The 144,179-nt window shown below is 39.2% G+C and overlaps 5 protein-coding genes across 13 annotated transcripts in view; 3 read left to right on the top strand and 2 right to left on the bottom strand.

Moving 5' to 3' along the window:
* Positions 1 to 7,589, bottom strand: part of ZKSCAN4 (zinc finger with KRAB and SCAN domains 4) — a 32,149-nt gene extending 24,560 nt beyond the window's left edge. The window contains exon 1 of one of the 2 annotated variants that reach the window (XM_037844886.1): positions 7,335 to 7,589. The gene's annotated coding sequence lies outside the window, so the exon portion shown is untranslated. The remainder of the gene's footprint in view (positions 1 to 7,334) is intronic. The other variant, XM_037844888.1, reaches the window with a different exon arrangement.
* On the top strand, positions 7,316 to 10,971 carry NKAPL (NFKB activating protein like). Its single transcript, XM_037844897.1, has one exon. It carries the CDS (start codon positions 7,343 to 7,345, stop codon positions 8,564 to 8,566), a length of 1,224 nt encoding a protein of 407 aa, XP_037700825.1. The 5' UTR covers positions 7,316 to 7,342; the 3' UTR covers positions 8,567 to 10,971.
* Positions 10,972 to 14,316: 3,345 nt separating this feature from the next.
* On the top strand, positions 14,317 to 26,101 carry ZSCAN26 (zinc finger and SCAN domain containing 26). 6 transcript variants are annotated; one of them, XM_037844893.1, is made up of 5 exons: positions 14,328 to 14,487; positions 19,646 to 19,726; positions 19,814 to 20,131; positions 20,418 to 20,535; positions 23,349 to 26,101. In XM_037844893.1, exons 2-5 carry the CDS (start codon positions 19,712 to 19,714, stop codon positions 24,248 to 24,250), a joined length of 1,353 nt encoding a protein of 450 aa, XP_037700821.1. In that variant the 5' UTR covers positions 14,328 to 14,487; positions 19,646 to 19,711; the 3' UTR covers positions 24,251 to 26,101. The 6 variants fall into 6 exon arrangements, with proteins under 6 accessions (XP_037700819.1, XP_037700821.1, XP_037700822.1 ...); XM_037844891.1 differs by having other exon boundaries at positions 14,317 to 14,431; positions 19,646 to 20,131; XM_037844894.1 differs by having other exon boundaries at positions 19,646 to 20,041.
* Positions 26,102 to 50,765: 24,664 nt separating this feature from the next.
* On the top strand, positions 50,766 to 122,467 carry LOC119540783. The gene is made up of 18 exons (XM_037844728.1): positions 50,766 to 51,483; positions 53,952 to 54,421; positions 55,578 to 55,725; positions 60,801 to 60,889; positions 63,636 to 63,762; positions 64,341 to 64,437; positions 68,973 to 70,529; positions 72,987 to 73,150; positions 73,497 to 73,619; positions 74,021 to 74,288; positions 92,882 to 93,043; positions 93,225 to 93,360; positions 106,517 to 106,577; positions 114,754 to 115,238; positions 116,369 to 116,516; positions 117,593 to 117,675; positions 118,509 to 118,632; positions 119,573 to 122,467. Exons 2-18 carry the CDS (start codon positions 54,026 to 54,028, stop codon positions 120,436 to 120,438), a joined length of 5,034 nt encoding a protein of 1,677 aa, XP_037700656.1. The 5' UTR covers positions 50,766 to 51,483; positions 53,952 to 54,025; the 3' UTR covers positions 120,439 to 122,467.
* ZSCAN31 (zinc finger and SCAN domain containing 31) lies at positions 62,415 to 93,145 on the bottom strand. Of its 3 annotated transcripts, XR_005218140.1 has the most exons (5): positions 89,273 to 89,563; positions 81,669 to 82,138; positions 80,760 to 80,910; positions 79,138 to 80,245; positions 62,415 to 62,822 (listed from the first exon to the last, which is right to left on the bottom strand). XR_005218140.1 is itself a non-coding variant. In XM_037844895.1 (4 exons), exons 2-4 carry the CDS (start codon positions 82,047 to 82,049, stop codon positions 79,464 to 79,466), a joined length of 1,314 nt encoding a protein of 437 aa, XP_037700823.1. In that variant the 5' UTR covers positions 82,050 to 82,138; positions 89,273 to 89,563; the 3' UTR covers positions 78,467 to 79,463. The 3 variants fall into 3 exon arrangements, 2 of the variants coding, with proteins under 2 accessions (XP_037700823.1, XP_037700824.1); XM_037844895.1 differs by lacking the exon at positions 62,415 to 62,822 and having other exon boundaries at positions 78,467 to 80,245; XM_037844896.1 differs by lacking the exons at positions 62,415 to 62,822; positions 81,669 to 82,138; positions 89,273 to 89,563 and adding an exon at positions 93,070 to 93,145 and having other exon boundaries at positions 78,467 to 80,245.
* Positions 122,468 to 144,179: the final 21,712 nt, after the last annotated feature.

Genomic DNA, 144,179 nt, shown 5'->3' with positions numbered 1-144,179 from the left:
AAGGAGATTCAAAGCCAAGAGGCTATTCATTGGTATGTATCACCCTTTATAATTGTTTCACTTGTTACAGAATGGGATCCTCAAGTTACTGCTTTTCATAGAGATTTTAATTTTTGAAACTTGGCATCTTTCCCAGAAATGATTTGTACACCTGTAATTATAAAATACAATGTCCTAGTGATATATTGACCTATAAGTGGTATAGTCTGGAAATTCATGTATGTCTTACTAATATCTCATTAAACTAATCTAAGTATTTCATCTACTAGAATGGTACGTCTCAATCTTTCTGTGGTAAAGGAATGCTTTCTTGTTTTTAATTTCTAATCTGCCATGGTTAGATATGTGGTCCTGCTGCATATGAGACTACTAGTACATAGCACACACCACATATATCTCACCACAAATTTAACAATGTTTGAACTGCTCTATATCCCATTTGAAGAGAAGTCAACTGATCAAGGCAATGTCAAATTGTCTTAAAAGTTTTTAAATATGAACAAGTCAAGGGACTTTCATCAAGAGGCCTTCTGTAATGTTTATAATGAGCATTCCAAGCCACTAACCCAATGTCAAAATATTTAGAGATAAAATGAATAAAGGAGGCATTTTACTCAATAGGTAGGAAGGTTACATTTTGGAAGTGTCAGAGGACATTGTTTATTCATCTACCCAGAGTACTATGCTGGCTGTGGGCTTTTCATATATGCTCTTTATCATATTGAGATAGTTTCCTTCAATTCCTATCTTTTGAAGTGTTTTTCTCAAAAAGGGATGTTGGATTTTGTCGAAAGCTTTTTCAGCATCTATTGGGATGATCATTTGAATTTTCTCTTTTGATTTCTTAATGTGTTGTAATACATTGATTTTCTTATGTTGAACCATTCTTGCATGCCTGGAATGAACCCCACTTGGTCATGGTGTATGACTTTTTTAGTATGTCTTTGGATTCGATTTGCAAGTATTTTGTTGAGAATTTCTGCATCTATATTCATTAGGGAGATTGGCCTGTAGTTTTCCTTTTTTGTGGCATCTTTGCTTGGTTTTAGTATTAGATTGATGTTAGCATCATAAAATGTGTTAGGTAGTGTTCCATTTTCTTCAATGTTTTGAAAGAGTTTAAGTAAGATTGGTGTCAGTTCTTTTTGGAAAGTTTGGTAGAATTCCCCTACGAAGCCATCTGGCCCTGGGCATTTATTTGTGAGAAGTTTTCTGATGACTGATTGGATCTCTTTGCTTGTGATTGGTTGGTTGAGGTCTCCTATTTCTTCTCTGGTCAGTCTATGTTGTTTGTATGTTTCCAGGAAACTGTCCATTTCTTCTACATTATCCAGTTGGCATACAGTTGTTCATAGTATCCTCTTATAATTTTTTTAATTTCTTCAAGATCTGCAGTAATGTCACCTTTCTCATTTATTATTTTATTTGGGTCTTCTCTCTTTTTTATTTTGTCAGTCTAGCTAGGGGCTTGTCAATCCTACTGATCTTCTCAAAGAACCAACTTTTGGTATTATTTATTCTCTCTATTGTTTTTTGTTCTCTATGTCATTTATTTCTGGTTTAATTCTTGTTATTTCTTTTCTTCTACTTGGTTTAGGATTGGTTTGCTGTTCATTTTCTAGCTTCTTCAGTTGATCCATTAGTTTCTTTGATTTTGGCCTTTCTTCCTTTTTGATGTATGCATTTAGTGCTATAAATTTCCCCCTCAGTACCGCTTTTGCTGCATCCCATAGGTTTTGATATGTTGTGTTCTCATTTTCATTTATCTCTATATATTTAGAAATTTCTCTTGCTATTTCTTCTTTAACCCACTGATTGTTTAGGAGTGTGCTGTTTAACCTTCAGGTATTTGTGAATTTTCTAAGTCTCTGATGGTTATTGACTTCTAATTGTGTTCCACTGTGGTCGGAGAAGGCGCTTTGAATAATTTCATTTTTTTTTTAAATTTATTGAGGCTTGTTTTATGTCCCAACATATGATCTATTCTGGAGAAAGTTCCATGAGCACTAGAGAAGAATGTGTATCCTGGTGATTTGGGATGTAATGTTCTATATATGTCTGTTAAATCAAACGCATTTATCAGATTGTTTAGGTTTTCAATTTCCTTATTGGTCTCCTGTCTGGTTGATCTATCTATAGGAGGGAATGATGTGTTGAAGTCTCCCACAATTATTGTGGAAACATCAATTGCTTCTTTTAGTTTTACCAGTGTTTCTCTCATGTATTTTGTAGCACCTTGATTGGGTGCATAAACATTTATGATTGTTATTTCTTCTTGTTGAACTGCTCCTTTTATTAGTATGTAGTGGCCTTCTTTGTCTCTCAAAACATCCTTGCATTTAAAGTCTATTTTATCTGAGATTAATATTGCTACACCTGCTTTCTTTTGGCTGTAGCTTGCATGAAATATTTTTTTCCATCCTTTCACTTTCAATTTCTTTGTGTCCCTGTGTCTAAGAGGAGTCTTTTGTATGCAACATATTGATGGTTCATATTTTTTGATCCATTCTGCCAATCTTTATCTTTTAATCAGGGAGTTTAATCCATTTACATTCAACATTATTACTGTGAAGGCATTTCTTGAATCAGCCATCCTATCCTTTGGTATATGTTTGTCAGATATATTTTTTCCCTCTCTCTCTTAAAGTCCTTTAACGTACCCCTACTGAATCTGTTTAGTACTTAACCTTTCTCCATCTCTCTCTTTTCTTTGTTTCTCTGTTGGTAGGGCTCCCTTTAGTATCTCAAGGAGGGCAGGTCTCTTGTTAGCAAATTCTCTCAGCATTTGTTTATCTGTAAAAAATTTAAGCTCTCCCTCAAATTTGAAGGAGAGCTTTGCTGGATAAAGAATTCTTGGTTGGCAATTTTTCTCTCACAGAATTTTAAATATGTCATGTCACTCCCTTCTCACCTCCATGGTGGCCGCTGAATAGTCACTACTTAGTCTTATGCTATTTCCTTTGTAAGTGGTGAATCACTTTTCTCTTACTGCTTTCAGAACTTGCTCCTTCTCTTCAGTATTTGACAATCTGATCAGAATATGTCTCAGAGTGGGTTTATTTGGATTTATTCTATTTGGAGTTCGTTGAGCATTTATGATTTGTGTATTTACATTGTTTAGAAGGTTCAGGAAGTTTTCCCCAACAATTTCTTTGAATACTCTTTCTAGACCTTTACCTTTTTCTTCCCCTCCTGGAACACCAATGAGTCTTATATTTGGATGTTTTATATTATATATCATATCCCTGAAGTCCATTTCAATTTTTTCCCCATTCTTTCTTTTGTTCCTTCATTTTCCATTCTGTCATCCTTGAGATCACTGATTTGCTGTTCAGCTTCCTCTAGTCTTCTACTATGAGTATCCAGAATCTTTTTCATTCGGTTGATAGTTTCTTTTATTTCCATAAGATCATCCATTTTTTAATTTACTCTTGCAATTTCTTCTTTATGCTCTTCTAGGGTCTTCTTCATGTCCTTTATATACTGTGCCATGCTCTCATTGTTTGTCTTTAGTTCTTTGATTAATTGCTACAAGTACTGTGTCTCCTCTGATCTTTTGATTTGGGTGCTTGGGTTTGGGTTATCCATATCATCTGGTTTTTTCATATGCTTTAAAATTTTCTGTTGTTTTTGTCCTCTTGGCATTTGCTTAACTTGATAGGGTTCTTTTAGGCTATGTAGACTGATTCAAACACTTATCTCTAATTTGTCAGATCTACAGCTTGGTGGAGTACACTTTCTCTAACTCACAAGCAGGTGGCATCCACAAGCCACCTATTCACCTCAAGTCAGTTCTCCCCAACTTTTTCTTTGTGGTAAGTGGGGGTCTGAATCTTGTGGGGATCCAATTGGTGCACCAAGTTGGCGTGTGTAGTTGGTGCTGCCTGCCCTGAATGTGGGATATGTGTCTGAGTGGTTTGGGAAGGAGGGAGGCTTTAATAATCAAACCTCCCAAGTGTTCCCAGAGATTTAAAGCTGTTGCAAAAATCTAATCCTTAATTTCAGTCTCGCCACAGTTTGCCTCTGCTGCTGACCCACAAGTCCTTGGTATTGGCATATGGTACCTGAGACTTGAGAGTGAGTCCCTCTTCCAAGCCATGCCCTCCCAGGGCCTCTGCAGAGGGAAGACTGTGCTATGTCACAGGTGAGCGCCATCCCTCAAGGGAAGTTCTGGGCCGCAGGGCAGTGTAGGGGCATTCTCAGCCTGCTGAAAGGATGGCTGAATGGGACATGTTAATTTCCCCCTTTTCACACAGCTCCACCTTCCCAGCACCAGGACAATTAGTTGCAGATGCGCGAAAGGCTATTGTCCATGCCAGATATTGTGGCATGTGTGCGTTTTGTTGGAAACACTTCCCATCACACTGGATTGTTTGGGGCAGCTCTGGGCTATGGCACTGGCACCGGGCAGGAGCACTCCCAGCTTGCCAAGAAAATGGCTGTAAGGAGACATCCCCTTTTTCTTGGGTAGTTATGGTGTTTAACGAGTTTTCTCAGCCACTAGACTTACTGCTTTGTCCCTCAGAGCTATCTTAGCTCTGCTCTTGCCTGGGCCCAAACTGCAAGTCTTTGAGGCTTCCTGTAATGGGTTTTTAGGATAAGTGTTTTAGAAAAAGAGAAAAAGATTAAAAAAAAAAAAAAGAAAAAGAAAAAGAAAAAGAAGGGCCCTCCTTGCAGATCTAATGAGCTATTGAAATGCTAAGAGACAAGGATTTTAGGGCCATTAAGGACCAATCAAGAAAGAGAAACTAGCTCTTCAGACAAGGGTCCTTGCCCTCTGGATTTGCATATGTACCCAATTCTGTTTGAGCCCTCCCGTTCTCCGTTTTATGTTCACCGGAACTCCAAAAAGTCTCTGTTTTTACTTTGGGGTTTTTTTTTTTTGCTGTTCTTCCTAGCCCTATCTCCTCTCTGCTGGGCTAACTGCTCCCAGATTCTCTGGTATCTGGTCTCAGTCTATCTATGTTTGGAATTTTTGATCAGCTGTCTGAGTTTTCAATCAGAGCTACAACTGTAGTTCTCCCTCCTGATTCCCAGCACCTATGGCCCCACCTCCCACAGGACTGAGCCTGGCAGGGAAGGGTGTGGGTCCCCTGGCCGAGAGAATTTACAGATTTCGCTGATCTCAGCTGTTCCACGCGTTTGTGAGTGTTGTATGAAGTATGCCCAAGGTGAAATTGTTCTGCAGTGTCCAGTCCATGCAGTTCCTGGCTTTCTACCTACTGCCCTGGAGGAGTAACTAAAACCTACACCTCACCGCTTTGCCATCTTGCCCCTCCCACCTTCTCAATTATTATATTTAAAATAATTATGCAGTTATGTTTCACTAAAGAAAAAAATGTGTAAATTCATTTACTCTCTTGTTATATAAATATGTACATAACATCCCCCATTTTGCCTCTTGACCTGCAAAAATTAAAATATTTGGTATTGGCTCTTTACAGAAAAAGTTTGCTGACTCCTGAATTAGATCATAGCTTATCTAAGGAACAAAAATATATTCTAAAACATCTTTTGCCATGTGTTTTCTGAATGTTTTCTGAAAGAAGTATTCTATTAATCGCATTGTTAATATTTGAAATCCCCATCAGATACTACCTACCTTAATTTTATACCTCTGGTTATATCAAGTAACATTTACAGATCCATTTCATTGACCTCCAGAATTGTTTGTAACTCCAAAAGAAAATACTTTATGTAAAGTATGAAATTTTTATTTACACAGAATCTGTAGTACTTACCCTATCCATTGTGATACTTTCACAATACATGTGGCCTCTCATTTACATTACTTCCTGTTTGCTAGTTCCTAAACTAACACGGTTGTGGCATAATACCATGGCAGTCCTTATCCCCTGTGATTGCATTATTAAAATTCTAGTTAGATCAAATGATCTCATTTGGTCCTAGTCAATGTAATTTACCTATTTTATTGTTTAAAGTCTTAGGATTAGGAGAGCTCTATCCCTCAATTTTGACCTAGCTTTTCAGTGATTTTTCATATCTGTCAATGAACTGAGCAGGTTAACTTAACTAGAGAGAAGCAAGATGACTGCAATGCCTATGTAGACTTTAAGAGCAGGGAAAAATGATATTGCATGAAATGTTTACCATTCCAAAGAGTGAGAGCTAAAGGGTGTGCAGAAAGTGGTTCCAAACTCACAAAATTTCTGAAGAAATGCAACTATATAAGGAGAAATCTAGAAGACTAAGTTGGATACTTCCCTGTGTTTCTGAGGTGAAAAAGTTGGAGAATTTGAGAGTTAAAATCATGATTCTGATCCTCATCTAGCTTACAGGCTGAGCTCAAAACTGGCTTCCAAAAGAAGTTTGGTTTCCACTTCCAGTGTGGGCAAGCAGAGTTAGAAAGTATTTCCACTATGGAGATGGCAGAGAAGTGCTCCTCTCAGGAACATAGGAAGTAGTGAACCTCTGCCAAGGGGTGAAGATAAAAGAGCACTGTCGGAGTCAACATAAAGAGAAAGTGAGAATGGAATAAGGAAAAGGTGAGAAGCAAAATGGTGAAAGACAGATATCCAAGTATTCAACAGAGAGGGTGAATACCTCCTTTTATGTTCCCTCAGGGCTTATGTTGGGGAACAAAAGGCCTAAAAACATGAGGACCTGTAACCAAGAAGTTAGGATTTAACAAATGACTATGATTACTGAATCATTATATAGATATTTCTTCCTACTCTCTACTACATTAGAATAGCCACAAGAAAATACCTGAAATTTGTGAACTGCAATCTAGCAACCTTGATCTCTGATAATGACTATATAAATAAATAGCCTTTATCCTGTGAATGACCCTCAGTTGTACCCCCTTATCCTGGTTTTCAACAGGATAGAGTCTTATGATCACTAAAGACAGCCCCTAATATTTATCTATTTATTGTGCATGCTCAATAATTAGATCATCTCTAACATCGTCAGCTAGAACCATTGTGCTCATCATCCTAAAACGTGCCCATATTTTGATACTATAAAACTGTTACTGCAGTTCCAGGAGACAGATTTCTAGGCCAGTAGGCTAGATCTCCTGCTTCATCTTAGCAATAAACTCTTTCTCTCTTTGAAAGCCCCTGTCCCAGGAATTGGTCATTTGAGCGCATGGGAGAGAAAACCCACCGCTTTCAATCGCTGTCAGACCCGTCCCTTGTTTATGGGAGAGCAGCCTCCACAAAGCCTCCACCTTGGCGGGTGCCTCCCGGGGGAATTGCGCCCTAGCCTGGCAACAGGCCAGAATCTCAAGCTACCAGAGGAACCGTTTCTAGTGCGCCTGCGTCGGTCTCCGTGGTAACCGCCCGGCGTTGACTGGTAGCCTTTCAAACCTGGGCTCATGGCGCCGGTGTTCCGATCCCGCTATCCCGAGGACACCCCGAGCTCTCGGAGACGGCGACGCAGCTCCTCGAGAAGCCCGCCCTCCGCCCGGGCCAAACACTCCCCTCTGGGCGGCCGCTCCCGCTGTCACTCCCGCGGCCGTGAAGTCCTCAGGCCCTTGTGGAGTGGGTCCGGCGTCGGCGCCCCTTACCCGGTTAGTCCCTCGGGGTCTAGAGAGCCAACTCCCGGGCCCCGCAGTTATGTCTTCTCGTCCTCTTCGGACTGTTATGGCGGATACCGCTACCATCACCACCATTATGCTGGTGACCGGCAGTGGGCGCAAGACTACGAGAAGGAAAAGGAGGAGAGACTTCGGCAGAGGCGGTTGAAAGAGAGAGAGAGGATTGGGGAGTTGGGAGCACCTAAGGTGTGGGGTCTGTCTCCAAAATTTCCTGAGCCTGATTCGGATGCACACACCCCGGCTGAGGATGAAGAAGCCAAGACTGAGAAAGGCAGCAGTTCAGAGTCCAGCTCCGAAGAAGAAAAAAGGAAAAAGACGACCAGTCGCTCAAAAAATAAGAAAAAAAGAAAGAAAAAGTCATCCAAAAGAAAACATAAAAAGTATTCTGATAATAGTGACAGTAGTTCAGACTCTGACACTAATTCTAGCTCTGGTAATGATAAAAAGAGAGCCAAAAAAGCCAAGAAGAAAGAGAAGAAAAAGAAACACAAAGCAAAAAAGCCCAAGAAAAAGAATAAGAAGACAAAAAAAGAATCCAGTGACTCAAGCTGTAAGGATTCAGAAGGGGAGTTGCCAGAAGATATCTGGACTGAGCAGTCAAAGATTACAGATACCATGGATTTAATAGGTCCTGAAGCACCTATAACACACACCTCTCAAGATGATAAACCTTTAAACTATGGCCATGCTCTGCTGCCAGGTGAGGGTGCAGCTATGGCTGAGTATGTAAAAGCTGGAAAGCGTATCCCTCGAAGAGGCGAAATTGGGCTGACAAGTGAAGAGATCGCTTCGTTTGAATGCTCAGGTTATGTCATGAGTGGTAGCAGACATCGCAGAATGGAAGCTGTGCGACTGCGTAAAGAGAATCAGATCTACAGTGCCGATGAGAAGAGAGCCCTTGCATCCTTTAACCAAGAAGAGAGACGAAAGAGAGAGAATAAGATACTAGCCAGTTTCCGAGAGATGGTATACAGAAAGACAAAAGGGAAAGATGACAAGTAAGGACTTTCTGTTGTACAGCAGGACTTTTAACACGACAAAAGGTTTATGTGACCAAAACAGCATTAAAAGACTCTATTGTGCTCCTGTACCCGTATGTCAGTAAGTCCCTCAAAAAAGCTGCTTTTTGCGATATCTTTAAAATTTTATTTTTTGTTTTTAACTTTAAAAAATAATATTGCACAGGCTTAAGAAAAAATTCAAACACTACATACAGGAGAAGATAAAGTAAAAAATTAGCCAACCCAGTCCCTGATCTCTTTCCCCAGAGAAATCTCTAATGTCTTCTATATCTCTCCATAAGTTTTGTGTTTATACAAGAATATATGTTGCAGGATAAATGGTTGGAATTATTAAATTGAAGATTTTTTTCCCATTGCCCTGACTTTTTTCTCTCTCTCTGAGACCTTCGTTGCCCCATGGAGCCATTCATTTGCCTCAGGTAAAACCAAAAAAACCCCAAAGAAAACAAGAGTCAATTGAGTGTATACTTCTGGTTGTAGTTAACAGACTGCATTAAGTAATGGAAATGATTTACTGGCTCATGTAACTGTAAAGTCCAGCAGGAAGACAGATGTCCTGCATGGTTTTAACAGGACTTTGGCTTATTTCTCTACCTTTCTCTAATATGAGTTGGTTTTCCTTCGCAGGTGTTTCCCTTTTATAGCAAAATGCCTTCCAAAGCTGATGAGCTTGGTTATGTATTTCCTGGTCAGTCTTGGAAGAAAGAAAGAGTATTTCTGTCTTGTCATTCCAAGCAAGAATCCTGAGATTCAGTCCAACCAGAATTAGCTTAGGTTTCATTCCCACCCTCGAAAAAGGTGCTGTTGCCAGATAAATAGAATGGCCTACTCCAGAAACTGTAGGTATTGTCAGCTTACGGGCTATCTTGGGAAGGATTGAATGAAAATCAGGGTAATGTTAGGAAGGGTATGTAGGTGACCAAAAAATGTCCACTACAGTTTTGAATGATTTTTTTGGATTGATTTTTTTAAGCATAGAAACTATATGTTCTAAAAGCCAAAAATTTCTTAAAGAAAAGCTTGTCTTTCACTATTAGAAGCCAAATCCTAATTGAAGACAGCATAGGGTTTATCCATATGTGATATGGATATGGATATAATATAGACAGCACAGTGAAAAGATGAAAATTCAGGCTGCTTGAAGAGCAAATTAGGGCCACCTGGGCTAGGAGGAGAAAGAGAAAATGAGAAGGTGTAAAGGAGGAGGCAGCTGGTATATCCCTTGGAGAGGAGATAGATCAGGAGTGGACTGAACAGACAGGAGAGTTAGCATTGAGAGGCCCAAGAGTTTATTAGCTAGCACCAGCTCTAGAAGGTACCTTAGAGTGGGCCTCACGCATGGTTGATGACCCTGAGACTTCAACGCTAACCAAACTATCTCAATTGGATAACGCCCTTTTCAAAGTTTCAGGATCCTGATAAGCCCCATAAAGCTGAAGGTGAACGGGTGGCAGGGCAGGGCAGTGTGATGCGGAAGGACACCCTTACCCCAGTATGTGTACTTGGTTGGCTTTGAACCAAACTAGCTTGAGATTTTCCTCAAGGGGACGTTGGAGGCACTGGTGAAAGCCACTCTTACATATGCATATTTCCCTTAACACACTGTACACTTGGATTTACCGTCTCTTTTTTCACTTAATGGCATAGCTTGGAGATGTTTTATGTGAATAAAATATATATATCTACTACATTCCTTTTAATGTCTTTCTAGTGTTCCATTGTATGAAAAAATCATTTTATTGGATGTCTGAGGTGTTATCTATATTTTGCTATTATGCAGTACCACATTGAAGATTTTTTGGGGTCTATGAGAGTATATCTTTAGATAGTCATCTAGAAGTAGAATTATTGGGTCAGAAAAATCCTTTTGGTCATCTAGAAATGGCCACCTAGAAGTGAAATTATTGGATCAGAATGCTTTGTAAATATTTATTTGGTGCTTTCTATGTGCTAGGCACTATGACAGGTACCAGAGATAGACTAGGGAGCAAGGTAGTCTTGATCCTTATCACATAGAACCTTACTGTGGGACATAATAAAAAGAGGTTAAAAGACAAATTACAAATTGCAGTATCCTATGAAGAAAATAAGGAGTTTAAGGAGGGAGCATTTTTTGATAGGGAGGTTAGGGAAAGGCTAGGTATGTCACATTTAAGCTCTGTGTGTTTTTTAACTTTAGTAGATACTGCAATATTGCCTTCCAAAGAGGTATCAGTTTGCATTCTTGCCTACATCCTTGCCAATATGGTTGGTACTTTCAAATCTTTTGATCTTTGCCAATCTGATAGATGAAAAGTGCCATTTTTGCTTTTATTTGCATTTCTTTAATTATGAGTAAGGTTGAGTTTCTTTCATATATTTGAGTCTTTTGTAATCCTTTTTTTTTGTGTGTGAACTGCCCACATTAAAACCTTTGTCTTTTCTCTTTTTGGATTGTTAGTCTTTTTTTTTATTGATGACAAGAGCTCTTCAAATAACAAATAAATTAGCTCCTTATCACATATTTTGCATATAATTTTCTCTATTTGTCTTTTGGTTTACTATTCTGGGAGACACTTGTTAGTCCTAAAAAGACTAACACTAGCCATTAATTAAATAACATGGTCTGCTCACTTGGGAAAAAGTTGCAGCTGAGAAACTGGGGCTTCTACCAAGCCAAAGTAAGATTGGTGGGCTTCTATTCCAAAAAGATAAAATACACACAGCACAACTAAAATGCAAAGCCTACAGCAGATTTCACATGACAGCTCTTTGTGCTGTAGTTACACTTAATTTGCTGTTTAATGTTGTGAGAGAGGGACCTGCCCTGTAAATCTGCCTTAAAAGACATGTTAAGAGTTGGAATTTGATTATAGATCACTTTTGTCCAGGGGAATTAATTAAAGGAGTTAGAACAGCTCTTCTGTTTGAAGTAGTTGTGTCCAGAGTACCTGAGAATGGGTTGTGGAAAAGAAGAAAAACAGCCCAACAAAAATTTTATGTTTAGGTTTCTAGAAACCATCACAATGAGCCGATCAAATAGCTTGTCTTAATTACCAGAGTTACACTGAGTTTCATTCAGCACTGACAAACAGTAAGCCCAAGAAAGCAAACTAGTGAGGCTACTGCTGATTAATTTACAATTGATAAACTATGAAGCGTCATTAATTTTTACAAGAACTATTTTTATGACTTTATGGAATTATCTAGAATAGTGTTTCACAAAATATGAAATGACCCCACTGGCCTAAGGTGTCCTAGTGGGTATCTCATGGTAGATTATTTTTTTAAGTTGGGTAGCACAAGGGAAGGTGGATCTTCCTCGTGGCTACCTGCAGCTTAAGGAATAAGAAAACAATGAGATTTGGCCAAAATTACAGTCTTTTTTATTCTTAACCTAACAAATTCAGTGGTTTTTAAATAGGAATACTTCTAATATTTCACCATCAAATATGATGGAGGCTTTCTGTTTGAGATGTATTTATTTTTGCTGTATAAAGGAAGTATCCATCTATTCCTATATTATCTGGAGTTTTCCTTTTAATCAGAAATGCATGTTGAATTTTATTAAATGACTTTTTAGCATCTGTAGAGATAATCATGGTTATTTATTGACTTATTGATATGATGTCATAAAGTAATAGATTTCTGAATATTAAATTATGGGTTACGTTTATTAGATTCATTTGTACGGTTTTTGAATGTTTAGAATAATCACTGTCCACATAATTTTCTATTTCAAAATTCAGAGTAATGAATGAAATCTTGCTATATGGGTCAAAGAGGAGAGAAGAGCAAAAAGCAGTATTAGGAAAAGAGGACTTTAAATCTTATGCTATAGTATGGAGGCATGACTTGCAATGGCCTACCTCTACTGATCAATATGGAAAAGGAAATTTTATTTCATATATGCTATGAGTGGACCTAATGTTAACATATAGGAAATCACTGTAGTTTACAAAAGTTAAGATAATCCTAGAAAATGAAAATCTCAAATTTGAAAATTAATTTGGATTATTAGCAATATGTAGTCTGTCCTGGTAAAAATATCATTTTGTTTTATTCTCACCCTTTACCCCCTGTCCCTCCCAAAGATGCAGACTACTTAGAATAAAAATGTATACTTCGGATTAAAAAAAAAGAAACAAACCTCTTCTTTTTAAGCTATTTTAAGGATTTTTATTTTCAGGGGATATCTAGTGCAATGCCAATATTCTCAGCCCTGAAAACAGGAGTGACATTTAAGAAGCCAGCCATGGTAGGAAGTCTGAAAGGTGGAGTAAATGAATTAGAATATATTTACTTCCTTCTAAAATTAAATTTTCTTTGTTTATCCTTTATATAATTTTTGAAGAAAAATATATAAACCCTTCTTTAGAGATAAAAATATAAAATCAGATATATGACTTTTCCCTTCAAGAAAGAAATAAACTTCTAATTATAAAATATTTTGTACTGACTGGAATTGTTAGCCTAAGAAAAGTTTTAAAGTAAACATATTTAACTTTTACTTTGAATATATATTTTCAAGCTTCTGACACCCAAGAAAAAAAAGATAACTCTCTTTGTGATAATGAAACTGGTTGATTTTTCTTTTCTATTATAATTTCAATGAAACACTGGGGGAATTACATATGCCATAAAATAATGGTTAGTATAATAAATGATGTTTTAAAACTTGTATCAACAGATTAAACAGAAAAGTTGTCCAAATTTTTTTTGTTACTTAAACCTTTCTTTTTTTAAATTCAATTTTATTGAGGTATATTCACATCCATGCAGTTATAAAAAGCGTACATTCAATTGTTCACAGCACCATTATATAGTAGTGCATTCATTAGCAAAATTAATTTTTGAATATTTTCATTACCACACACACACACAAATAATAAGAATAAAAATTGAAGTGAAAAAGAACAATTAAAGTAAAAAAGAATACTGGGTGCCTTTTTTTTTTTTTTTTTTTGCCCCTATTTTTCTACTCATCCATCCATACACCGGACAAAGGGGATTGTAGTCCATATGGCCTTCCCAATCACATTGTCACCCTCTCTTAAGCTACATTTTTATACAATTGTCCTCAAGATTCAAGGGTTCTCCATTGTAGTTTGATAGTTTCAGGTATTTACTGCTAGCTATTCCATTCATTAGAAACTAAAAAGGTTGTCTATATTGTGCCTTAGAGTGCCCACCAGAGTGGTCTCTCGGCTCCTTTTGGAATCTCTCTGCCACTGAAACTTATTTCATTTCTTTTCACATCCCCCTTTTGGTGAAGATGTTCTCCATCCCACGATGCCGGGTCTAGATTCCTCCCCGGGAGTCATATTCCAAGCTGCCAGGGAGATTTACTCCCCTGGGTGTCAGATCCCACGTGTGGTGGGGGGCGTTACTTAAACCTTTGGATCCAAACATATGTCTGTTGTTCAATTTACTTTTCAAAATACTTTGACACATTTTTGCCACTATTGCGTTGTTTAATGACTTTTAATTGGGGATTAATGGTAAAGTGTGTGTGTTTTATTTATGAATGTGATGAAAGTGGAAATGCTGGCTCTCTGTGATGACACTGAACCGAGCTGGCCTGTTTTTACATGAACAAAGTGAACTTCGGCATTAAAATTTAAAAACGTAAGCTCACACCCGCACACCCCACCCAAGCCGCAGCTTTCTGCAGTCTGAAGCAGCAACCATAGAGCCCAGTCCTCCTTTGTTCCTAGAGAGGAAATAAATGTGCGCCCGAGAACGAGACCTAGCAGTCGGCTCCTAGCTGAGACCGTGTTTAAAATCGTTTGGCCCCTCCTGTGGGCCCTTGGTCGGGTGCGTGGATTGGGCTCGCGGCTGAAGAAGACTTGCCGCCAAGTGGCAGGTCACTGCCAGCGGGTGCAGAGAACCTTTCCCCGAGACAGTGGCCGTCCGGATTGGGTAGGGGGGCGGGGGCGGGGCCAGGGCAGGAATTGTCGGTCCTGGGGCCTATGAAAGCAGTGAAATTGTTAGTCTATTAACCGGGTTAACGCAGACTACCCTCTGCTGCGTATTTTTCATCCATTGAACGAAATTTTAAATAGGTATTTAAGGTAAGTCTCAATGAGAAGTTAATACCTGAGCAGAAATCTAAAAGAGGTGAAAAGATCTATGTGGCTTTTCGGGGCACAAGCTTTGTAGGCAGAGGGAACAACAAGTGCAAAGAACTTAAGGTGGGAACTTGCTTGGCATATTCGAGGATCAGAGATTCCAGAGTAGTTGGAGTGGAGTGAGTAAGGGTGAAATTTGTAAGGGATATCGGAGAGCTTGGGATGGGATGGGGAGGCAGGTACAATAAGTGGGAGTTGTATTGTACAAGCAATTTGGCCTTGGAGTGGAAAGAGTCATGGGGTGGGGATGGGGGTGTTGAGCATAGGTAAAGCATGTAACTTATGTTGTAAAGCCTACCTAGTGGGAACTTACAATGAGAGTCAACTGTAGGGGAGCAAGAACGGAATCAGGGAAATTAGGAAACTGTTGCAAGTAATTCAAATGGGAGATAAGGATGTCGTGGGCCAGTATTATGATAGGAGTGGTTAGAATTAGTCAGATTATTGATCTGCTTTGAGACTACAACGGATGGGGTTTGCTGTTGGATCGGATGTGGCATGTGAGAGTAAGAGAGAAGGCAAAGATGAATCCAAGGTTTTTGGCCTGTGGAGGGAAGAGATATTGGAGGAAGGCTCTGAGATTCAGCTTTGGGACCTTGTGTATCCATGTCTCTCAGTTTCCTTCTCTGCACTATAGTATCTTCTTCATAGGATTGTGTGAGGATTAAACTAATGTATATAACATTATTATGCTGAGATATGAAGTATTATTATTTTCATTATTATGCTGAGATATGAAGTATGAGTGGGCATTAACACAAGAAGAAGAAGGAGGGTTGAAGAGTTGAAGAGAATTCCAGGCAAAAGGAGTAAGACATGGAAGGACCCAGGAGCAAGAAAGAGTATTAAAAATTTGAGAAAATGAGAGTAGTTCATTTGAACATAAGAAATTTTTAAACCACATTAAGTGGTTTGAACTTATCCTGAAAATAATGGCAAGTCATTAAATGTAATCCACAGAGACATGATCATATTTCCTCTTTAAAAATATCACTGTCTGCAACGTGGAAAATAGATTGGTGAGTCAGAAAGACCAATTGCAGTAGGAGAATATGGTTGCAAAGGGGATGATGAAAAGTGGTTGGATTTGAGACATATTTAGGCAGCAGCATCAACAGAACTTGACTGATGAGGTGCACAAGATAAGAAAGGAGAGGGAAAGGGTCAATTTTCTGACTCAGAAAACTGGGTCAGTGGCGGTCTCCCCAAAAACAATTTACCATATTACTTATTTTATATTGTGTTTGGTACATTTAATCACATAGAAATGAGCCACCCCTAATTCAACATCATACGCTTTATGAACATTTATTTTCTGGCTAATAACTATCACTTTCTTGGACTTTTTTTTACTTCTATTAAGAATAGTAGGGTTTGTCTTTTTCATAAGTCCATGTTTGACAAAGAAAAAAATTATCAGCTGATGAGTATTACTATGAACAGGTTCAGGAATACAAACAGCAAGATGTATTGGACTCCATTCAGGCATAGTCACTAATTGAGTGAATCTATCTCCACCACCACCATCCCCCCCCCCCCCAAAACACATGCAAATGCACACTGATTCGAAGGCATGTATCAGCAGTTGGCAGAATGTTATTTCCTTGGCCCTTACAGTCATTTGAGTAATTATAATAAAAAATGCTAAATCCTCACATACCCAGGGCCTGCTCCAAGGGATGATGGTGGTACCATTTTCTGAGTTCATTTTTGTTATGTTGGGTTTGAGAGGCTTCTATAGGATGTCCAGGTACCAGATACCTAGAAGAAAATACATGTCTGGGTATTTTTGAGAGATCTGGGCTGAAGGAAACCATCAGAATAAAGAGAGTAATTGAAGTCACAAACATACTTACCCCCTACTTTACCTTTTCCTCGCTTCCAGCCCATCTCTCTCCTTCCATTCGTTACTTCTCAAAAAGAGTAATTTTTGCTCACTCTCCTTTTTTCATTTCCCTATGTGAAATTGACTTCTCCCCATTCCTCTACTGAAATTGCTCAATGACCTCTCATTGGTGACCTCTATGATTTTAAATCAAGTGGATATGTCATGTTTTACTTTTAATTCACCTTCCTGTAGCATTTGCCATTCTTGAGCACCGCCTTCTTATAAATCAATGAATTCCTATTCTTCACAATTATTATTTCATTTACCTTAAAAACATCTCTGTGAATGAGTGAAAACTAATGTAAACTATGACTGTAGTTAATAATATAATGATAATAATGTGTCAGTTGTAACAGATACCACACTAATGCAAAATGTTAATAATAGGGATAACTGTGGGGGTTGGGGCAGATAAGGGAACTCTGTATTTTCTGCATGATTTTTCTGTACAACTGCTCTAATAAATAAAAAAAAAAAACTATTTGTGGATGGCAAAGAAAAATAATCTAAAATCTCTGTGAATTAGGTGTTATCATCATTTTACAAATGAGTAAACTAAGGCTCCAAAAGGATAAGTAACTTGTCCCAGGCCACACAGCTTGTGAGAGACCTGGTTTGGAACCCAGGCCTGTATGAAGCAGGGGCTCTTTCTACCACTCCACACTTACAGAAATAGACCTCCTTGGCCTTCTAGATACTACTGTCTTTGTTCTTCTCGTTCATCTTCAGTCTCTCCTTCCTACTTCTCTTCCTTATCTGTAGGTGTTTCCCAGGGTTCTAGCCCCACATAGCCTTTCCCAGCCATAACTACTCACCTTAATCTGCCAGAGTTTGTAACAGCTCTATGCTCAGACCATTCTCTGTGTCTGCAAAACCCTTTCACCATTTTTTTTTTTTTTTTTTTTTTTTTGTCTAACTTTCACTTGTCGTTTAAGACTCAGAAGGACTCACCTCCAGGAAGACTTTTCAGAACTGCTGTTGGGAATTAGGTTCCTCACCTCTGTGCCTGCTAGCATCCTGTGCATACCTTCATTTGTACAGCTCAGTACACGGAATTGCAATTCCTTATTACCTGAGGTGTTTTGTGAAGCAAAGAACTATTAGAGGCCAGGGAATTGTCTTTCATCTCTGTATCCCCAGCATCTAAGAGATTCTGGTAGACTGTAGACAGTCTATAAATGAGATGAGTTATGCAGATCCTTGCATTCTTTTGGTTAATTCTAATGATTAGCTTTAATTAATATATAAGTAGTTATACAGTCAGTCATTATTATTTGCAGATTCCATATTTGTGAATTCACCTACTTGCTAAAATTTATTTGTACCCCCCAAATCAATATTCACTGTGCTTTTGCAATCATTTGTGGACATGTATAGAGAGTGAAAAATTTGAGTCACCCTGTGCACACATTCCCAGCTGAGGTCAAACAAGGTGAGGCTTTCCTTGTTTCAGTTCTCATCCTATAAACATTTTTGTAGTGTATTTAGTACCACATTTTTTTTTGTATTTTTGTGCTTTTTGTTGGTGATTTCGCTGTTTAGAATGGCCCTGAGTGTAGTGCTAAAGTGCTGTCTCGTGTCCCTAACCACAAGGAGGCTGTGATGTGCCTTACATAAAAAATACATGTGTTGTATGAGCTTTGTTAGTGCATGAATTATAGTGCTATTGGCCATGGGTTCAGTGTGAGTGAATGAACAATATATATCAAATAAGATGTCTTTAAATAGAAATATGCATAAAACATGATTATGTATTGATTGGTTGATGAAAATATTGTAACCAGAGGCTCACAGGAACTCAACTCTGGATTTCCCCATAGGAGAAATGGTTCAGTTTTAACTAATTCAGTGTTCACAGCAACTTTATAGAATATAGATACTGCAAATAATGAGAATTGACCATATTTATTTTGTGTCTTTGGGTCTTTTTACAATTTTTTGAGAATTTTCAAATCTACAGATAAGTTGAAATACTAAAATTAATACGTACATACCCCTCATTTAGCAGCAATTGTTAATTTCCTGCTGTGTTTGGGCACTCTCCACATATACCCACCCACACTTTTTTTTTTCTGAAACATATGAAGATAAGTTTTAGCATGCATCTTCCAAGAATAAGAATATTCTCATATTTACTATAAAACTATTATCCCGGAGAAAATTCTATACCAGGGGTCCACAAACTTTTTATCTTAAAGACCAGATAGTAAATTTTGGGGGATTTGCATGACCCGGGATTTCTGTGCACCTACTTAACTTTGCCATTGCAGTGTAAAAACAGACATAGACAGTATATAACAAATGGATGTATCTGTGCTTTAGTAAAACTTCATGCATAAAAACAGGCTTTGGGCTATATTTAGTCTGCTGGGCCATAGTTTGCCTATCCCAAATCATTCATATTCAGATTTCCCTATTTCATCAAAAAAATTATTTCCCACACTGCATTTAGTTGTCTCTCTAATTCTAGAACAGTGCCCTCTCCACACCTTCTCTTTATTTTTGTGAAATTATTGGTTTTGAAGAGTCCATGCCTCTTGTAGAATGAGCTGCATTCTGGATTTATTCAAAAGCTTCCTCATTATTAGATTCATGTTGAGCATTTTTCGTAAAAATGCTACATAGGTGACGAGGCACATGATGTCCGGTTGTCTAAGTTTGATCATTTGACTAAGTTTATGACTGCCAGATAATTCCATTTTTTCCTTTTGTAGCTAGTAAGAAATCAGTGTGGTAATTGATAATGCAAAACTGTCCTGTACCCCCATTTCTTTTGCCCAGTGTTTTTTGCAATCATTTGTGGTACTTGACTGGATCATTTATTTCATCGATGGCTACAAAATGGTGATTTTGTAAATCTATTATTTCTTCTGCATTAGCTGGCAACAGTCTTCTGTAAAAAAGAAGTTTATCATTTTGAATGTACCTTTTTTAGGAATGGTTGTTTAGAAGAGAAAAAAAGGAATAGTAGGTATTGGGAATGAATAAACCCAGGAAAGGAGTGTTGCTATTGTTATTACTATTATTACTGTTTCGGTAACTCTTGTTATTATATGTTTAGGAATATCCCTGAGGAGACAGTCCAAAGAAAGTTCTGTAAAACAGAGAGAGCTGTCTAAAGCTGGAGATGGCGACAGTATTGGTGAGTGCTCATTCCCTGGCTCCCCTGAATCTGAAGAAGGAGGGGCTTCAGGTAGTGAGGGAGGATCACTACTCTCCTTGGGAACAGGAATTCAAGCTGCAAAGAAAAAGCAGAGACCTTGGACAGGAGATGCTATGCAAACAATTCAGGCAGTTACGCTATGATGAGACCACAGGACCTGAAGAGGCACTGAACCAGCTCTGGGAGCTCTGCCATCAGTGGCTGCCGCCCGAGATCCACACCAAGGAGCAAATTCTGGAGTTGCTGGTGCTGGAGCAGTTCCTGATCATCCTACCTGAGGAACTCCAGGCCCAGGTGCGAGAGCATCACCCAGAGAGCAGGGAGGATGTAGTCATTGTACTGAAAGATTTGGAACCAGAGCTTGGAGAAGCAGGACAACAGGTGGTAAGGGTCAGGTTTGCTATTTCACATAAAAGCAGGGAGACCTCTGGCCAGTGGGAACAGAATTGCTGAACTTCGGTGCAGTTTCTTTCCAGTCTGGCTGTTCATTTCTGTGGGTCTCACCTCAACCTTATCTGTTCTCTGCTGAGAGGAAACTGAATGAGTTCCAGATTCATCATCCCCTTTTGTTTGCCCCTCTAGGGTTTCTCTTTGTTCTCTTTTCTAACATTGAAGTGTTTTCCTGAAAAGCAGTTCCCTCCTAAGCCCTCCTGTACCTAATTGTCCCTAGGACCCAGACCAGGCAAAGAAACAGAAAGTGCTTGTGGAGGAAATGGCCTCTGTGAAAGCAGTTCAGGAGCAGCAGGTCCAGCCCAAATGCGAAGTCCCAAAGCCTGAGAAAGAGAAGGGTAAGAAATAGCTGCTTCTGCTGTGTGAGATGTGGTGGCTGGTGCATTTCCCTCTTGAGGCCCTACTGAGCACCCTTGATGTTTTATTTTTTGTTTGTTTGTTTTTGTTTGGAATCAGGTATATTGAGATATAATTTATATACAGTAAAGTTAAACCTTTCTAAGTGTACATGTCCATGAGTTTTCACAAATGTGAAATGATTAGAGTCATGTAATCATTACCACAATCAAGATATAACTCTCACCCCAAGCATTTCTTTTGTACCGTTCCCTTGGAGTTTTTATTCAACTAAAAGCAAAGCCTTCTCCTATCTGGACCATCACCTTGTTCTTCTCCCCTTTAATGTAGAGATGAATTATTTTTAAAGTAGTGCCAATTTCTCACAGAAGGCAAACAATCCCAGCAACAGGTTAGATTACATGTTTTTTTTTCTTATCTCCTTAAAATTATTGTGTCTGTTGTCTTTTATTTCTAAATGTCAGCTGGATTTTTTTCTTCTATATTATATTTTCTTTGGCCTGAAATTCCTCTATCCAATTTCTGTTACTTAAATTTTTCTTTTTCTCCTTCTACTCTAATACGGACTTGCTTCTTTTTGTTTGTTTGTTTGTTTTGGTGTCATCTTAGTACTCCCATTTACGTTAAACTTAACCTCCTGTTCATTCTCCGTAATTTAAACAAAAATTCAGTAATGTCACTCCTGTGTTTAAAATCCTTCAGTGAGCTGGGTAATGTTATTTTCTTTACTTTCTTTGGGTGCTTGAAAAGTTCTATAATAGAAAGTAAAAAACACCACCTTCAGAGATTTCCCATTGCCATTAACAAAGACCTCACATGGCATGTGCCAGTATCAGCTGACTAGTCAGTCTCAGGTTCATTAGGGCGAACAATTTGTCAAGACTTATATCCTGGGAAACCCCTCAGTTCCAGGACATCAGTTAGTCACCCTGTTTCCCACCTGTTCAAACTGTGTTCCCATAATGCTAAGCTACATTCCATTTCCCATTTGTTCCCTGTTTCTCTCTTCTGAGTCTCTACCACCTTGTTTCTTCTGTCTGGAATACTTTTTCCTCACTCTCCCTAATTCCCACTCATCCTTCAGGACCTATCTTTGGTAGCACTTCCTCTATCTTTCCCTAAGATCCTCAAGTCTGGGTTAGTTTCCCCACCTAATGTTCCAAGACCCCCAAGCTTTGTTCTAACATAGAACTGATCACATTATATTATAGTTGCTGGTTTGCTTTTTCTCCCACTAGACTTTACTTCCCCTTTTCTCCCAGCAGGGAATGTTTTGTTTCCTGAGTCAGGACATCCCTGACCTAGAGTAGACACTCAGTAAATGTCCATTTGATGAATGGTTGATATTCTGTCTAAAGTTGTTCATTATCTACTAGCTACTTTCCTGTTCAATTTCCATGTCTGCTTCAAAGGTTACTTTCTTCTGGGAGTCTTCTGAGTAAAGTAGTTGAAAGAGAAGGGCCTACCTTTTCTGAATAATTTTGCAGAAATGAATTTATACCATGTAACCAATGATGGATATATATTTTAAATATGAAAAGTGAATGTGATGACAGTATATTCTTGAAAATATTCCTCTTTTGGATCTGTTGAAAACGGTATTTTATGTTCAAAGTTCAGTTTGTTTTTTAGTTTCAGGGCTCCACTCCCCTTTTTGTTTTACATGTCATTGCTGGAAAAGAATCTCTCTTATTCCCTCTCCCTTAACTCTCATACCTCCCTCATGAAGCTACTTCATTCTCTTGCAAAGGACCTTTGTACACAGTGCATTGTTTACATTGTTTAATTGCCCCCACTCTGGGCCCCATCTACTATAAACCTCTCTTCTTTTTAGTTATCTGCTGACTTACCTTCATTCATTTGCTATTAGTTCTACTTAGGTCTCCCTCTTTAATTTTCTCTATCCATATCCCCTTTCATTCTCTCATCCTAATGCATCCCCGTTCATGCCCCCTGACCTTAAGTCTTTTCCCATCTGCCCATCCCTCTTTCCCTTCTGCATGTATGTCTGAGCTTACATTTTTCTTCATCTTCATATAATGTCAAGCTTAGGACGTAGGCCATTTATTTAGCAGACATTTGCTTAGTATCTGTTATGTACCAGACACTGTGCTAGACAAAACAAAATCTGCTCTGCATGTACTTACAGTCTCTTATGGCATTGGGAAATGTGGGCATGACAGACATATGAACAAATATGAGCAAATTATTACAGCATTGTAATAAAATAGCTCTGTTGGACCCTGCAGAAAGCAGTTATTCTGTCCAAGGAAGTCAAGAGAAGCCAAGGCATTTTTATGAACTTCAGGTTACCCTCAAGGTCTTTTGGTCCAATAGTTTTCATTTATTGATGAGGACACTGATCCCAGAGGGGTTAAGTTACTTTTCTAAAATTGCACAACTGGTCAGTAACAAACTTAGCACCATGTCTACATTTCTTCATTTTCAGTTCAAGTGTTATCTCTCTGCCATCCCTTTCTTATGGGTCCCAGGCCTTACATGACCTAGCTTTTCTACTCTCCCTGTGAAAAACCATTTTCAAGAATGTACAGCCATGCCCTTTAAGATAGTTTGCTTGCTTGCTAGCTTCTGTGTATGTGTGCATGCATGTATCACATGATAAAAGCAGCCTCTTAATAATTTCTTATGTATCATTTTCCATATGTATTTTTTACATACGCAAGCATACTTACTTTTCACCCAAGCTTGATTTAAATTTTTCCCTCCTAGTTGCAGATTCCTTTCCCCAAGCATAAAAAAACAAGTGATTGGTGGTATATATTTAATATTTCAGGTGAGGAGACAAGGACTGCGAATAGGAAGCTGGTTGTTGAGACATACTCTTGTGGATCAGTGGAATCATCTGGGAAATTATCTGAACCCATTGAAGCTCATTATGAGGATTCTAACTTGGAAAGACAACAGGCCAAGCCCAATGAGAAAACTGACTATAAATGTTTAGAATGTGGGGAGAGATTTATTCAGCACTCAGACCTGATTAAACATGAGGGTGTGCACATGGGAGAAAAGCTCTGTGAATCTGAAGTTTGTCAGAGTTCAAGTCATACTGGACATCAGAAAATTAGTTCTAGAGTGAAAGGTCATCAGTGTCACGAGTGTGGGAAAGCCTTTCAGAGGAGTTCACACCTTGTTAGACATCAGAAAATCCATCTTGGTGAGAAACCTTATCAGTGCAAGGAGTGTGGAAAAGTCTTTAGTCAGAATACTGGCCTTTTAGAACATCTCAGAATTCATTCTGGAGAGAAACCTTATCTATGTATCCATTGTGGAAAGAACTTTAGGCGCAGCTCTCACCTTAATCGACACCAAAGAATTCACAGTCAGGAGGAGCCCTGTGAGTGCAAGGAGTGTGGAAAAACTTTCAGTCAGGCCCTACTCCTCACTCACCATCAGAGAATCCACAGTCATGCGAAAAATCATCAGTGTAACGAGTGTGGGAAAGCCTTCAGTTTGACTTCAGACCTTATTCGACATCACAGGATTCACACTGGAGAAAAACCTTTCAAGTGTAATATATGCCAGAAAGCCTTCCGACTAAACTCACACCTCACTCAGCATGTGAGAATCCACAATGAAGAAAAACCCTATGAGTGTAATGAGTGTGGAGAAGCCTTTAGGCAGAGGTCAGGTCTTTTTCAACATCAAAGATATCACCACAAAGATAAATTGGCTTGATGAAACATCCTGTTTCTGTGGAACGCCAGAGAGGTTACCTTGGCAAGCAAACAGTACTTTGGGAAAAGTCACTCTGGTCAAATCTGGTATCAGAGACATCTTGGGATCCAAGTTGGAGGCTGTCTGCTTCCATTCCTTCTCTTTTTTGTTTTCCTTAGAGTCAGCTTTGGACAACAATAATTTGGTCCTAGGTGGTACTATGGGACCAAAGGTAAACAGCATTCTTTACTGCAGGACTTCTCAGAGACTTTAATGTGATAAATAAGTACTATAAATCTCCAAATAGTAGAGAGCTAGCCTCATGATCGAGTAAGGGCTTTGAAATCAGCAGTGAATCAAGTGTCCACAGATTTACAGGTTTAAGCAGAACAAGGGCAGATTGATATTTTTGTGTATGCTATAGCAATAGACTTCTGTAAAATAAAACTAGGAATGTTTGGAAACATATCACTCAAAGGTGTGTTAAAGTACAGCTCAGTGGTGACCATACTTCCCCACTGGCATTGTCCCCACCCATCCCCACCCCAATCAGTGAAAATATTTTGGAAAGTAAACATAATCTGTTGCTGGTTCACTATAGAACTTGCCCTCAGTGTTAGTTTCATGCAATTTTACTGTTTTCCACCCCCATCCCTGCAACATTACTTCACTGATTCAGGTTATAAATCAGGTTTTTACTGAGACTATGGAAGAGAGTTTATGAGTCATTTGAGTAAGTTGTGTTGAATTAACCCAAGTAGCAGCTGTCTAACTCGATAAACCCAGTGCCAGAATAGTGGCTAGTGCATCAACGCTATTTAATAAATATCCGGTGAAAGAAATTGTTCTTGTTTTCCTTTAATATTTATGATGTAATTTTAAATGTTACTTGTTCTGGAACTCTTTAAAAATTAAGACAAACTGGAGATCATCACCTTTGTATTATGAATTCTAAACTGTCATGATAATGATGAAAATTAAGCTTGGGGGACTCCACAAAAGAACATAGTACCAGGATGGTAAACATTACTTACTGAGTGGTAGTGGCTGTGTAGGGTACTTCTGTCTGGAGAAGACATCTTAGTCTGCCGTGGGTGTGGGTAGATTGGTGAGCCCTCATGTGTTGAACAGGACTAGGTGCGTAGGGTGAGATCTGGGAGGGTCTCAAATATAAGCTTCCTTGTGCTTTCCATGTGGAGTCAGGATGTGTCGCCCAGCACAGAGATACAACTCTGTAGTGGAAGCTCAGTAGAGCTTTCAGTGTCCCAAGTTTATATGAGATCTAATTTCACAGGCATGATTGGTGGAATCAGTGCCCACGTGGTTGAGATCAATCTGCAGCCTTGCCCCCTCCTCCCAGAGGACAGGAGGCGGGGCTGACAGGACTTTGTTCAAGCCCTCAACCTCCTAATCACATGGTTGGTCTTTCTGGTGGGGCCAGCCCCCATCCTAAGACAACAGGTGTGATTGGCCCCGCCCTGTCATTCTTATTAGCTTATGAACTATCAGGTATGGCCCTTGGGCCCACTATGAATAACAAAAGACATGGGAAATTCCAAAGATTTTCATTACCCTACAACCATTTTCTGGACAGTTACCAAATCTTTAGGAGAAGCAACTATAACCTTTTGAGACACTAAGGTGTTTCATGTGAAGTCAGTCATATCCCATTGCTAAGGAAGCCACACAGCTCTGTATCTTTCATTTTGCCTTTATGAGTAGAAGTAAGTTGATGTCAAGGATTTTTATTTTGAGGTCTGTGCTAAAGAGAGTACCTAAACATCGAGCTCCATGTCACAGTTTAAATCTATTTGATTCTGTTCAGTTTAAGAAAGAAAGTATATAGAATATTATTATTATTACTAAAAAGCAATAAAAATTAAAAGGTTCAAAGTGTCAAGAGTTATATACCCATGATGATTTTATAGTACAAATAATACAAACATTCTAAATTCATTAATACCTTAACCTAATTCTTCCTTACAGTTCCAAAGGAAATGGTATACTCACCATTACCTCAGGGCGGGGTGGGAGGGGTGGGGGGGTGATAGACCCATATCTACCTGGTCAGGAATGTTGAATAGAGACATATTTATATATTTAAATAACATGTTTTCCTTCTTTATTCCTGAAAATTACAGAAACATTGAACAAACAGCAAATACAACAGATCTCTCTTAAGGTTTTGCTTGCAGTATAAGAGATTACTCTAGACACCCTAAATAGTAAATTAAAAATACATCCAGAGGATAGGAATTTAGGAAGCATGAATAATATTGCAACAATATCTTTTACTGATCAGATATTTCTGGGTAGTATTCTGTAACACTCAAATATAGAGTGGAATGGGAAGTTTCTCTGTCTCTATTTCTTACTTTCCTGTTTAAAAACTGATAAATTTATCTATAGCTTGCCACTATAAAAGTAGGTATGGACAAATACAAAAGGGAAGGAAAGTCATCCTTATTTCCACCTCTGAAAAATATTCACTATTAACACTGTGTGTGTGTGTGTGTGTATATACACATACATATTAATTATGATCAGTGGTATTGATAGTTTTGTTTTCTCAATTTTTAACATAATTGTATTGTCTGTGTTATGTCTGCATAAATTATTAATAAATTAACCTATATTTATTTATGATAGAAGTCCATATTGATTATAGAAAGCTTGAAAAATATAAAGAAAACAAATCACCCTGTTTTGTGGTGCAGATGTAACCTCTTAATATTATCTATTTCTACATACTGATCTTTTTTTTCCTATGCATAGAAACACACTTTACATTTCTCACTGAATTTTAATTATATCATGAACAGTTTTAATTTGTAGCTGACAAGACAATCAATTTGCCTATTTGCCCACCCCATTCTAGTCTACTCTCCTGCCGTAATCCTGAGTGGGCAGCCTGGCGTGTGACCCTTCCCCAACTATTGATGATAATAGCTAGACTTGGCCATTTAGATACCCCCAGGAATTTAAAATTGGTTCAGAGATTCTAGTTGGTCTTTCTTAGGCATTTGAACCAGAAAGTGATATAGAGCTGGAAACACCTTTTTTTTTTTTTTTTTTTTTTTTTTTACCATGTAAAAACTGAAAGAGAAACCAGCCCAGAAACAAAAGAATGAAAGCAGTTTCTGAAGCAGAGCCCCCATGAGGACCCAGAGAGGCTCAGAGATAACTACTTCAGCTTTCTGCTCCTGAGGCCCACCTACATGCTGGTCCTGGGAGTCTGTAGAATCTCCCAGTGTTGTTCTAATAAAGGTAACTCTCGCTTAATTAGTTTGACTGGATTTCTAAACCTGGCATGCAAAAACCTCACTTAAGACACCCAAATCATTAAAAATCTTCATGGAAAATAATTTTCAATATAAGCTGCATAATATGCCATGATAAGTAGTGTCCCTATTGTTAGTCATTTAGGTTATTTGAAGATCTATCACCAAAAACATTATTCCAGTGAACATCCTTGCACACATAATTTTACCCACTTGTACAGTTATTTTCCTTGATTAAGTCCCTATAACTAGAATCAGTGGGATAAAGAGTAGGCATATTTTCTAAGTTTTTTTGGTGCATTTGCTAGATTTCCCTTTAGAAAGGCTATACTGCCCACCTGTCAGCTATCTGTGAAGATTCCCATTTTTCCCACATAAACCCTGGGAATTATTTTTGTATATTTAACAATCTGATGTGTAGAAAATGGGTCTGCTTTTTAAAGGGGGTTTTAAAATATTTTTATTAGCAAAGTTAAGCATCTTGTTACCAAACTGGATTCACTACCTGGTACACTTATAAGCCAATCTATGTCACCAGGGTTTTAAAGAGAAAAAGTTTTATTACAGAGCATGCTGTGTAGGAAAACAGGGGGCAATAAGGCCAAATCTGTCTCTCTGAGTCAAGGATTTGGAGTTTTTATGGGGTTACACCAAGGAAGGTGGAGATAGTGACACTGACATATTGATTGATTGGTTATGGTTAATTGGAAGTGTGCAAGCAGGGGCCTGAAGACCGACAAGAGCTGGGGGTCAGCATTAGTTAATAGTTTACAAAATTAATAAGTCTAGGAAGTTCTTTGAAGAGCCAGGGTAAGCATTAGGTTACAGTTTACAGCAGTATTGTAATTAGCTAAATAACATGTCTAAGGTTCTTTGAAGAGCCTGGGTAAGCATTAGTTACAGTATACAGTAGTATTGTAAATAGTTTAATTAACATAAGATAAGTAAAGAGACTAAGCTGACAAGGGACTGACCAAAAAAGACCAGCTGGGGCAAATTAAGGGAGATAACATTAGTGTTGTGAAACAAGATAAGGGAGAGGAAGTAAACTAAAATTATATTTACAATTAAAGTCTTGTAAAGGGAAATGAGCTAATTGGCAACAGCAGTGGCTACAAGGTTACATCTTTACACATGTTAATTGGTCATTTATACTTCCGATTTTGTAGATAACCATGTTCACCTCCTGTTGATTTTTCTATTAGACTCTTCTTTTATTATTTTGAGGGTTTTCAGCTCAGACCTTTCTGACTGCTTCACGCTTAAAAGGGGTATAGACATGATGGGTAGAGGAATGGAACTGTTTTGCTTGCAATTAAAGATACTCACCAGTTCCTTGTTGTTCTTGGAGACGCTGGTATCTCTGAGTTTCAGGGCTTAATTGACAAAGGAACAATCTGGAGGCTTCAAGTCTCTGAGAAACAGTTAAAAAGTAAATTGAAGGTTATAAGTTTAAATAAAGGGAGTGGAATATACTTACAAGTGAATATAATTAGGCCACACTGGGGAAATAACTTTTTATAGATTCCCAGATAGACCCTTGGGTATTAATTTTATGTAGCATGTGGCTTGTTTATGGTGTCAGGATGTCCCTAGGATTTTCAGTAACATTGTAGCTTGGAGTTTTGCATACTGTTGCAGTCTACAATATCTGGCTGAGACCCGCATAAGAGTAGTCTCTAGAATGACTTTCTGATTCTATTTGAAATCTCTTAGCCATAGAAACTTTGTTTTATTTATTTTTCACCTTTTGATCAAGATTTTTCTCTGAAAGCATTGCTGATCGACATGTGGCATTAGTCCCTCAGTGCCAGGGGCCCATCCCTAGGACTCATATCTCACATAGGAGGGAAAGTAGTGAGTTTATTTGCTGAGTTTGGCTTAGAGAGAGGCCACATCTGAGCAACAAAGAAGTTTTTACTGGTTGACTCTTAGGCATTAATTACAATTAGGCTTGGCTTATTAGCATATTTCCTTTTATTAGGCAGGGTTTATATATTTCAGAGTTTATTTTCATAGGTCTCCCAGTTATAAGTTTATATTTAAGTTTTCTAAAAAGATTGGATCTAAGATTTAGACTTTGCAAAGTTCTTTGATTACAGTTTCAATAAACTGGGAATCCTTATTGCTTGAGAAACAGTAGGAATTTCCCCAAGTGAGGAAGTTTACTGTTCTATGCTTTCCTTCCTCAGTCCCTTGAGGGACTTTATAAATATTTTTCATTTCATGCTCAAAACAATCTGAAAAGTATCACGATATTTCATTAACTTGTACAGAATACTAAGATCTTATTTTTTATCCTAGGTTTTATGTCAAATGAAGTTGTTATGTTGTTTAAATAAACTGACTACACACATTAAATTAGTGTGCCAGAGAAAGTTTAAGTTTGGGGACAAAATAAGTTTCTCCTTTTTGGTCTTAATCAGAAATTAAAGTTCTAAAAAACAAACAATAATATTACCCTTTACCCTGTATTCTGATTCACTTTAGTTTTTACCAGATCAGCCCCATTTACATCTTTAATTGAAGTCTGATCCCTTTTTCAGCTTCATTAACGATTCTTGTATGGAGTTATCTTTTTAGAATTCATGCTATTTCTTCAGCACCTTCAGAGCTGGAGAACTCTGAGCCTCAGGTGTTACACAGACACTTAAAGTTCCAGGGAGCTACAAGGCTATACATGAAAGGAAAGCATCTCAGAATTTATAAATAACTAAATCCTAGGAATTAATGTGACTGCTGCAAGAGTTTACAATCTAGGCTCTAATTCCGTTATGAGCATTTTCTAAATGAAGCTATTTCCAGAAATAAAAGATATTTGACAATTAGCTTAATTGTGGTTATCAACTATAGACCATAGCAGAAGGTTTCTAGCCTTTACATTTTTACCAGGGTTATGTTAGTTAAGAAGTACAATATACTTACATACTTGCCATGCTTCTCTTTTAAAGTCTCTTGTTGAAGATGAAACTCTGACCTGTAGCTGACTGTATGCACTTTTAGAGTAGTAGAGTAAAATAATATAACTGACAAGAAAATTTGGTTGTTTCTATAATATGTAACATATTTAAAATGAGTAAAATCATGACAAACAACACTATACTATTGTCAAATATCATGCAGAACAGTATCAGGACATAAAATGGACAATGAGAATATTAAGTCTTTAAGAATTTTATATAATCTTTCTATATTTATAAGGACATTTTTTCATCAATATAAATTCAACTATCAGAAGGTTAGAAAATGTGTTATGATTTGATAACATTTCCCATGCAATTCATAACATACTAAATGAACCTAACCATTCCTAGCACCTCTTTTTACTTTGAAAGAACAAATCTTTTGCAACAGTTTGAAATAAAAATGGTATCTGTTCCAGTTTGCTAATGCTGCTGGAATGCAAAACACCAGAAATGGACTGGCTTTTATACAGGGGGTTTATTTGGTTACAGTTATAGTCTTAAGGCCATAAAGCATCCAGCAATAAAGGGTACCTTCACTGGAGAAAGGCCATTGGCATCTGGAAAAGCTCTGTTAGCTGGGAAGGCATGTGGCTGGTGTCTGTTTGCTCCCAGGTTGCATTTCAAAATGGCGTTCTCCAAAATGTCTGCATCAGCTTCCAATGGCCATCTTCAAAATGTCTGTCTCAGCTATAGCTAGCTATGAGCTCCTTCTGTCTGAGCTTTTATAGAACTCCAGTAAACTAATCAAGGTCCACACTGAATGGGCATGGCCACACCCCTATGGAAATACTGAACCAATAGGTTCCAACTTAATCCACACTAAAAAATATGTCTGCCCCCACAAGATTGCATTAAAGAATATGGCTTTTTCTGGGGGACACAATACATACAAACCGGCACAGTATCCTTTAAAGTTTGATTTAAAATATCAAAAGTTGTCAGGTTTGTGGCCCTCTCTCTCTCTCTAAGCCCATGTGGCAGGTGAACTCACTGCCCTCCCCCGTACATGGGACATGACTTCCACAGGGCTGGAAATCTCCCTGGCAACATAGGACATGACCCCTGGGGATGAGCCTGGACCTGGCATCATGGGATTGAGAAAATCATGACCAAAAGGGGGAAGTGAAATGAAACAAAATAAAGTTTCAGTGGCTGAGAGATTTCAAACAGAGTCAAGAGGTCACTCTGGAGTGCATTCTTATGCACTATATTGATATCCCTCTTTACTTTGTAGTGTATTGGAATAGCTAAAAGGAAATACCTGAAACTGTCAAACTGCAACCCAGTAGCCTTGACTCTTGAAGGCAACTGCATAACTACATAGCTTACATGGTGTGACTGTGTGATTGTGAAACCTGGTGGCTCACACTCCCTTTATCCAGTGTATGGACAGATGAATTAAAAAATGGGGACAAAAACTAAATGAAAAATAGGGTGGAAGAGGGGAATGGAATGCTTTAAGTGTTCTTTTTTATTTCGATTTTTATTTCTTTTGGAATGAGGGAAATATTCAAAAATTGATTCTCGTGATGAAAGCACAACTATATGATGGTACTGTGAATAACTGATTGTACACTGTGGATGATTGTAGAGTATGTGAATATATCTCAATAAAACTATTAAAAAATCCATGGAAGTACACTACACAATGAACTCTAAGTTAAACCATGGACTTTAATTCATAATAAAATTATAAAAATGTGCTATTATTGATTGTAACAAATGGCCCACACCAATGCAAGTTGTTGTGTAGAAATCCTGTATTCTATGCATGATTTTTCTGTAAACCCACAATGTCTCGAATAAAGGAAAGAATAAAAAGTTGTCAGGTTTGCCAAAGGAAGAGATGTTCATTTGGTACAAAATCTACATTTTTCTGTAGCACACTGAATAATTTAACTTTTAGGGTCAGTTTATTCAAACACCATAATTACATGGAACTTTGAATAGGGGGTGAGATCTGGTTGGTTTGTACAGATTAGTGTGAAGCCTCAATACATCCTAGAGTAATTTGGATAGAAAATAAAAATGTGTTTGCAAAGCCCCCTTGAGGGACTGGGGGAAAATATGGAAATATTAAATTTCCCCACCTGGAGAATTATTGATATTCTCACAAGCATTGGGGCTACCAATTTAGAAGGCCAAGCCCTTGATCTTGGGACTTTCCCTTACAAAGCTTGTTACTGCAAAGGAGAGGCTAAGCCTACTTATAATTGTGCCTAAGAGTCACCCCCAGAGAACCTCTTTTGTTGCTTAGACATGGCTTCTCTCTCTAAGCCAACTCTGCAGGTAAAATCACTGTCCTATCCCCTACATGGGACATGACTCCCAGGAGTTTAAATCTCCCTGGCAACATGGGACATGACTTCCGGGGATGAGCCTGGTCCTGGCATCATGGGATTGAGAAAGCCTTCTTACAAAAAGGGGGAAGAGAAATGAAACAAAATAAAGGTTTGGTGGCTGAGAGATTCCAAATGAACTAGAGAGATCACTCTGGAAGTTATTCTTATGTGTTAAATAGATATCCCTTCACAGTTTTTAGTGTATTGGAATAGCTAGAAGGAAATACCTAAAATTATTGTACTGCAACCCAGTAGCCTTGATTCTTGAAGATGACTGCATAGCTATATAGCTTACATGGTGTGACTGTGTGTGCCGGTTTCGATATATTATGTCCCCCAAAAGCCATGTTTTAATCCAATCTTGAGGGATATTTGCATTAGATCCCCTTTATAAAAAAAGAGCCAATCCATTTCTGGTATCTTGCATAACAGCAGCTTTAGCAAACTGGAACAGATTATGGTACCAGAGAAGTGGGGTGCTCCTGAGTTTGCAAATACCGAACATGTTCGAATGGCTTTTTAAATGGATAGGGGAAGAACTATGAGGAGCTTGATGGAACAGGCCTAGACTGCTTTGAAGAGACTGTTGGTAGAAATATGAACTCTAAAGATACTTCTGATGAGGGCTTAAACAGAATGTGTTGTTGCAAACTGGAAAAGGCAATCCTTGTTTTAACATGGCAGAGAATTTGGCAAAATTGAGTCCTGATGTCAGATGGAAAAGGCAATCCTTGTTTTAACATGGCAGAGAATTTGGCAAAATTGAGTCCTGATGTCAGATGGAAGACAGAATTTGAAATTGATGAGCTGGGATACTTAGCTGAAGAGATCTCCAAAGTAAGTGTGGAAAATGCAGCCTGGCTTCTCCTTGCAGCTTATAGTAAAATGCAACAGGAAAGAGATAAGCTGAGAACTGAACTCTTAGGTACAAAGGAACCAGAAATTGATGGTATGGAAAACTCTGGGATTCCAGAAAGTGAAACCAGAGGCTACAGCCCCACATGAGGATTTAACAAAACCTGGAACCAGCCATCCATTTCACTACAAGCCAGGATTGGAGATGGAGTTATCCAGAAAGGATTTGTGGAAAGTCCTATTGTCTGATGGTTTTGACCCCTGTAAGCTGCATGCCAAGCCAACACTTTTTTTTTTTTTTTTGCAAGATCTGTATGGATGGAACCATTGCCTGTCTTGACTAGAGAGGACAGAGAAGGGACAAGTTGAGAGAAGGATGATTTCAAAGGCAGAAACATAGAAGCTAAGGTCTGGAGCCAAGAAATCTTGGGCGAGGAGAGCAGAGCAACCCATGCACATGGAAAGGGTGAGATTGCCCCAGAGGCAGAGGGTGGGCCTTTCACCTCGAGGCTCAGGAAGAGTGCTGTCACCCCAGGCCTCAGAGAGGGTGGAGCACATTCCCTGGGGATTGGGAAGAGCCTGGCCACCTGCACACTGTTGAGAGAGGGGAGAGCCATTGTCCCAGAGATGCAGAGTCTGGGTGGCACCCTGATTCTTGAGGAGTGTGCAGCCAAGAAGGTGGTCTCCCCAGTGTGTGGATATGTTGGAGCACTTACTTCCCCAGCATTTAGGGAGAGCAAGGCTTTTGCATAAGCCTTTGGAAAGTGTGGGACTGTCCCTCTCTCAAGCCTCAAGGATAAAATGTCATTCTATAAATGCCTTTCAAGCCTTGAAATCTAATGGAGTTTGCCCTGCAGGTTTTAGAAACTGTTTTGGTCCCATGAACTCTGTTTTCCTTTCAGTTTCTCCCTATGGCAATTGGAACATTTGTCCTATGACTGTCCCCTCCTTTGAATACTGGCAGCAGATAACTTGTTCTAAGTTTTACAGGGTCACAAAATTCTAGCTAGAGGGGAATTTTGCCCTAAGACAGATGATGCCTGTGACTGATTTTGATAAGATCTTGTACATACCTATTGTTACTGAAATGATTTAAGCTTTTGTGATATTGTGACGGAATGAATGTATTTTGTATATTGAAAGAACATGTCTTTTTGAGGTCCAGGGGTTGGAATGTGCCAGTTTGGATATATTATGTCCCCCCAAAAGCCATGTTTTAATTCAATCTTGTGAGATATTTGGATTAGGTTGTTTCTATAGAGATGTGACTCACCCTACTATAGGTGATACTTTTTATTAGATTATTTCCATGCTGGTATGGCCCTGTCCATTCATGGTAGGTCTTGATTAGTTTACTGGAGTCCTTTAAAAAGAGCTGACACAGACCCAGATGCTTGCTGACACTAAGAGATGCTTGGAGATGTGGATGGAAGGATGTTTGGAGATGCTAAGTTAAGACAAAAGCCCAGTGTGCTAGTTTGAATGTATTACGTCCCCCAAAATGCTGTGTTCTTGGAAGCAATCTTGTGAGGGTGGATGTATTAGTGTTGATTAGGTTGGAATCCTTTGATTGTTTCCATGGGATGTGACTCAATCAACTGTGGGTGAGAACTTTGATTGGATAATTTCCATGGAGATGTTACCTCACATATTCAGGGTGGGTCTTAATTGAATCACTGGAGTCCTATAAAAAAGTTCACAGACAGAAGGAGGTTGTGCACCCAAGAAAGACACTTTGAAGAACTTACAGAGGCTGAGAGAGAAGCTGAACACAACCTGGGATCAGCAGTTGCCAGCTAACAGACGTTTTCTGGATGCCATTGACCTTCCTTCGGTGAAGGTATACTTGTGTTGATGCCTTCATTTGGACATTTTAATGGCCTTCAGACTGTAAATTTGTAACCAAATAAACCCCTTTTATACAAGCCAATCCATTTCTGTATTTTGCATAACAGCAGCATTAGCAAACCAGAACACCCAGAGACATTTTAGAGAATGCTACTGGAATCAGAAGCTGAAAGCAGCACAACCCAGGAGAATAGGACCAGCAGATGCCAGCCACGTGCCTTCCCAGCTAACAGAGGTGTTCTGGATGCCATTAGCCATTCTTCAGTGAAGCTATCCTCTCGTTGACGCCTTAGTTTGGACACTTTCATGACTATAGATCTGTAAATTTGTACCCCAAAAAATCACCTTTATAAAAGCCAATCCATTTCTGGTATTTTGCATAATAGCAGCATTAGGAAACCAGAACACTGTATGACTGTGAAAACCTTGTGGCTCATACTCCCTTTATCCAGTGTATGGACAGATGAGTAGAAAAATAGGGACAAAAATTAAATGAATAAGAAGGGGGATGGGATATTTGGGGTGTTCTTTTTACTTTTATTTTTATTCTTATTTTAATTATTTATTTTCTTGGAGCAATGAAAATGTCCAAAAATTGATTGTAATGATGAATGCACAACTATATGATCGTACTGTAAACAACTAACTGATTGTACACTTTGGAAGATTGTATGGTATGTGAATAGATCTCAATAAAATTTGAATTTTAAAAAAAGTTGTCAGGTTTGAACGTTATGTTTAAATAGGAAAATGGGTCACTGTGAACAATATTTGGTTCCCTATTAACCAAAGTGAAAATAGAAGAGTAAAATAGGAGTTAACATAATGGTAAGGAAAAGACAATTCCTTTAAAAGTGAGAAGACTTGTCTTCTAAAATAATATAGGATGATAACATCAATGAGGATGTTATTTTGGTATAACATAGAGTCTTTGTTTTTTTCTTAAACCACAAAGGATATGTAAGGTCAACATAACATACAAGCAGTTATTCTGATAAAATACACTCTGCCTTTTATATTGATTGTTCAGGGAAAAAACCTTACAACATTTTACTAAGAACAGAACAACAATTTAAGAAAACTTCATCACTTTAACAGAGAGAAAACAAATCTATTTTTGCATCACCATACTAGTTGATCGATAAGCTTATCAAATCTTAGCATTGACAGTAATAGATAAAATTCATTTCCACAAACTATCTGTAATATTTTATATTCATTTAGGCTTTGTCTTATATATTCTTGCTTTACATTCTGCAAAAACCAATCACACCTTAGGACAGTACCAGTCTTTGTCATCTATCTTTCCGCTGGTGTCCTACATCTTACAGTCTCTATGTGATACCTATCAAAAGTGGTGGGTTCTTTGCCCAATGCACTCAAATGACCAATTCCTGATACACCAGGGATTCAAAGAGAGAAAGAGTTTATTGTTAGGCACAAAGCAGATCAGATGACATATTGGCCTAAAAATCTATCTCCCCAAACTTCAGTAATTCTGATAGTTTTATAGTATCAAAAGAAGGGCAGGTTTTAGGATAATGAGCACAGTGTTTCTGGGTGATATAATTTGAGGTGACCTAATTATTGAGCATGTGCAGATTGATTAAATGCTTAGTCACAGAGAGTATGTAAGAAAATGGCAGCCTTAATATGATGATGTCATTTATAGGCTAAAATTTGCTACTACACATATCAGGCAAACCTATTTTGGTTAGAACCAGCTTTAGTTATCAAGATAACTTTGAAATTGGGGTGGTTTAGTTCTGGGCTGACCCAAGATCCTTCATTAATAAACATTAGGGGCTGTCTTTAGTGATCATAAGACTCAAAAGTTGAAAAGTCAGATAAAATGGGTACTAATGAGGTTCAGTCACAAGGTTTTCACAATCATAATGGCACAAAATAAAGGGTAGACAATCATTATCAGAGATCAAGGCACTGGATCACAGTTCAGAGATCTGATGTACTTCAAATATATATAACATATAATACTCTAATATACCAGAAAGTAAAGAAGGAATATCTATACAATGATTTGGCAATCATAATCATCCCTTAAATCCTAACTTCTCAGTTACAGCTTCTCCCTCTCATTTAATAATTCTCTCAATGTTGAGGAAAATCTGGGCAATGACCATTCTAACTACTTCATGCTGAAAAAGGGTGTTGACATTATGAGGCAGAGGGATGAAACTGGTTGTTGTTCTTGGAGAGACCAGTACTTCTGGGTTTCAGGTCTTATCTGGCATAGGAACAATCTGAAAAATAAACTGAGTAAGTAAAACCTTTATAGAGCCCAGGGTATTCTTTAGGGTTTTCCAGTACTCTGTTGGTTGGGGCTTGCCTTACTGTGGCAGTTTGCAATATCCAGCTGAAACCTGCATAAGAGTAACATCCAGAATGACCTCTCGACTCTATGTGAAATCTCTTAGCCACTGAAACTTTATTTTCTTCTCACCCTTTTTGTCAACCAGTCCCACAATGCCAGGGCAAGGCTCATCCTTGGGGAGTCATATCCCATGTAGGGGGGAAGGTAGTGAGTTTATTCACAGAGTTTGGGTTAGAGAGAGACTACATCTGAACAACAAAAGAGATTCTCTGAAAGTGACTCTTAGGTATTAATTAGAAGTAGCTTAGCTTTGTCATTACAGAAATAAGTTTCATAAGGGTAAGCCTCAAAATCAAGAGTTTGGCTTATCAAATTTGGAGCCCCAATTGCTTAAGAGAATAGCAGGAATTCTCCAGGTGGGGAAGTTTAATAGTTTCACATATTTTATCCAGTCCCTCAAGGGACTTTGTAAATACTTTTTCATTTTCTGCCCAGAATACTCTGAAATGCTTCAGGGTATTGCATTAACCTGTACAAAGAATATCAAGATTTTATTCCATATTCTAGACTCCATGTTGAATAAAATAGAATTAGGTTATTTAAATAAACTGACCAGACAGGTTAAATTAGATAGCATGCTACAGAAAATTTAAATTTTGGACAAAAGAAACATCTCTTCCTTTGGTCTTACTCAGAAGTTAAAGTTTTAAAATACAGACAATATCATCCTTTACTTTGTATTCTGATTTACTTTAGTCTTAACCAGATCAGCTTCATTCACATCTCTAATTGAAGTCCAGTCTCTTTTTCAGCTTCTTTAACAGTTGCTCTATGGAGTAATGCTGACTTTCAGAGCTGGAGAACTCTAACTCTGAGTCCCAGGCATCACACAGATACATAAAATTCCAGGGAACTACCAGGTTATACACAAAGAGCAAAGCACTCAGAACTTAGAAATAACAGTTAAAGCTCAAGAATAAATGTGCCTGCCCTAAGAGCTTATAATCTAGGCCTTAATTTTTTATAAGCATTTTTAAATGAAGCTACTTTCAGAAACAAAAACATTTGACAGTTGTCTTATATTGTGGTCATCACCCACAAACCATAGCAGAAGTTTTGTCCTGTTTCCTCTTTACACATTTACAAGGTTATGTTATTTAACAAGTAAAGCATAATTTATATATTTGCCTTGCTTCTCTTTTTTATATATGTATATGTATGTTTGTATATATATATATTTTTTTCTTTATTTTATTCATCATCTGCCCATACACTGGATAAAGGGAGTGTCAGTCACAAGGTTTTCACAATTGCATGGTCACACAATAAAAGCTATATAGTTATACAATCATCATCAAGAGTCAACTCTACTGGATTACAGTTCAGCAGATTCTGGTATTTCCTTCTAGCTATTCTAATACACTAGAAACTAAAAAGGAATAACCATATAATGAATAAGAACAACCTCCAGAATGACCTCCCAACTCTATTTGAAATCTCTTAGCCACTGAAACTTTATTTTGTTTCATTTCTTTTCCACTTTTTGGTCAAGAAGGCATTCTCAATCCCATGATGCCAGGGCCAGGCTCATCCTTGGGAGTCATGTCCCACATTGCCAGGGAGACTTATACCCCTGGGAATCATGTCCCATGTAGGGGGGAGGGTAGTGAGTTTATTTGCAGAGTTGTCTGAGAGAGGCCAAATCTATTGCTTCTCTTTTAAAGTCCCTCTTTGTTGAAGACGAAGTTCTGACCCATAGCTGACCACATATACTTTTAGAGAAGCATTACAGTAAAGTAGTATAGCTGACAAGTAAATCTGGTTGTTTCCATGATCTGTAACCTTTTGCTAAGAATAGGTAAAACCATGACTATCAATATCATACTATTGTCTAACATCGTGCAAATCAGTATCAAGATATAACATGGACAATGAGAACATTGTGAAGTCTTTAGGAATTTTATACAATCTCTAAATATACAAATAACATTTCACCCACACAAATTTAGTCAACAGAACAATAGAAAATCCCTTTTACTTAAAGTAATACTTCCCAAACACTTCTTATGCAATATGTTAAACTATTTTAGCACCTAATTTTTACAAGGTGAAAGAATAAATCCTTTACAACAGTTTTCTTTTAAAAATGAGAAGTCTTGCCTTATTATTCTGATAAGATATAGACTCTTTGTCTTCTAGACAGAGTACTTAGATGGTTAAGAAAAACTTTTTATAACCTTTCGTTAAGAGCAGACCAACAATCCACATTCCAGAGGGAAAACTAAATTCCAGTTTTGCGTGAATACAAAACTGACACAAGAGCTCTTTTAAAAAAATATAAACAGGCCTATCAAATTTTGGTCATTATTGATTATCACAGAATTCACTTTCGCAAATCTTCTACAACTTTTCATATCCATTCAGGTCTTGTTTTACATTCGTTTTACTTTAGGACAAAACCATACTCTCTTAGACAAGCTTATCAAACTTTTTTTTCAGCATTGACTACAATAAATAAAGTTAACTTTCACAAATCTTCTACAGCTTTCCATATCCACTCAGGTCTTGTAGTCACCAATGACTACAACAAAGAAAATTCACTTTCACAAACTTTTTACAACAAACAGTTCACCTTAATCAGAAAATATGATCATCTTAGCATGGAGAATAGTAAAAACACTATCCATCACACCTATAGTCTTTTTTAAATTTAGATTGCGTATGTGCCAGTTTGAATGTATTATGTCCCCCAGAAAAAGCCATTTTCTTTGAGGCGGTCTTATGGGGCAGATGTTTTGGTGCTGATTAGATTTGCATGTAAATGCACCCCACCCAACTGTAGATGATAACACTGATGAGATATTTCCATGGAGGCATGGCCCCACCCATTCAGGGTGGGCCTTGATCAGTGGAGACATATAAATGGGCAGACAAACAGAAGGAACTCAGTGCAGCTGTGAGTGACATTTTGAAGAGGAGCAACAGCCAAGAGGGACACTTTGAAGATGCACAGAAGCTGAGAGAGGAGCTGCAGATGAGAGACAGTTTGGAGATGGCCGTCGAAAGCTGACTCTTGCTCCAGAGAAGGTAAGAGAGGAAAAATGCCCCAAGAGCAACTGAGAGTGACATTTTTGAGGAACTGCAGCCTAGAAAGGAATGTCCTGGGAGAAAGCCATTTGAAACCAGATCCTGGAGCAGATGCCAGCCACATGCCTTCCCAGCTAACAGAGGTTTTCTGGACACCATTGGCCATTCTCCAGTAAAGGTACCCGATTGCTGATGTGTTACATTGGACACTTTATGGCTTTAATACTGTAACTGTGTAACCAAATAAACCCCCTTTTATAAAAGCCAATCCATCTCTGGTATTTTGCACTCTGGCAGCATTAGCAAACTAGAACAGCATACAAGTAGAAATAAATTTGATAACAAATTTACAAAGCCCTTTGAACATGCATACTACCCTCCAAAAACAGTATTCATGAAAGGGAAAAGTGAAAGAGATATTACAAAATAATGGAAGAAGAAAAAATTTATGATTGGTTTTGGAATACAGCCAGGTATTTATATACTTTAAACTCACAACATACAAATGATTACTTCACAATATGCCTAAAATCTCTCAGTCCAATCCAACACTGCCTTCAAAGGTCAGAAGAGCCTAAATTTGAAATTAAGAGACTTGTATCCAGAAAAAAACGCAACTTTTCCTCAACATTATTCCCAACTACTAAATAATAACAAGAATATGCTAGTTCACAAAATTAAATTATGGCTTCTAAAAAAACTACTTCAGAGCTCTACCTATTCAAATGCAACCCTCTTATTCTAAGATCTTACAAGTGTCATCTCTTCTATAAGGTCTTTCCCTAGTTCATTCTTTATCTGCTTTTTAAAAATTCTTCCAGTATTTTTACTCCTTTATTAAGATAATTGGAGGGTATTTTAAATACCACTGTCTTATACTATGCCCTGGCACAAGTATATTCCAACTAGAATATAAACTCCTTGAAGCTAAGAATTAAGTCTTTCCCATTCATGATAACACTTATGTTCTAGTTTTCTAATGCTGCCAGAATGCAAGACACCAGAGATAGATTGGCTTTTATAAAAGGGGGTTTATTTGGTTACACACTTACGGTCTTAAGGCCATAAAGTGTCCAAGGTAACATAGCAGCAATTGGATACCTTCACTGGAGGATGGCCAATGGTATCTGGAAAACCTCTGATAGATGGGAAGGCACTTGGCTGGCATCTGCTCCAAAGTTCTGTTTTCAAAATGGCTTTCTCCCAGGATGTTCCTCTCTAGGCTGCAGTTCCTCAAAAATGTCACTCTTCGTTGCACTTGGGGTATTTGTCCTCTCTTAGCTTCTCCGGAGCAAGAGTCTGCTTTCAACGGCCATCTTCAAAATGACTCATCTGCAGCTCCTGTGCTTTCTTCAAAGTGTCCCTCTTGGCTGTAGCAAGCCTGCTCCTTCTGTCTGAGCTTATATACTGCTCCAGCAATCAAGGCCCATGCTGAATGGGCAGGGCCACACCTCCATGGAAATTATCTCATCAGAGTTATCACCTACAGTTGGGCGGGGCACATCGCCATGGAAACACTCAAAGGATTCCAATCTAATCAGCACCAAAATGTCTATCCCACAAGAGTGCATCAAAGAATGTGGCTTTTTTTTGGAGGACATAATACATTCAAACTGGCACATTCCACCTTCTGGACCCCAGAAAAACATACTCTTTCCAAATACAAAATACATTCATCCCACAACAATAGCACAGAAACTTAAATCATTTCAGTAACAATAGTTAAGTATAAGATCCCATCAAAATCAATTATAGGTGTGGTAGGTCCTAAGGCATAATTCTCCTTTAGCTGTGGATCTGTGAACTTAGAACAACTTATGTGCTTCCAATATACAAAGGAGGGACATTCATAGGATAAACATTTCCATTGCCATAAGGAGAAACAGTAAGGACAACAGGGTTAACAGGACCAAAACAGTTCCCAAAACCTGCAGGACAAACTCCATTAGATATCAAAGTCTGAGAGTCATTAACAGAACGATGTTGCATCCTTGGGGCTTGAGAGAGCGGGAGTCTAACCCTTCCTAAGGGCCTTTGTGGCAGCCCTTTCCTCTCCAAACACTTGGGTGAGTGCTCCAACATATCCACACATTCGGGAGACCACCTTCTCGGTCCCACCCTCCTCAAACATCGGGGCAGCACCCGGATTCCCTTCCACCTCCGGGGCACATGCTCAACCCCTTCAGAACAGTGTGGTGGCAGCCAGGCTCTCCCCAATTCCCTGGGAATGTGCTCCACCCTCTTTGGGTCCTGGGGTGGAAAAACTCTTCTGGAGCATCAAGGCAGAAGGCCTACCCTCGACCTCCGGGGCAAACTCACTCTTTCCATGCAAGTGGGCCACTCCGCTCTCCCAACCCAAGACCTCTTGACTCCAGACCTCAACCTCCATGGCTCTGTCCTTGAAGAAATTTTTCCTTGAATTTGTTCCTTGTCTGTCTCCTCCAGTCCTAACCAGCAGCGTCTCTGTCTATAAAGATCTCACAAAAATTCGGTTGGCTTCACATGAAGTACGCAGGGGTCAAAGCCGGCAGACAATAGGATTTTCCACAAATCCTTTCTGCTTAACTCCTTCTCCAATCTTGGCTTGTATTGAAATGGTGGCTGAGTTCCATGTTTGCCTTGTGTGGGGCTGTAGCTTCTGGGGTTTCACTCCCTGGAAGCCCAGAGTTTTTCAGGCCATCAATTTCTGGTTTCTTTGAAACCAAGAGTTCATTTCTCAGCTTATCTCTGTCCTCTCGCGTTTTACTGTAAACTGCAAGTAAAAGCCAGGCTACTTCTCTGTTTTGCTTGGAGACCTCATCAGCTAAATATTCCAGGTTGTCGCTTTCAAATTCTGCCTTCCATCCAATTCCAGGACTCAATTTTGCCAAATTCACTGCCACTTTAAAACAAGGATCACCTTTCTTCCAGTTTGCAACATCACATTCATCATGTCTGCTCAAGACCTCATCAGAAGTATCTTTACAGTCCATATTTCCACAGTCTCTTCAAAGCAGTTTAGGCCTTTTCTATAAAGCTCCTCACAATTCTTCCAGAATCTTCCCCTTATCCATTTAAAAAGCCACTCCAACATGTTTGGTATTTGCAAACTCAGCAGCAAAAGCACCCCACTTCTCTGGTACCAAAATCTGTTCTAGTTTGCTAATGCTGCTAGAATGCAAAACACCAGAGATGGATTGGCTTTTATAATAGGGGGTTTATTTGGTTACACACTTATGGTCTTAAGGCCATAAAGTGTCCAAGGTAACACATCAGCAATCGGATACCTTCACAGGAGGATGGCCAATGGTGTCCAGAAAACCTCTGTTAGCTGGGAAGGCATGTGGCTGGTGTCTGCTCCAAAGTTCTGGTTTCAAAATGGCATTCTCCCAGAACATTCCTCTCTAGGCTGCAGTTCCTCAAAAATGTCACTCTTAGTTGCACTTGGGATATTTGTCCTCTCTCAGCTTCTCTGGAACAAGAGTATTCTTTCAACGGCCATCTTCAAACTGTCTCTCATCTGCAGCTCCTGTGCGTTCTTCAAAGTGTCCCTCTTGGCTGTAGCAAGCTTGATCCTTCTGTCTGAGCTTATATACTGCTCCAGGAATCAAGGCCCATGCTGAATGGGCAGTGCCACACCTCCATAGAAATTATCTCATCAGAGTTATCACCTACAGTTGGGTGGGGCACATCGCCATGGAAAAACTCAAAGGATTCCAATCTAATCAGCACCAAAACATCTGTCCCACAAGAGTACATCAAAGAATATGGCTTTTTCTGGGGGAGATAATACATTCAAACTGGCACAACATACTAACCTGATTATGTAATATACTCATCAAAAGTATTCAGCCTGACATTAATAAAGCCACTACAAATGTAAATTCTTCCACATACTGGGGTAACAAATGACAAAGTAATTAAGAAGCCAGATTCTTTGAAATGCAGGTAATTAAGGTTACAAAACTCTCATTTATATTTCTTATTTAACTGGACTGACTCCTTAAATAGGATATATTTGAAGCATCAGCATATCCTCATTTTATTATACTTTATATAAATGTCATCATTACCTGGTTCATTGCTCGGTTTATGCAATCTGTCAAGTTAGGCTACTTTAAAAAAATTGAAAATGTATTTATTATACTAGCTTATTTTATCAGTAAGCTTATATAAATTTAGGGAAAACATACGTAAGTAGAATAAAATTGTGTTTGATGCCGAAAGTCATCATAAAAATAGAAATTGGACTAGACCTTATCACTGCAACTTTTGCAGCTGTATTTGCTTTTTATTCCTTCTATTAGATGTTAAAAAAAAACTCTCTTTGTTTTCATAGTATCCTGAAATTATGAACAACCTTAAAAGTACATTGACTATCAAGCTCTGGAAAATACACTGCAATTGTTTTTCTAAATCCAGGAAAACATTTCCATAGCTCTCAAGGACATTTCATTTTACTTACTGAAATTTGACAATTACAACTTATTTCAGTTAGTCCTATTTATATTTTAATAAAGATTTGTTTACCGTGGTTATTGTTGCAAAGGTTTATTGGAAAAAATTTTAAGTGGGGAATTCTTTCAGAACAAACATGGTCTACTCCACAGTATCTCTTCTGTACCTACCATTTCTAATCTCCAGGCCCAGCAGAAATAATTCTAAAGCAAGTCCACACCTCCCCCATCTTTCTGCACTGAGCCATTCCCCTATACAGTAGTTGCTTTAGCTGTTTCATTCATATTTGGCTGAGGTTTAAGAGGACTTGAGGGCAGGGATAGGTGAGACAGAAAGAATGAGGCCTAGTCTGTTGAACTTGGATTTAAAAGTTTTAAATGAGGGTGGTGGCCTGAAGATCAAGAAAGTGATTAAATGAGAAGAAAGGGTAGCAACAGACAAGATAGGATTTAACAAAGAATTACTGAATCTTTATGTAAATTCTTTTTTTAGATGCTAGATTATTAGAATAGCTAGAAGGAAATAACTGAAATAGTAGAACTGAAACCCATAACTTTTTTTGAAATTTGCTCTATAGCCACTTGTTAAATTGTACTTTGAAAGTTATCACCTTTCTGTATATATCTTGTATTTCACAATAAGGAAAGAACTGAAACTGTGGAAGTGGAACCCATAACATTCTTTGAAATTACCTATGCAACTACTTGTTAAATTGTAATTTGAAAGATATCATCTTTCATTATATGTTTTATTTCACAATAAGGAAATAACTGAAATTGTGGAACTGTAACCCATAACATTCTTTGAAATTTGTTTTCTAACTACTTGTTAAATTGTACTTTTAAGACTAAATATAGTTAAGATGTCAATTCTACCTTAACTGATTTATAGATTCAATGCAATACCAATTAAAATGCCAACAAATTACTTTGCAGAAATAGAAAAACCAATAACCAAATGTATTTGGAAGGGCAGGCACCCCGAAGAGCCAAAAATATCTTGAGAAAAAGGAATGAAGTGGGAGGTCTCACACTACCTGACTTTGAAGCATACTACAAATCTACAGTGGTCAAAACAGCACGGTACTGGCATAAAGATAGATACACCGACCAATGGAATTGAATTGAGTTTTCAGAAATAGATCCTCTCATCTATGGACAAATGATCTCTGATAAGTCAAGTCAAGTCAAGCAACTGGGACAGAGCAGCCTGTTCAATAATTGGTGTTTGGAGAACTGGATAGCCATATCCAAAAGAATGAAAGAGGACTCCTATCTTACCTCTTACACAAAGATTAACTTGAAATGGATCAAAGACCTAAATGTTAGCACTAAGATCATAAGACTTTTAGGAGAAAATGTAGGGAAATATCTTAAAGATCTTGTCATAGGAGTTGCTTTCCTAGACCTTACACCCAAAGTGCAAGCAATGAAAGAAAAAATAGATAAATGGGATCTCCTCAAAATTAAACACTTTTGTACATCAAAGGACTTTGTCAGAAAAGTAAAAAGGCAGCCTATGCAATGGGAGGCAATATTTGGAAACCACATATCAGATAAGGGTTTAACATCCAGAATATATAAATAGGTGATCCTACAATTCAACAACAGAAAGAAAAACAGCCCAATTTAAAAAGTGGGCAAAAGACATGGACAGACACTTCTCTGAAGAGGAAATACAAATGGCTCAAAAATGTATGAAAAGATGCTCAGCTTCACTGGCTATTAGGGAAATGCAAATCAAAACCACAATGAGATATCCTTTTACACCTACAAGAATGGCCATTATTGAAAAAAAAAAAAAAACAAAACAGGAAATTACAAGTGCTGGAGAGGATGTGGAGAAAGAGGCACACTTATTCACTGTTGGTGGGAATGTAGAATGGTGTAGCCACTCTGGAAGGTAGTGTGGCAGTTCCTCAGGAAGCTAAGTACAGAACTGCCATATGATCCAGCAATTGCACAACTAGGTATATACTCAGAGGAACTGAAAGCTAAGACACAAACGGACATTTGTAAACCAATGTTTATAGAGGCATTATTCATGTTTGCCAAGAGATGGAAACAGCCCAAACATCCATCAACGGACAAGTGGATTAAAAAACTGTGATATGTAGGTAAGATGGAATATTACGCAGCTGTAAGACAGAACAAAGTCACCGAACATATAACAATGTGGATGAACCTTGAAGACATTATGTTGAGCAAAGTTAGCCAGAAATAAAAGGATAAACACTGTATGGTCTCACTAATATGAACTAACATTACTGAGCAAACTTTGAGAGTTAAAGCTGAGAACACAGGTTATCAGGAGATAGATAAAGGGTAGAGAACAGGCATTTGATGATGAGGAGTATAGAATGTTCAACGGGATTGACTGTATAGATCCAGAAATTGATAACACAATAATGTGTGATGGTAGGTCCATATTAGAAGTATACTGAACAAAGATGTCTGTGAGTTAAGTTGAAAGAGGAAGGCTAGGGGCATGTATGACACCAGAAGGAAAGATAGATGATAAAGATTGAGACGGTATAACTTAGTGAAACCTAGAGTTGTCAATAATGGTGACTAAATGTACAAATATAAAAATGTTTTTACATGTGGGAGAACAAAATGAATATCAACCTTGAAAAGTGTTGAAAAAGTGATGGTATTAGGGAAAAAATATAATCAATGCAAACTAGAGTCTATAGTTAACAGTGACATTATACTATGCTTCCATTAAATGTAACAAAGGTAATACACCAAAGCTAAATGTCTATAAAAGGGGTATATAAGTGAGGGGTATGGGATTCTTGGTGGTGGTGCTGTTATCTTACCTTATCAATTTGTTTTATTTTTATTTATTTTTTTCTTTTATCTTTTTATTATTCTTTAAAAAAATTTTTTAGTAATGAGTATGTTCAAGTGCTGATTGTAGTGAAGAATGCACAAGTATTTGATGATACTGTGAACAATTTATTGTACACCATGGATGATTGTATGGTATGGGAATATATCTCTATATGATTGCGGGGGGTGGGGATAAAAAGAGGGATACAACTCCTGGAGAAAATGTGGAGAGAGGGATGCAGTGTAGTGGTTCCTCAAGAAGCTAAGTATGTGGGTGCCATAAGGTCCTGCAACCTCAATTATTGAGTGTATACTTGGAAGAACTGAGAGCAGGGACATGAATGGACATTTGCACACTGGTGTTACTGGCAGCAGTATTCACGATTTGCAACGGATGGAGGTGGTCTAAGGGTACATTGACTGATGAACAGAAGGGTAAACTGTGGTATATGCATACAATAGAATATTGAGCTGCTGCAAGAAGGAATGAAGTTGTGAGACATGCAATTAGGTGAATGAATCTTGAGGACAACACTGAGTGAAATGTGCCAGAAATGAAAAGACAAGTGCCTCACTTAATGTGTAAACTCTGAGAATTGAATCTTAGAGCACAGATTATCTGGGAAATGCTTATTGTAAAGGATCCTAGATTGTAAGCTCTTACACCAGTCACATCTATTCCTGAATTGTAATGTTATCTCTAAATTCTGAGATGCTGAGCTCTTTGTGTATAACCTGGTTGTTCTCTGGAACTTTGGGTATCTGTGTGACACCTGAGACTTGGCGATAGAGTTCGGCAGCTATGAATGTCAGTATTACCTCATACAGCAACTGTTAAAAAAAGCTGAAAAAGAATTCAGACTTCAATTAGGGATATGAATGAGGCAGATCTGGTAGGACTAAAGCAAATCAGGCCAAAGGGTAAAGGACATTATTGACTGTATTTTAAAACTTCAGGTTCTGTGTGAGACCAAGGGAAGAGATGTTTATTTGGTGCAAAATCTATATTTTCTGTAGCACACTAAATAACTTAACTTATGTGGTCAGTCTGTTCAAACACCATAATTACATGGAACTTAGAATAGGAAGTGAGATCTGGTAGGTTTGTACAGGTTAGTTTAAAGCCCCATACATCCCAAAGTAATTTGGGCAGAGAATGAAAAAGTATTTGCAGGGTCCCCCTGAGGAACTGGGGAAAAACGCAGAAATATTAAACTTCCCCACCTGGGGAACCACTGATATCACAAGCATTGAGGACTACTAATTTAGTAGGCCAAGCCCTCGATCTTGGAACTTGCCCTTATGAAGCTTGTTACTGCAAAGGAGAGGCTAAGCCTACTAATAATTGTGCCTACGAGTTTCCCCTAGAGAACCTCTTCTTTTGCTCAGATGTGGCCTCTCTCTCTCTTAAGTCCACCTGGCAGGTGAACGCACTGACCTCCCTCCTATGTGGGACATGACTCCCGGTAGTGTAAATCTCCTGGCAACGTGGAACATGACTCCCAGGGATGAACCTGGTCCTGGCATCATGGGATTGAAAAAGCCTTCTTGACCAAAAGGGGGAAGTGAAATGAAACAAAATAAAGTTTCAGTGACTGAGACATTTCTAATGGAGTGGAGAGGTCATTCTGGAGGGTATTCTTATGCATTATATAGATGCCCCTTTGTAGTTATTAGTATATTGGAATAGCTAGAAGGAAATACCTGAAACTGTCAAACTGCAACCCAGTAGCCTTGATTCTTGAAGATGATTGTATAGCTATGTATCTTACATGGTATGACTGTGTGATTGTGAAAATCTTGTGGCTCATACTCCCTTTATCCAGTGTATGGGCGGATGAGTAGAAAAATGGGGACAAAAATTAATGGAAAAATAAGGTGGGATGCTTCTGGTGTTCTTTTTCACTTTTATTTTTATTCCTATTTTTATTTTTTTTGGAGTAATGAAAATGTTCAAAAATTGATTGTGGTGATGAAGCACAACTATATGATGGTACTGTGAACAACTGTACACTATGGATGATTGTATGCTATGTGAATATATCTCAATAAAACTGAATAAAAACTGTACATAACAAAAAATTGTACTTTTAAAATTATCACTGTTATGTACATATGTTAAATTTCACAATAAGAAAATGTATTTTAAAAAAATGAGGGTGGTGTCCTTTGCTCATCAGCCAGTTACTGCCCTAATTCTAACACTGCTGTAATGATTCAGTAATCATAATCATCCCTAAAATCCTAATTTCTCAGTTACATATGCCACTGAAGTTTTTACTGTTCATATCTATCTGTATATTTAAATTGTAAAAATTAATTTGTGCCACTTGCTGTATTGCAATTGTTTATTTACAGATGTCTCCCTCACCTGTCTTCAGAGCCCCCCCAAAAGGGACTTAGTTTTGTCTTTACCGTCTTGTGGATTTTTTATTGAAATTATTTACATAAATGAAGACAGCTGCTTGGGTAGACTGGGTGGACCTAGGCTGCGGAGGCGTAGAGAGGGTGGGGCAGGAGGTGGGCTGCGGAAATCCCGGGCTCTCTGCGTGGACCTGCACCCGGTTCACCCGGTCCCCGCCGCGGGCCACGCGCTCCTCTGCACCTGGACTGCGAGTCATTCACACTCTAGTGTGAAGGAGTTCCCGGCACCTTTCGGAGGGACAGCGGGCTCTGGAAGGATTGGGCGGGAGGAAGCGCGGCTGCCCTGGGCTCAGAGGACCGACCCTGGCGCCTCCCCTGGCTTGTGCGGCCGCGGCGCCCCATCGAATCAGCGAGACGAGCGGCCGCGCTCCTAGAGAGGCGCGGAACCGGCCGGACGCTGTGACTCGGCCTCCGGCGCTGGGGTCGGCGCTGGAAGGCCGGAGGGTTGGCGGGGCGAGCGGGGATCCCTGCGGGAATGTCCCGACGGTGAGAGAAGAAGCTCCCGAGACCCCCAGCCCCGGCTGCGGGAAGCGCCGGAGAGACCGTCCGCCCCGCGAGGCCCCGCGGCCCGGGCTCAAGGGAGGCCCGCGGAGGCCGGCCTTCGGGTCCCAGGTGTGGCGCCCCTGACCGCCGTGGGAGCCTTTCGCGAGGTCGGCCAGGTCGTGTGCACTTTCCCTGAACTTTGTCCATTAACCAGCAATTAGACGAGTATGCGTGCCAAGCGCTGTGCTAGATGCTGGGGTGCAATCTCAATAAGATACATTCCGGGCCCTCAGTGTCTTGGCTCCTGGCATCTCATGTACGCCTAGGTGCTCTTCATCAAGAAGTCCATCAGAGTTGAATAGCAGGTAAGTGCCGGACTTGTGGAGGCCTGGCAGAAATAAGCCTCTGTCCTCAAGGAGCTCAATCTTGCCTAACCGCAGAGGGAAGAAGAGGGGGTGGCCGTTATCTGTAACATGAGATGGAACAAGAGCGAGAAAGAAGTGCGCCAGGATTGAGCTCAGTTTTCAGGGGAATACCCCCCTCCACCTTTGTGCCTTAGAGGACTAAACAGTTTTCCCTCTCTGCACATTAGGGATGGGAGTGGCCAGGGAAGGTTTTACAGAGAACGTGGCTTTGTGCCGGCTCTTGGGAATTGACCCTATCAGAAGGGCGTTCCTGGCCATTAAGTACAAGGTGGGTGGAGAAAAACTTTGGTCAGTCAGCTCGGCAGTAGCATGAGGAGTTTGGGAAGACCGTGACTTCTTGAAAGTAGGACTAATTCTACTTTGTAATGTTTCTAATTCTAGGGTTAGCTTTATGCCTGGAAAAATAGGTGCTCAGTAAATGTTTATTGAGTGACAAATTAGCAAAACCCACAAAAGTTCAGATCTTGGGGTGCCTAAAATGACATTCTAAAGAGTTTCAATGTAGTTCTATGTGGAGCAATTGAAACTTTTTTTTTTTTTTTTAGGTGATGTTGAGTATGGTCAGAATTATGCTTTAGGAATATTAATCCAGTAATAGTAGATTGAGGGTAGGGCAGGAAAACTACACAGAAAATTATTGTAACAGTGGATGTAATAGTAATAAGGGAATAAAAAGGTGGGAATGGCTCCAAGAGACATTTTTGAGGAAGAGTTGACTGGACACAGAATGATTAAATGTAAGGGCTGGTTTCAAGCCTCAGTGCATGGAAGATGGTGGTGACAGTAGTAGAAATGGAGAAATATAGAGCAAGTGCAGCTTTGAGGGGACTCTAATTTCAGTTTGGGATGTGTTGAAATAGTGGAGCAAGAGAGGCCTGCAGCTGCAGGTGTCCTACTGGCATTCCAAGATGTAGATCTGTAGTGTGAAAGGCCAGTTGGAGCCTAAGATGTGAGTATTCTTGGAATAGAGATGTATTGAAACTGTGATTGATGAGATCACAAAAGGAGAAAGTGGGAAGAAAGAAAAAAAGAATTTGAAGCATGCCTGCTGCATCAATTATCTATTGTTATATTAAGAAAACAACAACAATAAAGAAAAACCCAAAACATAACCACTTAGATAACATCAGCTTATTCTCATGATTATTCGAGTTGACTTGGCAGTTCCCTGCTGGTCTCACATGAGGTCACTCATGGTTTCATTCAGCTGGTGGATGAGCTGGGACTAGGCCCAGCTGGGCTTGGTTCTGAACATCCACCTAACCTCTGTCTGCATGGAGGCTTGAGCTTCTTCACTGCATGGTAATCTCATGACAGAATGCCAAGTACTCCAAGGCCAGTTCTCCTTACAATGTCACTTCTGCCATATTCTGATGATTAAAGCAAGTCACAGGCACCGATTTAAGGAAAGGGAAAATAGACCTCACTTCTTGATGAGAGTAGTAGTAAAATCTCATAAAAGGTGTTTGGGGTTGGGAGATATTTTCCGTCATCTTTGGAAGCAGTCTGCCACCTTACATTTAAGATGGAATGTTCAGTGAGAGATTGTTGTAGTTTGCTAATGCTGCAGAATGCAAAACACCAGAGATGGATTGGCTTTTATAAAAAGGGGGTTTATTTGGCTATACAGTTACAGTCTTAAGGCCATAAAGTGTCCAAGGTAACAGATCAGTAATCGGGTACCTTCACTGGAGGATGGCCTATGGCGTCCGGAAAACCTCTGTTAGCTGGGAAGGCACGTGGCTGGTGTCTGCTCCAAAGTTCTGGTTTCAAAATGGCTTTCTCCCGGGACATTCCTCTCTAGCAAGCTTGCTCCTCTTCAAAACGTCACTCACAGCTGCACTCTGTTACTTCTCTCTGAGTCAGCTCATTTACATGGTTCCACTGATCAAGGCCCACCCTGAATGGGTGTGGCCATGCCTCCATGGGAATATCTCATCAGAGTCATCACCCACGGCTGGGTGGGGCACATTCCAAGCAAATCTAATCAGCACCAAAACGTCTGCCCTACAAGACTACATCAAAGATAATGGCGTTTGGGGGACACAATACATTCAAACTGGCACAGAGATACACAGAACTTGATGGCTTAAAACAGAGAAAAGGACCTTGAGAATGTGGTCTCTGTCCATGAAGGCAGCCATCTGGCTCCTCCATGGTTAAAGTTATCCTCCTTTCCCAGCTAAAGTGTAAGCTGCTCAAGCGCTCTTGTGAATCCTTCTTCCATCATATTCCACATCTCTCACCTCTGGACTAGACCCCATTAAGGTTCAAGATATATTTCTGATTAATTTCACTGATAATGTAGGCTTTATAGATCAGCTTTCAAGCATGATCTATAGTGGAACAAAATTATTATTAGTATGTTACATAAAATTTTGAAGCTCTTGTAATCTTTCTGTCTTCAGATAAACATTTGGAAAAACATTTCTGAAGCATAGACCACAGCTACGTGAACCTTTTCTTAGTGTCTAAGTTCAACATGTGTGAAGCTTTGTCAGGCCCTGCTCCTAAAGATGAAGATGGCTATGTGAAGGTGGAAGAGGAAGATCCCTCATGGGAGCAAGCATGTGGCTTACAGGAGAGCAGCTCTCACATTCAAGAGCTTTGTCGCCTGCGTTTCCGGCAGTTCTGCTACCAGGAGGTCTCCGGGCCCCGTGAGGCTCTGGTCCAACTCCAAGAACTTTGCCATCAGTGGCTGAGGCCAGAGACCAATACCAAGGAGCAGATTTTGGAGCTGCTGGTTCTGGAGCAGTTCCTGACCATCCTGCCCAAGGAGCTTCGGGCCTGTGTGCAGACCTATCATCTGAAGAGTGGGGAGGAGGCAGTGACTGTGTTGGAGAATCTAGAGACGGAACTTGGAGATACAGGACAGCAGGTGGGACGAGATGATGTGTGGTGGAGTGGGAGAGAACATGGGGAACATTTATCTTTTAACTTTTTATTTTGAAATAACGTATAGTTTACAGAAACATTGGAAGAATAGTATGGAGAACTCCTGTATACCCTCCACCCAGATTCACTAGTTAATGTTTGTTTCTTGATACCCCCCTCCTTGCATGCACTCTCTCTATATATACATGTGTACACATACACATTTAGTTTTTCCTGTACTATTTGAGTTAGTTGCAGACATCATGCCCCTTTACCTCTAAACACTTCAGTGTGGACTTCCAAAGAACAGGACATTCTCTTGTATAATCGGAATGCAGTTATCAAGTTTAGGGAACTTAAGACTGTTATGATACTGTCATCTAAATTATAATCCTTATTCAACTGTTACTATATTATCCCAATAATGTTGATTATGGTAATCCCTCAGCCCCCCACCCCCACCCCAATTTCAGGATATAATTCAGCATCATAGGTTGCATTTAGCTGCCATGTCTCTTTAGTCTCCTTTAATCTGAAACATTTCCTCAGTCTTTGTCACTCATGACATTGCTATTTTTGAAGGGTATAGGCCAGTTATTCTGTTGAATACCCCTCAGTTTTGGTTTGTCTTATATTTTCTCATGTTTAGATCCAAGTTGTAGAGTTTGGCTAGAATACCACGAAAGTGGTGGTGTGTCCTCCTCGGTGCTTTACCTCAGAAGGCACATGATGATGATTTTCCCCATTACTGATGATGTTAAGGTGGCATCTGTCAGATTTCTCTCCACTATAAAGTTACAATTTTCCCACTTGAAATTAATAAGTAATCTGTGGGAGATACTTTGAGACAGTGTACATATCCCATTCCTCATCAAACTGATTTTTTTGTTTGTTTCGTTTTCTCTGGTCAAGGCTTCTTCATCTGTCTTGTATTTCTTGTTTGCCCCTGTGTCCCCAGCACCTAAAACAGGGCCTGGCTCTTAGTAGGTGTTTAGTCATTATATGCTGAATGAATGACTATCTTGCTACTCTGTCTTCCTCTCTATTTTTCTAAAGGGTTAAGTGGGGGCATGTCTTATGTTTTCTTGGGCATGTTCCTAACTGCTGTTAGGTCCAGTTCCCACCAAGATTCCTTTTCAAGGTGAGTCTTTTGTCCCCAGGCCTCAGTCTACATTCAAGAACAGGACATGGGTCTAGTGGTGACAGAATGTCAAGGAGCCTCTTTGGAGTGTCAGAGCCTTCAGCTCCTGCCTGGGGGATCCATCCTGAAATGTGAACCTCCAGAGCTCCAGCCCCAAGAAGTGAATGGTGAGTGCCAGAGGGTGAGTTTAGTTGGGACATTGAAACAAGGCTACCAACAATGCATGATCTTCTTAGTGTAATCTGTGTCCTCAAGTCTTGAGGTTATGGCCTAACCTTGATCTTGTATCTAAGCAAGCTTTTAAAAACATGGAATTGTAAAATGTTGGAGTCCCTAAAATAATCTTGTCCAACACCCTCAATTAATAGTTACAGAAACTATAATCTGGAGAATTTAAGAGACTTAACCAGGCTCAACAGAGGCAGAGCCTCTTAAAATTTAAGCTCCTGACCCTCTGACCAAAACTGTCTCCTCTACCACATCTCTGTATTCTATTTTTCTAATTCTATACCTGTGAATATTTTAAATATTTACTTGGTAGTTTTCTACAAACTTATCCTTTCCCCTTGGTAAGATTTTATTCAATATCTTCCTGGCCTTTAATATTTCCATCATTTTAAACACATCTTTAGACTTAGGCTGCCCAGGTCTCAGGATTGTCCTTCATCAGAAAGATGAAAGGGCAGGATGGCCTGAGAGTGCTGTGAACTGGGGTCCTGGAAAGAGCCACTTTCCAGCATGTATTATCACCCTTGTTCCTGGCCTCCTGCAGCAGAGAGAAGTGTTACCTTCCCAAGCTCTAGGAAGGAGGAGGGAAGGGGTCCAGAAAGAGAATCTTGAACCACAAGCTCTGCTGTCTGTCAACTGTGTGAATTGGGGATAGTTATTTAATATCTCATTCAGTTAGTCAGTCACCTAGTAGCTAGCTTTGTGACTTCTGTGTACTTTGCACTCAGCTCCGGTCCCTCTGAATTTGGATAAATGAGAATGATAATTTAAACTTTTAGGATTGTTGGGAAGATTGGAAATAATCTTTAATTATTGGTGCAGTGCTTGGCACTGTGCAGTCATCATTGCTGTTTTAACTATTACAGGTTCCTTTGGGGTCAGCAGCTCCCAGCATGGCAGATTCTCATAGATTCTTCTAGTTCATGGCTAACATCTTTTTTCTTTCTTTCTTTATTTTTTTCATCTTTATTTCCTTTGCTCTCTGTTCATCTTCCTTTCTTCTGCTTTCTTATTTCCCCTTTGCCTCTACCCTCCACTTCTTTTCTTCCATCTCTGTGTTCTCTACTGTATCTTTCTTTTCTCATCAGCTTTTATCTCCCCTCTCATTTTTATTTTTCCTAAATTAGGGAACTTGTGGATTTACAGAAGAATCATACATAAAGCACAAGGTTTGCACATACAGGCATACCCTACAGCTATTGCAGGTTTGGTTGCAGACCACTGCAATAAAGCAAATATCACAATAAAGCAAGCCACATGAATTTTTTTTTCCAGTGCATTTAAAAGTTATGTTTACACTATACTGTAGTCTATTAAGTGTGCAATAGCATTATGTCTAAGAAAGCAATGTACATATCTTAATTAAAATGTGACACAGAGACACAAAGTGAGCACATGCTGTAGGAAAAGTGACACTAATAGATTTGCTCGACGCAGGGTTACTACAAACCTTCAGTTTGCTAAAAATGCAATAACTGAAGCATGATAAAATGAGGTATGCCTATACCAACCTATTATTAATACCTTTGTTACAATTGGTGAAAGCACATTTTTATTGTTGTACTATTAATATAGCCCAAGGTATAATGTAGAATTCACTATTTGTATTGTGCAGTTTCATGGATTTTTAAAAATTTTTTTTTCTAGTAACATATATACAACATAAAATTTTCCCTTTTAACCGAATTCAAGTATATAATTCAGTGCTGTATATCATGTTCACAATATTGTGCTAACATTACCACCATCCATTATAAAAACTTTTCCATTGTCCCATATAGAAACTCTGTACTTTTTAAGCCTTAACTCCCTATTCCCTACCCCCACCCCATCCCCTAATAACCTGTATTTTAGATTCTGACTCTATGAATTTGCTTATTCTATTTCATATTAGATAATGCAATATTTGTCCTTTTGCATCTGGCTTATTTCACTCCACATAATGTCTTCAAGGTTCATCCATGTTGTCACATATATTCATTCCTTTTTACACCTGAATAATATTCCATTAGGTGTATGGACCATATTTTATTTATCCATTAGTCAGTTGATAGATACTTGGGTTGCTTCCATCTTTTGGAAATTGTGAATAATTCCACTGCAAATGTCTGTCTGAGTTCCTGTTTCAATTCTTTGGGTTATATCCCTAGCAGTGGGGTTGCCAGGTCATATGGGAATTCTGTACTTTCTGAGCAACTGCCAAGTTGTCTTGCACAGCTGCTGCACAATTTTACATTTCCATCAGCACTGAATGAGTGTTCCTGTTTCTCTACATCCTCTCCAAACTTGTAATTTTCTTTTTTTTTTTAATAGTAGCCATTCTACTGGGTGTGAAACGGTATCTCATTCTGGTTTTGATTTGCATTTCCTTAATGGCTAATGATGTTGAGCATCTTTTCATGTGCTTTTTGGCTATTTATATTTTTCATTGGAGAAATGTCTATTCAAGTCTTTTGCCCATTTTTAAATTGGGTTGTTTCTTTTTGTTGTTGAGTAGAAGGATTTCTTTATTTATTCTGGATATTAAACCCTTATCAGATATGTGGTTTCCAAATATTTTCTCCCATTGTGTAGGTTGTTGTTTTACTTTCACTATAAAGTCCAATGAGGCACAAAAGTTTTTAATTTAGATGAGGTTCCATTTACCTATTTTTTCTTTTGTTGCTTGTGCTTTGGATGTAAAGTCTAAGAAACTGTTGCTTAATGCAAGGTTAAAGATGCTTCTCTACATTTTCTTTTGGAGTTTTTTAGTTCGGGCTCTTATATTTAGGTCTCTGCTCCATTTTGAGTTGATTTTTGTGTAAGGTTTGAGTTGGGGTCCACCTTCATTCTTTTGCATGTAAATACCAAGTTTTTCTGGCACCATATGTTAAAGAGACAGTTCTTTCCCTTTTGTTAAAATAAGTTGTTCATAAATGTGACGAGTGATTTCTGAACTCTCAGTTGGATTCCATTTGTCTATATGTCTGTCCTTGTGCCCATACCATGCTCTTTTGATTACCATGGCTTTGTAATAAGTTTTAAGATTGGGAAGTGTGAGTACTCCAATTTCATCCTTCTTTTTCAAGATAGCTTTGGCTATTCGGGGCTCCTTTCCCTTCCATATAAATTTGATTGGCTTTTCCATTCTGCAAAGAAGATTGTTGGAATTTTGATTGGGATTGCATTGATCCTGTAAATTGCTTTGGGTAGAATTGACAGCCTAACAGTATTTTATCTTCTAAGCCATGAACATTGAATGTCCTTCCTTTTTTTTTTTTTTTTTTAGATCTTTGATTACTTTTAGCAATGTTTTATAGTTTTCTGTGTACAGGACCTTTACATCCTTGGTTAGCTTTATCCCTAGATATTTGATTCTTTTAGTTGCTATTGTAAATGGATTTTTTCCTTGATTTCTTCTTCTGATTGTTTATTGCTAATGTATAGAAACATTACTGATTTTTGAGTGTTGATCTTGTACCTCACCACTTTACGGACTCCATTTATTAGCTCTAGAAGCTCTGTTATGGATTTCTCAGGAATTTTTGTATGTAGGATCATATCAACTGAAAATAGGGAAAATTTTACTTCTTCCTTTCCAGTTTGGATGACTTTTATTAATTTTTCTTACCTAATTGCTCTGGCAAGAACTTCCAGTACAATGTTGAATTATAGTGGTGATTCTTGTATTATTCCTTATCTTATTCCTGATCCTTGATTTATTCTTGACATCCTTGTCTTATTCTTGATCTTAGAAGGAAAGCTTTTAGTCTTTCCCCCTTGAGTATGGTGTAAGCTCTGGGTTTATCATAATATGCCCTTTATCATGTTGAGGAACTTTCCCTCTATTCCTATTTTTCTAAGTGTTTTTATCAAGAAGGGGTGCTGGATTTTGTCAAATGCCTTTTCTGCATTAATTGAGATGATCATGTGTTTTTTTCCCTTCATTCTGTTAATGTGCTGTATTACATTAATTGATTGTCTTAGGTGAACCACCCTTGCATACACAGGATAAAACCCAATTTGATCTTGGTGTATAATTCTTTTAATGTGATGTTGGAATCAGTTTGTTAGTGTTTTGTTGAGGATTTTTGCATCTATATTCATAAGAGATATTGGTTTGTAATTTTCTTTTCTCATGGTATCTTTATGTAGCTTTGGTTTCGGGTGTAGCTTTGGATGAGTTTGATCTGGATTGGTGTTAATTCTTCTTGGAATGTTTAATAAAATTTCTCTGTGAAGCCATCTGGTGCTGGATTTTTCTTTGATGGAAGTCTTTGGTGACTGCTTAATCTCTTTACTAGTTTTTAGTTTGTTGAAAGAAATCTTCTATTTCTTCTTCAGTCAGTGTAGGTAGTTGTGTGTTTTTAAGACTTTGTCCAATTCATCTAGGTTATTCTCAATCTTTGTCCCACACTCTGGATCTTGGGGAACTTGATTTTTATATCCCTTTCTGGCACCAGCAAGTTACGTCAGAGGCCAGACCCACTGCTGCCTGTCTTGAGAGTGGGGGATGGGTGACTGTAACTGTGCAGAGAAAGCAATTTATTGGTATTTGCTAGGCTCTCCCCCTCCCCCGCCCCCTCTTCCCTAGATGCTCTATAGTGTCCTACTGGACTCTGGAGTTTCAAAATAATTACTTCACTCAAGTCCTGCCTGTTTAATTGTTCTGGTGGAGGGATTGATTCTTGGAGCTTCCTACTCCTTCATCTTCCCACAGCTCACTCTCTCCCCTCTTTTTATTTATGGTTTTAGATTTTTCTTTATATGTGTAAAAGTGTGTCACGGTAAAGCACCCCAAGCATTCATAACCCCCAATCATCTGTTCTGTCAGAATTCTTGACAGAAAGAAAACAGTTGTGATGCCCTGTCTCAGACAGTAAGATCTGGGAGTATAACAGAACCTCATCTTTTCTACATCTTAGTTCTTGAATGTTGAGCAAACATAAGAAGGGTTGGGGGCCGGGTCTCCCACAAAGGGTACTCCTAAAGGCCATCATGTCTCACGCTGGTCTCTTGCCTCCTCCCTCCACAGAAGCCATTCCTCAGAGAACAGCCCTTCTCCAGGAGGAAAACCCCAGAGACAAGGCCGCAGTGCCTGAGTTTAACTCAGCTGGGCCCCAGGTGAGCAGGGTCCGAGATGTGTGGAGCCTCAGCAGCAGCCCTCCTTTTCCCTGACTGTCTATATTCCTTGCCCTTCTTTTGACTCACACTCCTCATCATCCCTAGAGCCTTTCAGGCCCCACCTTCACCTTGTCACAGAATATTACAGACTCTGTGTGCATCATCCAAGGGGTTTGTATTGATTACATGCTACTGCCTCTTTCCATGCCTTTCTCTAAGGGGCATATGTAAATCTCAAGGTATGAGAGTGAGTGGCAGAGCCAGGCCCTTAGTTTCAGAAAATGTCACCACTCATTTGATGTTCAGTTATGATGTTTTGGGGCCTCTGCTTTCTTTCCCCAGCCTGAGAACCCAGACCCTTTCTTATACTCCTTTATATTCTCAGTGTTCAGCACATGCCTAGTTAATATTTGGTGGTGTTAATGATGAAATTCTATATATCCAAGACAAAACTTTGCATCTTCACCAAATGAAGTCTTTTTCTTTATTCTCCCAGAAATTCATTTTCATAATTATTTAGTTTTAAAAATGTTTTCTCTTGTATCTAGCCCTTTTTCATACTGATGTTTAATCAATTTTCTAAAGATTCTATGAATATTCTAAAGATATGCATAGAATCTTCTTTTGGCTCAGTCCTATTCTGTAGCTTTTGATTGGTCCTTAATTCCATCAAACTCATTACCCCTTGTTTTTAACAAATACTTTACTTTTCTTAAAAGAAATGTATAGAAAATAAAACCTACCTATACATATTTTTAAAATCTACATAATTACCTTAACTATAATATAATGGAGAAACAAAAGAAAAGTTACTTATTTTTTAAAAAGTAGTATCTATTTCAAAATGTAAATGCCTGGACATGACTAAGGAGTCCAGCTCCTGGCCAGAAACATGTGTGATCTTTCAGGTCCAACCATAGGCAGTTACAAAGGCTTCAGCTGAGGCCTCCGGGAAAAGCTGCCCTCCCCATGCAGACAGGGTGCACACCAGCACACAACAGTCTCTGAAGGAGTCGTAGTCAAGGACTCAGGCCCCCTGCCTGGTCAGGCTCTTAGGCATAGCTGCATCTTAGGCATATCTGCATTCCTAACTGGAGGCCTGACCTGGGCACTCTCCTGAGACCTCCTTAACTGGGAGGAGGGGGAGACCTTGAAGATATCTTCTCCACTCTGACTCAGAACTCAGTACTCTTCTACTCTTAGCCTCCTCCTCGCCCCCAGCCCCTAGCCCCTGGCTCCATAAAACAGGAGTCTTTTGTTTAGGGCTCCTACAGCAGTGAGATGGCCCCCCCGTGCTGATCCATCTGACCCTTGCCGGGTGGCCAGGTGGTGCTGTTCATAGGGGAAAGCAGTGGGGGAGCTGGCACTTTTCTTTCGGTTAATCTTTCCCCGTATGTGAGTAAAGGCTTCACTGTTACTTCCTTTTCAGGTTGATTGTTTTAATTTTTGACACGTGGCAGCTCAGCTCAGCTCAGCTATTGACATGATTACACCAGAAGAAATAAGAAAGTAGTTACATGGTTGCACTAATGTATAATCACTGAGTTTGGATTAAAGAGAAGTAAGAAAATCAGAAGTGCAGGAAAATGAAAGAGCAGAGGTACAAATGGACAGTAGAATGAAAACTAGTATTGAGTCAGATAATAAGCAACCAAAGAGGAAAATAACCTTAAATTGAAGTAGGGCTAAGATGTCAAGGCAAATTATTCTTTAAAATGGGGATTTTCTCCCCATTCTATTCTTTAAAATGAAGTGGGCATTTTAGTGTCGAAATAATTGTCTCCCTACAGTTGGGATAGGGTAGTGATGAGGAAAAAAACAAAACAAAAAAACATGTCTTCTGTCTTGTAAGTCCACTGCTTGTTGAAGGAGGCATTCAGACTGTAAAAGACTGGGGACTGTAACCTTCAGGCAATGGGAAGGAGAGAGCACACTGGAAAATGAAACAAGAAATAAAGAGGTTAACAAAAAATCACATGGTAGACTTTTTGGGGAGTGTGCCAGAGAAAGAAAGAAAACCACAGGCAACCCACAAAATAAATAAACACAGTGTATAATTTTTCCAACCTAGATATCTTATCACTGTGCTAGATTTGATATATTTTTAAACAACATTTATTACTGAAATTCATTGATATCTCTGCATTTACATTAGGTTCCTAGTCTGTTAAAAGGGGTCTCAAAATTCCTTCACGGTGTATTTGCAGTTGGTTTAATTGCATTTGCAGTAATTGCAATATTGCAGTGAAATGCTCTTCAACCAAATGCCCAGTAGAAAATTTTATAGAACAGTGAGTAGAATGATCTGAATGAGTACATTAATCAATACTTTTGAGACAATGTCTTTATTCCCTGTAAGTTTTTTTCTCCATCAGATTCTCTTAAATTACCGGGTTGATCAGTATCATCCTTTAAAAATGTTTCAGGACACTTACTTAAGTGCAACCAATTTATTGTAGGTTTAGTCTAACAGGACACTTGAAATTTGTGCAGGATATGGGACAGTTCTTTGTAGTGGGGGATCTTCCCACTCATTGCAGGATGTCTAGCATCTCTGGCCTCACCCCCTAAATGTCATTGGCAGGAGATAGTGTTGGCCATCATGGTTACAACCAAAAAGGCCTTCACGACTCTACAGAAAGCCCCTGAGGACTTGGTACCACTGGTCTACAGTGTGGTATTCAACACCCTTCATGCCTCATCCTTATCACAGTAAAAACTAAGAGGTCATTTATTGTCTTTTCAGACATTGGTGAAGACTGAGAAAGAAGCAGCCAAGTCCCTTGCCCCAGAGGAGTGGCCACATCTTGGTCTGGCTCCGAGGGACCTCTATGGGAACTCAGCTCAGGAGGTCACAAACCTTGGTCTTAGGAGTAAGGACAAACTTCTGGCCAATCCTTTGTTGGCACTTACCTCCCATCACTAGCCCTGCTGTAGCCCTGTGAGCCACATTACTGTAGACTTCCGTGCTATCTTCCCTTTGTCTGGCTTCTGGCTCCAGACTTCTCTCAGCCCCTGTCACTTTGCATCATTCCCAATCACATTATCTTTTTCTGTTGCTAATCATCAACAGAGGATTGTTGATTCTTGTTATCTTTTCTGATTATCCCTCCATATTCCCTGATTCCCTCAATGATTCCTCCTTTTCTTCTCTTCACTCTGTGAGAATGCTGCTATCCATGTATAATTTTCTCTAAATGTGCTGCACCCTATTGGACCCTCTTCCCGCTGAGCCCTGGTACCACAGTTGATCTCTTTTATTATCTTCCCATATTGTGGTGCATTTTGTAGGTTTGCAAAGACTACACTCTGGGACACCTGTTGATTTTGTGTTTTTGTTTGTTTGTATATATTTTTTCTAATTTGCAACATCCTATTCCCTACCCTGGAAGTTGTTTTTTTCTAAATTCAGGGAGTAGATGACATTTAAATCCTTGATGTATTATTTCAGCTGAAGAAGTTATGACTAAAGGTGGATTGTTTAATGCAAAACAAGAAACTTCCAAAGAAATGGTACCAACTGGGGAGGTGTCGAGAATACTCAGCAGGTGAGTGTGCATGGTCCTGAGAAGAATGAATCCTGCAGATATAAGAAGTTGGAGTGGAATCAGAGAAACCAGTTGGCCAAAAGCCTGCTTCCCTGGGATAATATAGGAAGAGTGCCACTCTCACCTTTGTGGTTATAGGAGGCCCCATGCCAAAAGTACGACCTGTCAATAAATTATATAAAAACTTTCACTTGGGGCACAGACCTTTGTTTTTTAGAAACCTATTCTGACCCAGTCCATCTGACCTGATCACTTTTCCCTGGGATCCCTTATGTTTCTATTGAGCTGTATATAGAAAAGGCAGAAAGCAAGAGAATTTAGACCAGAGTGAGGGCTGCAGGTGAGGCTGCTATGACAGTTAAGAAAACAAAATCATCAGAACTGAAAGGGGACATAGGGAGGACAAGTAGGGTGTTTTCAATCTTTATAGGAGAGATACCTGAACAAGGAAAAGGTCAAAAGGAAAGTAGCTGATGAAGAAGAAGAAATTTAAAGATAGTAGTAGGTGCTTAATAAGTATTGGTTGTGGCAATGAATTAATGCATAACATAGATACTTCTGAAGCAGAAAGGGGGAACCAGATCTGAAGGAAAGAATTGGCTCCTGGTGAGGGCGTTAATTCCTCAGAGCTGAGAGAAGGAGAAAAGAAACAAGTTGGGATAATTAGGCTGAAGAGCAGGGCAAGAGGGGATTCTCCTTATTGGCATTAGTTTGTGTTAGGGAAACAGAGAGCTAAATCTCAACTAAAATAGAAATATCTTGAAGCTTAAACAAAGAAGTGAAATTTTTCATAAACCTAGTGAGGCCTGAGTCAAGTTTAGCTAAAGAAAGAGAACATTTAGTGACTTAGTGCAGAGTAATAACTGGAGAATAGGGATCTGTTATTAAGCCTGTCAGATGCATTCAGCATCAGGTAAGTGAAATCATGACTTATAGTGCCTCAAGAATGGAGACATGTTATTTTTTTCATATAACAAGAATTCTGAAGGCAGCCTTTTTAGGTTTGGTGCAGCAGCTCAGCCATTTCAAAGATCAAGCCATCCACCCCACCTTGCCTTCCACACACACACATTTCCTTACCTCACTCTTCATTGCCCACTCCCATTCTCTTCCCCCACCAGGTTGGGTTTAATGTGTAGCCATTATTAATATGTAGTTAGGTAAAATATACTCTTTTGTGTGCATGTGTTTTAAATTTTTAAAAATAGTATGAAAATATACTGTTCTGTTGTAGTTTTTCACTCAGCATAATGTTTTAAGAGCTATCCATGTTTCTATGTATGCATTTATTCCTTTGTTTATAACTGTTCCATAATACTCTGTGGTATATATCCACCATGTTTTGCCTCCGTGTCCCCACTGATGATCACTCAGATTGCCTCCACCTCTCCACCAACATGAACAGTACTACAGTAAACATCCTCAAACATGCCCTCTGTGTGAGAATTTCTTTGGGATAAATACTCAAGAACAGAACTGCTGAGTCATAGGACGTCCTTACACTAAATTTAATTCAGTACTGCTAAATTGACTTCTGCCCATCTACACTCCCAACACAGTAGAGGAGAGTTCATTTATCTCCACATCCCCTTCAACATCTGGCATGATTCAGTTTTCTTATTTAGGGATCTAGGTTTTTGGTCTCTTCTTGTTTTACCATCCTCCAGTTGTTGCTTTATTGACTCGGGACCCACAAGATAGCTGCTACAGCTCCAGAGACTATATCTTAGTTTAAAGCAGAAATAAGGGAGAAGGACATCTTTAGCCTTATCTGTCCCCTTTATCAAGAAAGTGAAAGCCTTCTGAGAAGCCCCCAGTAGCTTTCCCTTTATTTCTATTTAGCTGAATCCGAGTCACATGAGTAGTTCTAGCTACAAGGGAGGCTGGAGAATTGAGTATTTAGCAAAGGGTATTATTATGACTGTCTTAGACCAATCATAATTCATCATCTACACCTGGACACATTGCTTCCCAAACAGAACCACGTTTCTGGTTAGAGGAAGAAGAGAGCAGGGGATATTGGTGGGATGGTGTTCCAGTTTGCTAATCCCACCAGAGTGCAAAATACCAGAAATGGATTGGTTTTTATAAAGGGGGTTTATTTGGTTACAAAATTATAGTCTTAAGGCCAAAATAGTGTCCAAGCTAAGGCATCAACAATAGGGTACCTTCGCTGAAGGAAGCCCAATGGCATCGGAAAACCTGTTAGCTGGGAAGGCACATGGCTGGCATCTGCTAGCTCCCAGGTTGCATTTCAAAAATGGTGTTTTCCAAAATGTCAGCATCAGCTTTCAACAGCCGTCTTCAAAATGTCTCTGTAACCTGCAGCAAGCCTCTGGGCCCGCGTGGCTCTTTTTAAAGTACTCCAATAAATCAGTCAAGACCCACCATGAATGGGTGGGCCACACCTGCATGGGAATAATCTAATCAAAGGTTTTATCCATAGTTGGATGGGTCACATCTCCATGGAAACACTCAATCAGTAGGTTCCAACTTAATCAACACTAATACATCTGCCCCCACAAGATTGCAATAAAGAATGTGGTGTTTTGAGGGACATAATACATTCAAACCAGCACAGATGGTAACAAAATATGCTACAGTAATAAATATTATTAGAGCTCTAAAACTTTCTTTGATAGCATGTCACAGGCTAAGATGAATGAGAAAGTGGTATTGATCAAGAATTGGGTTTGGAGAACCAAATGATGAACTGATAAAAGAGGAGCAGCCAAGAGATACTTCTTTTGAAAAAAACAGTATTTTCCAGGCACACCTTTAGAAGCTTCTAACTTTCATTTTATATTATTCTTCCCTTGTCCTCATCCAATAAGGATTTTGTCATTCATATTTAGGGTAATATTTAATACAGATTCCTTACCTTCAATAAGTCATGTGGAGAAAGGTAGGATAGATGAGGAAATAGAACTAAAATGCAGCCCTGGCGGCTGTGGGAGAGCATGTGCGAGAGGCACCCTAGAATATGCAAAGCCTAGAGAGGATAGGAGAAGAAGTAGGGAAGAGTAGAGTCACTGGAGCCAAGGAAGGGGGCAATTTCAAAGAGTGTGTTTTTGCTTGAAGAACTCTGGGTCCTTGGAATAGGAAGAGAGGTCTTATTTGCTGACATAAGGATTGGATGGAATATTTGAGGAGAGTAATGAAGACTTGAAATACTTGCCATGGGGAACTGGAGAGAAAACAGACAGGAAGTGAGAAGCATTTCTGGGTAGCTGTCAACTAGCTGAAGTTGAGACCAGCATCTTTAGCAGTTCCAGTTGACATAGTTGTGTATGATTTCTCTGGAAGTGCTCACTCCTGGATGAGAACAGAGAATACCACCATTGGGGTTGATCCAATGTTGAAGTTTTACTGATCAGATGCTACAGAAGGACACTGGGGAAGGGTAGTTGATGAACCTGGTAAGAGAGGGCCTAAGGTGATGGATCATGGGGTCTGGACTGAGTAGGAAAGGAAGTAAAAGCAGAAAAGACTGGAGGGGTCATAGTGAGATGGAAGAACAGGCATCACTGAAAGTAGTGGAGACACTAGAGTGAAAAGAAATTGGGGGTAGAGAGTGAGTTATTGGTGTTTAAATTTCAGCACTAGAAAGATTGAATGTAATGACAGTATTCAAGGAGTGTCCCTGAAGTTAAGATGTCATAGAAGTGTAAGATAGCCATGTTGAATGGAGCATACACGTGGACACCGAAGACATCCAGGATGATAAATGCTTTAATTAAATAAATAAATGAATATATGTAGTGTAAATTATATTAAAACATACTCTTTTTCAATGCTTCCTTCCCCTTGTGTCTTCCCAAAACTACATTACTTTACTGATAGGACACTAGTAAATTGAACTTCTAGAATTAAAAAAAGTTGTTTTTTCTTTTTTTCTGTAAAATATTTTTCATCTCAGAAAATTTAGGTTACTTCCTTGGGAACCCCTTAAAAATCAGTTCAAGCACCATATCCACCAGAAGAATATAGGACTAGAAGAGGCTAAATCCTGTCTTCAGAATTCTGTGAGGGGGTCCAGTAAATAACAACACTTTTCCAATAACCAAGTGACAGAGACACAACATCAAACAATTGGTGCTGAAAAACCTCAGCTTTATCGCTGACAGAAGCTAGAGAGGGTGGAGTCAGAAGCAGAGCTTAAAGGCACAGCTAAATGGGCTTGCACCAGCAGAGCTGGAGTGCGTTAGACCTCCCCTGGCACAAGACTACCTGTTACAATTCAGGTAAAAAATGGGCAGAGAATGTGTGCATCCTGCTCCCAAAGAGGACAGAGGGAGGGGCTGAATTAAGGATGCCCAGCTCTCTCCCAGATTCAACAATTAGATATATCATGAGGAGTGAGGTGATAGATGAGGAAGGAAGCCAGAAATGTTAAGTCTAGACAAAGTCCTTCCTAAAGGAACATAAGGAGTAAAAGTAATCCCCCCAAAAGAAGGCTTACTCTATGGAGGGTTTATCATGTATGATAGAAGAAGAAAGGATTTTTATTGCATGTTTTCTTTTATCTTTCCCAGAGATTGCGCACCCCAAATGCCTTGCAGGGCTTCTGTCCCTCCTGAAAGGGCAGTTGTACATTTGAACGCTTTGAAGGATCCTCACCCTAGTGACTTGTGGGCCCGGATGCACATCTTATCCTTGGAATATGCTGCAGGAGATATAACCCGCAAAGGGAGAAAAAGAGACAAAGCTCGAGTGAGTGAACTGCTCCAAGGCCTCACATTTTCTGGTGACTCAGATGTGGAGGAAGATAATGAGCCTGAGACCCAGACAGCACAAAAGAAGCTTAAGGTGTCAAGTGTCCCAGAGAAGAATTGGACCAGAAGAGACATTAAACCCAACTTTCCAAACTGGTTAGCACTGGATTCTGGACTTTTGAATCTCAAGAGTGAAAAGCTGAACCCAGTAGAGTTCTTTGAATTATTTTTTGATGATGAAACATTCAACTTGATTGTCAATGAAACCAATAATTATGCTTCTCACAAAAATGTCAACTTGGAAGTCACAGTTCAGGAAATGAAGTGCGTGTTTGGTGTCTTGCTTTTCAGTGGATTTGTGAGGCACCCCAGAAGGGGAATGTACTGGGAAATCTCTGATGCTAATCAGAATCTGATTAGAGATGCAATTAGAAGGGACAGATTTGAATTGATTTTCTCATATCTACATTTTGCAGATAACAGCTGCCTAGATCAAAAAGATAAGTTTACAAAATTGAGGCCTCTCATAAAGAAAATAAATAAAAATTTCCTCTTATATGCACCCCTGGAAGAATATTATTGCTTTGATAAGTCAATGTGTGAATGCTTTGATAGTAACCAATTCCTAAATGGAAAGCCTATTAGAATTGGCTATAAAATTTGGTGTGGTACAACCACACAGGGTTATCTGGTTTGGTTTGAGCCTTATCAAGAAGAATCAAATATGAAGGCAGATAAGAATCTTGATCTTGGTTTAGGTGGAAATCTAGTGATGAACTTTGCTGATGTTCTTTTAGAGAGAGGTCAGTATCCCTATCACCTGTGTTTTGATAGCTTCTTTACAAGTGTCAGATTGGTGTCAGCCTTGAAGAAGAAGGGGTTGAAGGCAACCGGAGCAATTCATGAGAACAGGTCTGAAAAATGTCCCCTTATGCCTATAGAACAGATGAAAAAAATGAAGAAGGGGCATTTTGACTTCCAAGTGGAAGAAAATGATGAGATAATTCTGTGTCGTTGGCATGGTGATGGCATTGTCAGTCTGTGCTCCAATGCTGTAGGCATAGAACCTGTAAATGAAATAAGCCACTATTTTGCCAACAGTGAGGAACTCCTCCCAATAAGTCAGCCATCCATAGTGAAATTGTATGATGAATACAGAGGAGGTATAGCTAAAATGGATCAAATCATTTCCAAATACAGAGTGAGAATAAGAAGCAAAAAATGGTACTCACTTTTGGTGAACTACATGATTGATGTAGCCATGAACAATGCATGGCAGCTACACAGAGCCTGTAACCCAGGTGCCTCTCTAGACCTCTTGGATTTTCGAAGATGTGTTGCACATTTCTACTTGGAGCATAATGCTAATCTGTCAGATTAAGGCAGGTAAAGTGGACACAATGTAGACATTAACAAGACACACACAAAAAATCACTATACATCAGATTGTACTCTTCCAAAACAAACCTGATGTATGCAATGAAATAACTATTAAAAAAAAAAAAAGTGTATAGAGTTTCAATGAGTATTGTAACAAGTAATATTAAAAATTATTACTGTAAGAATGTTGAACTCCAGTGGTACCTTTTTTCTATGTCTAATTTTGCTGTCAGACATGGGGAATAATTTCTTTGTTGTATTGATTATTTTGTGTATTTTAAAAATGAATTCCTGCCTCTTTTTTTTTTTAATTTTTTAATTGTCTCTGGAGAATGCCATTTTAAAAATGCAGACAGAGTAATATAACCACAGAGTAGTGCTGAATCCATAGTCTGAAATCAAGACTAGAGTCCATGATGTAAGGGTGATCTAAAGAGAGTTAACCTGAAGGTCTGGAGATCAACCATCATGAAGATTAGGAGACCAGCAGGAGCTCGGTACTTGGCAGCCATGGGAAAGGGGCTTAATGAAGAGAATTTGGCATTTAAAAAGAACATAAGAATGCTGTAGGGTAAGGCCTGGGCTGTGACCAGGAATGTGAGTGGTTGTATAACCTTGGGCAAGTCACTTAACATGTTGTTCCAACCCAGCTGTTGAAGGGCTTGGGTTGGCACAACCCCAAGACCAAAGAACATGCTAGACACAGAGTCAGACATGAGTTTTTTTATTAGGACTTACAAACAGGAGAAGACTTTTCCCAGTGGCAGCCATTCGGGAAGTTGGAGCTCCACAAAGGTGAGAGTGCAAGAGGCAGTTTATAAGGGTTTAGGATAAAGACGTTCCATAAGGTATGAGAACAGAGTTTTAGCAGGGTCTTATGACACAGGGGTTTGGAGATTTGTTATCAACAATGATCAGGGGAGGGGAGTTTCAATGCTTTACAAGATAAGTGATTTATGATACCATCTGTACATTTGTTCCTCTGTGAGGAGGTCTGTTGACCTTTAACTTCTGTCCCTGTCATGGAGGCTGCCACATACTGTAAGGCCTCATTCCCTGTTAGGGAGGGAGAGCCCAGACCCTGGTCTCCACACACATGTGCCTTAGTTTCCCCTTCTTTAAAATGGTGTTGATAATGTAAATGTTTACATCAGTGTTTGAGGAGAAAATGAATTAATACTTTAAGCAATTAGAACAATGCCAGCCACATGGTAAACGTGATAGAAGTGTCATCTATTATATTTATTCCTGTGATGGTCCCTGGAGACCCGGTGCTGTGTACCCCAGTTACTCAGGTGCTTTAGCCCTGAGCCAGATGCACTGCATCCACCCTCACTTGCCCTGAGATGCACCTTGGGTGGGGCCGAGCTCAGACTGACTTTTCCAAGGCTGGAACCTCACAAACTGAGCAAATGCAGCACCGAGGTTCCACGCCCCATTCTGCCATGTGCAGCCACCCCTGCTGCCTCTTAGGTGGCTCAAAGGCAGCTTCATATCATTGACCTTGATTTAGGCCCCTCCAGGGCAAGGAGACAGCTGTGAGTCTGTTCCCCATCCTCTCTCTCCCAATTTCTACCCCCTCCCTCACCCCAAAATGAACTTTACAGGCTCACCTGGATTGCCTTACCTCCTGATATCTCCTCCCACCTACCTACTTTCTTGTTTTTCCACAACTGTAGGGAGATGATGAAGTAACTTGCTCATAGTCACATAGTTAGAAAGCGGCAATCAACAGTTATGCTGTGCTACAAAGTAGCAAACTTGATGGTCTCCCATTCTCTCTCCCTCCCTCTTTTCCAGTCCTTGTTCCAGAGCCTCACAACCCAGCCTCTCTCATTCAACCTTTAACACCACCTGACCTTCTAGAATTCTATCCACTTCTTCTCCTGTGTGTCAACAGGTTATCTCCCTATTAGGGACTGAATCATGTCCCCCACAAAAGACAAGGTTCAAGCCTCAATCTGCATTCCTGTGGGTGTGAACTCATTATAATAGGGCCTTTGAAGATGTCATTAGTTAAGATGTCAACTGATTAGTGAATAGGAGCTTCAAAGAGCCCCCTTAGATTAAGTCAAATTGAATCAGGGTGGGCCTTAAAAGAGGAAATTTGGAAGTCAGTCAGAGAAAGCTACAGGAAGAAGCTAGAAGTCAGAAGCAGGCAGGACGGAGAGAGAGAGAACACCATGTGCTGGAGGACTACCATCAACAGAAAGCTACTGACTCCAGGAGAAAGCTTGGCCTTGCCAACATCTTGATTTGGGACTTCTAGCCTTCAAAACCAGGAGGTGATAAATGCTTATTGGTTACACCAACCTATTGCACGGTATTTGTCAGAGCAGCTCTGGCAGACTGAGACACCGCCCCCTCCCTCCACCCATAGTGCTTTCAGGACATAGCCACTTATTCTAAATATTTACACACCTATTTATGTGATATCACGTTTTCTACATGAAGAAGAAAAGAAAAATTTTCCCTGTGGAGTGGGAAAACAAGGTTTCCAGGCACTCAGTACGAAAGAGCACTGGACTGGATGGAAGTCAGTCGGTCTCGAAAGCAGACGTTTGCCACCACGCAGGCATGTGACTTTGAGCAGATCACTTCATGTTACCAAGCTTCAGGTATCTCAACTATGAGAATGGTAAATACTCACACATTCCTCTTCTGAGATGATTGTGAAGATCATTTGACAAACAATCTATTTTTTACTCTTAGGGACTTTGCACTGGCTATCCCCTTTTCCTAGAACACTCTTCTCCCAGATAGCACCGGGCTGACTCCCACCCCCTCTAAATCTTCACTCAAATGTTTCTTTTTCAATCAGACTCCCCTTACCACCCTATATTATGAAACTTTGCTCCCCTTTTACCCTGTTCCATTTTTTCTATTTTTCCAAAGTACTTTGCCACCTTCTAACATTCTATATAATTTACTTAAAAGCTTATTGTTTCTTATTTTCTCTTCCAGTAGAAGGTGAACTCTGCAAAGGTGGGACCCCCAGCTGTTCTGCCCACTGGTGTTTCCTGAGCCCCTGTAACAGTTCCTGCTGGTCCAGAGCAGGTGATCAGCAGATGCTTGCTGAACAACCGAGTACTTCACTATCTGAACTTTCCTTCTTCTTTAGGTCTCTTTTGGTACTCTTCTGATCACTGGCACTGAAAATATTTCTTGTCACTGTCAGTGAGGCTAAATGCAAGGAAGTGGTGGCATTAACTACTATAACACTTTGGACCAGATTGGTGAAATGGAATCTGAAAAAAATGAAACATTCCCAAAATCTCCCTTTAAATTTATTTATTTATTTATTTATTTACTTACTTACTTACTTATTTATTTATTTACTATAGGCTTGCTCTCTCAGGCCCTTTCTTCTTCCCTTTCTCTCACCACTTGGCAGGTCCTGCCTCCCCTTTACTTTTCTCCTTTACCCCTTGGCCTCTCTTTTGTGGCGACTTTATCGTCTGTGAGTTTTTCTTTGCCTTTCTGTATAGGTGAAAGACAAAGAGGCTGCCTGAGCACTGGAGTTGAAGTCACAGAAGAACGAAGCCAAGCTTCAGTGTTAAACCTAAGAGTAGCATGTAGTAGCGTCCAGGTCCCTTACCTCAGCTGGGACCTTATCTCTATGGCCTTAGCAGCTCAGGGAGTTCCAAGGGAGGAACAACAGCTCCTTTCCTCTCACCCTGAAGGCTCATGTGAGGAAGAGCGAGGAAGACCAGAAGCTCTGCAGCAGCAGCTTTTTGCTAAAACAAACATTTACAGGTACTGTTTAAAAATCTGGGGTAAAGATTTGACTGAATTTGCCTGCACTAGGGCAGAGGATTCTGCCTTGTTCCCCAAACCCACCTCAGCACACCTGCCCACTGCACTCCACTGGCATCTCACTCCTCTTAGGGTGGGCAGGCAGTGGATCAGTGTGGGGGCACAGGTTTAGGGACAACATGCTCACGTTGAAGGTTGCAGATGGAAGAAGGCTGAAGATGAAATTATGATTTGCTGGCACTTCTAGCATATTAGGACTGTACCAATACTCAGGATTGTCTGGAGCCTGTGGTCCATGAACCAGCAGTATCAGCATCACCTGGGAGTTGTTAAAAATACAGATTCTTGGGCCACATTCTGACTTCTTGAATCAGAATCTGCATTTCAACAAGACCCCTGGTGTGCTGGTTTGGATGTATTATGTCCCCCAAAATGACAAGTTCTTTGGTGCAATCTTGTGGGGGCAGATGTTTTAGTGTTGATTAGGTTGGAATCTGTTGATTGTTTCCATGGAGATGTGACTCAACAATTGGATACTTTCCATGGAGGTGTTACCCCACCCATTCACGGTGGGTCTTAATTAAATCACTGGAGCCATATAAAAGAGCTGACAAACAGAAGGAACTCAGAGCAGCTTAGACGTTTTGAAGACAGCCGTTGAAAGCTGACACTGACAGTTTGGAGAACACCATTTTGAAATGCAAGCTGGGAGCAAGCAGATGCCGGCCACATGCCTTTTGAGCTAACAGGTTTTTTGGAAGCCATTGTCCTTTCTTCAGCGAAGGTACCCTGTTGTTGATGCCTTACCCTGGACACTTTATGGCCTTCAGACTGTAACTTTGTAACCAAATAAACCCCGTTTATAAAAGCCAATCCATTTCCAGTATTTTGCATAATGGCAGCATTAGCAAACTGGAACACCAGGTGATTTATAGGCATAATGAAATGTTATAAGTACTATTCTAGATAATCTGAATTCAATTAATTGCTAATTCTACTCACAAATGAAATAGTCATGGAATTTTAAAGTTTATTTGGTATGGTTCCTAAGCTATAAGGAAAAACAAATTTTATATATATACACACACACATACATTCTTCTTTTACATTTTTCTTTTTTTAATATAAACTTCATATGCCAAGTAAGAAGACAAAGGTTTAGGGGCAAAATGCTTTTTTTTTTCCCCCTCATGATTGGTTTCCTGTTTTAATTGGAAAAACAAAAATCTTGAACATACATACATACATTCAGGAGTAAAAAGGGGATGGTTTGCACAAATCCATCAAAAACTGGTTCTACAATTCAGATTTCTCTAGTTAAATTCAAAATTTCCAATTTTTTCTGCACATTAACCCATTTGAACAACATCAACATTACATGACTAAAAACACGATGGTCTAGAAAAGTATTTGTATAGATTCTTGGCTGAAACTTCTCACTTGTAAAACTGGTGCCTCAATGCTAATTTACCCATACTTTTTGCTATTCTGAAATGCCATCTATGTACTGTATTTAACTGTGTTATCATCTTTTTACTATTACTTTTATATTTAGGACATAAAGTATTAAAGCAAAACTACCAAAGTACCAAAATTTATATTCTTCTAAAAATATAAGAAGTTTCTTGTATTGAAAAAAAATTGTAATGTTTTAAAAAACATGTACAAATATTGTATGTATTTTCGACAAAAATATTGATCAGTTAATTATGCTCTTCCACACATCATGTTCACTGAGTTTACTACCATAGTTTTAGTGCAACAAAATATCTTTAAAAGGCCACTCAACAGTAATTATGGCAAGGCTCATTCAAATGCAGAGGTAAAGATTCTATTTGTACAGAGACTTAGAAAATAATGTTTGAAAAGGACAGCTGAGTATGTTTTGTATACTAAAATATATATATATAAACATTTTAATTAGTTTTATAGTCAAATGTGATGCAGTATCATTTAGTGGTGATAAAAATTTTGAGAGGTATATATTTAACAAATATTATATTTTAGATTATAGTCTTAGGTAAACATTTAATACACAATGCCAAGGTAGTTTTTTTTTTTTTTTTTTTTGTACCAAAAAAGTCATACATTTAATGTGGACATTTCCTTCTTACCTGTGTGGTATAGACCAATAAAGTACTCTGCATTAAAATTTAAATCTTGAGGCAGCAATAGAGCATTGAAAAAAAATTGTAAAGCAGCTCAGATACATTTAACCCAGATTTTACATTTTTATTTGTCAGATTAGAATATAAAAAGCTTGAAAATCAACTTGAAAAAGTTTATTCTTCCTCAAGAAAATGTATGAACAATCTGAAAATGATCAACTAGTATGAATGAAACACTGTACATAGTTAAGTCACACTTAGTGGTTGCTAAACATACCACTCCCTCCCGGAAATTATGGAACCATCTATATGTGAAACTAAGTCATCTTCATTTTTGCCATATTGTTCATCACTGACAAACTTCAGTCCCATTTTTAGATCTTCATAATAATCCCTTGGACTCTCAAACCTATTGAGATTTTCTACATTGTTCCACTGAGATTTTTCAGGCTCTTCTAAATAGTCTTTACATATTAAGATTGTTCATTGGATTTTTATTTTCCTTTTATACACTGGGTAAAAATCAAACTCATTCTGTTGATGAACATCAATTTGGTATTCTTTTCTGTGTATCTGAAGGTGGAATGTAATCCTTAGCAAAGTAGTCTCTGTGAAATATCTGTCTTCTCCTATAGCAGAATATTCCAGCCAACACACTTACAAATACTACGAAGAGAGACCCACCCACTACACTAGCAATGATCATGCAGATTGTGTCATCTTTAATTGTTGCCAAAGTTGACAATGGGAAGGGCAATTTTTTAGGTTCTGTTGCTAGATCCTTGATGTCAGCAGTTAAGAGATGCCACTGAATTGTAGGCTGAAGTAGTAGGAGGATCTGAAATGTAAATGATCTTTTGATCACTTCTTTGACTGAGGGAACTGGTCACTTTACAGACATAAATGCCAGAATAACTGAAAGTCAGTGGATGGACAAAATGAAGAGTATGGTCTGAAGCCAATAAATCTTCTGGCCACTGTCCATCCAACCTGCTCCACACAGATTTGAAGGTGGTGGGTTTGCATCAGCATTATACTTGAGATTAACACCTTTTCTTCCTACAAACCAATTTCCATCAAATCCTGTTACAGAAACCTCAGGAACAGACGATATATCTAATACGAAATAATACTGGATGTCTTTTTCCAATGTTGGATGTTTTATAACACAAGTAATTCATCTTCCTCAAGAAAATCTGGTTGGAAACAGCTTGTATTGGCTGACAATCATTGCCATTTCATTTGGAAAAGATGTTGTAGTGGATTCCATTTCACTAAGATCACCTTCCCAAACAATATCTGCAACTGGTTTGCCAGTGGCTGCTGTACAAATGGCTGCTACTGTTTCATTTCCTCCATCAATTAAAGAATCTGGTCCTCTAATCAGGCTCACATTGTGTTCAACTAATAGAGTTATAGTTGTAGAGATGGGGCATTTCCATCTGGGAATGCAAAGCTTTGCATATGTATTTTCCAGAATCAGAGAATCCTGTGTTATGTAGAGTAATTGTTGCATCATTAAGTGAATAGTTCTTAAAACAAGACTCTCTCCTGATATTCCCCTTGGACAGAGAATCCATATTGAGGATGATGAACTACAATGGTCTGTGAACTTTTGCCATGTATCATCTCCCATGAAATTTGTGTTATGGTTTCATTTAATTCAATTAAACACATCAGTGAAACACTCTTTCCCCATACTGCTATGACATGTGGCTCCACAATAATCGGTTCAGCCTCAGAGCAGATGCTGGGACTTGCCCACTCTCTCCACATAGCTCCTGCTCCCTTCTGGGCAATATGCTTTTAAGCTGAACTTTCTTGAAGATTTTGACTCAGATTTTGACTCCAGAGAAAAATACAGTGAGAATGTCAGCAGAGGCATTTAATACCCTATTTTATTTCTAACATACACTTACAATTCCACCTACATTCATCAGATCATAGTAAGTTATTTCTTATGAAAATCATAGAGCACATTTGTTGAGAGCTATGTTTTAAGTGCTTTACAGGTTTGAATTCATTTAATCTTCATAATACTCCCAATCTTAAAAAAAAAAAAAGGTACTGTTATTCCCATTTTTACAGATGGGGAAACTGTAGCACAGGGGCATTTAAATAATTTGCCCAAGCCCAAAGTCTCACAGTTCACAAATGGAAAGGCAGGACTTGAACCTGGACAGTCTGGTACCAGAGCATGTATGTTTAACCCTGACAGTAAATGGCCTGCGTTAGTTCTCCCCAAGTGAATAGCAAGTTGCCTGAGGACAGAGGCTCCTTTTCTTTACAGTCTCAATGATACTGCTTGCAATGCACTCAAAGTTGCTGACTAACCCCCAAGAGGCAGTGGCAAAGGAATAACGCTGACAAAAAAGGCTATGAATGAAAGAGGTACATTACAAAGAATAGAGGATTTAAAGTAAGATCTTATCAATTATTTATAACAAAACTGGAAACCTGAAATATAAGAATGACCTGCACTGAGAATTTGAAACTAGATATCAAATAGGACATAGATTTCTAAACTGTCAACAGCTGTCACACCAGGGATAATGCTGCTTGGTTAATGAATATGCCTTCTGATGAAAGCAGCAAAGAGGTCATCCATCACATTTCCACAGGAGATCATAGCAATGGTTTCCTGTGGAAATGTAGACCATTTTTATTCCCCAAATTTTCAAATGTGTTTAAAATTTAATTCTTTCAGAAAAGACTTACCACTGAATATCCCTTGAACTTACCCAATCTTCAAAAATTATACATAGATGTTAGTTTTTTACAGTTCAATATTTAGTATTATTCAAGAACAGCCTCTCCATAGCAATTTATTTCCAGATAGGGTTTGATTCCTTTAAGGGGAATTCCTGGAAAAGAACCAAAGGATAGGGAATAGAAGGCTACCCACCAACCCTCCACACCCACAGTCATATACCCAGGAGACACTAGCACCTGTTTGTAGGCAAGCTACCCACTCCAAAGCAAAATGAATTTGAAAAGACCAGAATAAGCCACTTAAAAATCTTACTTTCCAAGACAGCCCCAGTCAGGGTCCCACTGGTCTGTGGAATTAGTCCAGTTCAGCAACAGTATGGATTCTGAAATGTCTAATAAGGTTGCAATGATGACTGAAGGATTTTCCACACTCATCACATTCATATGGTCTCTCTCCAGTGTGGCTTCTCTGATGTTTCATAAGGAGTGTTCGCCTACTAAAGCTTTTACTGCATTGACTGCACTGATAGGGTTTCTCACCAGTGTGAATTCGGAGGTGCTGGAAAAGCCCTGCATTCTGACTGAAGGTTTTTCCACACTCATTACACTGATAGCGCTTCTCTCCAGTGTGTATCCTCTGATGCTGAACAAGGTATGAGCTCAGGCGGAAGGCTTTCCCACACTCTTCACATTCATATGGCTTTTCCCCTGTATGGATTCTTCTGTGTCGAATGAGGCCATTGCTGGCACTGAAGGCTTTCCCACACTCCTTACATTGATAGGGTTTCTCTCCAGTGTGGCTCCGCTGATGTTCATTTAGGCCTGACCTCTGGCTGAAGGCCTTCCCACACTCTTCACATTCATATGGCTTCTCCCCAGTGTGGATTCTCTGGTGCTGAATGAGGACTGAACTCTGAGTGAAGCTTTTCCCACATTCATTGCACCTGTGACGTCTCTCTCCGGTGGGGTGTCCTCGCTGCTTTTCGACCCTGCTCTCAGGTCTACAAGTTTCTCTGTACTTAGAATGCAGGGGAACATCTCTTTGGAGTCTACTAGATATATCTGCCAAATTTTCCACTTTTTTAAAGACTTCTTGCTTTGGTGCCAACCCCTGGTTTTCAGGTAGAGTTTCACCATCTGCAATGGTAAATGGACCAAGCAATGTCATCTCTTTCCTTTATGAAAGAGATCAACCATAGAAAGGGGAATAGGAAGATCCTTATCAAACATGTCTAGGAATGCAAAACTGGCAGTGCAATGTAAAAAGGGGTTAAACAGGAATATTAAGGCAGACAGTGTAAAGGTTAATAAGCACTGCTGAAATGGCCAGAGAAGATGAGGCCCCCAGAGAGGATGTACTCAAGCAGACTGTATAGAGCATTTACTACAAGCTAGGCACTGTTTTAACTGTTTTACATTTTTAACTATTAAATCCTCAAATGACTCATGAGAGAGGGACTAAAATTATCCTTATTTAACAGATACTGCAAAAGGCTCAAGGAGGTTAAATGACCTACCCAGTGTCAGAGAGACAGTAGTAACAGTGCTCAAATTCCAAGCCAGGCAGGTTGGTCCAAGAGTCCACAGTCTTAATTAATGCCCTGTATTAGAGCTACCAGAGATCCCGTGAATGGTCCTGTAAAGTCCTTACCTTGTTCTTGAAATTTGTGGGGGCTGAAAGATTCACACTGCAGCTGGATCACCATGGACTGAAGCTGTGTGACTGTTGATTCCTGCTTGGCCTTCAGTTGTGCTGTATCCTCTGAGAGCACTTCAGAATGTACAAATTTGTGATCAGGGGCCTGGAGGCAGGTAGGTATATTTGTGTTCATAAGAGAAGGAGTATAAGAGTCCAAGTTAAACTCAATGAAAGAGATAATATGGAACTATATATTATGGATCAGAGTTTCATTCCACATCCAAGACAGAAGGGACAGAGCAAGAGTGGCCAAACATGGTGTGGTAGTTTAAAATGTCCACAATTTTTTTGATACTCCTGCCCTCAAAAGGTGAAGTCAAATTTCCCCTCTTGAGTGTGAGCTGTAGTTAGTAGCGCTCAATTCTACCAAATAGAATGTGGGGCAGAAGTGATGGCATATAACTTCTGAGATTAGGCAAAAAAAAAAGCATTGTGGTTTCATTCTTGTTCTCTCTGGGGGAAGCAGCTGACATGTCGTGAGGACACTCAAACATCCCTATGGAGAGACTTAATGGCAAAGAACTAAGTCCTTCTGCCAACAACCAGTAAGGACCCTCCCACCAACCATGTAATGAATCATCTTGAAAGTAGATCTACAAACCCTAGTTAAATCTTCAGATGACTGTAGTCCTGGACATCTTTGCTGCAATTTCATAAAGACCCTCCTAAGTAACTCCCAAATTCTGGACTCATAGAAACCAAGAGATGACATTTCTTGCTTAAAACAATTAAGGTTTGAAGGTAATTTGTTATGCAGCAATAGGTAACTAATATATATGGCTATAAGCAACCAACCAGAATCACCAAACTTCCTAATTAGTTTAGTATTGAATATCTAGGAGCCCATCTTCCTCCTCTCACCTGTTTCCCTGGCTCACTAAGCTCTTGCTCCAGATCTTCAACTACAGCCACCACCTCCTCCCCGCTCTTTGGATGGTGCTCTTGCACCCAGGCCTTGAGCTCCTCAGGTAGGATAGTCAGGAACTGCTCCAGAACTAGCAGTTCTAGGATCTGCTCCTTGGTGTGTGTCTCTGGCCTCAGCCACTGATGACAGAGCTCCCGTAGTCGGCTCAGGGCTTCTCGGGGACCAGGAGTGTCTTGGTAACAAAACTGCCTAAAAAGTTGGCGGGAGGCCTCCTGGCTAGAAAAGCTATTCCTTTGCAAGTAGGTTTCTTGGTCCCAGATAGGCTCTTCCTCCACTTTCACAATCTTAAGTCCATCTTGTTCCTCTTTTGAAGCCATTCTGAACTCAGAAGGCTCACTTCAGCTTAGGGTTAAAAGATAATTAAGATATAAGATTCCCTGATTTAATCTTCTTCAGGAGGATACACCTAATGGTAAGAAATAGTGCATTAAAAAGAATAAATAATAAACTAGTGGAGTTTTAAAAGCAAAGTATGAGAACAATGAATAGCATGCTATCATTCATTTTTTTTAGAAAAGTATATATAGCACAACATTGTGAATATAATTAACAGCACTGAATTATATATGTGAATGTGGTTAAAGGGGGTAATTTTAGGTCATATATATGTTACTAGAATAAAAATTAAAAAAACAACACAGGAGTGTACAGCACAGTGAACTGTATTATAATGATGGATTATGACTAATAGTACAATTATAAAAATATTCTTTCATGAGTTATAACAAATGTACCACACTAATGCAATGTGTTAATAATAGGGTGGTATATGGGAACTCTGCATTTTATGCAAGATTTTCTGTAAATGTACAACTTCTCTACTAAAAAAAATTAATAAAACATACAAGCAAATACATACTTACAAAGGATGTAAAACAAAATCAGATCTGACAAGAATGATAGTTATTTGAACCCAAACCTCAAAATGCAGCACTGCAGGCTCCCAAGAGGAAGGGTGGGCCTGACTTGGCATAGTGGATGACTGACTCCTTTCCTGTGCCCCTATCCCTCCACCCTCCAAACTCTTTTTGCCAAGTTATGGAAACCAGCATCAAATTCATCTCTATACTAATTTAGAGGAGAGAGACATTTGCTAGTTCATCAGTTAACACCCTTTCAGTTACCCTCTACGTGCTTCTCTCTGATGACAGAAATACAACTTATTAAGAGGCTATTGTGTGCTAGTTACTTTCAATTGCCTTAGGAGCAGATATTTTAAAAATCAACTTTAGTGAGACAGAAATTAAGACACCAAAAATGCACCCATTTTAAGCAACCAGTTTAAATGTTTAATGAGTTTTTACAAACATACACATCGATGAAACCACCAACACAATCAATATATAGAACATTCCCATTTCCCCAGGAGGAACTTTTGTCCCTTCCCAGTCAATCCCTGCCACCCCTCACACCAAAAGCAACCACTGTTCTGATTTCGTCCACCATAGATCCATTTTGCCTGTTCTAGAGCTTCATATAAATGGAATCATACAGGATGTACACTCTTTTGTGTCTGACTTCTGCTTATTATAATGGTTTTAAGAATCATCCAGCATTGTGTGTATCAGTAGCTTGTTCCTTTTTATTACTGAGTAGTGTTTTGTTGTATGGATAAGTCACATTTGTTTATCAATTCACCTTCTGATGGACATTTGGGTTGTTTGCATTTTGGGCTATTATAAACAAAGCTGCTATTGATAGAAAAAGTATGTGTAGATATTTACTTATATATGTTTAAAAACTGGAGAAGGGGTATGGCAGAGTACCACCTTCTCAAAATTAATAACATTAATAGCTCTAATTCTAAACCCCTCTCAGTAGTTATGTACTTTGTAGTGACCTCCCACTGTGACTCTGGGCTCAACCATATGATTTGATTTGGTCAATATGACATGTGATGAAGCAGAGGTTTGAAAGGTACTTGTGTGTTTGGCCTTGCTTGCTCTTGTTCTCTGCAATTACCAGGAGCAGGATATGTCCAGGCTGGTCTTTGAGTGATGAGGAACATGTTAACAGAGCCAAATCACCCTGATGGAGCAGATACGACCGTCCTGGGTCAGCTAAGAGCCAGCTAACCCCAGACAAATGAGTTAGCCCAGCCAAGATCTACAATGCTATGTGGTAGCTGATCACAGCGAGCCTTCCTCCTACTCCCCTTAAATGAGTATAAGTGAGCCCTGTCCACCCCAGATGAGCTGCACCCCATAGACTCGTGTGCTAAATAAATGATTATTGTGGTATGCTGCTCAAGTTTTATGGTTGTTTGTTACACAGAATTATTATGGCAACAGATAACTGATACAGAGGAGTAGCCCTTTGGGAGGGGGATTAGGTAACTGGGAAACAAGCGAGGAAGAGAAATTTTACATTTCACTGAGTATTCTGTAATTTTTCTGATTTTTGTACCATTTGAAATAAGGTACTTACTCCAATAAAATAAATGAATGAACAAATAAGTAAATGATTATAGTGATTTAAGGCAGGGTAGACAATCAATATATGGTAATTTTAGGGGGAGATATACAAAACTAGCTATACTATCAGCTAATGTCAGATAAGGCCTATAGTAGAGGCCTTCATCAAATATCCAGAGAGGAAAGAACAGGGAAAAATTAATTCTGACTGGGTAAGTAGTAGTGAAAGACTGTGGCTTAGGAACAAGTACTTTTGAATTAGGCCTAAAATAATGAACAAGAATTTGTCAGGCAGAGAAAGGGTAATGGGAAAAGATTTGACATCACAGGCCAAATATTTAAGGGTACACTGCACAGTGGATCTAAGGACAGGCAGGAGCAAAAATGAATGACAGGAGATGAGGATGGAAAGACTCATTGCACTGAAATATGGAACAGACTTGAACTGTAGGCTAAACTTAATTACATGAAGATTAAGGGGCAGCAATAGTTTCTTATTTCATGGCCATAGGGTTAGATCCATATTTTTAAAGGAATACTAAGATTCAGGAAGGAAACAGTAAGACTATGTAGTAGAGTTGTGGTGGGTTTTATAGTTTAATGATGGTTACATTGGTATAATGTTTTCTGTAGTGGTGGGATTTGAGTTTTATATTACTTTACTTAGCCTTTTGTTAATAGGATCATTTGGGTTTGAGAGCATCATTTAAAGGTTTTCCATTACAATTTTTTGAGAGTAAATGTATTTATTCCATTCATTCAAAATTGTATGCCTACCAGGCACCATGCATAGTGTGGGGTGTGTAAGGAAAACAGTAAGAGGAAATAGACATGGTCCCTACCTTTATGGTATTTATAGTGGGAGAGATAGAGTTAATACAATATTTACATAAAATTGTTACAGTGTTGAAAATATGGAGAGTTACACAGATCATGGGTCTTACTCTTTGTCAATGTTCAGGGCCAAATGTAATTCCTTTTACTTCTTTCTAAGCATCTGGGTAGTGGGTTTTTTTATCTTCAGTCCAGGAAGACTGAAAGTCTGGGAATTCCTAACTCTTAATTTGCATCATAGTCCATTATTTTTTAAAAATGTGGCTTCCCATGGGATTAAGTTTACAGGTCAAAAACATTCTGTGAATAGTGAATATGGGTTCTATACCTTAATGCTACTGAGAAACCATGGAGATAGCTTTGTTTCGTGTTCTTTGACTTGAGCCCCACCACTGTGTTGAAACTGTGGGCTAATAGGTCTGCAAGCAGTCAAGGACAGCCTAGAATTCAACTCTTCAGGATTAAAGAAGCTCAAGGTGATCTGTTTTGGGCTCAGTGCTTTGTCCCAGGAGCTGCAGACTTCCACACTCATGACAGGGATCAGAAAAATTTATAGCCATAAACTGACATGGGCTATGGCTTTCCCATAAGATAAGGGCCTAGGAGGTAAGGGACAGACCAGCCTCAACACCAGTAAATGAGCCCAGCAGTTGCTGACTCCAGACTGGATCTGTTCTACCCCAATAACCCCTGAGGCAGCAACATTGAAACACTGGTTTTAAGACACAGATTAAAGGCAGAGAGGCTGTGGTGGAACAAACTGCTCATTTGGGAGTAATGAAAAGAGTGGAAGAAGAAGAGAAATCTAAACAGAAATGTTCTCACTTGAAATAAGCCTACAAACTAAGTTCTAAAACACATGAAGAAATCTAACCCTAAGAAAAATAATCAACAATCAGAAAGAAATTCACTCCAGATGAAATTTATTTTATAATCTGAAGTATCATTAAAATAAGTGATTTTGAGTAGTATAAGAAGTAATGAAGTGATGTCATCAACATGGCAATGTAAACAGTGACTGAAAACTCCTTTCCAGAGACTCAACAACAACAACAAAGGACAATTCTGAACTATTTGAAACTCTGGAGGAGGACATAGACTGGAGAAAGACCCTACAAATGCCAAATTGAAGAAAGAGAAGAAACAACAGGTAGGAATTTTCTGTCCCAGACCAGCCTGTCCTATCCCCTCCCCCTCACCCAGTCTTAGAGTGGGAAAGGCACAGAATTAACAGATGGGACCCCTCCAACCATGGCCACAGACTATAAAATCTCTCACAGCAGTGAGACATACCCCCACTGTTTGAAAACCTGGGGGACAGGAGAGGTCATTTCAAGGCCCAGGTCAGTGAGGGACAAAAACGTGGAAGGGTCTGAAAGCCCTTCCCCACCCCCCTTAAGAGAAGCAGCAGCAGGTGGCTATTTCCTTGCCTGTGGGACAGCTGGAGTACTGGGTCAACTGAGGCAGTCCTCTGCCACAGGTGGAGCCCTACATCGAGCCAGATTTTGGCTGGCAAAGTGAGGGCATAGGAATCCCACAGTTTCAGCTCCCTGTATAGATGAAACCTGTACTCAGTGGAAAAGCAGCTTCTGAGGTCAATTAACTTACCAAACAATGTCATCTGCTGGACAGCCCAGAAGGTGCAAGGGAATTAAAACACTTAAAAAGATGCTCCAGACACTTCCTTAGGACCACTGGTCTACATGCCCTGCATGGAAACCCAGCCCTGTTTTGGTTGAGAAATATGGATGACCAAACTGTTAAAGCAGGGCTCTAAAACAAACCCAGGTCATGTTGGCTGGTGAAAAACAGAGCACCACTGGAAACCAGCAGATTTGTATTACCACACACAGTGAACTTGCTGGAGTGCCCAATGCCTACCTCCAACCCCTGTGGCAGGCCACTGTGGGTGCCTAATTTGCCAGAGAGAGAAACAAAAAACAGATAGAGATCAAAGACAACCAATAAGAAAACTCTGAACAAAAGAAAGAAAATGACCTAAAGAATAAACTAATCAAGAAAACCAGATGCCTAGACAGCAAAAAAATCATGAGTCACACAAGGACACATGAAAATATGGCCCAGTCAAAGAAACAAACTAACACCTCACTGAGATTCAGGAGTTGAAACAACTAATTAAAGATGTTAAACAAACATGCTAAATCAATTCAAAGATCAAGTCAATGAGTTGAGGGAAGATATGGCAAAAGAAATGAAGGATATAAAGAAGACATTGGGTGGACATAACAAAGAATCTGAAAGTTTGAAAAAACAAATGGCAGAACTTATGGGAATGAAAGGAACAAAAGAAGAGATGAAAAACACACTGGAGACATACAATAGCAGACTTGAAGAGGTAGGAGAAAAAATTAGTGAACTAGAGGACAAGACATTTGAAATCCTACATGCAAAAGAACAGATAGGGAAAACAAGGGAAAAACACAAGCAGGGTCTCAGTGAACTGAATGACAACATAAAGCACAAAAATATACATATTATAAGTGTCCCAGAAGGAGAAGAGAAGGGAGAAGGGGCAGAAAGAATAATAGAGGAAATAATCAGTGAAAATTTCCCAACTTATGAAAGACAAAAAATTAAAGGTCCAAGCACAGTGTACCTCAAACAGAATTGATCCAAACAGACCTACCCCAAGACACTTACTAATCAGACTGTCAAATGTTAAAGACAAAGAGAGAATTCTGAAAGCAGCAAGAGAAAAGTAATCCATCACATACAAGGGAAGCTCAATAAGATTATCTGCAGATCTCTCAGCAGAAACCATGGAGGCAGGAAGGCAGTGGTATGATATATTAAAAATACTGAAAGAGAAAAACTGCCAACCAAAAAGCCTATATCCAGCAAAACTGTCCTTCAAAATAAGGGAGAGTTTAAAATATTTACAGATAAACAGATACTGAGAGAGTTCATGAACAGGATACCTCTTTACAAGAAATACTAAAGGGAGTACTACAGACAGATAGGAAAAGACAGGAGAGAGAGGTTTGGAGAAGAGTGTAGAAAAGAAGCTTATCAGTAATGGTAACTAAAACAGTACACAGATTATCAGGAGATAGAAAGAGGATAGAGATTGGGCATGTAATGCTGAAGGAGTAAAGAATGTTCAACAGGACTGATTGTATAGATCCAGAAATGGACACAATACTGTGCGATGGTAGCACAATATTGTAAGTACACTGAACAAAGATGACTGTGAGTACAACTGAAAGAGGAAAGTTAGGGGCATGTAAGACACCAGAAGGAAAGACAGAAGATAAAGACTGGACTCTATAACTTAGTGAAACCTAGACTAGTCAATGATGGCAAATAAATGTACGAATATAAAACTGTTTTTACATGAAAGAGAACAAATGAATGTCAACTTTGCAAGGTGTTGAAAATGGGATAGTATTGGGGAAAAACACAATCAATGCAAGTTAAAGTCAATTGTTAACAGTAACACTGTAATATGCTTCCATTATTCATAACAAAGGCAATATAATAAAGCTAAATGTCTATAAATGGGGGATATCAGGGAGGAACACGGGATTCCTGGCAGTGTTGTTGTTGTCTGAACTGTTTATTTTATTTTTATTTTTCTTTTATTTTTTTATTTGTCATTTTTTCTCTTTTTCTTTTTTCTCCTCCTCCTCTTTCTCTGTGGAAGAAATGGAAATGTCCTCATACAGATTGTGGTGGTGAATGCCTAACTATGTGATTATACCACGAACCACTAACTGTTTACTTAGGAGGGAATATATGGTGTGAGAATAAAACTGTTTAAAAAATAAACAGAGGGATACAAGTGCTGTAGAAAATGTGGAGAGAGAGATGTACCTATTCACTGTTGGTGGGGAAGTAGAATGGTACAGCTTATCTGGAAGGCAGTGTGGTGGTTCCACAGGAAGCTAAGTACGGGTTTGCCATTTGGTCCTGCAACCCCATTACTGGGTATATACTTGGAAGAACTGAGAGCAGGGACATGAATGAACATTTGCACACTGGTGTTTATGGTGGCAGTATTCACAATTTGCAATGGATGGAGGTGGTCTAGGGTACATCAACTGATGAACGGAATGGCAAACTGGTGTACACATAAATGGAATATTGAGCAGCTACAAGAAGGTCCATGGTTCTGCCCTTAAAGTGATTTTTCCTTCTATCTATCCCTTTTCTGCCCTTTTTAGTCCAGGCTGGCAGTGGTTCCATCCATACAGATTTCACAAAAACTTTTCAGTTTTGCATGTAGTAAGTATACCGGGGTCCAAACCATCAGATCTTTCCACAGATCTTACCTGGATAACTGTACCTCCAATCCTGACTTGCAGTGAAATGACTGACTGGATTCATGTTCAGGTAAGCCCTCACATGGAGCACTATTTTCTGGGGACTTGCTTTCAGGAAGCTCAGAATTTTCTAAACCATCAATTTCTGATTTCTTTGTGCCCAGGAGTTCAGTTCTCATCTTATCCTTTTCTTCTTGCATTTTACACTGCAAGGAGACATGAAGTTGCACTTTCCATTCTTAGCTTAGAAATCTCCTCAGCTAAATATCCAAGCTCATTGTTTTCAAATTCTCCCTTCCATCAGACATCAGAACTCAGTTTTACCAAATTCATTGCCACTTTAAAAGTAAACATGATTTTCCTTTCTTCCAGCTTCCAATAACACATCCATCATTTTCTTCTAAGGCTTCATCAGAACTAACTTTAGCATCCATATTTCTACCAACACTCTTCAAAACAATCTAGGCCTTTTCTATAAAGCACCTCATAGTTCTTCCAGCCTCTACCCATTACCCAATTCCAAAGCCGTTTCCACATTTTTGATATTTGAATAGTAGCACCCCACTTTTCTGGTACCAAAATCTGTTTTAGTTTCTTAGGCTTCTGAAAACAGGTACCATGAAATGGGTTAGTTTAAACAATGGGAATTTATTAGCTTACAGTTTGAAGCCAAGAAAATGTCCAAATCAAGGCATCATCAAGGCAATGCTTTCTTTCCAAAGACTGGCTGCTGGTGATCTTTGGCTCCTCTGCCACACAGTAAGACACACAGCGGTGTCTGATGGTTGCTCCCTTCTCTTTTGGGTTTTATGACTTTAAGTTTCTTGTTTCTGTGGCTTTCTCTTTCTCTCCCTTTCTGCATTCATTCCATTTGAAGTACCCTAGGAAGAGGATTAAGACCCGTCCTGAATGAGGTGGGTCACACCTTAACTGAAGTAGCTTTGTCAAAAGGACCTATTACAATGGGTTTACACCCATAGAGATGGATTAGATTTAAGAACATGTTTTTCTGCAGTACATAAAGCTTCAAACCACCACACATGTAAGCATAAAATATCTGCACTTTTACTAAAGATATGATGTACTTCAATAAAATATTCAATAAAAACAAAACAATAATAAAAATACAGTAAATACCTTCCCAAATCAGTAGGGGGAGGCGAATGGAATATAGAACACTTTATCAGTTATGGATATTTAAATATGTAGTAAAAGTATAAAAATGCAGGGAATAATAAATCCTAAATTCATATAGTGGTTCCCTTCAGATAGGAAGGATAAAAGGAAATGGAATTGGCAAAGGGTATACATGGGGCCCCAAAGATATCTATATTTTTTTCAATATTGGAAGCAAACACAGAATAATAAGACTTTTAAAAAAATTTACAGCTGGGTGCTTATTGTTCTCACATTTGTATGTATGAAATATTTTAACATTAAAAAATAATGAAATAATGGAATTTGCAAAGCACAAAGACACAGAAATGAACTGAGCCTACCTACACTCACAAATCAGTTCCAGTTGCTAAATCCCTATTTTCTTCAAATGTAGCACTATTTTTCCTAATAACAGTTTTACAAACCTCTGAGTGATCCTGGATGCAACCTTTCCCCTATTACAGGTGAACTGCCAAATGCACTCCAAATACACATTTTTATTATGATTAGAGCCAATCAATCACTTTTTATCTTCATTTCCTAACTACCACATCAGTTTAAGACTTTTATTTTTCAGTATAGTGGATCAAGTTGGTACGGTTTATATTAACCACAGTCTTTCTATTTGATTTCTTCTGCTATCCTGGTTTCTGGCTGTGCTCTAGATCGATGTTGCTTTCAATTATTTACTCATTTTGTTCAATAAATGTTTAGCAAGCACAAAAGAAAGGACCAGCCCCTGCTTTGATGGAGCTTACATTCTAATTGGGATGACAAATCAAAAATAGCAACAACAAAAATAAGAAGACAAATAAAATATTTACCTATTGTGATAAGTACTATGATGAACACAAACTAGGCAATGAGTTATCAAATAAATAGTGTAATGGGGGGGGGGTGAGGCAACATTTAAGCTGCACCCTAAAGAGTGGAAAAGAGAGGTAAGCAAAGAGTAGGGGTGGAGGGCAGGGAGGAGCACTCAGGACTGTTCAAAAGCCCTAAGGCATGCTGTGGTCAAAGAAATGAAGAGGCTGAGGTGGCTGCAGCCAAATGAGAGAAGAGGAGAATGGTTAAAAAAAAAAAAAAAAATTAGGCTGGCAAGACTAGCAAGAGCCAGACCATGTAGGGCAGAATTTGGATTTTCTTCTAAGTATAATAGGAAACCACTGAAAACTGTTAAGAAGGGAAATTACAAGAATGGATTTGTTTTAAGAAGCTCTGGATGGAGAATGAGCTGTGAGGGAGTAGGGGTGGAGGCAAGAGAGGAAGCAGAAAAGTCAAGGGATGAAGGAAAAGTGGAAATAGGGGTAGAGACTATTTATTGCATTTGATCCAGAAATACTTCCACTTAGGTCGGATAGGACTGTATTTTGCAAATTAATTTAACTTTGAAAAATACATACAACCAAAAGGAAACAGTTTAACTTTTGTTTGTATAAGTGTTTCAGTCCCTTGAGGACATTCATGGAGTTGTGCTAAGAGCTGAGAATATGTGGAAGCTGATAGTTCATGGGGATGTTAACTAATAATACAGCAAAATAAAAGTACATGTTGAACATGTACTGCTGGAGGAAGAGAGCTCATCCTAAATTCAATATTCAACTTCTAGGCATTACCTGAAACTCAAAAAGGAAATCATTTCACAAATACTTCCTAAGTGCCTACTATGTGTCAGGCAGCAAACACATGATAAAAAAGTGATTGTAACAAATGCAGAGTTTGCTAATATGTCTTTCTCTTCACTGAATTTAAAACATGTCAGAAGGAGCACAAACGGGCATTTTCTCCATTAGCTTCAATATATTTAGCAACAACAAAGAGATAATTAAAACTATAAACTACCTGTATTGTAAAATAAATCCTAAAGGGTAAGTGATTACAATAATAATAAAGAAAGGGCTTAAATACCACGAGGAAACAGACAATCCAGAAATGGCGATACAGTACAGGAGGAATGGTGGGGTGTCCTCTTCAACAAGGCAGTGGGATGGGAGAAGGGGGGGGGAACTGGCACTGTTCTAGGTTGACAGAGGTTAAATAATCATATGCAATGAGTGGGCTTTGGATCTTAGTATAGACCACTGCAGAAGTCATTTGTGGGACAACTGGGGAAAATTTGAAAATGAACTACGCATTAGATTTTAGGAAAATGAGCCTACATTTAGTTGGGTGAGGTAACGATCTTGTGTTTATGTAAGAAATGTCCTTATTTTTTAGGGATGCATACGGAACTTTTTAGGGTTGACAGGTCGTGATCTTTGTAATTTATTTTAAAATATGTGAAGAAAAAATAAATGCAACAAATACTGCATGACGTTAACAATTGTTACATAGCAATAATAGGCATATGGGAATTCATTATCCTATACTCTTTCGTTTCCCGTGTTTTGAAAGTTTTCATGACATAAAAAGTTTTCGGTTTTTTTTGTTTTGTTTTGTTTTTGTTTTGTTTTTTTTAAGGCCAAAAGAAGCGGAACCTCCCTCCCCTCCTCAACCCGGGCCTCTCGCTAGTGAAGGTGTGGAGAAAAAGAGCTGGCGGGTGCCCGGGGACCGCGCCTGCGCAGATGTCCTTTTCCAGCCTGCCCCAAGGCACAGACCTTCAATCTCCCGGGAGCGGGGCGGGTCCGGACTAAGGGCCCGAGACTCACCTTCGGGGAATAGGGAAGTTCCAGATCCACTGGCGGGCTTGAAGCCCTCGGACAACCGATAAACCACAAAAGCCGGAAGTGCGTCAGCCGTTCTGAGTCCAGTCGCCAAGCACAAGCCACTCTTTCCCCTCTAGGAGCTTTCTTATACTCTCTAGGAAATCCGGAGGTTGTTGCTCCGTGTTACTACCTTACTGCAAAAACCCGGGCCTTAAATCCCAACCCGATGGATGTGAAGAAGAGAAACCTCAGCAAGAGATTTCTGTGCGGCGGAGCGTCTACCGGCATTTGGGAGTCAGGGGGTCATGGAAACAGCGCTGGAAAAGATTTCATCACAAAGGGAAGATGGGGGGAAGGGGGAGCGGAGAATACAAGGATTTAGAAGACAGGAACATGTAAATCAGTAATTACATAAAAGTGATTTGCATGTGAAATAAAACAAAATTAAATAAAATTAATGTTTGTGCAAGAAATTTAAATCTTTTTCAATGTGTTTATGTGATTCACTCCTCTTCATTAACTAGATTATCAGACTATCCAAGAACCTATTCATTATGCTATTCGGAATTTGGCTTTTCCTCTTAAGGAAATATTGCTATAGTGTAATATGAAATTGGTTATAATTTGCTTCTTTGTGTCAGAATAATTTCTTCTAATTTTATTTAAAGATCATCTTTATTGCTTTCGTTTCTCACATTCCACGAATTTTTTATTTTGAAATTTCAGTTCGTTAATAAATTAGTTTTAGTGTCATTTATCATTTCTTGAATCACTTGAATTATTTACAAATTGCAGTTGAAATGGCTTATTTCCTCTTACCATGTCCTAAAATTGCCTGCAGCTACTTCAGTGCTACCCAACAAGGAGAAAATATGGGAAGGGGAGTCATAATTGAAACGTGGCAAAAATCGATACCATACAATTTTTGGGTTCTCTGCCCAATGCACTCAAATGATCAATTCCTGAGACAATGGGGTTTCAAAGAGAGATCGAGTTTATTGCTAGGCACAAAGCAGATCAGCTGGCCTATCGGCCTAAAAATCTCTCTCCAAACTGCAGTAACTCTAATAGTTTTATATTATCAAAAAAATGGGTAGGTGTTGATGAGCACAATGGCTCTAGAGGATGTAATTAGAGATGATCTAATTATTGAGCATGCGCAGATTGATCACATGCTTAGTCACAGATGTAAGAAAATGGTGGCCTTAATATGATGATGGGTGTGATTTTTTGTTATAATGAGATATAGTTCACTTATAGTTTAAAGTTTAAGCTACTGCACGTCAGGCGGGTTAGATCCAGTTTTGGTTAATAAGATAACTTTGGAATTAGGATGGGTTAGTTCTGGGCTGACCCAAGACCCTTTTTTTTTTTTTTTAATCTTCATTTTATTGAGATATATTCACATACCACACAGTCATACAAAACAAATCGCACTTTCGATTGTTTACAGTACCATTACATAGTTGTACATTCATCACCTAAATCAATCCCTGACACCTTCATTAGCACACACACAAAAATAACAAGAATAATAATTAGAGTGAAAAAGAGCAATTGAAGTAAAAAAGAACACTGGGTACCTTTGTCTGTTTGTTTCCTTCCCCTATTTTTCTACTCATCCATCCATAAACTAGACAAAGTGGAGTGTGGTCCTTATGGCTTTCCCAATCCCATTGTCACCCCTCATAAGCTACATTTTTATACAACTGTCTTCGAGATTCATGGGTTCTGGGTTGTAGTTTGATAGTTCCAGGTATCCACCACCAGCTACCCCAATTCTTTAGAACCTAAAAAGGGTTGTCTAAAGTGTGCGTAAGAGTGCCCACCAGAGTGACCTCTGGGCTCCTTTTGGATTCTCTCTGCCACCGAAGCTTATTTCATTTCCTTTCACATCCCCCTTTTGGTCAAGAAGATGTTCTCCGTCCCACGATGCCAGGTCTACATTCCTCCCTGGGAGTCATATTCCACATTGCCAGGGAGATTCACTCCCCTGGGTGTCTGATCCCACGTAGGGGGGAGGGCAGTGATTTCACCTTTCAAGTTGGCTTAGGTAGAGAGAGAGGGCCACATCTGAGCAACAAAGAGGCATTCGGGAGGGGGCTCTTAGGCACAACCATAGGGAGGCCTAGCCTCTCCTTTGCAGCAACCATCTTCCTAAGGGTAAAACCTATGGTAGAGGGCTCAACCCATCAAACCACCAGTCCCCTATGTCTGTGGTCATGTTAGCAACCATGGAGGTGGGGTAGGCGAATACCCCTGCATTCTCCACAGGCTCCTCAAGGGGGCACTACATCTTTTTTTTCCTTGTTTTTCTTTTTTTTTTTTTTTAACTTTCCCTTCTTTTTTTTTTTTTTTCAGATTTTAAACATTTTATTGAAGTATAATATACATACAGAAAAACAAACATATAAAAAATGTAAGGTTCGTGAATACTCACAAACAGTAACAAAGTTAAGAAATAGAACATTATCAGTGCCCAGGACCAGCTGCATAATTTGCAGGACCCAGTGCCAAAGGAAATGCACAGCCCCCTGTTGAAATTTTGTTGATAACTTGAAGATAGTGACAGCAGAACATTAAACCAAGCACAGAGTCTTTCTAAATGCAGGGCCCCGTGTGACTACAAGAAGTAGTGCTGCCCACTCCCCAGAAGCCCTCTCATGCTCTCTTCCAATTCCTTCCTTCCACATCCCCAGCAAGGGTACCTACTATCCTGATATCAAATAGCAGAGAATAGTTTTGCTTGTACTCTTTTGTTGGTCTTCTTTTGCTCAACATTGTATTTGCGAGGTTCATCCATACTTTTATGTGTAGCTGAAGATCATATATTCTTACTGCTATTTAGTTAAAAATAGTCTGTAATTCAGATTTCGTTTTGTCACTGACTGAAGTTTGTTTAGGAGAACTTTAAAGAATTTCCCAGTGGCTGAGTACACTAGGCTAAGGACTAACTTCTTGGCTCCAGAGGTGTTGCTAGAAGTAGGCTCTTTTTTCTCTGAATGAGTAGGTCTTTACTCAGGGAACACATAGCGTAGGTAAGAAACGCACTTTATTCTCTCCTCCTGTTCTTCTGATACCCAAAAAGGAAGAAAGAGAAAGAAAGCCAGCCAAAGAGGGTGGTTGAAGGTAACAGATTTTTTCCCTTTCCAGGTAAGAAGTGGTAGCACACACTGACTGTAGACAAAGGAGCTGAAGTTGTTCTGTCAGCCTGTGAGTTCCCAACGAAACTGGGACAAAATCGTGTCCTTCTTTGTCACAGTACTTCCATCAGTGGATCTTAACAGGGGCAAGTCTTTGTGCATGTCCGTTACCTCGGGCTGTCCTGAAGAAGTGACCAGTGAGACCTCTCTACGTATGGGGGCAGTTGGGTGCCGCCTTGACAGTGAGAATGGCCGGGCAGTTGGGGTGGTAGCCCAGACAAATAGCCCACTAATCCTTCAAGAAAGTATCACTAAAAACATATACTTTAACAGTTCAGACCTAAATTGGAGCCTAAATTCAAACTATTTTATTATAGTCACTTTGCACCAGCCAGCTTTGTATTTAAGGCTTATAGCTCAATAACTTCGGAGGAAGTTTGATGACTAAAGATAAGAAGTGTTTTTACAATGTGCTATTTGCTTGAGGTGAAAGGTCTGTCATTGAGATTCTTTCTTTAAACAAACAACATCTTTATTTTAAGGTAGATAAGAGTTCACATACAAAATTAAAATGGCACAAAAAGGTGTACAATGAAATGTAGGTCTCCCTCTTACCCCTAGTTTCCAGCCTAGCCCCTAGATTTTTCTTGCATATCCTTTCAGAAATAGTCTGTTCAAATATATGTAATCTTTTAAATATTTTCTTAAGAAATTGTAGTATACTATACATACTGTTCTGCTTCTTGCTTTCTCACTTACTGTTTCTTGCAGATTGTTTCATACTAATGTATATAGAATTGCGTCATTTTTTTAAAGGGCTACATAATAGTCCATTGGCTGAATGAACCACAATTTAAAAAAAAAAAGGTTCTTTTCTTTTTTTAAACAGCTTTATTGAGGTAAATTCACAAACCATGAAATCCTCCTATTGTAAGTAAAAAAAATCGGTGATTTTTACTGAATTTATAGACCTATGCAACCATCCCCACATCTAGTTTTAGAATATTTCCATCACCCTCAAAAGTTTCCTTACGCTGATAATTTATTTTTAAATTATTTACTTACACTTTGTTTTTCCTTTTCAGTGATTCATTTTAACATTTCTTGGGGTTGTGATCCTTTATTTTATTTTTTTATTTTATTTATTTTTTTAATCTTCATTTTATTGAGATATATTCACATACCACGCAGTCATACAAAACAAATCGTACTTTCGATTGTTTACAGTACCATTACATAGTGGTACATTCATCACCCAAATCAATCCCTGGCACCTTCATTAGCACACACACAAAAATAACAAGAATAATGATTAGAGTGAAAAAGAGCAATTGAAGTAAAAAAGAACACTGGGTTACCTTTGTCTGTTTGTTTCCTTCCCCTGTTTTTCTACTCATCCATCCATAAACTAGACAAAGTGGAGTGTGGTCCTTATGGCTTTCCCAATCCCATTGTCACCCCTCATAAGCTACATTTTTATACAACTGTCTTCGAGATTCATGGGTTCTGGGTTGTAGTTTGATAGTTCCAGGTATCCACCACCAGCTACCCCAATTCTTTAGAACCTAAAAAGAGTTGTCTAAAGTGTGCGTAAGAGTGCCCACCAGAGTGACCTCTCGGCTCCTTTTGGAATCTCTCTGCCACCAAGCTTATTTCATTTCCTTTCACATCCCCCTTTTGGTCAAGAAGATGTTCTCCATCCCACGATGCCAGGTCTACATTCCTCCCCGGGAGTCATATTCCACGTTGCCAGGGAGATTCACTCCCCTGGGTGTCTGATCCCACGTAGGGGGGAGGGCAGTGATTTCACCTTTCAAGTTGGCTTAGCCAGAGAGAGAGGGCCACATCTGAGCAACAAAGAGGCATTTGGGAGGAGGCTCTTAGGCACAACCATAGGGAGGCCTAGCCTCTCCTTTGCAGCAACAATCTTCCTAAGGGTAAAACCTATGGTAGAGGGCTCAACCCATCAAACCACCAGTCCCCTATGTCTGTGGTCATGTTAGCAACCATGGAGGTGGGGTAGGCGAATACCCCTGCATTCTCCACAGGCTCCTCAAGGGGGCACTACATCTTTTTTTCCTTGTTTTTCTTTTTTTTTTTTTTTTAACTTTCCCTTCTTTTTTAAATCAACTGTATGAAAAAAAAATTAAAAAGAAAACAAACATACAATAAAAGAACATTTCAAAGAGACCATAACAAGGGAGTAAGAAAAAGACAACTAACCTAAGATAACTGCTTAACTTCCAACATGTTCCTACTTTACCCCAAGAAAGTTACCTAATATAGCAACATTTATGTGAACTTGTTCCTACTATATCCATCAGAAATTAACAGACCATAGTCATTCCTGGGCATCCCCAGAACGTTAAATAGCTTATCTGTTCTTCTTGGATTATTGTTCCCCCTTCCTTAATTGCTCTCTATTGCTAGTTCCCCTACATTCTACATTATAAACCATTTGTTTTACATTTTTCAAAGTTCACATTAGTGGTAGCATATAATATTTCTCTTTTTGTGCCTGGCTTATTTCGCTCAGCATTATGTCTTCAAGGTTCATCTATGTTGTCATATGTTTCACGAGATCGTTCCTTCTTACTGCCGCGTAGTATTCCATCGTGTGTATATACCACATTTTATTTATCCACTCATCTGTTGAAGGACATTTGGGTTGTTTCCATCTCTTGGCAATTGTGAATAATGCTGCTATGAACATTGGCGTGCAGATATCTGTTCGTGTCACTGCTTTCCGATCTTCCGGGTATATACCGAGAAGTGCAATTGCTGGATCGAATGGTAACTCTATATCTAGTTTTCTAAGGAACTGCCAGACTGACTTCCAGAGTGGCTGAACAGTCCCACCAACAATGAATAAGAGTTCCAATTTCTCCACATCCCCTCCAGCATTTGTAGTTTCCTGTTTGTTTAATGGCAGCCATTCTAACCGGTGTGAGATGGTATCTCATTGTGGTCTTAATTTGCATCTCTCTAATAGCTAGTGAAGCTGAACATTTTTTTCATGTGTTTCTTGGCCATTTGTATTTCCTCTTCAGAGAACTGTCTTTTCATATCTTTTGCCCATTTTATAATTGGGCTGTCTGTACTATTGTCATTGAGTTGTAGGATTTCTTTATATATGCAAGATATCAGTCTTTTGTCAGATACATGGTTTCCAAAAAAGTTTTTCCCATTGAGTTGGCTGCCTCTTTACCTTTTTGAGAAATTCCTTTGAGGTGCAGAAACTTCTAAGCTTGAGGAGTTCCCATTTATCTATTTTTTCTTTTGTTGCTTGTGCTTTGGGTGTAAAGTCTAGGAAGCGGCCGCCTAATACAAGGTCTTGAAGATGTTTTCCTACATTATCTTCTAGGAGTTTTATGGTACTTTCTTTTATATTGAGATCTTTGGTCCACTTTGAGTTAATTTTTGTGTAGGGGGTGAGGTAGGGGTCCTCTTTCATTCTTTTGGATATGGATATCCAACTCTCCCAGCCCCATTTGTTGAAAAGACCATTATGACTCAGTTCAGTGACTTTGGGGGCCTTATCAAAGATCAGTCGGCCATAGATCTGAGGGTCTATCTCTGAATTCTCAATTCGATTCCATTGATCTATATGTCTATCTTTGTGCCAGTACCATGCTGTTTTGGCAACTGTGGCTTTATAATAAGCCACAAGTTTCCAAATAAATTTGATAACTAGCTTTTCCAAGTCTGCAAAGTAGGTTGTTGGAATTTTGATTGGGATTGCATTGAATCTGTAGATGAGTTTGGGTAGAATTGACATCTTAATGACATTTAGCCTTCCTATCCATGAACATGGGATATTTTTCCATCTTTTAAGGTCCCCTTCTATTTCTTTTAGTAGAGTTATGAAGTTTTCTTTGTACAGGTCTTTTACATCTTTGGTTAAGTTTATTCCTAGGTACTTGATTTTTTTAGTTGCTATTGACCAAGACCCTTTATTAATAAACATCAGGGGCTGTCTTTTGTGACCATAAAACTCGAAAGTGGAAAAAACAGATAAAATGGGTACAAATAAAGATCAGTCACAAGGTTTTCACAATCACAATGGCACAAGATAAAGGCTATACCACCATTATCAGAGATTAAGGCAGTTGGATTACAGTTCAAAGATTTCAGGTATTTCCCTCTGTCTGCTCTAATATACCAGAAAGAAAAAAGGAATATCTGTATAATGATTCAGTAATCATAATCATCACTTAAATCCTAACTTCTCGGTTACAAAATTACTGTAAAAAGCAGCAAGTTTTGAGGAGAAGCCGGAGAGACCTGACCCACAGAGAACTATAGAGATGTTTAAAAGAATGTAGCTTACCCAGTGGCAAGACTAATGTGCAGCCAAAAATGGTGTTATTGGATATATATAACTAAAGAAAATCGAGGATAAGTGATAAGGCTAAGGGTAACTACCCCAATAAAACATCTCAAGTCCTTCTGCAGTTTCTGCACCAGAGCTAGTTGTCAGAACTGGCTGTTTCTCCATGAGAAAAGACCCTAATGATGCTAAAGCAAATGTATATAGCAATGATTCCCCCAATCCTTCCACACAGGGATCCATATAAATGTCCAGGAAATTAACCTGGTGAGATGTCCACTGGGGAAATGGGAAATACACAAACAGTTTTAGGACTGATTGATACAAAGTCTGAGTTGCCATTGGTACTTAGGAACCCAAAGCATCACTGTGGCCCCAACTGAGTTTGGACATATGGGGCCAGTTAATAAATGAAGTCCTGACCCAGATGAGGCTCATATTAGATTCAAGATACCCCTCTGCCTGCACTGGTCGTTTCCCTTATCTATGAATATCATGGGACATATGAAAGTTACTTGAGAGATGGAGTAACCACACATTGATCCTTTGAACTGTGGGGTAAGAGCTATCATAGTGGAGAAAGTCATCTGGTGGCTTCTAAACTGCTACATATTCCATGGCGACAATAATTTTTAAAAAGAAAGAATCACAGCACAAATAGGTTAATTCCTCTCTTAAAGACAAAAAGAATGCAACGGTCCTCATCACTCACACCTTTAAATCATCAGTCTGGATTCTACAGACAAGGCAGATCCTGGAGAACGACAATTAATTATTTTAAGCTCAACCAAATAGTAGCCCAGTTGCAGCTACAATGCCAGACATACTTTCTAGAACAGATTAACATGGCTGAAAGTATATAATATGTAGTCATTGATCTGGTTAATGCATTCTTTTCCCTCCCTCTTGGAAAAGAGAAACAGAAGCAGTTCATATTTGCATGAGATAGACAAAAGTTTACATTTCTGTTTGTTTCTTGTGGGCTTTATGAGCTCTCCTGCCCTCTATCATACTGTAGTCAGAGTATGTGCACAACCCTAAAGATTTCATGTTGGTTCATTCTATTGATGATATGTTATTCAGACCACATGAGAAAAAGATGATAATACGTTGGAAGCCTTCGTAAGATATATGTGCTGCAGGGGTGGAAGATACACACAATGAAGATTCAGTTGCCAGCCACATAAGTGATGATTTTAGATGTCCAAATCATTCCAGGCATTCCTTTCTAAAGTAAAAAGAAATTATTGCATCTTGTACTTCCACCACTAAGAAGGAAGCAAGATGCCTGGTTTGCTTCTTCGGGTTCTAGAACCAGCATTATTTCCTACTTGGGAAAAATTCTCTGACCCTTTTACCAAGCAGCAATGTAAGCTGCCAGATTTGAGTGGGTTTTAAAGTAGGAGGTCCAGGCTGCAGTGCACGCAGCACTGATGCTTGGGCTATATGACAGGCATTGCAGGTATTGCAGATATTTACTGTGGAAAACATGCTGGGTGGGGTGCAAAACAAGCCCTAATAAGAGAATCACAACCCAGATCCCTATAGTTCTGGAGCAAGCTATAACATCCGGAGTAAATTACAGACCTTTTGAGAAAACACCTTCTAGCGTACTACTGTGCTCTGGTAGAGAGAGATCATCTGGCCAGAGCTGCCCATCATAAACTGGGTTCTGTCAGATCCACCAACATATAGGATTGAATGGACACAGCAACAATGTATCATAAGATGGGAGTGGTATACCCAAGACTGGCTATGCACAGGGCTGGATGCACAAGTAAATTGTGTAAATTGGTAGCCCACAATCCCCTTTTATTCATCTTTTTGCACTAGCACCTCTCCCTCAGCTCACCCCTATGGCTATACGAGCGTGTGGTGGTGGTGGTTGTGTGGAGGGTCCTTATGATCAATTGATGGAGGAGGAAAAATGCAGAATTTGGGTTATAGATGAATTGGCTTGGTATGTCAATGCAAGCTGAAGATGGATGGCAGCTGTTTTAGAGCCCCTGAAAATCAGCAGTCAGGTGAATCCCATCCAGTGGGCAGTGCACTTGGTCATCTATTTGACAGAAAGAAAAATGGCCACAAGTAAGCATATGTATACAGTCATGGACAGTTGTGAATGTCATGGCTGGTTTGTACAGGCCTGGAAGAAAAGAGATTAGAAGATTGAAATCAAGAAGGTCTGGGGAAAAGGCACAGGATGAACTTACGAGAGTTAGAGAAAGTCTGAAGTTCTTTGTATTACATGTTAAAGTTCATCATAGAATATCTGCTATAGAAGAAATAATAGACAAATTAGCAGACAGACTGACCCAGCTGGTTTAGATCAGCCAGCCTCTGTCATTGACCACTCCAGTGATGGAACAATAGACTCATGAACAAGTTAGAAAGGATAGCAGAAAGGGCCCAACAGCATGGATTCCCTGTCATCAGCAGTGTCCAGCTACTGCTAAATGTCCAATTTTCTGGCACAGAAATGAATAAACAGTCTTTAATATGGAGCCATATTGTGAGGGGACTAATCCCATTTGATGGCAAGTGATACTATATAAGACCCCTTCTACTCTAGAAAGGGCAGCATATTTTGGGCATGGATTAGGCTTTCCTGCTCATAGCCCTCAGCTAGCACTATTATCCAAAAACATACAGAACTCTTGATCCACTGACATAGAACCTCAAAAAAGTTCATGTTGATTCAAGACAGGTGCAGCAGTGAGCACATGACCATGAGATCCACTGGTTCTATCACATACTTTACCACCAAGAACCTGCTGGCCAGACAGAGCAATGGAATGATCTCTGGAAATCACAACCAAAGATCCAACTTGAAGATGATACTCTGAAACAGTGTTGTACAACCTAAATCAGTGATCATTATGTAGTATTTATATCCTAATATGTCAACGTGTGGGTCCAGACTTCTTTGCCCCCTGGTTTCTGAATAGCAAAGGCTGGAGACACTGCCCAAAGCACTGAAAGAGCATGGGAGCAACACCTAATGGCCTCTCTCCTCTTCTTGCCCTCCAGTCTTCCTGTGCCTCCTGTGCCTTCCTGTATAGAAATTTGGGAAAAGCAGTTCCCGGAGATACAGAGCCAGGCAGACAAATGTGAAGAATTAATGTAAAAGTAAATAGACAAATGACTGACAGAACTTGTTAAAGTTAGCCTGACCAAAAGCCACATCTTGACTCCCACTCTCCAAATTTTCTCCACCCCAAATCTTCCCCATCTTAGTTACTCAGTTCAACCTTGGAAATATTTGTCAAGTTTCTCTTTCACATTCCACTTCCAATTAATCAGGAAATCATGTTGATTTACCACCAAAATATATACAGAACTCGTACTACCTTCATAACTACATCTCGGGTCTGAGACATCATCTCTCTCCCCCCAGCTCTGCAATGGCCTACTAATGGTCTTCCTGATTCGTCCTTGCTACCCTACAACATATTCTCAATACAGCAGCCACAGCCATCATTTAAGTCAGAACGCCACCCTCTTCCTCAAACCTCTGCTGTTTCCTCTACCAGAAACACTTCTCTTCAGATATGCACAGGAGTAATTCCTTCATCTTCTTCAGATATTGGCTGAAATGTCACCTCCTCAATGTGACTTACATTGACTTTCCTATTTGATACTGTAGCTAGCCCCTTCCCTTTCCAGGATTTCCCATTTCTCTACCTTGATTTTATTTTACTTTATTTTGTTTGTTTATTTTTTTCAATAGCACTCATCTACTTCCATTCTACTTTAGGTATTTATTCTACTTAGTATTTAATTTTTGCCAACCCCAACTGGAAAATTAGCTCTATATGGGTAGGGATCTTTGTATCTTTTGTCACTGTTGTATCTTGAGAATCTAAAATTGTGACTGGCTTAGGACAGTCACCCAATTAACATTCTTATTTATGTGCAAAAGCTCCTACAGGTTAGATAATTTGAAGCTGCTGGGTCAATGTGTATGTTATTTTCAAGTTTACTGTATATTTCAAAATTGCTTCCTAAGATGTGTGTACCAATTTACACTCCCACCACTGTGTATGAGAGTTCCTAATTTTTTACATTCTAATTATCAAATGTTATTAAAAGACAAACATTTTGATGAGCTATGGGAATAGTTTAAAATATGCCTTTCTCTATTTGCTACTGAGTTAAGCATATTTTCTTATGTTCATTGGTCATTCAAAATTCCTCCTCTGTGAAGTTCCTGTGCATATTATTCTTCAGTTTTTGTTTTATTATTGACTTTTTTCTTATTTACTTGTAGATGTTCAATATATGTTCTGTGTACTGATCCTTTGTTGATTATGCATGTTATAGATATCTTTTCCCATTCTTTTGCTTATCTCTTCCACGTGTATCTGGTGTCTTTTTATTTAGTTTTAATTTTTTAGGAGGTCAAGTTTATTTTTTCCTCAGTTTGTGTTTGTGTATTTTTAATTTGTTTTTATTGAGATATATTCACATACCATACAATCATCTATGATGTACAATTAACTGTTCACAGTACCATCATATAGTTGTGCATTCATCACTGCAATCAATTTTTGAACAATTTCCTTACACCAAAAAGAATAAAAATAAGAATAAAAAATAAAAGTAAAAAGAATACCCAAATCATTCCACCACCACCCCATCCCATCCTCATTTTTTCATTTAGTTTTTGTCCTCATTTCTCTATTCATCCATCCATACATTGTATAAAGGGAGTGTGAACCTTGTTTGTGTATTTTAAAATAAATCATGCTATATTTCATGTCATAAAGAAATGCTCCTAAATTTTCTTTTGAAACTGTTGAAGTTTTACTTTTAGGCTTTTAAGTCTTTAATCTTAGTGGAATTGATTTTTGTGCATGGGTGAAGTAGGAGCCCAATTTTACATTTTTCCCATCTGGATATCCAAACATCACAGTACCATTTGTCAAACAGCTTCTTTCCCCACTGATTATAATGCTGCTTCTGTCATGTATCAAGCATCAACACATGCATATTTGTTTCTCAGCCCTCAATTCTGTTCCATTTGGCTATAACTGTGCCAGTACCACACTGTCTTAACTACTATACATTAATAATAAATCCTAATATCAGGTAGGATAAGTTTCTGCACCTCCTTCATTTACTAAAAAAATTCTTTGGATCTTCTTCATGCTTTCATTCTTCCTTATGAATTCAGAATAACTAAAGTTCCATGGAACACACTATTGGGATTTTGATTGGCATTACACTGAATTTGTGTATTAATTTACAAAGGAAGGACATCTTTACGATAATGAAATTTCCTATGCCTAGACATAGTATATATCCCCACTATCTTCTTTCCTTACTTAATAAATAAGGTTTTTGTAATATTTCCATTAAGGTATCTTATGTATTTTTTTGCTCCTATAATGGCTATCTTTTAAAAATAACCTTTTCTAACCTGTGCTAGTGATGGGTAATGCAATCATAAATATGATTTTTTAAAATCCAGCAACCTTGATAAATTCTTTCATTAACTGTTATAATTTGAATGTTAGATTATCTTGGGTTTCTATGTAAACAATTCGACACTCTCCTTAAAACTACTACGCATTTATATTTAATGTTTTAATTAGGTAATGGAATCAGCTCCAAAATTTCAAATATATTTTAAAAGCTTAGAATAACACTATTCCTCTCACCCGTGTCCCCCTTTTCACCCAGTTTCTAACCGTTAACACCTCACAGGTAGCCGCTGTTTGTAATTTTCTCACTTATCTTTCCGGGGTTTCTTTGTGAACATACAAGCGAATATAATTTAAGTCCTTGTTACTTTCTTCTGTCTTTTCGCAGACGTAGCAAACTATAAACAGAGTTCGGAATCTTCCTTTTCTCCCTTTGCTATAGCTGGAAACAACATTTTTAAAAAGGACTCTGTAATAGCAAGAGGGGAGGGGAGAGGAGGGGAGGGGCGGGGAGCTGGTAAACGACCGAGTGTCAGTGTGGAGGTGGCTAGAGAGGCCCGGAAGTGGCTTCTGTGCCCAGCCCTGCTGGTGGTTCGCTAGTTTCGGACACTTGTGAGTATGCAGTGAGTGGGGGACGCCGGTGGGCGTCCACTCCAGCCGTGCGTCTCGGTCTCCTTCAGTGGTTTTCCCCCGGGTAGGGGCGTGTTTACGCCTGTGGGTGGTGGAGCCCCTCCCTTCCCAGCCCCTGCAGCAGCCCAGGCTCCCTGGGAGGGAGACCTCGGGGAGGGCCGGGCTGTAGGGGGTCTGCCCTCTCTCGCCTGTCGGGTGCCCCTTGCCCGGGGCCATTTTCGGCTGTTTGGTTCGGTACCTTAGGGCGTTTGGAGTCTGGGGATTCTTGGGTCACAGTCACAGACAAGCCTTGAAAATGGGAGCCGTTAAGATTTTTCTCTGCCTGGAGACAAGGTCAGTGCCAAGGTTTTTAAATTACTGTTGTGGTACTGGACAAAAGCCTGGGCTTTGGAGTCCGACTGCCTGATTGGAATCTTGCTTCTGTCACTTATTGGCTGTGTGACTTGCAGCCAGACCCTTTACCTCTCTGTGCTTTATTTTATTATTTTGTCAAATGGGGATACTGATGTCACCTAACTCACGGAGTTGTGAGGATTGAATGAGTTAATATGTGTAAAGCGCTTAAAATAGTACCAGGCACAGAGTAAGCACGATTTAAAGATTTGCTATTATTATTTTTATTACTATTATTTCCAAATATGACTGTACTATCTTTGGTGAGTGGTCTTGGTGGCTGAATCTTTTTCCTCTTTCTCTGAATTTTAAGTTGTCATTTATCAGTTCTCTTTGTAATGGATGATTTCCCATGTTTTTGGAGGGAAAACAAGGTATTCTCAAGAAGAGCTTATCTCAAGCAAAAGCCCAAACTGGTTAGTGTTGCATGTTGTGATGGCCAAACTTATAGTAGCTTCAAGACTTTGAAATGCCTTTTCCTTCACTCCTCTTATTCAGGAGGAGTGAGAGAGGTTTTTGATGGTTAGGACTGGGGTCCCTGATGTGAGCAGAGATCAGGGTCCTGCTCAGCACTGGACATCTGCCAAGGTTTCAGAGCCTCCAGGAGGCTCCCAGTACAGGTGTGTATGTGTATATACATGTATACAGGCCTACATCTATATTTGTTTCTATATGTATCTATAAAATTGGAAACCTTGAGTCACACTGACACCCTTACTTCCAATCCAACACTACAGGTTGCATTCTAGCTTTCTCTTTTCAAAATTCATAACTCTGTTCTCTGACAATAAGAAACCTGGCTCCCATCATCTTCAATGTATTTACTTATTTGATCACCTTTCCTCTTTGTAGCTTAACTCTCAATCTGGTGCCTTCTCACTCCACACAGATGGGCTTAGATCACCAATGAGACAGGTGATAAAAGTGGAAGGGGTCTGCGGAATAGATGGTAGAGATGTATCAATGTTAATTTTCCTGCTATAGCCTCTGTTCCCTCTGATACGCTCCGTTGCTTGTGCTTCAGACTCACTCTGACCTGGGTTGTCACCCTCCCTCTCACCTCCCTTGGCCCCACATAAATGTCTTTCAACTGTAGTATTCAGGAAGGAAGGACTGGGTGATTTTGTTCATTTATTTATTTTTAAAATTTGGAAAATTTTAAATATATATAATTATAAAAAGAATATTACTATGAACTCCAATATGCCTGTCACACAGTTTCAGTAGTCATCATCTTTCTACCATTTTCTTTCATTCTTCTTTCCCTTGCCTTCTTTTCTCTTCCTTCCCTTTCCCCTCTTACTCTCTTTCCTTTCTTTGTCCCCCGTCCCCCACCCCCATCCCCCAATAGAGTATTTTAAAGCAAACCCCAGACACCCAGACATCATATCAGGTCACCCACAAGCACTTCTACTTAAGTGTGAATCTCTTACAAATAAGGACTTTTTCTTAACATAATCGTAGTATCACTATCACATTTGAGAAAATTGACAGTAATTCCCTAATATAATTGTGTTAAAGTTTCCATTCATTCATCTCAAATATGTCATCTTAAATCCCCCCCCATCAGGATCTAAATAAGGTTTACCATTACATTTCGTTGATATTTCTATCTATTCACTCTCTTGTGACCTATGACAGTATCCTCTCCCACTCCTTTTTTTTTTTTTTTCCCAGATGCCATTTTTTTGTTGAAGAACCTGGGTCTTCTGCCCTGTAAAATGTCTCACAGTCTGGATTTGACTGATTGCTTCTTTTTAATATCATTTAATTTATTCTCAAACTCAGTTACACAATTGAATCACCTAGGGAATTTTAAAAGTTTTCGTTGTCTGAGACCCTCACCAGAGATTCTGATTTCATTGATCTGGCTTGCAGCTAAGGTATCAGGATATTTTAAAAGCTTCCCAATAATTCTAATGTACAGCAAAGTAGAAGTAGAATTTTCAAGTAGAAGTTTGAGAACCTTTAATTTAATTTGCTCCTGTATTTCACCTGAACATTGATATTTGGATCTAGAAAGTTGAGGATATTTAGGTTCACTTTATCTTTACAACATAACTTCAGATATGGGGTTCCAGATCTCCTGTGACAGCTCATTAGAAGGAATTTTTTTCTGGTATTTTTCATTTGTAACAACTAATGCAGTCTCTCAGTTTCCTAAGTTTCAGCCCTTCTCTGTCATCCTCTGAAGTGTAGATGGTTGGATCGAGGAATGGAAACTCAGGAAGATATTGTTTGGGAATTGTTTTTCCCCCAGTAACTTCTGTTGACTTTGAATTTTCTAACTCATCCATTTCGCTGGGTAAAGAGAAGACTTACATCTCAGTCCAGTCAAATAACTTTGCAAACACTTCTTAACTAAAATCTAGCCCCTTCAGTTTTGAAGGAATCTCAGGGCTACCTTCCCTTTGTGGCCAGGTCCACCCAGCTCCCCTGGCTTCTGGGAACTACTTATGAAAGTCAAGAGTGTGTGTCTCCTGCCCTCTCTTTCTTTCCCTTTCCTGAGCCTATCCAATTTGTGGTTGCTAAGGGTGTGTTGGGAAGGAATTTTTCTACCTGCCTGTCCAAAAGTTGGAGTGGACCAATCTATAATTTCACCTCTTAAATTTTATTCAACAAGTACTTCCCATGTGCCAGACAGTGTTCTAGGTGCTTTACAAATATTAACAAACATATCAACCCCATGAGGTAGATCCTTTTTTTATCCTCCTTTTAGAGAGAGAAACTGAAGCACGGAGTGGTTAATAAGTAACATGTCCGAGGTTACAAAGCTAATGTGTTAGAAGTGGGATTTGAATCCAGGCTGTTCCAGTGCCTGTATCTCTAACTAGGATGCAAGGTAGTTTACCCGTCTGGTTCTGGCATTCGATTATGGGTCCTGCTAGCTCTCCTGTGAGCCTTATTAGGCAGCCTCTGAATGCCCATTTGCCACTTACTCTGCAGCCTTGGACTTCTGAGACTCACAGTGAGGGAGGGGCAGAGCTCCCTTTCCTTTACTCCTCGTGGACACCCATGTACTCCCCAGGTATGTCTGCAGGAGACAAGCACACCCTTGGCCTCTGTCTGCCCATCCTTCTACTCCTGGTGTCCAACCATGGGAAATTTAGGAGTCCCTGCTTTGCCAGCCTCAATTCCTTAGAAGCAACCTTTGTCCTTACCCACTCACCAGGTAACTCTCTTCTCAGGTCCCTAAGTTCCCTTAAATTGGTGACTCTGAGACTGGTCAGCAGGTTTTGTCATTCAGAACTTCATACTTTCACACTTTTCAGCAATGGTTCTAAACCGGGGGTAATGTCTGGAGATGTTTTTTGATTGACATGACTGGGGAGTGGGTGATACTAGCATTCAGCGTGTAGAGGCCAAGGGTGCTGCTAAATATCCTACTATTTACAGGACAAACTCCTTCCTTCCTCGTCCTTACCAATAAAGAATTAAACCTACCCCAAATGTCAACAAGTGCTGAGGTTGAGAATGCTTTACAGAAATAACTATTCACCTAATGCTTTTGTATTCATTCATCCTTTCACTTCAACAACTTATTCTGTGCTTACTATGTGTCAGGGCCTGCTGAATACAAAAATGAGTTAGACAAGGACAGAGCTGTTTTCAAGAAACTCAGTCCAGCAGTGTTCTAGTTTGCTAATGCTGCCAGAATGCAAAACACCAGAAATGGATCGGCTTTTATAAAAGGGGTTTATTTGGTTACAAAGTTACAGTCTTAAGGCCATAAAGTGTCCAAGGTAAGGCATCAACAAAGGGTACCTTCACTGGAGCATGGCCAGTGGCATCCGGAAAACCTCTGTTAGCTGGGAAGGCACGTGGCTGGTGTCTGGTCTAAGTTCTGATTTCAAAATGTCTTTCTCCCAGGACATTCCTCTCTAGGCTTCAGCTCCTCAAAAATGTCACTCTTAGTTACTCTTGGGGTATTTGTCCTCTCTTAGCTTCTCTGGAGGAAAAGTCTGCTTTCAAAAGCCATCTCCAAAATGTCTCTGTAAGCTGAAGCTCCTCTCTCAGTTCCAGTGCGTTCTTCAAGGTGTCCCTCTTGGCTGTAGCTCCTCTTAAAAATGTCACTCTCAGCTGCATTGAATTCCTTCTGTTTGTCAGCTCATTTATATGGCTCCAGTGATTTAATTTAGACCCACCCTGAAAGGGTGGGGTAACACCTCCATGGAAATTATCCAATATCACCCACAGTTGGGTGGGGCACATCTCCACAGAAACACTCAAAGAATTACAATCTAATCAATGCTAATATGTCTGCCCACACAAGATTACATCAAAGATAGTGGTGTTTTGGGGGACATAATACATTCAAACCAGCACAAGCAGGGTAGAAATATTTTAAAATAGATAAGTTTTTGGAGTAATGAAAATGTTCAAATTTGATTGTGGCGATGAATGCACAACTATATGATGATACTGTGAACAACTGTTTTACACTCTGGATGACTGTATGGTATGTGAATATACTTCAATTAAAAATAGTAAAAAAAAAAATAGATAACAAGGATGCAGCATAACAGCTAACTGTTTTTTAAAATATTAAGTTTATTGAGCATTTTTGATGTGTTCTTTCCATAAGCCATCTTACTTATATTGCAAGAAAGATAGGAAGTGTCATGGGAAGAAACAGTTAATTCTGTCTAAGGGTGTTGCAAAAGGCTCTACAGAGCAGGGGACATTTAAGCTGGGCTTCAGAGCCTGGGCACGGTTTACCCTGCAGTGGCATGGAAGCATGACAGTAAATACTGTACTAAGAATATAGCTTGGCATCGTGGCTACTGATCTCTTTCACAATTCAGAGAACCTTTGTATATATTTTTAAAGGGGGGGTGGCATCTCCCCTGAGAGGACAGTTTAGAGGCCTCAGATTTGCAAACTGTATCTGAGCCACCACTGGCTCCGTTGGCTGGGCACTTTGAGCAGTGCACAACCTGCATGACCATATGGATGTTCTTATAGTTTGTCACCAATTGATGGGACCAGAGGATCAGCAGTGGATGTGCTCAGAAACGGGTGCTTTACCCAGACGATAGCAGGAGCATTAGTAGTTTTAGGCAAAGGAATAACTTGACTAGGTGTGTATTTTAGACAGAGCTCTCTGGTGGCAGCCTGGAAGATGGGTGTGCCAGTTTGGATGTGTTGTGTTCCCCCAAACGTCATTAACTTTGATGTAATCTTGTGTGGGCAGAACTATCAGTGCTAATTAGACTGGAATTCTTTGAGTGTTTCCATGGAGATGCGCCCCACTCAACTGTGGGTGATGACTCTGATTGGGAAATTTCCATGGTGGTGTTGGCCCGCCCATTCAGGGTGGGTCTCAATTAAATTACTGGAGCACTATATAGGATCAGATAGAAGGAGGAAGCTGCTACAGCCAAGAGGGACACTTTGAAGAACGCACAGAGCTGAGAGAGGAGCTGCAGCTTACAGAGACATTTTGGAGATGACTGTTGAAAGCAGACTTTTGCTCCGGAGAAGCTAAGAGAGGACAAATGCCCCAAGAACAACTGAGAGTGACATTTTGGAGAGAAGCTGAAGTCTAGAGAGGAACGTCCTGAGAGAAAGCCGTTTTGAAACCAGTACTTGGAGCAGACGCCAGCCACATGCCTTCCTAGCTAACAAGAGGTTTCTCAGATGCCATTGGCCATACTCCAGTGAAGGTACCCTTGGACGCTTTACGGCCTTAAGACTGTAATGTGTAACCAACTAAACCCCCTTTTATAAAAGCCAATCCATCTCTTGTGTTTTGCATTCCGGCAGCATTTGCAAACTAGAACAATGGAGTAGGAAGGGAAGGATAGGAAGCACATTGTAGGCCAGAGACAAATAATGAGGGCCTGGGCCCTGGTGAGAGCAGTGAGAATGGGGAAAGGGGGACAGATCTGAGAGATAATCCAGGGGTGGAAGAGATGGGACAAGGTGATTCAATATGGCAACTGAATATGAAGAAAGGGTCAAAGAAGATTCTGAGGAAACCCAGTGGGTGATGCTGCTGTTTCTTGAGAATGTCACACTAGGGAAGGAATAGATTAGGAGGGAAGAATTGAATTTGCAGGGTTTCCAGATTGCAAGATTTCCAGATAGAACTGTCTGAGAGGGAGCTCAGGATAGGGGTCAGGAGGCTTCATCCTAGAAATGTGTGTTAAAGTCTTGCAAGTGGTTAAAGATAGTAACAGGGGAAGAACCTGAAGAGAGAAAGCAGCCATGAATAGAACCCCAGAGCCCCACCCATACTTAAAAGGAGAAAGGTCAGTGAGTAACACTATTAGCTGACATTCACATGGCCCTTACCACAGGCCAGGCACTGTTGTAAGTCTTTCCACACACAAATTCACTTAATGCTTACGACTTTCCTATCTACTATTACTATCCCTGTTTGCAGATGGGGAAAGTGATGCACCAAGAGGTTAAGTAATTTACCAAGGTCACCGAGATAGTAAGTAGTAAAGCCAGGATTATCAAGTCAGGCAGCCTGGCTTGGGAATCTGTGTGCCAAACTAGACTGTGAGGGAGAGCTGGGAAAAAAACAGGAGGTATATAGGAGAGAATGGAATCCCTGAAGCCAGGGATGAGAGAGTTTCTGGAAGTGGACACTAGCATCAGTCTGGTTGCCTGAGAGGCCATGGAAGGTGATAATTGGTGGGCAGGGGGTGGGGTGGGGTGCATCTCTGGTAACTTCTGCAGGAGCAGTCTCAGTAACCTTGGCCATTTCCTGCCTACACTGTGTGGAAGGATGACTGGGAGGTGAGGATTAGAGTCAGCCACTGGAAGGAGGAAAGAGAGTGAAAGATCGAGGGAGTGACAAGGACCAGAGCCAGCTACTAACTCCAGAGCAAGTGCCTGGTGATATTTTCTGCTTCCTTCTGAGAGAGACTGAAAGTCCTCCAGCCCAAAGCTCAGAGGACTCCAGAGAAGCCATACTTTCCAGCTAAATTTTGTGTCAGATTTATGCCAGCTGTTTGGACAAGCCTCGTATCAGAGAGAATTGGGAGCCTCACCATCAGCTCTCCAGGTTTTAAAGATTCAGTCTTATTTCTTCTGATTGAGGGCCTGCCATCTTTTCATTCTCTTTCCCCTCCCTGCAGTCCCTTGACCGCACATAAGGACCTGGTATTAGTTTCTTATTGTTACATAACAACTTAGAACAAATGTTTCAGCTTAAAACAGCACCCATTTATTATTTTCCAGTTCTATATGTCAGAGGTTCAGGCTCAACTGAGTTCTCCGCTTAAGGTTGAAGTCATGGTGTGGGTTGGGCAGGGCTCTTATCTAGAAGATCTGGGAAGGAATCTGCTTACAAACTCAATGAGGTTGTTGGCAAAATTCAGTTCTTTGCAGTCTGGGCATTTTATCTCATACTATGCAAAGTCGGTGATTAGGGTGGGAAATCTTTAGGGACCATCTTAGAATTCAGCCAACTGCAGATGTGGTTGCTAATGGGACAAATTCAAGCCAATTAACCATTGAGAGGAGTTTCCTAGAGATTCTAGGAGGTGGCCTGGGTCCCCACAGAAGGGTCTCTCTTGCCAGTCTCAACTTTTCTCCCAATTAGTCTGGGTGTTTAGGGGTGCCCAGCCTCACTCCCAGGACATCCTTTAGGGTGCTGACTCTGGGATTTAGGGTTGGGGTGGTACAGAGGATGAAATTGAAGATGCACTCCTGGGGAAGAAGTCTCCACAGTTGTTCTCCGGGGGCCCTGGGCATGCGGGGAGGGAACCGCTTGTGTTTTACTCGTTAATAGTGATTTCCCACCTTTCAGTAACTATCCGGAGAAACACAGCTCCCAGCTACAGTGAAGTCCGAGTACCACCTTGGCTCAGAATGGCTAGAGAATCGAGGGAAAATGCAGCCCTGGATGCCCAATCTGCAGAGAACCAGATGGGGCTTCTGGTCATAAAAGTGGAGGAGGAAGAGGCTTCTGACTTTGCAGAAGAAGCTACTCTGCGAGGCAGCCGGGTTCCAGGTCCTGAGCGTTCCCGCCAGCGCTTCCGGGGCTTCCGGTACCCGGAGGCTGCGGGGCCCCGCGAGGCGCTGAGCCGGCTCCGGGAGCTCTGCCGACAGTGGCTGCTGCCTGAGATGCACACCAAGGAGCAGATCCTGGAGCTGCTGGTGCTGGAGCAGTTCCTGACCATCTTGCCGGGAGAGCTGCAGAGTTGGGTGCGGGAGCGGCATCCAGAGAGTGGAGAGGAGGTGGTGGTTCTGTTGGAGTGTTTGGAGAGGCAGCCGGATGAGCCGATGCCGCAGGTAGAGAGAACTGGTTTGGTGTCTGAGAACCGTGGTCTGTTTATTCCTGCAATTTCAACATCAGAGTGAGCGGCATTCCTTTAGATTAGGGGTTCTTAATCTTTTTTTGTAGCGGAAACCTCTTTGGATTCCTTCTCAGGATAATATTTTTAAAAGCATAAAGAAAAAGGCTTAAAAGGAAGTCAGCAAAATGTTAAATTTGTGATAAAGTTCTATGTGCCTTTTTATTAATGCACTAAATATTAATATCTAGGAGCAGGTCTATTAACTCTAGTAATTTCTGAGCGGTCATAAGCACTAATGGTTTTGATATTTACCTGCTTGTAAGGTGATGTGAAAACATTGGCAGTTCCTCTTGGTGACAAAGCCCTGAGTGCTGCTCATACCTCCTTAGTTCATTGTTCCTTAGTTGTGCATGTTCCTTCAGAGAATGTGTGACCAGAGTAAGGCATTCTAACCAGTGACCAGGAGACCAATGTTCTTGATTTGGCTCTACTGTAACTGAGCCCTGTAACAATGAAAAGTCATATCAAGTCTCTTAGCTCTTCATACTTTACAGAGGACTTGGGAAATTCTGATCTGCACATGATCTAATGATCATGAAAGTAACTTGAAAACTGATTTAACTACACAGATGTCTGGAAAGAAACCTGCATGTATTGAGGACATATATGCTAGGCTCTGTATTAGGTGATCATATACTGTGATCTTATTTACTGGTTCCCAAACTCCTACAAGCTAGAAATTATTATCCTCATTTTTCAGGAAAAAAAAAGATAATATTATTTTCTGAGAATTTAGCACCATTTCCCAAAAGATTTTCATAAAAGCAAAATATATGTAAGGAGTGAGCAAAGAGTAATACTGAAGATCCGTGGACTCTGGAGTCATTCTGTCATCCTAGCATTGCCACTTACTAGCTGGGTAACCTTGGGCAAGTTTCTTAAATTCTTTGTGCCTTGGTTCCCCCATCAGTAAAATGAAGATAATAATAGTATGTACTTCATAGAGTTGTTGTCTGTGTTAAAGGAGTTGATATTTGTAAAGCTCTTAGAAACAGTAAGAGGTACACGGTGCTGTAGAAGTGTTTGATAAATATATGAAAATAAAAATAAATGAATGACTTCTAGGTCCCAGGCGGTGACTGGGGAAAAGAATTGCTTTATTGCAAAATGGCACTGCGGACATCAGCCCAGAGGTCACAAAGTAGCCAATTCCAGTCGATGAAAGCTCTGCTCAAGCATATACCTCTGGGATGCCAGCCCTTACAAGACAGAGGTGAGGATTACCTTTTGGATGGTATGAATTCTACAGACTTCATCCAGTTTCTTTAAGGGTCATCTAAAAGCACAGATCTATTGACGGTTACTTTATATGCCTATCACAGATTGACTTAATTTTGAGAATGAAACTAAAAGGGAACTTTCAAATGCAATGGGGGGAAACTTTCCTTACCAAGCCTGGACATAGTAATTAAGATTTTATAAAAATTTAAGTTTGGTAATAATCATTCTCTATTTACCTCCTGTGTGGTATCCAGTCTTCAATGGAGCCTACATTTCTAGTAGAGAAGACAGTAAATAAACAAATCGACACTACAGTTTCAGACAGTAGTAAGTGCTATGAAGGAAACAGGGCAGAATCTGTAAAGCCAGCCATCTGTGGAACTCTTGTAAATTGAAGAGTGTAAGTCTAATAAACTCTAGGACTGTTATTTGAACAGCATGAATAGCATGCCATTGGAAATGGCTGTACGTTCCAAGGTTGTTCTCTCAAGTGCTCTGGATGTGTGTGCAGATCCCCAAGACACATAACACTGGGACATGCAAGCCAACGCGCAATCTTTATTTCTCAGCAGAGGGTCTAGCCTGGACCAACTTGTTTTGTGATCCTTGCAAAATTCACCTCCTATAGGGAAACCCGAAAATCTTCTTTACTTCTTTGCCTTGAATCTGTCCAAGTTCAATATAAAGACTCCCCTTTCTGCCTTTCTAAGCACCACCTTGTCTGACCCCTCTTAGTTTTTCAAAACCAAAGCAGAAAGCCAATTTAACCAAAAATCCTTTTTTGTTCCTCCTCCCAGCAAAATTTAACGGATCTTCGAATGGAAAGCTTTTTGTTTTGTTTTTATGTTGCTTTCATTTCACCACTCCCACCAAGGATCCTGCCTTTTTGCATGTTTTTTTGTATATCCACAGAGCACAGATTTCTGAGGCTCTAAGATTGGAGCTGCTAGGGATAAAGTGTTTTGGAAAGGAAAACGCTGTATAAACTTGTTTGGCAGGAATTTATTTCACAGGGCAAGGAGGCTTAATGCCAAGGTAAATCTCATCCATAGCTTCTTTTCTTCTTAGTTCTCCAGGTTCCTGGGCTTGCCCCAGGAGGGAGCTGCAGAGAAGATGCAGAAGGAGCTTCCAGGCTCATCCCGGAGTCCCAGGTGAGCTGGGGTCCCCTTCACTACTGTTGTGCTTCCTGGGAAGTTCTCTTCTTCCACACTCCCTCTCCACCCTCATCCTAAACACATACATGGGTTTTGAGTTTTCTTATCTATCCTAAGCTTATTATTGTCTGCCTTCATTTTGGTGCGACTTAAGGGGCGTTTTCTGTTTCACTGCCAGTTTGGGATGCTGTCTGTGCTTCCCAGATCTCCCCTACCCCGCCTCTTTGGTTTTATTTTGTTTTTAAGAATTAAAAAAAAAAAAATTTTAACTTTTAAGAATTGTCCTATTAGTGAGGATATAAAGACATGGATTCTGCCCCCAAGGAGCTCAAACTTGAAGGCACAGATGAGGCATGTCCTTTTAGTCTTAGCTTGTTTATATTGTGATCTGAACAATCTTTACTTAACCTGGATTTTAATTTCTTACCCAGTCTTTCATGTTTTGCTTAAAGATGTCAGTGTTTAAGGCTCTCTCTATTGTTCATTTTTTATCCCTGAATTTTCTATCCCAGATCTAGATTTCATTGTATTTTAAAAATCATTAAATGAATATCAGACCTGCCCCTATTATTCCAAAAAAGCATACCACAAATCTTTTATGTTTATGAAGATATTTATCCTAATGTGCTTCATATTTCTTTACTTTAATGACTGTTTTGTTAATAAAGATATTAAGACCGGGCTAGGTAGGTATAGGTGTGTCATGCTTACTCTTTTTTGCAGAGCCCCTTTAAGAGGACGTGCATTCTTTGCATATGCCCCTCACTGTAATGCCCAGCTTGGGAGTGGTCTTAGGCAAGGAGACTAGGTAGGATTATTTATTGTTTCAGGGGTTGCTGAAAATGGAAGATGTGACCCTGACCGTCACCCCTGGGTGGGCCTGGCTGGATTCTTCTCAGGCGAACCTCTACAGAGAGGAAAGGCAGGAGAACTGTGGCAGCCTGATCTCCCTGGGTAAGGCTGATGGGTATTAATTTCTCATAAGGTTTCTTGGCTTCCTTACTACTGGGCTGTTAAGACACTGTTGAACCCCATTATTTTTGGTTTCAGAACTGTCATTTCTAAATCCCTGTTATTAATCACTAGTTAAGTGGCTACTTCCTTTAAACCTTTTGACTTGCTTTCTTCTCTGCCCTGTCAATGCTGTAGTCAGGTTAAATGGAATGAAGTCGATTCAACCACTGGTACAGGCCTGAGTCAAAGTAGATGTCAGTAAATGTTGATTCCTTTCTCTTCCCATTCCCAGGGCCTCAGAGATGAGAGAGCTGAGGGTCTCTTCAGAAAATGGGCTATGGGACCATAGAGAGTGAGAGCCAGAAGTGATCTAAGAGACTGATTGCAGACCCTGGCCTTAGAGATGAGGGTACAGAGACAGAAAAGATGACCTGACTTGTCTAAGTTCGCACAGCTCATCAGAGGCAGAGTTTTGTTCTGCCTGGGCAATGTCAGAGACGACTTCCCTTTTCATTAGTCAGTAATCAATTTCTGAGTCCCCACTTTCCCTGTTTCTTGCAAAATGCATCAAAAACCCTTTTATTTGCCCTGTTGCCTCTTGCCTTCTGCTCAGCCCTTTTACTATCTAATCCTAGAAGTATGGCCCTGTCTTCCTAGTCTTAGAATGTAAAGCCTCCACATGTATCGCTGGCCAGTCCTTGGCCCTTACCACCCCCCTCCACTCCCTCCATCTCCAGTTTGTACCTTCTTCCAGTGGACCCATTCCCATTCTCAGGTCTCCCTCTGCCTGTTCTTCCCCTTCCCATCTTTATTCTTGCACTCAAGTCCTCATATCTGGCATATATAGACCATTGTAAGTCTTGCATCCCTGGTACTTATAACAGAACTTTCCTCCCATGACAGGGCATAACTGAGGATTGCTGGGTATTTGTTGTTTCAGGTGGTGAAATACAGCCTGAGATGAAGGACTTGCCTCCACCTGAGGAACATCCAGTGCAAGAGTCTGGGGAGGTAGCATACCACCTGGGTGAAGACATTGCCCAGATACTTACACATGCAGAGGCTAGTGAACAGGAGGGCAGGTTACAAAGAAAGCAAAAAATTCCCACAGGGAGTAGGCGGCACTACTGCCATGAATGTGGAAAGAGTTTTGCTCAGAGTTCAGGCCTGAGTAAGCACAGGAGAATCCACACTGGGGAGAAACCCTATGAATGTGAAGAGTGTGGCAAGGCCTTCATTGGGAGCTCTGCCCTTGTCATTCACCAGAGAGTCCACACTGGTGAGAAGCCATATGAGTGTGAAGACTGCAGCAAGGCATTCAGTCACAGCTCAGACCTTATCAAACACCAGAGAACCCACACTGGAGAGAAGCCCTACGAGTGTGATGACTGTGGGAAAACCTTCAGCCAGAGCTGCAGCCTCCTTGAACATCACAGAATCCATACTGGGGAGAAACCATACCAGTGTAGCATGTGTGGCAAAGCCTTTAGGCGGAGTTCACATCTCCTGAGACATCAGAGGATCCATAGTGGCAATAAAAATGCTCAAAATCCTGAACATGGAGAGACTTGGGAAAGTCATGGTCAGATGGAAATCCAGGAGCGAAATGTTGAGTCTCCCATATCTTATAAATGTAATGAGTGTGAGAGAAGTTTCACTCAGAATACAGGACTTACTGAACATCAAAAGATTCACACTGGAGAGAAACCCTATCAGTGTGATGCATGTGGGAAAGGCTTCACCCGAACTTCATACCTTGTTCAACATCAGAGAAGCCATGTTGGGAAAAAAGTTCTGTCACACTGACTCATGAAGTACATACCAAAGTTGCCACTCATTCCTCATTAATTGAAGCCACTCTACTGCCCCTCCTGACTACAGAAATTGTGGGTTGGGGCTTTATTTACCACTAAACACCATAAGGTATTAGAAAATGTAAAGTCTGGCTCAGATGAATTATCTTCTCGTTTCTAGAAGGTGACTGAGAAAAGAAACTTGTTTGATAGGAAGCAATGAGAGTGTTGCCTGGAAAAGGTAGGAATTAAAATGATTTGTTCTAATCCATTGGACTTAAGTGGGCTTTCAGACCTGCTACTTGCCCTCAGCACTTTATTACATCCCTTGGGTGGATGGCTTGATTAGGGGGCTTCTGCTGTGAACATCCTGTCAATAATGAATCCTCCACTAGTTGGGAGATTCATAAGGTCTTATTCACTACCCCATCCCTGTGCCTTGCACATAGGTGCTAGTAGACATGTATTAAATTTATCAGGAAGATGATCGTTATAGCTCTAAAAATATGTTGTCTAGATTTTTGAGGTATTCCTAACTAAGCTTTTTTGTGTTTGTGTCTTCCTGTCTGAGGTTCTAGATTCTGGTTCAGTCTAGTGCAGTTTTTGCCCAGTGAGGGTGGGGCTTCTGTGATAGAAAGAATCCATATTTCCTTGCCAGTCCAGTAGTTCTAATAAGAATTTCTTGAACAGCTTCTTTATCATTAAGTCACTGAGAATGTGCACCATTTGTGGAATTCAATTTTTTACTTAATCTATCCTGACACTAATTTTGCAACTTCATAGGAGAAAACTTTCCCATTCAGGCAGTATGAAAATCAGTGATCAAGTCAGAGTGAAACGATTGATTCTGAAATAAATTGTTATGCTCAGCAGCTTGATTCTCATGTTTGATTCTCTTGGGGCTAACCAAATGCCCTTAAAGCTATGGGACAGTATCTTTTTCCCTCCTCTCCCACCATGTAGCAGACTGTGCATCAATGCTTATGTCTGCTAAGTTCAAACTTCCTTCAGGCCACTGGATTCACACCAAATATTTATAACAAGTATTACTTATGTTCAAAATTAGTATAAGACAGTCTTAGTCTTCTATACTGATTCCTGAATCACCTGTGTGGTACTATTAAGTTAACAACCTACTTTTCTATAAACGTATTTTGTAGACTTTTTTTCTTCTCGTGACAGTGAAAATTTCATTCTTGTGCATTCAAGTAAGGAAGCTTGTTTTTAGTCATAAATAGTATTTTTAATGTATATTTCAAGTGGAGTTGCTGCTACAGAAATAGTTCTGAATGACTACTTTCCTGCAAATATTTTTGTTAATTTGTCACTGCTCCTTATTATAGAAATATGCTTTCATTTTTATATCTATTCACATTTCTAACTTAATTTCTGGCAGCAGCATACCCTTCCAACAACATCAGTGTAAACTCTGGAATTCCAATATAGCAAAACTTCTTGGTAAACTTTCACAATTAATGGTTTGGCCGTTGTGAAATATTTCCAACTGCTCTATGTATCTTGTTTATTAGGAATTGAGTCATCATCCAAAATCCTTTGCAGATCTATCCAAGTCAACAATAATTTATGCCAATTTCCAAGGCTTGGTACTTCAAAGTTTTCAGGAATGTGGAAGGAAAGAAATTTAAGGAATCTTCATGTAAATTATTTGTATTAGGATAATAAAGCATATGGTTATTCTGAGTGAATTCTTAAACTGATAAAAATGCATTGCATGATTTCAAAACTCTCTGAACATAACTGTAGTTTTAGGTATTAACTGAAGCATTAAAACCTTTAACCATCCTCCTCCCTTTTGATCTCCAACAAGTTCTGCCCATTGGCAACAGGAGCTTGGGAAATGGAATTTGTTGCCTCCTTACTTTTTTCACAGATCAGGACAGAGAAGGGCTGGTGTGAGGCTAACAGACAAGAAATGTGACTGGCTCACCACTGTATCCTCAGTACCTAGCAGAGTTCCTGTTGAATGAATGAATCTGAAAATTGACTGGCTACACTTTTAATTATAATTCATATAATTAACGTAAAATAAATTTCCCTGGCACCTACTGCTAGAGACCAAAGTGTTTACATTCTTATTTCCAGAAATAAGTTTTGCTTCCCTACTTCTAAACAAGTTATGGTGTTCACACTCATTCATTCTGCAAACCTGTTAGGACCTTAGGGTAGTATAGTGAACAAAATAATAGCACACATTTATATAGTTCTTAGCATGGGCCAGGCACAGTTCCGGGTACTTTACATTTATTTTTCACGAGTTAAATAAAACAGACACAAATCTCTGCCCTTGAGGACTTTATATTGATGTTAGGGTGGTGTCGCAGCCCAAGAGGGCCATGCCAGTCCGAAGGCCAAAGAAGACAACGAGCATTTTCTGATACATGAACTTTTATTCAGGGCTTACTTACAGGGTGAGAAGTCATGGAGAGATCATGACAGCTCTCTGAGGCCAGGCAGGCATCACATTCACAGGAAAGACAACCAAGTGATGCAAAAAGGGCAGAAAGCCTTTTAAAAAAGTTTAAGACAAAGGCCCTCCTAAGGGGGAGCATAGATGCAGGAACAGGTTACTTTGACCTGGGGGGTGGTGCAGGAAGGACTAGAATAACACTTGAACAATTACATTTTGCTCTTTTTGTGAGACTAAGAGCCTCTCACTTCCTGCCTGCTTGCATAAAGTTACATTTTAAGGTCAATTTACCCTTTTTCTCTTTACTGGCTTAGAAAGACAAAAGGTTAAACATTTAGCTGCCTAGGTCATGCGGACTGCTGTGCACCAAAGATCTGCTGGCCTGTTTTGCTCAGGCCATGGGGTTGCTACAGGTGAGGTGAGGTGGAATACAAGAAACAGACAATAAACAATAGACAAAGAAATATGTAAATCATATAGTTAGCTAGAAGTTGATAAGAACTACAGGAGAAGTAGACCAGGTAAGGATGCAGGGATGTATGTATAGGAATTTAAAATAGAGTGGTTGGATGGGCCACACCAAGGTAACATTCAAGTTCCTTCTGGGAAGGGATTCCCTGACAGAAAACTGGTCAGAGAAAGGGAGCCAGACCCTCAAATTTTCCCAAAGGCTCTTCACCTCAGCCTCCCCAATTCTGAAAGGCCCAACCTACCCCACTAGACCTCTCATCTGAGCCGATTCTGCTGCACAGGTAGCTGGGAAGAGGCCAGGGGACAAGGAGTGGGAGGGAATCTTCCCCACCCTGAGAGCCCTGGCCCTACACCCCTTCCTCTGCATCCTACCCAGTCCTACCCGGAGCACTACCTGGAGTCTCGAAACCGACCTCGAGAGGAGAGGGTGACAGCGGACTTCGGTCGTCCCCTTGGGATCCTCCAATACCCTAAACAAGTAAACCACTAAAGGGGAAGGTTTTCACCGGACCGGTACTGGGACTTCCCGCCTCACAGGTACACTTCCGGGTACATTCTAGGATTGTAAAAGGCCTCCAAACTCGATGGCTCATCTTGAGACGACTCGCAGACTCTGGAGGGGTGGAATGGTTTTGTTCTCTAAACTAGAGTAATTTTCCTAGCCCTAGAAGATACTCTGCACCCTCCACCCACCCCACAGGTGGTTAAGAGCACCATCTCAGGAAACACCTTTACTAATTCTATGTATACCCTTCAGCAAGTTACTTAACTCCTTTGTACTTCAATTCCCTTTTTCTGTAGAATTCTTAATACTTTGTACGGATTTTTGCTGACACTACAGGAATTATTATATGTATAGCATCTAGAGATGGGCTGGAATATGTAAATACTTTGTATTTGTTAAATAAAACAGTATCCCACCCCGACCAGCCTACTGAGACCGGACTATTTTACCTCTGATCACTGGCTGGTCACTGGAAACACGTCCCCATTTAAACAGCCTGTTTCCAGTCTTTTGGCTCCGTGAAGTTGAAGTAGACTGCTAGGTACTAGAGTGTAGCTGCCCTTTCACATAAGCGATTCTTGTCCATACCCTTTGGCATTCTTTCCTGTCCTGACTAAACTAATAACAGCAATTTTGCATGAAACTGAAACCATCAGTCCCTATGAGCATATGCTTACCAGACAGCGGGCAGATACAAGGAAAAAAAGGAAACTCTGAAATTGTTTCTTTGCCTACATTTTGAATATGTTTTCTTTTTCTTTTCTTTTTTTTTTTTTTCTAAGTGTACTTAGGGTCACCAGCAAGTATTTAGTTTATATCTCAACTGGTAGTTAATTAGGAACTTCCCAGAGATCTTTTTGTGACTTAATTGTTAAATGTGCTCCTATCCTTATGGAATGACTTGTGAAATATCTTGGATATTTATATTCCTTAGAAAATGTATGTTAAGGGAAGAGTTCTGATATTACTGTCCAATCCCACATCTTAGGGCTGGCACTGAGCTACACAGGCATATGTTCCTATGGGAAGACAACAGGGCTGTCTCTCCTCCCAAGGAAAATCTTCAAGGCAAGTGTCTGGCTTCTAGGAAATGTGAGTGCCCAGAACTGTTGGTCCTTTTTAATCTATCCTCCTGAGCAAACAAAGTTTGTGGAATATTAAGTTCAATAATAGGATGGGGACTTGAATCAAAGAAAAAGATGGCAATCTTGGCCCTTGATTCTTGGTCAAGAGAAAACAGCCCAAGGAATGAGGTAGTACATTTTAAAAACTAGTTTAGAAATATTACAGAAATGCAGCCTAGAAGACATGTATTTCATTCCTGTTCCTGTTCCTTGCCAGGTTTTGTTTTAACAAGGTTTTTTCAACTTTAGCACTATTGATATTTTGGGCTGAATTTATTGGCTTTTGTTGTGCAAGACTGTTCTGTGCATCATGGGCTGTTTAGCAGCATCACTGGTCTCTACCCACCTGATGCCAATAGTACCTCCCCCACACCCTTAAGACATGAAAACCAAAAATGTCTCCAGAAATGGCAAATGTCTCCTGGAGGGCAAAATCACCCCTGGTTGAGAACCACTGATTGAAACCAAGCCTATTTAATATATTAAACTTGAAAACACTTATCAAAGCTCTACCCCCTATGGCAACTCCTCTAGCACCTAGCCAGCCCAATCAGCCCTTTTTCCTGGCCTTTCAAAATCTAGATGCACATATGAAATCTTAGTTACCTCATTTTCAGCAGGAAGTGTAATGATGCACTCCTCCCTACCTCCTTTGTTATTGCTGGTAGCATTACCCAAGGATTACTGACCTTTCCCCAAACCAAGAGAGAAGGATGTTATGATGAAACAGAGCTATCCTTATTCCATTTGGAAGGGCTGAGAATGGTAAAAACAGCAGAATGAAATCACTGACTGAATAAAATACCATGGCTTCAAATCATGGATTTCTTTTCAATACTTACAGACCAGTGAACAAAATTATACTGTAAAGTGGTATAGGGAATGAGGATTATTTCTACATGACAGCAGTAACCCTACAGGTATTCTTGAAGTGTAACTTATTTAAAAATTCTCTATTGCTAATTAGTAAATTCCTTGAAGGTTAGAAAGTGTTGTCCCTTCCCCCCCCCACACACAGCTTGGCTTTTGCATCTGATGAATGCCTGATCCATCATAATGCACCCTATCAAAGTTGACTGACAAAACAGTACTTCTTTAGGATATTTGAAGTCCTGTAAGATAAACACACAAAGAAATCTCAAAGTCAGAAATCACACAATCTCTCTCTGTATCATGCACAAAAAATATCCACTCAAGGAACTGGATTTTGCTACATTGACAGAAGGGGGACTATTGAATAAGGAATCTTGTACACACTTCAAATTTATAAAATAAATAGAAAAAAAGACTTAGTAAGCCTATAAAAATAACTACAGGGAAACAGAAAATCAGAACCAAAACATCCCACCTAATAAAAATCACCCAAACCACCACCAGGAAAAAAAATCCTGGAAGTAGAAGCAAAATGAAGCAGAAAACTCCAAAGTGAATTGAATATATCGAATAAGCGTTAGGGATATGAAATAATACCTTGAACCAGAAATTCAAAAAATTAAAAAGGGGCAAAAAATCCCAGAAAGAAATGAGAAGATGAATAAGACCTGACTGACATCATGAAAGAAATGGAAGAAAATCATTTCAAAAATGAACACTATATTAAAAGGTGCCTAAAGAAGAATAGTCTAAACTTAAAACTTGAAAGATGCACTGAAAAAAAGGAGGAAAACAAAAGGAATGAGATAAAGAAGGAAGTGAAAATTATCAGAGAAAATGTGATTGAAATGAAAGACGGGCAATGGAGTCCCTGAAAATGAAAAAAACAATGAAACAAAATTAATATTTATAACCATAATCCAAGGAAACATTAGAGAAATAAAACAATGAAAAGAAGACTTGAATCTAGAAAGGGCTCACAGGAGGGCAATGGAGTCCCTGAAAATGAAAAAAACAATGAAACAAAATTAATATTTATAACCATAATCCAAGGAAACATTAGAGAAATAAACAATGAAAAGACTTGAATCTAGAAAGGGCTCACAGGATATCTGAGAAAATTAACCTGTAACGATGAACTCAGAGACATTGCACAGTAAATCTATTTGATTTTACAGATAAAGAAAAATATCCTGTAGGGCCTACAGGCAAAAGGATTAAATAACTTTAAAGGTCAAAATAATTAGAATGGCAATAGCTTTCTCAAAAACATCATACAAAGCATGATGGAACTATGATGGAACATTATTTTCTTTTAAAATTCAATGAAGAAGACTGAATCAAGGAATTTATATACAGCTCAGCTGTCCTTTAAGTATCAAGACTACAGAAAATAGATGTAGGGATTTCTGTACCTATAAGCCCTTCTTGAGGAATCAACCAGAGAATAAGCTCTATTCAATCATATGACTTCACCAAAAGTACTGACAGAGAACATTTTACTTAATTGTAGGTCTAAAATTAAAACAAAGGTAGTAACAAGGGTGAAAGACAAAGGAGAAAGGAGAGGGGAAGAAGTAGAATAAGCTCACAGATTTTGTATAGGAAATGGACTGGAGTTAAAGGAAACAAATAAAACTAACAAAACTAGTAGTAAAGGGCTAAATTAGAAAGTAAGTGACTAAGGGCATTGAAAATATGTAAGTACAAATATTAACACTTAATAAAATCACAAATTTTCCTAAATATCAAAAATAGTTTTAAATGAAAAAGCAAATAATATAAGTAAAGAAATAAACATAGCAAATATGACATAATACATTTGAATATTATAAGATAAATTGACAGAGTTGAGACCAAACATGCTAGTTATATGAATAAATGTGAATGGGCTTAACTTAATATGAAAAGAAAGATTTTCAATTAGGTCATAAGTTAAGTCTCAACTATAGGCTATATATTAGAGACTCACCTAAAACAAAGTGATTCACAAAGTATAAAATAAAGAAATAGACAGAGGTATACCAGGAAAATTGAAAAAATGAGAACATAGGAGTAGGGACTCTGATAAAGTAGAATTTAAGTAAAAAAGCATTAAATATAGAAAAAAAGCAGTTTCTGCTAAAAGCTACAATTCACAATGAGGACAGAACAGTTACGAATATCTATGTGTCAAAAACACAGCAACTATTTTTGTGAAGCAAAAATTACAGCAGATGCAAGGAGACATAAAACACACTAATAGAACATTTTAACATACCTCTCAGTATAAAACATATCAAGAGAAAAAAAATAAGGAGATGACCTAAAAACAATCAGTAAAGAAGATTTTATGGCTATATATCCAACTTTATTCCCTGATAAATAAAAAATACACCTTTTCCTCAAATGCACATTAAACAGTCACAAAAATTGACAAAGAAAATACCAGCAGTTTCTATAAAAAGAAATATTACAAAAACACTTTCTGTCCACAATAAAAGAGACCAAGGTAGAGTAAGAGGGAACTGGATTTACCCTTCTGCATTAAACAACCAAAAAACCATACAGAATATACAAAAAAGGGTTTTAAGGATATTGGACATCAGATAATGAAGAACAGTGATCCTTGAGTGATGAGAAACAAACAAGATGAGTTCTATGATTGCTCTAGCTTATTACCTTGTGAGAGAGTTTCCAGGTCACCATACAGAAAGAACCCAGGAGGAGCTCTGTGGACTCCCTCAGTTGATGAGACAGAGCTTAGGGTCTAGGGAAACAAAGAGCCTAGAATTATCAGGGCAGAGTACCAGGCAGGAATGAGCTACCCAGACAGCAAGCCATGGCGATATGCTGAAGGTATTCAGCAAAGTACTGATAAGCACATGAATGTGAGGAAACTACCCTAGGCTAGGAAAAATTTACTTGAAAAGAATTAAAGGTAACAGGAAATGGCATTCACACCAGCAAACCTGGAAATGTCATAATTTATGGGGCACAGGGTAGTGTACTTACTAGTGGGATATAATTAGCCCTAGACTAAAGCCTGCTCTGGTCCAAGCTAACAATTCTTAGTATTAGTAGCAAGATATGAAGACAAAGCTTCCTGATTATCTTAACTGTGCCTCAAAAATGAAGCTCAAAATACTAAAATATGAAACATCTAATAAAACTAAAATGTTTGGTATCCAATAAAAAATTATTAGGTATGTAAATAAGCAGAAAAATATAAGCTATAATGAGGAGAAAAGGCCATTGATAAAGACTGATACAGATCGTAGAATTAGCAATCATTAAAAAAATTTTAAAACAGTATTTTATATGTTCAAAAAGCTAGAGGAAAGATTGAACATGTTAAGCAGAGACATGGAAGATATTAAAGACCCAGATGAAATTTTAAGAGATGATACACTGAAATGTTTGGGATGAGAAATATACTGGATGAGCCCACTCAAGATGGTGGAATGAGACGCTTCTGGGTTCCATCCCTCCACAGACGGTTTGTAAAACCAGTAAAAACCAGAAGAAATACCTTTATCAAAGCTCCATAAAACAGTTAAAGGATTGCAGTAACAGGGCAAGTGCCAAATCAAGAAAAAGGCAATTTAAAAGTGATAGGATCTCATGGTGCTTTGGCTAGCCCCTTTCTTATCCCCTCACAGGCTCTGCAAAGCTCCCAATGCACATCCCTGGTCCTGGTTTGGAAGGAGCACTGTAAACCTTGTGCACATACTGGGAGGATGTATGTCTGGCCTGATCTCTTTGGTGGAGGCCTTAGGGACTGAAGCATGACACTCATTATAGGTTTGCCATCCCAAAACTTACCCTGCATGTTAGAAGGCAGCTCACAGAGCTCTCCTACAGAACATTGTGAGAGCACAGTCAAGTCATGGCTTTCTGGGGCAAAGGATTGCTGGCTGTAAGACATATAGTGTAATGCTTGAGACCATGGGGAAACTATTTCATAGGGAAGAGGGGACATTCATATCTGTGTAAATTGGGAAATTCCCAGTGCCACATATGCATGCCCAAGACAAGACTCATGAATAGAAAGGGTCAGGAAGGCCCCTATGTTTCTGGCCTTGAGCTACTCTCTAAACTCCTTATATGAATAATTCCTGAATGAGAGCACTTATTAGGTGAATCTGCAAAAATTGGGAGAGGTCTTTTCTCTTTTTCCTTTTTTTTTTTTTTTTTTTACCTATCTGGGATTCAAGGAAAGCTCTGTCATAAAACTAGCTGGATACAAGCTTAAGGAACAGATGACTCAGAGTCTAAATTCTAGTGATAACATTAAAATGCCCAGGTTTCAATAAAATTATAAAACATACAAAGAAACAGTAAGCAACAACCCAGGCAAAAGAGAAGGTTAAAGCATTATAAACCATGAATGAGAAGGATCAGACATGCAACATATGAAAAACTTAAAAGAAAAAAAAGGCCCTAAACATCTGCAAAGAGTTAAAGGAAAACATGGACAGAGAACTAAAGGAAATTAGGGGAAAAAAGGATGAAAAGATGAACAAAAAGAATATTAACATAGAGATGGAAATTATGAAAAGAAACCAAACATTGCTGAACACCACAGTAACAGAAATTAAAAAATTCCCTAGAGGGGTCCAACCAGAGATTGGAGTTGACAGAAAAAAGAATCAGTGAACTCAAAGATAAGACTATTGACATCATCCAATCTAAAGAATCAGAAAGAAGAAAGAATGAAGAAAAATGAACAGAGTCCAAGGAAATTGTGGGACACCAGCAAGCATACCAATATACTTATTGTGGGAGTCCCAGAAAGGGAAGAAACAGGTAAAGTGGCAGAGAAGTATTCAAAGAAATAATACTGAAAACTTCCCAAATTTAACAAAACTTCCCAAATTTAACAAAATACACACATTCAAGGTGCTGACAAACTCCAAACAGGATAAACCCAAATAGATCCACACCATGATATTTTATCATCAAACTGCTGGAGATCAAAGATGGGAGAATTCTAAAAACCACAAGAGACAAGCAATGTGTCATGTAAGGGAGGCTCAATAAGACTAAGTTCTGATTTCTCATTGGAAATCATAGAGGCAAGAAGGCAGTTGGAAGACATATTTAAAGTGCTGGAAGCAAGAACTTTCCAACCAAGAATTCTATATCTGGCAAAATTAGTTGTTTTTTAAAAATGAGGGAGATTAAGATGTTCCCAGATAAACAAAAGCTGAGGGAGTTAATCAGCACTAGACTGGCCCTGAAAGAGATGCTGAAGAGAGTTCAGTAAATTGAAAGGAAAGGACAATAGATAATAGATGAAAGCCACATGAAGAAATAAAGATCTTCCAAAGGGTAATGACATGAGTAAATATAAATGCCAGTAGTATTGCATTTTTGGGTTCTGATTCCACTTTTTATTTCCTACCTGATCTAGAGTGCAAATACATAAAATGTAATGATACTGCGACCCTCCACACCCCTGGCAACATGGCGCTGCCAGTGGCACAGAGCATGCGGATTGTTGTCTGCAGCCTGCACACGGCCTTGACATCTGTGAATTCCTGCCTGCTGGGGCCCTGAGGGCTGCGGGCAGGCACTGTTTGGATGCTGTGCACTGGCCCTGCTCTGCTCTCGGTGAGGATAACCACAGAAAATTGTTCTGGAACAGTGGGAATCAGCAATTTTGCACAGTAAGCTTTGGGAAATGTCATTTACTATAGTCTTCCCAAGGTTGGGACAAAACAGAACAAACAAGAGGAGTTTGGTGCTTTGGAAAGTGTAGAAGTTGCCAGTGAACTTTATTTTCCTCTACCATGAGAAGTAACAGAAGTTAATGAAGTTCTTGAAGAAAATCCAGGACTTGTCAACAAATCTTGTTATGAAGATGGTTGGTTGACCAATATGACACTAAGTAATCCTTCAGAACTTGATGAACTAATGAGTAAAGAAGCATATGAGAAATACACAAAATCTATTGAAGACTGAAAATGGAACCCTTAAATAAACTTGTCTGAAACAGTATAATCCAGCAATATTTTAAATTACTGGTGGATAAATATTTATAAAAGCAACTTTTAGCAATAGGAAAACAGAAACTACTTGTTCCAACTATGCTATTGAAAGAAAATACCCCTCAATTCTCTAATGATAGCAGATAAACATAATTTATATCTTTTTCACATCACCCAGTGGTTTAGATCAGGATCTAATTATATTCAGAATCCATGAGATTATTGGAGGTAAAAACTACTTGTAAAATTTATGTAATTCATGGATAAGATTGTTATCTTAAGCCTTATGTAATATTGTAACTTGCTTACTTCAATCCCTGGATTTGGGTCAAAATACTTAATGATATTTTCATTGGAAATAACTGGAGTGGATGTGTTTTTGTTAGTTGTACAGTGTCAGGTGAGGAACAGTACTCATAATTTTGCAGTATATCATGTTTGCTAGTGCTATTTTCATACAATGAAGCAACAGCCTTGCAGCAAAATAAGAAACCCTTTAATAATAAAACATTCAACTTCTCCATTCATCATGCATTTTGTTTTGATGTTAATTTTTCACTCAGTGATTCTGTTATTTGTGGAAATGATAATTTAGTCAAAATCTGATTTTTCTTGAGTAAAGATCTAATTATCTGATTTAAAATGTAATGATACATCAGTGGCTTTCAACTAAAAATGTATAAATATGTAATTTGTGACAAAAACTACATAAAATTTGGGGGGGATAGAGGAGTACAGGAACATAGTTTGTGCATACTACTGAAGTTAAGTTGGAATCAAATCATATGAGATTGATATAGATTTAGGATGTTAATTTAAGTCCCATGGTAACTACAAAGAAAATATCAGAAAATATGCAAACTCAGAGGCAGAAATAGGTTGCTAGAGGTAGGGAGCACTGAGAATGGGGAGTTAATGAATACTGGGTGTTGGGTTTTTGTTTGGGGAGATGGGCAAATTTCAGCAATGAAAGTGGGGAGCATACCACAACTTTGTGAATGTGATTAACCCCATTGGATGGTGTTCTAGTTTGCTAACACTGCTGGAAGGCAAAACACCAGAAATGGATTGGCTTTTGTAAAGGGGTTTATTTAGTTACAAATTTACAGTCTTAAGGCCATAAAGTGTCCAAGGTAAGTCATCAGCAATCAGGTACCTTCACTGGAGGATAGCCAATGGTGTCCAGAAAACCTCTGCTATCTGGGAAGCACATGGCTGGCATCTGCTCCAGACTTCTGGTTTCAAAATGTCTTTCTCCCAGGACATTCCTCTCTAAGCTGCAGTTCCTCAAAAATGCCACTCTTAGTTGCTCCTGGGGCATTTTCCTCTCTTGGCTTCTCCAGAGCAAAAGTCTGCTTTCAACAGCCATCTTCAAACTGTCTCTCATCTGCAGCTACTCTCTCAGCTCCTGTGCATCCTTCAAAGTGTCCCTCTTGGCTGTGGCTAACTCACTCCTTCTGTCTGAGCTTATATAGTGCTCCAGTGAACTAATCAAAGCCCATGCTGAATGGGCGGGGCCACACCTCCTTGGAAATTATCTAATCAGAATTATCACCTACAGTTGGGTGGGTCACATCTCCATGGAAACATTCAATCAAAGAATTATAATCTAATCAACACTAATATGTCTGCCCAAACAAGACTGCATCAAAGATAATGGTGTTCTGGGGGACATAATACATTCAAACTGGCACAGATGGTATGCTTAGGAGTGGTTGAGTTGAGAAAGTTTATGTCAAATATATGTTTTCACAGTTTAAAAAAAAAGGAGCAACTAAAGAGACAAAGATAATTAAATGCAATACAAGATCCTGGATACAATTAATAAGGGAGTAGAAAAGTCTCAAAAGGACGTTATTGGGACACATGAAAAAATTGGAATATAGACTTTAATCTTTGTATCAGGGTTAAATTTCTTGAACTTGATAACTGCAATTAAGTTGATTACATAAATGAATATCCTTGTTATTAGGAAATTTATATTGCAGTATTAAGTGTTCAAGGAGAAAGACGTATACAACCTATACTGAGTTGTTCAGAAAACAGATTGATAAGTTGATAGACAGATGGACAGATAGATGGGTTGACAGATGGAAAGAATGATACAACAAATGTGGCAAAATGTTAATATTTGTGGATTGGTAACTGGGTGAAAGGGATATGTTGAAGTTTTCTGCATGGAGTTTGTATTATTTTTGTAACTATCCTGTAAGTTTGAAAATATTTCAAAATAAAAAGTGTAAAATAAATACTGAATGGAATTCTGAAAACTTGAAATGCAAGGGGAAAGATTAGTGAAGATGAAGACATAATAGAAACCATACAAAACGAAAAAGATAAAAAAAAGACAAAAAAATAGACAGCATCAAGAGCTATAGTACAACTTCAAATGGCCTAATATACATGTAACTAGAGTACCTAAAGGAGGGGAAAGAAAAAACAATTGAAAAAAAATACTGACTGCAAAAGCTCCAGATTTTATCAAACCCACCAATCCAAGAATTGTAACCAACCACAAACACAAGAAGCATGAAAACAACTACATAAAGAAACATCATAATCAAATTGCTCAAAACCAGCAATAAAAATAAAATCTTAAAAGCAGCCGGAGCAAAAAAGAAATATTATATAGAGACCAAAGGAAAAAAAGACATATTGTGCAGAGAGAAACGAAGATTACAATGACTGAAGATTTCCTACTTGAAACAATGCAAGCCAGAAGACAGTAGAGCAACATCTTTAATGTACTGAAAGGAGACAATTATACAATTCTTTACTTAGTGAAAATATCATTCAAAAATGAAGAAAAGGAATATGTTTTCAGACATCCAAAACTGATAGACTCCATCACCAGCAGAAACAATTCAAGAAACATTAAAGGAAGTCTTTAAATAGAAGTTAAAAAAAAAAAGTAGGAAATATGGGTCATACAAAGGAATAAAGACCACTAGAAATGGCAATTACATGGGTAAATGTATTTTTAAATTCTTTTTATTTAAATCCCTTTAAGACACTGTTCAAACAAGAATAATACGATGTGGTATGGAGTTTATAACACATATGCAAGTAATATGTATGATAAAAATAGCACAAAAGGCAGGAGGGAATAACAAAAGGACAGGAGGGAAGAAATGGACCTATACTATTGCTGGATAAAACAGATCAAATTAACTCAAGGTTAGTAGAATAAAGAAAATAATAAAGCTGAACCAGTGAAACAGCAAACAAAAATAGAGAAAATCAATAAAATCAAAATATATTTCCTTGACAAGATTGATATTATTGAAAACCTCTAGCCACACTGATGAGGAAAAAAATAGAAAAGTCATAAATTACTAATATCAGGAATTAGATAGGTGGCATTACTAGAAATTCTACATATATTAAAAATATAACAGAATATTATGAACAAACATACAAATAAATTTGACAATTTAGAAGAAATAGACATTCCTTTAATGATGAACTCAAACCTCATTCAAGAATAAATAGATATCCCACAACTTTTCTAATAAAAAAAGAATAAATAGATAAGAATAGCCCCATATCTATTTTTAAAATTGAATTTTAGTTTAAAATCTCCCACAGGGAAAGTTCCTATTCTTAGCACAATAAAGACATATGAAAAACCCACATCTAACATCCTACTCAATGGTGAAAGACTGAAAACTTTCTCCCTAAGATCAGGAACAAGAGAAGTATACCCATTATCACCATTGTTATCCAACATTGCACTGGAATTTCTAGCCACAGCAATTAGGCAAGAAAAAGAAATAAAAAGCATCCAAATTGGAAAGGAGGAAATAAAACTATCCATATTCATAGATGATATGATCCTTTATATAGAAAATGCCAAAGAATTTTCAAGAAAGTGTCTAGAGCTAATAAATTAATTCAGCAAAGTGGTGAGGTAAAAGATCAATACCCCCAAATTAGTGGTGTTTCTGTACATCAGCAATGAACAGTCCAAAAAGGAAATTAAGAAAACAACTCCATTTATAATAGCAACCAAAAGAAAAATATCTAGGAATAAATTTAACCAAGGGTGACTTGTATGCAGAAAACTTCATATAGTTACTGAAAGAAACTAAAGAAGACCTAAATAAATGGAAAGATATTCCATGCTCATGGATTGGAAGATTTAATATCATTAAGAACTCAATACTTCCTAAAGCAATTTACAGATTTAACACAATACCAATCAAAATTCCTATAGTCTTATTCACAGAAGTGGAAAAGCTAATTGTCAATTTCAGATGGAAGGGCAAAGGACCCTGAATAGTCAAAAACATCTTGAAAAAGACAAGCAAAGTTGGAGGACTCACACTTCCTGATTTCAAAACTTATTACAAAGTTACAACAATCAAAATTGTGTGATAGTGGCACAAGGACAGATATGTTGACCAATGGAATAGAATAAAAAGTTCAGAAATTAACCAACACATCCATGGCCAGTTGATTTTGGACAAGGGAGCCAATAACATTCAATGGGGGAATGAACAGTCTTTTCAATAAATGATGCTGGGGAAACTGGATATCCACATGCAAAAGAAAGAAAGAGGACCCCTTTCTCACACCATATACAAAAATTATCTCAAACTGGATCAATGACCTAAATAGAACAGCTAAAACTTTAAATCTCTTAGAAGAAAACATAGGGAAATATCTTTGGGACCTTGCATTTGGCAGTGGATTCTTAGACTTTACACAAAAAGCACGAGCAACAAAAGAGAAAATAGATAACTGTGACTTCCTCAAAACTAAAAAAACTTTTGTACATGAAAGGACATTATCAAGAAAGTGGAAAAACAACCTACAGAATGGGAGCAAATATTTGGAAGCCACATTTCTGATAAGAGTTTAATATCCAGTTTATATAGAGAACTTCTATTCAATAACAAAAAGACAAACAACCCAATTAAAAAATGGGCAAAGGATTTGAATATACATTTCTCCAAAGAAGATAAACAAATGCCAGAAAGTACTTGAAAAGATGCTCAACATCATTGGTCATCAACAAAATACAAACCAAAACCACAATGAGATACCATTTCACACTCACTAGAATGTCTACTATTAAAATAATAGAAAGTAACAGGTGCTAGGGAGGATGCAGAGAAATGGGAACCTTAGTTCATTACTGGTAGTAAAGTAAATTGTGCAGCAGCTGTGGAAAACCATTTGGCAGTTGCTCAAAAAGTTAAAATAGAACTACCATATGACATGGCAATCCCCCTTCTAGGTATATACCCCAAAGAATCAAAGGCAGGTGTGCTGGTTTGGATCTATTATGTATCCCAGAAAAGCCTATGTTCCTTTTTATAATGCATTTTTTATTGTGAACTTTAACATATATACATAACAAGGATAACTTTCAAAGTATGATTCAACAAGTAGTTAGAAAACAAATTTCAAAGAATATCATGGTTCACAATTCCACAACTTCCACTATTTCCATTATTGTAAAATATAACATACATACAGAAAGGTGTTAACTTTCAATGTACAGCTCAATAAGCAGTTATACAGGTAATTTCAAAAATTGTTATGGGTTACAGTTCCACAGTTTCAGTTTTTTCCTTTATTATGCAATATAGGGTATATACAGAAAGGTGAAGACTTTCAAATCACAATTCGATGAGTAGCTATAGGGCAAATTTCAAAGGATGCAATGGGGTATAGTTCCACCATGTCATCTACCTCCTTCCAGCTATTCCAACACCAAAGCATCCAAAATATATTTATATAAAGTTTCAGTATTCATAGACCTTTATTAAATCTTATTTGTTACTACCCCTTCCTCTCACTTAATCTCTTTCTCCATCTTCAGGTGTGTCTAGGCAGTGAGCACCCTAACTTGTTCATATTGAAAGGGGGCATCAACAGCATGGGGATGGGGGCTGCATCTGATTATTGTTCTTAAGGAAGCTGTTGTCTCTGTGTTTTAGGACTTGTCTGGTATAGGAACACTCTGGTGGATTTAAGTTTTTGAGAGATAAAACTTAAGTGAGTGAATCTTTTATAGAATCTCTGGTAGGGACCTAGGTATTTAGGGACTACTTTTGGTAACGGCATGGCTTACTGTGGCTGTTTGGGATGTCTAGCTGGAGCCTGCATAACAGAAACCTCTAGGATAGCCTCTCGACTCTATTTGGAATTTCTCAGCCACTGTAACCTCAGCTTGTTACTTTTCTTTTTACCCCTTTTGGACAAGTAGGCATTTTCAATCACTCACTGCCAGGGCCAGGCTCATTCCTGTGAGTCACGTCCCACATCATTAGGGAGATTCATCCCCACCCCTCAGGATTCATGTTCTTCATGGTGGGGGAGGTTAATGAATTTATTTGCTGAGTTGGGCTTAGAGAGAGAAAGGCCACATCTGAGCAACAAAAGAGGTTCCCTGGAGGTGCCTCTTAGGCATAATTATAGGAGAGGTCAGCCTCCCATTTACAAACCTAAGTTTCACAAGAGCAAGCCTCAAGTTGAGGGCCTGATTTATTAAGTAGTGGATTCCTAGTTTCAATTAATATATATTCTATCCCAAGATAAATGGTGAGTTTCTTGCATTATCTTCTCTTAGTTGTACAATCATCATACTCTCAACTTTAAACAACTATCATAATGCATCCTAGAGCTCTTATCAGCTGCTAATAAATCATCCCTAGTATTAGTGTACTGTTGGTAAGACATTCCTATTAAATATAGTCTTTAATATGTAATGGGTAGTTTTTCATATACCATTCTGTTTTTAACCCTCTGCACCAGTGTCATTCCTTGTAAGTATATCATGCTAACACTTACTTAGGTTTGTGGTAGTACTCTGTGGGTTACATGCCTTTATACAACCATTTATGAACATGTTTGCCTTCAATGCTTCACTGCTACTTATAATCCTATTAATGAACCATAGTCACACATGACCATTCCCATACCATTAAGTTCACCCTCATTATTATATCTGTACATATTAGATTATCATTCCCCCATCACTAACTTCTGTCTATCTCTAAGTCCCCTATATTCTACATTATAGGACATTTACTTTACATTTTTTACAGAGTTCACATTAGTAGTAATATACAATGTCTCTCCTTTTGTATCTGGCTTATTTCACTCAGCATTATGTCTTCAAGTTTCATCCATGTTGTCATATGTTTCACAACCTCATTCCTTCTTACTGCTGTGTAATATTCCATCATATGTATAGACCACATCTTGTTTATCCACTCATCTGTTGAAGGACATTGGATTGCTTACATCTCTTGGCAATGTGAACAATGTCACTATGAACACTGGCATGCAAATATCTGTTCGTGTCACTGCTTTCAGATTTTCTGGGTATACAGCGAGAAGTGAAATTGCTGGGTTGTAGGGTAACTCAATATCTAGTTTTCTGAGGAACTGCCAAACTGTCTTCCACAGCGGCTGTACCATTATACAATCCAACCAGCAATGAATAAGAGTTCCAATTTCTCCACATCCTTTGTAGCATTTGTAGTTTCCTGTTTGTTTAATGGCAGCCATTCTTAGCGTGAGATGATATCTCATTGTGGTCTTCATTTGCATCTCCCTAATAACTGGTGAAGATGAACATGTTTTCATGTGTTTTTTTAGCCATTTGTATTTCATCCTTGGAGAAATGTCTTTTCATATCTTTTGCCTATTTTATAATTGGGCTGTTTGTACTACTGTGGTTGAGTTGTAGGATTCCTTATATATGCAAGGTATCAGTCTCTTATCAGAAACATGGTTTCCAAATATTTTCTCCCATTGTGTTGGCTGCCTCTTCAACTTTTTTGACAAATTCCTTTGAGGTACAGAAGCTTTTTATTTTAGGAGTTCCCATTTATCTATTTTTTTCTTTTGTTACTTGTGCTTTGGGTGTAAGGTATAAGAAGCAACCTCCTAATACTAGGTCTTGAAGATGTTTCCCTACACTATCTTCTAGGAGTTTTATGGTACTGTCTCTTATATTGAAGTCTCTGATCCACTTTGAGATAATTTTTGCATAGGGTGTGAGGTAGGGGTAGTCTTTCATTCTCTTGGATATAGATATCCAGTTCTCCCAGCCCCATTTGTTGAACAGACTGTTCTGTCCCAGTTCAGTGGATTTGGAGGCCTTATCAAAAATCAGTCAACTGTAGATCTGGGGGTCTATTTCCAAATTATCAATTTGATTGCATTGATCAATATTTCTATCTTTGTGCCAATACCATACTGTTTTGACTACTGTGGCTTTATAGTAGGCTTCAAAGTCAGAAAGTGTAAGTCCTCCCACTTTGCTGTTCTTTTTAGAGTGTTTTTAGCAATTCAAGCCATCTTTCCCTTCCAAATAAATTTGATAACCAGCTTCTCCAAGTCTGCAAAGTAGGTTGTTGGGATTTTGATTGGTATTGCATTGAATCTGTAGATCAATTTGGGTAGGATATTGATTATTACAGAAAAGAAATAAAGACCAAAAAAAAAAAAAAAGGAAACTCTGATCTTCCATACCCCTAACCATGCCCCCCCTCCATTACTGATTCATAGTTTTGGTATAATACATTCGTTACTGTTGATGAAAGAACTTAAAATACTACTAACTGTAGTATATAGTTTGCAATAGGTATATATTTACCCTATATGCCTCTCTATTATTAACATCTAGTTATAGGGTCATACATTTGTTTAGTTCATGAGAAAGATTTCTAACATTTGTACAGTTAATCATAGACATTGTCCACCACAAGATTCACTGTTTTATACATTCCCATCTTTTAACCTCCAACTTTCCTTCTGGTGACATGCATGACTCTGAGCTTACCCTTTCCACCACCTTCACACACCTTTCAGCACTGTTAGTTATTCTCACATCATGCCACCATCACCCCTGTCCATTTCCAAACATTTAAGTTCACCCTAGTTGAACATTCTGCTCATAATAAGCAACTGCTCCCCATTCTTTAGCCTCATTCTGTATCCTGGTTACTTATATTTCAAGTCTATGAGTTTACATATTATAATGAGTTCATATCAATGAGACCCTGCAATATTTGCCTTTATGTGTCTGTCTTATTTCACTCAGTATAGTGCCATCAAGGTTTCTTCATCAACCCATTTATTTTAAGATGGTTTTGTTCACATACCATACATTCCATCCTAAGTAAACAATCATTGGTTCCCTGTATAGTCATGTATTTATGTATTCAGCACCATCGCCACTATCTATATAAGGACATCTCCCTTTCTTCCACAAAGATGGAGGAAGAGTCAAAGAAGGCAGAGAGGCAAAAGACAAAGAAAAGGGAAAGAGAGAAAAACAAACAAATGAACAAACTTGATACCTAGAAAGCAACAAAAGGAAAGATAGCATTAACCTAAAGTAGAATAAAGGGACAACATCACCAATGCCAGGAGTCCCATACACTTCCCCTATTCCCTCCCCCCCATATGCACTTAGCTTTGGTATATTGCCTTTGTTATATTAAAGGAAGCATAATACAATGTTTCAGTAAATTATAGTCTCTAGTTTGCATTGATTGTATTTTTCCCCCAATCCCACCCTATTTTTAATACATTGCAATGTTGACATTCATTTGTTCTACCTCATGTAAAAACAGATTTGTACCTTTTATTACAATTGTTGAACACCCTTGGTTTCCCTGAGTTACACAGTCCCAGTCTTTATCATTTGTCATTTGTTCTTGTATCCCACATGGTCCTAGCCTTCCTCTTTCAACCATATTCACAGTCATCTTTGTTCAGTGTACTTACATTGCTGTGCTACTATCTCCCAAAATTGTTTTCCAAACCTCTCACTCCTGTCTTTTTCTTTCTGTCTGCAGTGCTTCCTTTAGTGTTTCCTGTAAAGCAGGCATCTTGTTCACAAACTCTGTCATTGTCTATGTCAGAGAATATTTTAAGCTCTCCCTCATATTTGTAGGATAGTTTTGCCAGATACAGGATTCTTGGTTGGTGGTTTTTCTCTTTCAGTATCTTGCATATATCACCCCACTTCCTTCTTGCCTCCATGGTTTCTACTGAGAAATCCACACACAGTCTTATCAAGTTTCCTTTGTATGTGATGGATCACTTTTCTCCTGCTGCTTTCAGGATTCTCTCTTTACCTTTGACATTTGATAATCTGATCATTAAGTGTCTTGGCATAGGCCCATTCAGATCTGTTCTGTTTGGTGTGCTGTGCTTTTTGGATCTGTAATTTTATGCCTTTCATAAGAGATGGGAAATTTTCATTGAGTATTTCCTCTATTATTGCTTCTGCCCCTTTTCCCTTCTCTTCTCCTTCTGGGACACCAATGACATGTACATTCTTGCTTTTTGTTTTGTTCTTAAGTTCCCAGAGACATAGCTTGTATTTTTCCATTCTTTTCTGTATCTGTTCTTTTGTGTGTAGGCTTTCAGGTGCCTTGTTCTCCAGTTCCTCAGTGTTTTCTTCTGCCTCTTGAGATCTGCAGTTGTATGTTTCCATTGTGTCTTTCATCTCTTGTGTTGTGCCTTTCATTTCCATAGATTCTGCCAGTTGGTTTTTTGAACTTTCAATTTTTACCTTATGTATACCCAGTGTTTTCATTATATGGTTCAGCTGTTTTGCCATATCTTCCCTAAACATTTAATTGACTTTTATTAGTTGTTTCAATTCTTGTATCTCAGTTGAAGTGTGTTTGTTCCTTTGACTGGGCCATAACTTCATTTTTCTTAGTGTAGGTTGTAGTTTTCTGTTGTCTAGACATGGTTTCTTTTACCCTAATCAGGCTTTCCCAGACCAGAATGGTCCAGTTTCCCTGAGGGTGTGTCTTAGAAAATTGGTGCACCCTGTGATGTCTCAGGTCACTGTGGTTTTCTGCCCAGCAGGTGGCATCTGTCAGCTTGTAATTCCAGACTGGTGTAAGGAGGTGTGGCCTGTGGCTGGTTTCCCCCAGGCTCTGGGATCTTGTTCTGAATGGAAGGCAGGTAGTAGAGCTAGGCCCCACCCTATTCCTCTTAGAGAAGGTAGACCCCCTAGGGAGAGGTCATTAGCATTTTAATGGTCTCTCTCTGCCTGTGCTATCTCCAGCCTTGTCTGGGTCAGAGCACTGGGAATTGAAAATGGCTGAGGCTTTCTCCACTGAGCTGAAACAGGGAAAGTCCCCTTCAGGGCTAGTCTGCAGCAACCCACTGGCTCTCCAAGGTCAGTCATCACCCAAAGCTTCTGTCTGCTTGTTGGGGATTCATAGCTCATAGTGAGCAGTTCACATTTGCTAATTAAAACCCCAGTTGGAGCTCAGCTGAGCTATATTCACTTGCTGGGAGAGAGGTTCTCTCTAGCAACATGAGGCTTTGCAGCTCGGGCTGTGAGGGGAGGAGTCTTCCAGCTTGGATCCACAGTTTTTACTTACAGATCTTATGCTGTGATCTCAGGCATTCCTCCCAATTCAGGTTGGTGTATGAGTGGACATTCATGTTTGTCCCCCACAGTTATTCTGGATTATTTACTAGTTGTTCCTGGTTTTTTATTAGTTGTTCCAGGGGGACTAACTAGCTTCTACTCCTCTCTATGCTGCCATCTTAGATCTCTTAAAATCTGCTATTTTAAATTTACTCTTGCAAAATCTTCTTTATGCTCTTCTAAGGTCTTCATGTCCTCTATATCCTGAGCCATGACATTGATGTCTGTGTGTACTTCTTTGATTAATTCTTCTAAGTTTGTGTCTCCTTTGGCTTTTTAATTTGGACATGTGGGTTATCCATGTCTTCTGGTTTCTTCATATGCTTTATAATTTTCTGTTGTTTTTGGCCTCTTGGCATTTGCTTATCTCAATAGGGTTCTTTCAGGATATGCAATATTATTTGAATATTTATCTATAATTTGGCAGAGCTACAGTGGAGTGCACTTTCCCTGACCTACCAGCAAATAGCACTCTGAGCCATCTCTTCCTCTGAAGCCAGTTCTCTCCCAACTTCATCTATGCACTGAAAAAGGATCCAAACCATGTGGAAGTCCAATCAGTGCACCAATTTTCCATGTGCACTGGGGTCTGCCAGCCATATGGGTTGGGGGCATACACTGAGGAGTTTGGCAGGGAGCTCGCTCCAGGACACTGTGGTCCTGGCTGTTCATGTGGCTGCAGGTAGAGTACTCTGGGGCTGCAGAGCTGCATGTCTCACCTTACAGCTTAAATGCACCATAGTCCTTGTCTGCTGTGCTCCCACAAGTCCCTGGGATTGGAGGTGGGCTCCTGGCACTTGCATGTGGAACCCTTGCCTCTAGGCTGTGCACACTGTGGGCTTCAATGAAAGAAGAGTGGATGCTGTATCAAGCCCACCATATCCTGAGTTCCCTCAAGGAAGCTCTCAGCCATGGGGCTGTGAAGGGCTATCTCCCCAGCCAACTCCAAAGATGGC

The sequence above is a fragment of the Choloepus didactylus genome, chromosome 7 (assembly GCF_015220235.1).
Source record: "Choloepus didactylus isolate mChoDid1 chromosome 7, mChoDid1.pri, whole genome shotgun sequence".
Classification (NCBI taxonomy): Eukaryota; Metazoa; Chordata; class Mammalia; order Pilosa; family Megalonychidae; genus Choloepus; species Choloepus didactylus.
Note: the sequence above shows the minus strand (reverse complement) of the source record. Positions and strands in the feature narration are given on the sequence as shown.

Coding starts and splice junctions, on each gene's coding strand:
- NKAPL (XM_037844897.1), top strand. CDS start 7,343: ATGGCGCCGGTGTTCCGATCCCGCTATCCCGAGGACACCCCGAGCTCT.
- ZSCAN26 (XM_037844891.1), top strand. CDS start 19,712: ATGGCGACAGTATTGGTGAGTGCTCATTCCCTGGCTCCCCTGAATCTG. Junction 20,132..20,417: donor GAGAAGCAGGACAACAGGTG/GTAAGGGTCAGG, acceptor AATTGTCCCTAG/GACCCAGACCAGGCAAAGAA. Junction 20,536..23,348: donor AAAGCCTGAGAAAGAGAAGG/GTAAGAAATAGC, acceptor TTAATATTTCAG/GTGAGGAGACAAGGACTGCG.
- LOC119540783 (XM_037844728.1), top strand. CDS start 54,026: ATGTGTGAAGCTTTGTCAGGCCCTGCTCCTAAAGATGAAGATGGCTAT. Junction 63,763..64,340: donor CACAAACCTTGGTCTTAGGA/GTAAGGACAAAC, acceptor GTATTATTTCAG/CTGAAGAAGTTATGACTAAA. Junction 116,517..117,592: donor CCAGCCCTTACAAGACAGAG/GTGAGGATTACC, acceptor TTTTCTTCTTAG/TTCTCCAGGTTCCTGGGCTT.
- ZSCAN31 (XM_037844895.1), bottom strand. CDS start 82,049: ATGGCTTCAAAAGAGGAACAAGATGGACTTAAGATTGTGAAAGTGGAG. Junction 80,911..81,668: donor TTAGTGAGCCAGGGAAACAG/GTGAGAGGAGGA, acceptor ACCTGCCTCCAG/GCCCCTGATCACAAATTTGT. Junction 80,246..80,759: donor CCACAAATTTCAAGAACAAG/GTAAGGACTTTA, acceptor TTACCATTGCAG/ATGGTGAAACTCTACCTGAA.